General features: G+C 40.5%; 1 protein-coding gene across 3 annotated transcripts; it reads left to right on the top strand.

Annotated features, from left to right (window-relative positions):
• Positions 1-41419: 41419 nt before the first annotated feature.
• Positions 41420-117262, top strand: ZMYM2 (zinc finger MYM-type containing 2). 3 transcript variants are annotated; one of them, XM_082011862.1, is made up of 22 exons: positions 41420-42507; positions 52792-53077; positions 55619-55784; positions 56621-56833; positions 68068-68218; positions 68988-69103; positions 77105-77221; positions 77831-77981; positions 89247-89419; positions 95199-95364; positions 96319-96353; positions 98141-98270; positions 98439-98554; positions 99417-99588; positions 101296-101403; positions 103686-103780; positions 104947-105115; positions 106038-106189; positions 110147-110261; positions 111336-111587; positions 111947-112091; positions 116168-117262. In XM_082011862.1, exons 1-22 carry the CDS (start codon positions 41517-41519, stop codon positions 116358-116360), a joined length of 4212 nt encoding a protein of 1403 aa, XP_081867988.1. In that variant the 5' UTR covers positions 41420-41516; the 3' UTR covers positions 116361-117262. The 3 variants fall into 3 exon arrangements, with proteins under 3 accessions (XP_081867988.1, XP_081867990.1, XP_081867989.1); XM_082011863.1 differs by having other exon boundaries at positions 41648-42507; positions 111971-112091; XM_082011864.1 differs by lacking the exons at positions 68068-68218; positions 68988-69103; positions 77105-77221; ... (13 more) ...; positions 111947-112091; positions 116168-117262 and having other exon boundaries at positions 41420-42149; positions 42414-42507; positions 56621-57138.
• The last annotated feature ends 26917 nt before the right edge of the window (positions 117263-144179 follow it).

Below are 144179 nucleotides of genomic sequence, written 5' to 3'. Positions count from 1 at the left end.
CTAATAAGGAAAATATATGCAGTATTTTAGGCAAAGAGGGTTGATCTCAAGACAGTATTATTAACCTTGCATATAAAATGAGAACTCTCCCAGTGCTTAACTATTACGTTTCTTTCTCTATAACACAAAGCATACTCGATTAGCTTTTCTCCATATTCAAGCAATATTTGCAGTCCTGTGTTTAAAAATCCTCTGCTATGCAGAAAAATTCATAGTGATTTTTTCTAAAAGGTTAGCTAATTCCGTTTTTCTCTGGAGTCTTTTTTTAAATTATGAACACAGTTGAATATTCCTCAATCACTTACTATCAAATAGTACATGATTCCTTCATTTCATAGCAAAGAAGCATAATTGTGTGTATTGGGCTTGCATGGCAAGGTTTTAGTAGTGGTGGGGCTGCAGCGGTGGCTTCTGTGAGAAGCTGCTAGAAGCTTCCCCTGTGTCCGACAGAGCCCGTGCCAGCTGGCTCCAAGATGGACCCACTGCTGGCCAAGTCCAAGCCCATCAGCGACGGTGGCAGCACCTCTGGGGGAACAGAGTTAAGAAGGGAAAAAAAACCTGCAACAGCATTTGCAGCCGGAGAGAGGAGAATGTGTGAGACAAACAACTCTGCAGACACCAAGGCCAGAGCAGGAGGGGCAGGAGGGGCTCCAGGCGCCGGAGCAGAGATTCTCCGGCAGCCCCTGGGGAAGCCCATGGTGAGGCTGGCTGTGCCCCTGCAGCCCATGGAGCTCCATGCTGGAGCAGATCTCCACCTGCAACCTCGGGAGGACCCCATGCCGGAGCAGGGGGATGCCCAAAGGAGACTGTGACCCCATGGGAAGCCCACGCTGGAGCCAGCTCCTGGCAGGACCTGTGGACCTGTGGAGAGAGGACCCCAGGCTGGAGCAGGTTTGCTGGCAGGACTTGTGACCCCAAGGGGGACCCACGCTGGAGCAATCTGTTCCTGAAGGACAGCACTCCATGGAGGGACCCAAGCTGGAGCAACTCGTGAAGAACTGCAGCCTGTGGGAAGGACTCATGTTGGAGAAGTTCATGGAGGACTGTCTCCAATGGGAGGGACCCCAGGCTGGAGCAGGGGCAGCGTGTGAGGAGTCCTCCCCCTGAGGAGGAAGGAGCAGCAGAGACAACGTGTGGTGAACTGACCACAGCCCCCATTCCCCGTCCCCCTGTGCCGCTCAGAGGGAGGAGGTGGAGAAAACTGGGAGTGAAGTTGAGCCTGGGAAGAAGGGAGGGGCGGGGAGAAGGTATTTTAGTTCCCATTATCCTCTTCTGATTTGACTGGTAATAAATTAGACTAATTACCCCAAGTTGAGTCTGTTTTGCCCATGACAGTAATTCGTGAGTGATCTCTCCCTGTCCTTATGTTGAGCCACAAGCTCCTCATTACACTTTCTCTCCCCTGTGCAGCTGAGGAGGGGACTAATAGAGCAACTTTGGTGGGCACCTGGTACCTAGCCAGGCTAAACCAACCACATCATGGTTCCCTGTACAAGACAACCACTACCTCAGCTGGTACATACCTGGGAATATTCAGTACAACAACTTCTAAGTGACAACTAGAAAGTGATAATGCTAAAACAAGAAAATGCTGCAGCATCTCTATTTTTCTTATTTACATGATTCACATTTAGTCTGAAATTTAGAAGCGATCAATGCCCAAGAAACACCTGCTTTAGAGTTTCTAGAACTGAGGGAACTGGGAGAAGTAGGAATTATGTGAAGCTTCTGGACCCTCCTCTGAGTCAGTGAAAGAAAGAAAATTAAAACACTTCCAACTTTTACTCCATACACTGAGAAATGTTTACTACAAAAGTGCACTTTATAATATAGAAATGAAGGTTTTGTTTTTAATTTCATTTGTACTGACCAAATTCCTGTTTACCTCTCTACTTTTACTTCTAGTAAAATAGTTTCATTTTAATTCTGAAAGCATTGTATTGGTTTTATACATTTATTGAGATGATGGTATTCCCAGAAGTGACAGACTTAGAATCACAGAATATTAAAAGGTTGGAAAAGACCTTTAAGATCATCAAGTCCAACCATCAACCCAACACCACCATGCCCCCTAAACCATGTCCCGAAGTGCCATGTCCACAGGTTTTTTGAACATTTCCAGTGATGGTGACTCCACCACCTCCCTGGGCAGCCTGTTCCAATGCTTGACCACTCCATAAAGAAATTTTTCCCAATATCCAATCTAAACCTCCCCAGGCACAACTTGAGGCCATTTCCTCTTATCCTATCGCTAGTTACTTGGGAGAAGAGACCAACACCCACCTCGCCACAACCCCCTTTCAGGTAGTTGTAGAGAGCGATAAGGTCTCCCCTCAGCCTCCTTCTCTCCAGACTGAACAACCCCAGTCCCCTCAAGCCGCTCCTCGTAAGACTTGTGCTCCAGACCCCTTCTATATCTCAGACTTGATATAGAACAGCAACAAATTCTGAATGCACCCATGAATCCACACAAAAATTTCTGAATCAGATTATTTTCTCTAGCAAATACAGAAGTTGACAGCAATGTCATTATTAATTTAAAATATCTGAGTTTGCGTCTAGGTAAATGTAAAGAAAATTTAGCCCCTTGCCAATTGTTGATGGAGGAAAACCTGAATTAAGAAATGAAACCCAACTCAGGAAAAATAACTTGTCAACTATTATTAACTGTTCTTTGTAAATAAAAGACAAGTTTTTCTTGCTATGCTTATCTTAGATTTTAATCATCTTTAATCTTACCAAGATGAGTAATTGCTGCAAACAATAAAAAGCTGTTTAGTGGAAAATACAATACCTCTTTTCAGATTCAGTGGCTTTCCCAACAACTTTAGGTGTTGATTTGTTTCCTCCAGATGAAAAAATTGTAATAAAGTCAGTTATTTCTTGATGCAATCCCACTTATTTCCAAAGAAATAAAAAGATATACATTCTGAGGAATATACAAACAATTTTATCTTTCTTTTACAGCAGAACAAGAAGAAAGTAGTCGTAACTATTCTCTAGCAGTTCTACATTCTGAATTCCTTTCTCTTCAGTTTCTTGATGTGCCATCTACTTATATATAATCACATCTAAATAAACCATAACATGAAATTCATCAGTCTTCCTCTGACAAATTGATTAGACCTGTGTCTAATCAATGTGCAAGTGTCACAGGACATTTTTTTTCCATTTTTCTTCCTAATTCTTGATTCTACTTAAACAATTTGGGCCCTATTAATGACAAAAGGATACCCAGGATGGCTTCACTGATCAGAAAGCCAGGAATGGCTGTTGCATCCCCTCTCCCGACTGGTTCTAGAATAGTGCCTTGGCTTCCTAATCAACATAAAACAAAAGACTTTCTCAGAACTAATTCCCATGCGAGTTATATTATGACTTTTATGAAAAAAAACAAACTTTGATTAAAACATTTGTAGTGATGAAGAATCCATCCCAAAGCTTGATAAGGAGTTCCAGTGCAGCCTGTATCATTCTTTTGTTCTATTATGTCTGACTTCAAAATCTAGGCAATAAAAAAGGAGCTCTAGTACCAACCAGGTATAAGTTCCCCATGGGAGAAATCTTAAATAAAGGTAGGATTTGTACAAAGCTAAAGTCACCTGAGCTTCTCAGTACAATGTTGCGTCTTACTACAGGTTGGCTTTGCTCTCTCCAGACATCCAAAAGTTGGGCATTTAGAATAAGTAAGCACCAAGACTACCCTAAACAGTCAAAGGTGAGAGAAAAGTACGTGCAGAAATACTGTACCATCTATGGAGTAGTGCAGTTTTGTGAGATGAAAACCACTTTCTAAGTCCATTCTTTCACTCTCTTAGTTATTCTCCATAATTTTCTCATTTATTTTATCTATTTTTTCATGTTTTAGACCATGTACTTCGGTGCTAGTCCACAACTTTGCCAAGTACAGTTGTAATATAACTTCCCTACAACCTCTTAATATTTTGTTCTTTATACATTTAAGGATTATAATGGTTCTCTTGCCTACAAAACAGTGCTGAAGGATCATATTTCACTGTGACCCAGCTAGTACTGTCCAGGATAGAGCACCTGGACTTTTAAAGATGGTAAAATTTCTTCCCAACTGATGAGCTTGCATGTACAAATATTAAAATGCCTGTTTCTTCCTTTGTTGTGGTTTAACCGCAAGAAAAGTAACTCTATCCCAGCCAAAACCAGAACTTACTTGCACTCTCTTACTAAATTGTTGGATCATTCTACGTGAGTGACATGCCCTTAAGGATTAACTGTATTAATTAACTGGCTTATAGTCAGAAAACAAGGAAGACCCCCAAATACATTTTATAAATGTCTTGCTGGATCACACTGTGTTATGTGCTGCTCCTGTACACAGTGGAAAGTGACTTCTCATCTCTTACTTTTGGGTCCCCACAGAATTTAAAGCAAGAGTTTCTCTATGTCATCATGAGTTTTGCTGCTATTATCAGTGACTCATCAGGTACAGTGTAAGAAAACTCTGATACTCATTCCTTTCCCATTCCCAGATTGCATGAATTACATGATTACATGAATTCCTGCTCTCTGATTCCCTAGTCATCTGCTGATGGAGAGCTCTTCATAATGGGGATTTCCCACTAATTATCTCTAGACGTTTTAAGTTGTGTGTGTTGAAAGGTGACTTTGTAGAGCAAAGTTTCCAGCCTAGGATCTTTCCTCACTGGTGTCTTCATACTTTTACTTCTGTTCCATACTTTTAGTTCTGTTTTACCAACATAAATAGAAATAGAGTCAAACACTGTATTTCTTCAATCAGTAAAATGTTTATGTTGACACTTTCCCATTAAATTAAAGGTCTATAAATTGCAGAGAGTTAACATTTATGGCATTTGGCTTTGTTGTAAAGGCATTTAAAATAAAATATATTTTAAGTTCAGATGAAGCTTTCTCCTGTAGGTTATCTGTTTGTAAGCTTCCTCCCTCATGTGTTACATCAAAGTTCTACCTCTTCCTTGTCTAGCAACTGCTATCCCACTTCTATCTGAGTAGAGAAACAAGCCATCTAACTCAGTGGGTCGTCTGTTCTCTAGCAGAACAATGACTTTGGGCTGGTTGGGGTTGTTTTGATAATATGGTCAATGTTGGGTATCTTGAAATCCTGAATCTTTAAAACTGGATATATGGGTATCTACATTATCCAAAAGTCATGGGGCAGAGCCCACTGAAATCCATAAATACTGCCTGTTTATTCCAAAAGAAACCTTGAAACCTATGTATTTAACAACTATGATCCATGGTAGTATATGCAACCTGTTGTTTCCCACCTCTCTCCTTCCTGATTTCTATCCACTAACCTACATTTGCAAAAGTTTTAAGCTGGAGGCTGAGAAAATATTTGGGGAAGTATCATTCTATTGCTGTCTTCTGCTGTTCTCTAGACGTCCGCCATTGGCTGTTACAAGAGATGTCATCCTGGGCTAAACACACCTTTGGTTTGACTGCTTTTATGTTTCTATGTTCCTGTAAGCCTGAAAATTCTCTGTTTGCACAAGGTAGGTTGTGATTGATAAAGTCTTAGATTCCGTCCACACTGATATGCTCTAGTCTGAGGTGCAAACTCTGTAATTGTTCCTGAACAGCTTGCTATAATGCTGAGAACTGACAGCAGGGAAGCGGTGCTGGAATATGGAAATGTGAGATTTGCTTGAGGGTATTGAATGATTACTGAGATAAGGAAAGGATGGGAGCTGAAACAAGGTCTCAAAGAGACAGGGGTCTATGATATAAGCCTCAGATGAGCCAGGATGTACATCTTCAGATTGGAAGTTAGGACACGTGTGAGAAAATGGAAGACTGAGACATATGCTGCAGGGCAGGTAGTGATGGAGAAGAAAAGGGAATGCATGGTCCTTTTGAATACAGATTAGAATCCAAGATTCCTGAGTCAGCTGGTAAAAAGACAACATAAAATATTAGTTTATCTCTCCCTAATGATTGAGTTGCACAGAATTCACATATGATAGTTTTCTCCTGCTTTCATTTGCTATTAGCTCATGTCACCAGAATTTATTCTATACTCCTGAGTTTTGAACTCTTTTTACAAGCCCCAGGAATGTAAATTTGCTTCAACAAGATAGAATTTCTGATGATTGTTTTTCTAGATTGCCTTTTAGGAAGTTACCTTCTAAAAGTAATTTGGAGAGTGTTAAGACTACAGAGACTAAAACATTCAAAGAGTAGAGAGCACTCGAACTCATGCTGCTTGTGAAAACTTAATTCAAACGCCTGGAATATAGGTACTATGATACAGTTTTTTATTTATGAAATAGTTTTTTATTTATGAGATCACCTACTATTTTTGCCACGGGCCATTCCTTCCTTTAGTACACAGGATACCTAGTGTTCAGAGTATGAATCACAGAATCACTAGGTTGGAAAGGACCTTCAAGATCATCAAGTCCAACCATTAATCCAGCGCCACCATGTCCCCTAAACCGTGTCCTGAAGCACCACATCCACACGTTTTTTGAACACTTCCAGAGATGGCGACTCCACCACCTCCCTGGGCAGCCTGTTCCAATGCCTGACCACCCTCTCAGTGAAGAAATTTTTCCTAATATCCAGTCTAAACCTTCCTTGGCGCCACTAGTTACTTGGGAGAAGAGACCAACACCCACCTCGCCACAACCCCTTTCAGGTAGTTGTAGAGAGCGATAAGGTCTCCCCTCAGCCTCCTCTTCTCCAGACTAAACAACCCCAGTTCCCTCAGCAGCTCCTCATAAGACTTGTGCTCACCAGCTTTGTTGCCCTTCTCTGGACACGCTCCAGCACCTCAGCATCCTTCTTGTAGTGAGGGGCCCAAAACTGAACACAGGATTCAAGGTGCGGCCTCACCAGTGCCGAGTACAGGGGCACGATCACTTCCCTACTCCTGCTGGCCACACTATCTCTGATACAGGCCAGGACGCTGTTGGCCTTCTTGGCCACCTGGGCACACTGCCGGCTCATGTTCAGCCGGCTGTCAACCAGCACCCGCAGGTCCCTTTCCGCCGAGCTGCTCTCTAGCCACTCCTCCCTAAGCCTGTAGCGTTGCATGGGGTTGTTGTGGCCAAAGTGCAGGACCCTGCGCTTGGCCTTATTAAACCTCATACAGTTGGCCTCTGCCCATCGATCCAGCCTGTCCAGCTGTCCAACCGATCCAGCTCTGTCTGCAGAGCCCTCCTACCTTCCAGCAGATCAACACTCCCACCCAGCTTGGTGTCATCTGCAAACTTACTGAGGGAGCACTCAATTCCCTCATCCAGATCATCAATAAAGATATTGAACAAGACCAGCCCCAGAACCGAGCCCTGGGGAACACCGCTTGTGACCGGCCGCCAGCAGGATTTAACGCCATTCACCACAACTCTCTGGGCTCGTCCATCCAACCAGTTCCTCACCCAGCGAAGAGTAAACCTGTCTAAGCCACGAGCCACCAGTTTCTCCAGAAGAATGCTGTGGGAGACACTGTCAAAGGCTTTACTAAAGTCCAGGTAGACAACGTCCACAGTTTTTCCCTCATCCACTAGGCGGGTCACCTGGTCATAGAAGGAGATCAGGTTGGTCAAGCAGGACCTGCCTTTCATGAACCCATGCTGGCTGGGCCTGATCGCTTGGTTGTCCTGCAGATGCCCTGTGAAGTAATGAAGTAATGAAGTAGCCCATTGTTTGTATGATCCTTTCCTCATCTACTACAAAAGCTACACAGTGCAGTGACTGAGGCAGAAGATTTCAGGAAGAAAATGTTGGTTGTGTGTTTTGGACAGAAGAGTATCTCCTGAACAACTGGATTCTCTCCTTATCTCATTTCAATGAATCCTATGTGAGGCTGAAACTCATTTAATTCAGATTTGGGATAGGCAATGGGAGACACATATTTTTCACTTCCTAGGCACCCAGCCTCATGCTCTGGAGACTTCTCAACTGCAAGCAAAGTTGATGTCAGATATGATTGCCAAATTAAGTGTAAAAAAAATGCTATATCCTTGACAAATGTAGCCATCCAAAACAGGCAGACAAAATAACACGTATTTTTGACGCTAACATAATTGTACCTTAGTTCTCTGTGTATAAAATAGGGATAAATGGACTGAAGTTTTTGAAGATGTCATCTGCCAGTGATAGGTATCAAAAGAATCATAGAATCATAGAACATCCTGAGTTGGAAGGGACGCATGAGGATCATCGAGTCCAACTCTGGATTCCACACAGGGCAACCTAGAAGTTAAACCTTGTATCTAAGAGCATTATCCAAATGCTTCTGGAACACCGACAGGCTTGGGGCCATGAGCACTTCCCTGGGGAGCTTGTTCCAGTGCTTGACCACCCTCTCAGTGAAGAACTTTTTCCTAATATCCAATCCTAATTTACCCTGGTGCAGCTTTAAGCCATTCTCTTACATCCTATCACCAGACACCAGAGAGAAGAGATCAGAACCTCCCTCTCCACTGCCCCTCATGAGGAAGTTGTAGACAGCAATGAGGTCACCCCTCAGTCTCCTTCACTAAGCTGAATAAACCTAGTATCCTCATCCGCTCCTCATAAGTCATGCCCTCTAGTCCCTTCACCATCTTTATTGCCCACCTTTGAGCACATTCTGATATTTCTATATCCTTCTTATGTTGTGGAGCCCAAAACTGCACACAGTACTGAGGATGGGTCCACACCAATGCTGCATATAGTGGGACAATAACTTATTTTGACCAATTAGCTATACCGTGCCTAATGCACCCCAGGATATGGCTGGCCCTTTTGGTTACCAGGGCACATTATTGACTCATATTGAGCTTACCATCAATCAAACTGCCCCGATCCCCTTCTGCAGGGCTGTGCTTGCACTCCAGCATTTTGTCCCATAGTATATGCATACATCCAGGATTACACCATCCCAAGGAAAATTATTTACAGCATGGAATGGTGTTTCTTTAAGAAAGCATGAACTGAATACCCTAACATGGACATAAAACAAAATGTTAAAGGGTATTCGTGAATGTCATTCACCTTATATGCTGAATGAGACAGAGGTGATATGAAAAAGGAGTATTAGTGCAATTTGGGAGTATGACATAATGCATATGCTCAAATGTGCATTGCCAGTCAGGATCACAGGATGGGGATTTTTGAGTCTGATTCAGCATAAGCTGACAAAATGGGAGGAGGAACTGCTTGTGGAACTGAACGTAGGCAGCGAGACTCAAGGATGGGAGATAGCAGCTCCAGGGAGTGGCGAGTATTTCTCAAAAGCCATGTCATGAATTGGCTGTGATTTTCACAGTTGGCTTTTCAGAACTGAACTGAAGTTGCATGGGCTTGTAAGGAATGTTGCACTTCCTAACCTGTACACATTTGACTTTGCAACCTTACTATTGCTTTGATTACATTTTCATGTATAATGAATTTATTTATATTGGAGAGCACAAGATTGCTTGTGAATGAAAAAATGTTCTTGAAAAAAGATTATAGTTTTGGAGTAAGAGCAAGAGGTTGAAGGGAAGGTACCTGAAGAGGCACTAGAAAGTTAAAAGGGTGTCGTGGTTTAGCCCCAGCCGGCAACTAAGCACCACACAGCCGCTCGTTCACTCTCCCTCCCACAGTGGGACGGGGGAGAGAATTAGGAAAAACCTTGTGGGTTGAGATAAACACGGTTTAATAGGACAGAAAGAAAGAAGGGAACAATAATGATAATACCAACAAAGGAATGTACAAGAACAAGTGAGGCCCAATACAGCAATTGCTCACCACCCCGTGATCGACAGCCCGTCCCCGAGCAGCGATTTCCGCCCCCCGGCCAACTCCAGTTTATGTACTGGGCATGACGTCGGATGGTAGGGAATATCTCTTTGGCCAGTCTGGGTCAGCTGTCCCAGTTGTGTCCCCTCCCAGCTCCCCGTGCACCCCCAGCCTCCTTGCTGGCAGGCCAGCACAAGAAGCTGGACTGTCCTTGACGGCTCAGCAACAACCCAAAACATCAGCACATTATCAACAGTTCCTCATCCCAAATCCAAAACACAGTCTCACACTAGCTTCTGTGAAGAAAACCAGCTCTATCCTGGCTGAAACCAGGACAGTATCCACCCCTTATTCCATACCATTTACGTCATGCCCAGGTCCTATACTTTTCAATACATTCCAATTATTCATTATTACTCTTCCTGTCTTTTAATATATACACACAGATATCACTTTCTTAGTCCATGGGCCATCACTTAAAATGTCTATGGAGTTCAGTCAGTCTATGACTCTGGGCTTCATCCATCATAGCAGTCTCTCAGGGCAGGGGAGATGGTATGTGGTGTTGGATTGTCATCTGGCACGGTCCATGTCCATGATCTGCAGGTCGAAGATGTCGATCTCGAGGGATTTGTTGGGCGCAAGCTGCTGAAGCCCGTTCTGGTTTCATCACTGCTGCACGTTGCTTGGTTTCAGTGAAGCTCATTCTTCATCAGTCTGGGTGATTCTTACTATAATACCATTGATATGGTAGATAGCAACCATAGTAGTAATGTCATACTGAACAATTAACATAATACAATTCAAATCATTGACTGTTTTCACCCAAAATCAAGTCTCCTTGAGGTACACATCGGACTTCCCCATCCTTCCGCATTACCCACCAAGTGCACCCAGGTCCCTGGGCAAAGGCAATCCCACGAACGGGTTTGCCTTTTCCTAATGCAGGAGTAACCCAGACTGTCTTCCCCAGCATGTTTCTCACATGCACCACAGGGACTTTATCCCCTTCTACAGTACGTAGAAGTTTTGATTGGGCAGGGCCGGCTCTATTAGTAGATCCCCTAGTGTTGACCAACCAGGTGGCTTTGGCTAAATCTTTATCCCAATGTTTGAATGTCCCGTCACCCATTGCTCTCAGTGTAGTCTTTAACAGTCCGTTGTATCGTTCAATTTTTCCGGAAGCTGGTGCATGATAGGGGATATGATACACCCACTCAATGCCGTGCTCTTTGGCCCAGGCGTCTATGAGGTTGTTTCGGAAATGAGTCCCATTGTCTGACTCAATTCTTTCGGGGGTGCCATGTCGCCATAAGACTTGCTTTTCAAGGCCCAGGATAGTGTTTCGGGCGGTGGCATGGGGCACAGGGTATGTTTCCAGCCATCCGGTGGTTGCTTCCACCATGGTAAGCACATAGCGCTTGCCTTGGCGAGTTTGTGGAAGTGTGATATAGTCAATCTGCCAGGCCTCCCCATATTTATATTTCAACCATCGTCCTTCATACCAGAGGGGCTTTAACCGCTTGGCTTGTTTGATCGCAGCACACGTCTCACATTCATGGATAACCTGTGCAATAGCATCCATGGTCAGGTCCACCCCTCGATCCCGAGCCCATCTATATGTTGCATCTCTTCCCTGATGCCTGAGGTGTCATGGGCCCACCGAGCTATAAATAATTCACCCTTATGTTGCCAGTCCAGATCCACCTGAGCTACTTCAATCTTAGCAGCCTGATCCACCTGATGGTTGTTTTGATGTTCTTCGGTGGCCCGACTCTTGGGTACGTGAGCATCTACGTGACGTACTTTTATGACGAGATTCTCTAGTCGGGCAGCAATATCTTGCCACAATTCAGCAGCCCAGATGGGCTTGCCTCTGCGTTGCCAGTTGCTCTGCTTCCATTGCTGCAGCCACCCCCATAGAGCATTTGCCACCATCCATGAGTCAGTATAAAGATAGAGTACTGGCCATTTTTCTCATTCAGCAATATCTAAAGCCAGCTGGATGGCTTTCACCTCCGCAAACTGACTTGATTCACCTTGTCCTTCAGCCACTTCTGCAACTCGTCGTATAGGGCTCCATACAGCAGCTTTCCACCTTCGATGTTTGCCTACAATACGACAGGACCCATCAGTAAACAGGGCATATTGCCTTTCGTTCTCTGGCAGTTCATTATATGGTGGAGCCTCTTCAGCACGCGCCACCTCCTCTTCTGGTGATATTCCAAAATCTTTGCCTTCTGGCCAGTCCATGATCACTTCCAAGATTCCCGGGCGATTAAGATTTCCTATTCGAGCCCGCTGTGTAATAAGCGCGACCCACTTACTCCACGTAGCATCAGTCGCATGATGCGTAGAGGGGACCCTCCCTTTGAACATCCAGCCCAGCACCAGCAGTCGGGAATGATGGACCTTTGGAGGACCACAGAAGTAAAGAGAATACCATAACAGATTCAGAATTGGGGGTAGGGTTGCACCAGTGAGGGTGCTGAATTTGAGGATCAAGCACTGGTTAATGCAACGAAGAAGGAAGAAAAATTTTGTGTATGTGGAAAAGAGGCTGCAATATGATGACAGATGTTTAAAGAACAAGAATTTTAGTTTTCTGGACACAAGTGAAAGACTCATTTTGCAGTCATTCTAAAGGAAGAAATGGTAAGGTCAGTAAGGAGTCTTATGAGTTTCATCACACCATCTTGTCTTCGTGGAAAGTAGGGTTGGATCTTTCCCATTTACAAGGCTCTGTGCAGCGCATATTTTGAGTCTCAAGGCAAGGGAGGGACTGTACTGTTTAGCATACTCTCCCATCCACCTTATAGTTCAATGAAGCCCTGGTGGAAAGATCCTGTAGTAAATTTCCTGATTGTGTCCTGCCCTAACTAATTTTTCCAAATGGCCTTTTAGCATATAAAACAACAATGCATTAATCCAACCTGAAGGTACTGATGACCATGGCACAGTTCTCATCCAACAGGAACGGACAAGTTGCCTAAAAAAGCAACTTTGTTCATTGCTAGAGCAGGCTCGGACACTTTGAATGAAACTGAAGAAAAATGGCTTTGCTTTGAAAATGAAAAGATTTGCAAAAAAACCCATTTTTCCAGTTTTTGTCTACGAAGTATGTGTCAAAATATTGTCAAAACTATCATGACAGTGATTTGCAGTAAGAGAATCTTATGATTTTTAATAATTTGGTTTTTTTAAATTAAATTTCCTATAAGAAATTTCTTCAAGAATGTTTTAAAAACTGACCAATTTTAAGCCTTATGAAATAGAATTCACTTCACAATTTCATATTTTGCAGGTTTTTTTCTCTTAGCCAGCTCTAAGCAATGCTAATAACCAACTAAAAACTACATTATGGATCTTACTGAGATAAGCAGAAGCCAGATAATCAGTCAAAAACTACTTATTCCTTTTCATATATGTAGCATCACTTTGATTTATGCAGGCTAGCAGTGCAGTTTCACAAGTGGGATACACATTGTTCCCCTGTGCTCCCCACTGCACTCCCTTATTGCACATGCAGCAAGATCAATGTGTTGGTCCAACTAAAAATTGGCCAATTTTTAGCCACATGAATGCTCACGTCAGCATAGAAAGGTGACAGAAATTTATAGCCAGTCATTGAGGACAGGACCGCTACTTTTGGCAGCAGCTTTATCATGCAGCAACTTGCCTGTGGTGAAACCACACACTAAACCTCATGGTGCATAATCTTGTTCAAGCTCCTCAGTATGAGAAATACTAGGAAAATAAAGGAATACCATATGCATTTAATGGAAAGAAATAGAGTTGAAGGTTCCTGTATACTGAAGCCCCTTCTTTCAACACTGCTCTTACAGACCCCACAGAGATCTTCAACCTGTAAGTAGAAAGATCTTGTTTAACAGGAGACTAGAAAAGGTTTGATTTACCAAATCCAGTATCTGATTAATATTTGTGATAAAATAGTTTTTGAGATCCATTGATGAAAACCTAGAAAGAAATTTGATTTAAAAAGAATACAGAATTTTCTTTATATATATGAATACTTACACAGATACTGCTCAAAGATAGGTTATGGTAAGATGAGAAGCTATGTTCATGCAACTACCTCCTGGTGAAATTAAGTCATTCTGTCCTCCTTCAGGCTGCACAGTCTCCTGTGGTGTCTCTGGGGGGGCTTCGGTACCTGTCTGACACATAAGTCACTTCAACTCACTAAGGTGGCAAAAAGCTATTTGCTTTTTTTTTTCCTTAATCAGTTTAGTAGGTTGGAGAACAAATGTTATTAATTTGGGCAGGGCCCCAAATATAGCTGAATGTCATAGCTGACAGCTTTTCTCAGCAAAATGTCACTAAATCAACATGAAATGATGCTATTTTAGACTTGGAGTTACAGTTTGAGGACAGTATAGAAAAGCTAGTTGTAGAAATTATCCTAAAGTTGATTTGGTGTAAATTACATGGAAAGAAAACAAAACCAGGTCTGTATCTAAGCCTCTTGATTTCATAAGGCAAATTTTGGTAAACTACAGGTCCTAGTTAATAAGTCAGCTGAACTGAGGAGGTCAGGAGTTTGAAATGGAAATGATTTGCTGTTTCTTCAAGGGGCGAGTGCTAACACAGTGCATAAAAAGGATAATTGAGAATAAGTAGAGAGCTTTCAGGGAAAGAGGGTCTGACTAGCAAAAAAGCTTTGCTACACATCAAGAAGCACAGAGATAAGATGATATTTTCCAGAGCAGAGTGAGAGAAATGGCAGTAAGTAGTATGAAACAGGACAGTGTCAAAGTTGGAGAATGTCTGCTGGTAGATTTCTTTGGGAGTTATTCTTGGGATTGATCTTACTGTTTGGCAAAGAAGAGAAAATAAGCTTCTTGCACTGGCTGGTTTCACAAAATTAGGCAGCATCATCAACACAGCTGCAGTGGGATGTCATATGGAAAAACAATGAATGACCTTGATGACTGAACTAATGGAAACAAAACAAACTGCTATAATACAGAATGCAAGGTCACGCACTTGGAGGCTAATAAAAATTTTGCTGTTAAGAACTTTCCCAGTACATAAATACTACTAGAATAGATAGCGATTATCTAATGTAGTTGTGCAAAAAGGCAACTGCACACCCAAGACTGCGATACTTCATGGAGATATGGAAATATTAATGTATTCTATGATGTAGTAATTAAATTTAAAATGGAATATTATGGGAATTTGAACCGCCATCCAAGACAGATGAGTTCAGATTGGGACAGGTGGCAATAAAGGCTAGTAGAATGAGACGGGGAATGAAGATCTGTTGAGGAAGAAGAGACTGAAAGATCTTTGTTTAGTCTAGCAAAAGGAAGGCTGAGAGGGAGTATGATTACTGTCTATAAATATATCAGGCGTAAACACCAGGGACAGAGAAGAGCTATTTAAGCCAAAGAACGAATAGTGGCACAAAAGCAAATGGATTCTTGAACAAATTTAGTCTGGAAATTAGAAGAAGGTTTCTAACCACCAGAACAATGAAGTTCTGAGACAGATTTGCAACAGGAGTAGAGGGTAAACATATCAAACTACCATTAAGATGGAGCTTGAAAAGTTTCTGGAAGGGATTATATGACACAGTTTCCTGTAATAGCAAGAAACTGGACTCAGTGACCTATGGACTCTCTTCCAGTCTTAAGGTCCCATATTCTGGTTTGCACTGTCATTTCTTCTCCATAAAGACAAGAGATTTATCCAACTAAATCGCTCAAATGTTTAAAAACTAATAAAAATTATTTTGCAAGTAAAAACTATGCTGATTATTGCAAACTCACTGCAAGTGATTTCAGGATAACACTTTATTGGGTATTACATTCTCAGTCTATACTGCATTGGAATGTCTTCTGCAGGAAGGTTGCCCAGTTTAGAACATAAGTTATTCTTTACTTTTTCAACACTGAAATATGGGATGCAGCATGAAGGTCATTTGAAGACATATTATATCATGCAATGAATAGTAATCTTACAGAATAGTGTATATTGCCTCATTATTTGACCTTTTGAAAGATCACTTTTGGTTAAATAAGCTGCAAATTAAACAGCTGAATGCAATTTATTTATAGATACATATTGATTTGTTTATAAATATTATGAAAAGTATATGTAGTTCAACAATCATAAAGAAAACCACAGGTAATGTTTTGTAGAAGGAATCTTTTTCAATTCTGTTTTTTTTTTTCCTTTCAGTTCTGTTATGTACAGTACAAACATAAACACACATATGGTATATTTTCATGAAGAGCTTTAGTCTATAAAGAATAGCTGCAATGCCTAGTGCAACTCAAAAATTGGAACATTAATAGAGGACATATAATAAAACCAAAAATGATCAAGGTGTTACTGATAATAGGTGTTTTAAGATTCTATTTTTTTATTTGGTTTTTGGTTTTTAATCTTTTTCTTTCCACTATTTCTTGAAGTTGTGTTTGGCAACCAACTAGTAGACCAGAATTCCATTATGCTATGACCATTAAAACACAACATGTTCCATCAGACAATACAGTTTTGTCTACATCTTTGTTCTTTGTGATGGCCAAGGGAGATTGAGGACAAATGGACAAAGAAGTGAGATTAAGAACAGAAAAGAAAGAGAAATATTGGCAGAAATGGTAGGGGAAGAAATTAGAGAAAATAATTAAGATAAAGAGGGTCAATAAAAATGTGCAAGGCAGAGATTACAAGGTTTGTGGGGCAGTGCAGTATAGAAGCCAACAATAACATGAAAGAAATTCTGGGGGTCACATACTTTACACAGGATTACACTCCATTTTCACTTCCACAGGTGGTGGAAACACACAAACATTTCTATAAACGTTTTATCTGCATTCCAAACACAATTTTTTTCCAAGCCAATCTTCAAATCAATTGTAATAAACTATGTTCTAAAGGGTTCCATGAACCTCTACTTTCCAAGTATTACATATATGAAGTAGAGAAAGACATCTCGTTCAAGTATTTCCTCTTCATTCCTCAGAACTCTATTCTAGACACTCAGACAATTTAGACTGATATAAATCTAAGCAGTGTTCAGGCTGAAGAAGTCCTTCAGTCAAAGGAATACGTTTCCTTCTAATTCTGGAACAAATGACACTATTCTTTATCATAGATAAATATTGCTGATAGCAGTAGCTTTAAACTATGTTCATTCTACTCCTACAATATACTATGCATAACTTGAAGGTTGACTTGTTATTGTTCTTAAGATCCTGCTCAAACATAAACTCTTTAAAATACATCAGATTACTCCTTCTCAGTTCAAATACAGTTGACTGCTTTTTGAGACAATTTTACTCCATGATGGATAAAAGAATGTCACTCTTCTCGTAAGTCATTGAGCATACTGTTGGTTCAGCTTTGTTGAATTTATCTACTGCCAGTTAACACATTTGACATTTTTTAGTGAAGTTGCTGGGATCAGGCCTGTCCATGAAGGCAGTGGTGTACAGCCTATAAATACATCTATTGCAGATCTCTGGTGCTCATGAAGAGATTTTACTGCTTAGTGTGTGAGATAATGCTAACTCTTTCAAACCATAAAAAAGTATTACTTGATCTGGATGATTCTTAAAATAATCTGAATTATGCATGGTTTTACAGATGAAGAGGAATTTATCTAGGTGTCTGAACATGTTCCTCCTTTCTCCTCATGTCAGTTGAAAAAATAATGGAAAAATCATGGTGTATTTTATTATCTTTGTCTACATTTGAACATACGAATTCAAAAATAGGGTACATGTCTATAGGGGAACAAGGGTTCTCTGCAGTTATAGACTTTTATATATAAATACATTTCAGTATAATTCCAAAATTGCAAGCAAAGCCATTAAAATTTCTGTTTGAACTATATAATCTAAAACATTAATGAAAATGGTCTATTACTACATTGCTACATAGAAGTCTAGATAACACTGTTAGGCAATATCTATTGCTAGAGCAGTGTTATGAGGAAGATGTTCTTTGGTTACTTTTTTAATGACTAATGAGAGTGATAGGTTTCACTTAATGTGTTCTAAATTAGAAAACCACTGGTTTTCTACCATCCATCTCTGGATGCATCAGCTCTCAAAAACGGGTGCTTAGTCCTCTTGAATTTCTTTCTGAACTACATCAGAACTTAAATGTTTATGCAGAAGCACTATTGTAGAACAAAAGACATCTTCCTGAGATATGCAACTGGAAAGGTTGGAAAATATGTAATGTGGAGGATGACTAAACATGGTTTTGACTTGTACCAACCTAGAAGATATTCAAGGGTAATAATGGAAATGATCAGGAGCCAGCTGACCTGGTGGAACGTGTGTGATTCAATGTTGAAATTTCAACAGCTGTCTGGTTACTATGAACATAATTAGCTGAACAGTGTGATGCTGTAGAGCCAAGTTTATGGATTTAAACAGCAACTTTGAAGAGACCTTCAGAATGGGGGCGATTCACCTCTGCGGCACTTTCTTCCTTGGCAGTGGTTGTGTTAGAGCTGTTTCACCATCAGCTAACCTCTTTCAGGCATGAGGAATGGCAGTGCAAGCTGCCACCAGCACTGAGGTAACTTTCTCTCCCCCCCATACCAAGTAGCCCTTCCGAGCTTCATCTGATGGCTAGGATGGTGTGAACCCCCCCCCATTAATTCTCATCAACAACATCCAGCAACAGTGTTGGAGAAGCTTTTGTCTTGAGTTGTTGACTGATGCTGGTGTCTCCAGGTGGGACCGTTAGGAAGAAATAAGATGTATTGTTGTGATAATGGAAGATAGAAAATTTCTGGTCTCTCCCACACATGAAAATTATTAAGCAAATCAAGGGTGGCAGAGGAAGGAGTCAGCCTTTAAGTGAGTTCTGCACGACCCGAGAGTAAGGCTGCTCCGCGAGGTCCCCAGGCTGAATCCCGCGGGAGGCTCCCAGCTCCGGGCTGGAAATGGCGCCCGCGGCTTGAACCCGGCTCCTGGCGCACACAAGAGGCTCTCTCTAGGGGACACGCTCCGCGTGGTTGACATGAATTGATACCGGCTAGAGGAGGCAGGGCGCGTATTTGCTCCCTCTCTCTCCCTCTTCTGGGCAGAGGAGGATGAGTAAATGGGGCAGAGCAGGACGAGCGCGCCAGACGGGTGCCGGAGTTCCCCAGGTCCTCGAAGGTGCGGGCGTGAGTGCCATGGCCAGCGCGGGGGAAGGACCCGCGCAAGGGAAGTGCGCATCCTCCATTTTGGCGGAGGGCGGGCGGAGAGCTTGGCTCCCGGCGCCTGGCCGCCGTCGCCGCCTGGAGCACTCCTCCCCACCCCCCGGCACTGCCGGGGGCACCCCAGCTCCTCTTCTAGGGGGGAGCGGGGCAGAAGCGCCTCAAATGGACGCCCTGCTGCGCCTCACGTTGGCTCGAATTGGTCCCAAGCTCCCTGCAGCAGCTTCCGACAAAATGGAGGACGCCACCACTGCTACCACCACCACCACCAGCAACTCCTCCAGGAGCCATGTCGGCGGCTGACATGGCGCACTCCCCCGCAGCGGGTGGGGGCAGGAGGGCGTCCTACGCGAGGGCGGCGAGAAGGCGCTGCTCGGCGGGGCAGGCTGCGGGGGCGCGGGCGAGGCGCCCTCCCTGGGATACGTGCGCCCTCTCCCCTGTGGGAGCGCTTCCATTATCCACACTCTGTCCCTCATGGAGATAGCCCCACGTTGAAAGCCCTGCTGAGGGAAAGAGAGGGGTGAGACCTTTCTGAGGGTCATGGAGGAGTCTTGCCAGCCCAATCAGTCGGCGGAGGCGGGGGGGAGGGGGGGGGGAAGAGGCGAGGTAGAGGTGAGCCCGCGCCCCACGGCCGGGGCTGTGGCGCCCACAGGGACCGAGCGCACGGCTAGGGTGAGCAGCGCAACCTCCCCGCCGGCAGAGCGCGGCCGGCGGCAGCACAAACTTCTGCAAGTTGCTGCTGTCAAAGAGCTGCGCGAAGAGTAAGCGCGCGAGCGCAGCCCTCGGACACAGCTAACGAGCCGGTGGGCAACGATCCGGGTTCCTCAAACCTGATGGATCAAAGTGGGAAGAACCCCGGGCATGGCCAGGCGGGAGATTGGCAGTTTATAGGGTCAACCGGCTGCGGGCGGCTCTGATGGATGGGCGATCCACCCACTCGGCTAGCCCAGCGCGAGAGCCCGCCCTCTGGGTGAGCCAATGGCGGGGCAGGGAGGCGGATCTCCCCCGAGCTCGCTTGGCCCGGTTCCTCCTCCCCTTCGCTAGCAGCTGCGCTTCGCCCGGGACTGGACCGAGTTAGAGTTGAGACGCCGGAGGAGTAGCGCAGAGTGTGTGCGTCCCCCGCGGGGGGGTTCGTGCCTGCGAGCGGTGGGGAGCCGGGTAAGGTGGGGGTGCTGCGCCTCAGGGTGGGCAGGCGGGCGGTTGGTGGCGCGGAACTGCCCCCAGGGCGGGGATGGGAGAGCAGCCGCCGTGCCTTCCAGCTACCCGGGCTAAGTACCCCACGGTGTCGTCGCAGCCGCGCCGCCACCTCTCGCGGCGGCGGCGGGGGCGCGGGCAGCTCCGGAGGCAGCCCCGCGGATAACCATCGTGGCCCAGAGGTGGGTGACGGGGGTAAATGGGGGGCGCCCGGGGGCAGCCCTGAGGCGGGGGGCAGGGGCATCTGGGGGAAGGGCTGGGTCTGTTTTAGCGCCTCCTATTTTAACTCCCTCCCTCCCTTCCCCGCCGGGCCCTCGGCTGTTGTTCTGCCCCGGTGCCTCCCCCACCCACCGCCCTCGCCGCCCCCCCGCGGGTACCTCCCTCCCCTGCCCGGCGCTCCGCGGATCCTGCCTCCGTCGCTGCTCCCCTCCCGTATTGTTTGGCTGGGTCTCTCTAATGGCGGACAGGAGGCGGCAGTGCTGCTGGCCGACTGCAGGGGGGCAAACCCGAGACCGGGGGCAACTGCCGCGGGAGCGTGCCGGGGCCCGAGGCGCTCGCCCGGCTCTGAGGCGCCGCCGTTGAGGGCCCTGCGACCCCCTGGGGCGCCGGTTCAGGGCTGCTTAGGCAAGTTAGCAGGTAATATTTGTTCCCTGCCGTGGGTGCTGCCGCTGCCTTTCCCCCCCGCACTCGCGTGGAGAAGCCCCCGGTGTAGCTGCGTCCGGGGGCGGCTCCTTGTCCCCCTTCCTTCAGCGGGGGCGGGCGCGTGGGTGTGCTTGAGGAGTACCCCACCGCCCCCGGGGAGGGCAGTTTTAATTTTTTTATTTATTTAAAAGGTCGGGATTCAAGGGAAGTGATGGGTCATGCAGGCGGTACCTGCCCTGGTCAGGCGAAGGAGACGCTGTTTGGGGGCGCTGCCTCCTCCTCGCTGCCCCGTGTTAACCTCGTGTCTTTCCCTTAGGCTCCAGGCCAGTTTGGTGCAGCCTTGGCAGAGACCAACAAGGAGAGGGAGCTCCATTGTGAGTGCTATTTATGTGTCTGTTTCTGCCTCTGCTAGACCTGCTTAGGGAGGGCTTGACCCACCCCCCAATATTCTCCCGGGGTAGGAGTAGGAGGAGGGGCCTCCAGGCTTGGGTGGGGAAATTCCTGGGTCCAGCAGCTGCTGCCCTGGGGCGAAGCCCCAGTAATGGCTGTGAGGCGGCTCCTCCTCGGGGTGGGCGCTGCTGCTGCAGCCATCGCTCCTGCAATACCAACTCCGGCAAGCAGACGACGGGCTGCTGCCGCTGCTCACGTTACCCGGCTCAGGAGAGAGGGGGAGGGCATATTTCGGGTGCCCTCTAGAGTTTTAGAGCGTGTATGAAAATCCGTGACGATACACCTTTAGCCATCTTTAAATTTTTTTTTTTTTCCCCCTGTCTCTCCAATCGTGTGTCCTGCATATCTTCAAGCTAAGAAGAGGAATGAGAGGTTCAAAATAACCCAGCAATTTGCGGAGCATACTCCAGCGTCTCTCCTTTGTGTGTTTAGGCTGGTTCTTTACCCTCACAGATTTGCTTGGGTGATTTTGTTGGGTGCCGTTGGCCATTTGTGTGTCTTGGTGGTGCTTCTGAGCCATCTGCTTTGCCCCTTCCCCAGAAAGCTGGAGGTCACTGGGAGAACCTGCAGCTTCTTAATAGTTCTGATGAATGAGCATTTTCAGTGTTCTGGGATTTTCAAAGCAGCTTGTGGTCTCCGTTGGGTTAGTGAAGGAGAGGCTGATTACCAATCCCTGTCCATAGGATTGGGGTGTAACTCGACTCTGGTTTGTGCCCCTTTGAATAATCGTGTGGTTTGTTTGTTCTGTTCTTTTTTTATTTTGCTGCGCGATTCTGAAATAGCGAAGTAGTGCAGCGAAAGGGAAGGTGAGGCGGGGGGCGCAGGGGGCGAGGTTTTGGGGGCTTTCGAGTTCGGATGCGGCCGCCGTCCGCGGGCGGTGGCCGCTAGAGGCCGCGATGGAAAGCGCAGCCGGGACGGCGGGTCCCGTGGGTAACGTGCGGCCAGGGAACAGAACAAAAAGGGAGCGCCTGTCTTGTGCTCTGTGTTCTTCACTTGGCGTGGTAGTCTTCCTTACCGCTTGTATCTTGAAATTTTTTTTTTCTTCTTCCCTTGCCATTCTACATAGTCGATTTCCCAGATTTGCATAGCTTGCAACTTTCTTTGTCACTTTTTGGTGGCTTGCATATACGGAGAATAAGTGGTTCTCTGCAAAACCTCACTGCTTAGGAGGAAGGCATCAGATTTGGTTTTATTCTGAGCTTCTAAAATTACCAACCTCATGAAAGAGACTGAGAGTTTGTATGGTCTGTTAATCATTAATAGAGTGGTCTGTTCTAAACCTTGACTTACTACTGTAAATTTTAGATTTTTATTGTGATTTTTTTAACTCTTAGTCTTGCATGTAAGGCTACCATCTAATTTTACTTCTGATTCATTATACGTTCCAGGCTAACACTTGTTCTGCTTTTTCTGGTACTTCTTCATGTTAAAAAAGTTACTTCTAAGAGTGATCAAGGCAAATAATGCCTTAGAAGGAGGGAGGCTGTTATATTGGAAGGGAGTGAAAAAGGATGTTGTGTACTGGAGCTGGTTTGAAGAAATTATTGCAGCTTTGTGTGGCTGCCTATGAAAAGATGAGAATATTGTCAGGAACAGCTGTATAGCTAAGATTCAGTAAACCTCAATGAGCAGTTGCCAGCTGGTTTGTGACTTACACTAATGTCTTGCACAAAAGCACCCTAGTAGATGGCACATCATCCTCCTCCAGCTGTGGTGGTGGTACTACAGCCTTTTCTCTAGCATGTGACTGGAGGTAAAAAGTGTATCCTGTGACGCATGATAGGCCACGCTGTTGTGTGAGGGAATGGATTCGGTGCTTACTGCTGCAAGGTCAGCTCTAGGAACCAAACTCCTCAGACAGAGTTTCTGAAATGAAGGTGATGATAGGACATTATTAGGTAGTTAAAGTAAATAACTTATTTTAATACAAGACTGTCTTAATTACGGTATCTTAAAATTTGCATAATATTATTGTTATTAATCCTCTTTGATCCTAAATATATGATTGCATTCTACTGTTGCTTACCCTGGAATACTATGCTAAGAGGGATTTGCATCAGCAAGAATGTGCAAATGCTGATGGAAAAGTAAAAGCAAGTTTGTCTTTTATGGAGGGATATAGGACCACAACTGGTACAACCTCTCTCGGACTTTTGCTGGCTTTCTTTACTTTTTTTGTCCAGCAGCATAGTGAACAGTCTTGCATTGTTACAGTAGCTTTCATTTTGGTTTCGAGGACTAAATACAGAATTACTGAAGTTCTGTCATCTGTGTCAGAGTTTGCAAGCAACTGATAGACTCTGCAACAAAAGCAGAATGAGGAGTTCTATGAAGAATTTATATCAGGTATTGTTGATATGGAAAATCCACTGCTCATGGAGAAATATTTGTTTTTTCCAGAAGACTTGTACATCACAAATAACAATGAACTCAACCGAGCTTTGGAACGGGATTGCAATTTGAAGTTCAGAAGAGTTCAAAAGACTAGTAAGCTGTCCTTTCTGAGAAGTTTGAGGTAATACTTGCTTCATGAGGCTCTAAAAGCCCTGTATGCTACAGGAGTTTTGTTGTCTGATGAAATTGTTGAGTTTAACTTGACAGTTGAAAGTGCTTTTTTTGCAACTTCTTTTTAACTTTAACTTCGTTTCAGTGATTTAATCTTACTAGGTCAATACTCCAGGAGAATAACTGGGTTTCTGAGAGATGAGATTTCAGAGGAAACTTAGCTTTTCTTCCACAGTTGTATCCTACCCTACATGCTGCTGGCAAATGTGGCTGGCAGTATATGCTAACTTGGTATATGAATGATGCTAGTGTTCTTCATTTTGGACCACAATGTATAAGCTTGTCAGTGTTTTGTACCTCTAAGAGAAATTTTGGTAGGAGGGAGTGATGTGAGACTTCTGGAATACTGTTGCATGGTATGTCCTCTTCAGTTACCACTTTGACTATATTGATCTTATATCATAGTTTTCCAGCTGCACAGTGGCTTCCAACTCCTCCTGTTTGTTGCCCATGCTGTGTGCATTGGTGTAGATATGCTTCAATTGGCCTATCAATCCTGCCGCCTTTTTGGGAGGAGAAGCTGTAATTCCTGTGTGACTGTTCTCGAGTGCTTCTGTGGTTTCTAATGCATCAACAAGCCTTGTGTCTTTGCTGCTGTGTGGATCTCCATCCTGTACCCACAACGAGATGGCTAAAGAGCATTCATTGCTGCTCTGGTTGGCTTGGCTGCATATGAGCTGGCAGTGTGCCCAGGTGGTCAAGAAGGCCAACAGCATTCTGGCCCGTATCAGAAATAGTGTGGCCAGCAGGAGTAGGGAAGCGATTGTGCCCCTGTACTTAGCACTGGTGCTGCTGCACCTTGAATACTGTGTTCAGTTTTGTGTTCAGGCCCCACTACAAGAAGGACATTGAGGTCCTGGACCATGTCCAGAGAAGGGCGACGAAGCCGGTGAGTGGTCTGGAGAGCAAGTCTTACGAGGAGCGGCTGGGGGAACTGGGGTTGTTTGGTCTGGAGAAGAGGAGGCTGAGGGGAGACCTTATCGCTCTCTGTAGCTACCCGAAAGGAGGTTGTAGCGAGGTGGGTGTTGGTCTCTTCTCCCCATTAACAAGTGATAGGATGAGAGGAAATGGCCTCAAGTTGCACCAGGGGAGGTTTAGATTAGATATTAGGAAAAATTTCTTCACCAGAAGGATTGTCAAGCTTTGGAACAGGTTGCCTGGGGAAGTGGTTGAATCATCATCCCTGGAGTTATTTAAAAGACATGTAGATGTGGTGCTTAGGGACATGGTTTAGTGGTGGACTTGGCAGTGTTAGGTTTGCAGTTGGACTCGATGATCTTAAGGGTGTTTTCCAACCTAGAAGATTCTAATGCCAGTTATTTATACTTAAGTTTTTTGGCAATTTAAGGCTTCTGTCTTCTGTGAGCTTCCAGAAATTATCAATTTCAAGACAAAACCCATATGTATTCTGTGAAAGTCTGTGCCACTAGAGTTCAATAGGATTCACAAACACACAAAAAAATGATTATATATCTGTATGAATGAGAACATCAACAGTTGCAATGGGTTAGGTCAGCAGCTGCCCTTACTGACAGGGTAGATACTAACTGACCACTGAGGGATTCTTATGCCTTCACTTGAAGTATCTCGTGGATTGGACATGTCAGTGATGAAAGTTGTTTTCTTACTCCTGTTTGCTATCAGAGCAAAATTTATTGCAATCAATGGTTGTAATACAGATGTAGTCCAACATAAAATTAACAGAGGTGATTCAGTTTTGGCGTCAACTGAGAGTCTCCAGTGACATGATTGGCACCAATGTATTTTTTAAACTGCTCTATGTTGGGAGGCTATTTATGCCTTATAAGTTTGTTGTAATGCTTAAGCACTCCATCTTTCTCTGTGTTTCCCAAGCTTTTTGGAGCGAACTTCACCTTCACCTCTCTGCCCCTTCCCCATCAGCCAATGGAGAATAATCTGATGGGGGTGTCAGGGATTCATCACTGAGGCAGAGGTGCAGAAGCAAGTGTTCAGTGCTCTGAATAGAGTAGCTGCAGTAGTGGCTTGAAATATACTCAGGTATTACCAGTGCTCTCCCTAGCCATGCTGAGTGTCAGTAGCATAAGAGGATTGTGGTGGGGTTTCTTGTTTGCTTTGTTTAAGTTTATCTTAGGTGAGACTACTTAATCATGCATTGCTGTTGTGCAGAAAGGATAGTTTTAGATCTCTAAAATACCAAACACTTAATGTGTTACTGCTTTACCTAAAATAAATGAATTGGGCACTCTGTACTTAACTATACATTAAGGTTCATAAACTTTTTTCCTTAACTCTTACAAGACTATCAGAATCCTTCAGTTTGTATCACTGTAACTTCTAAAAGCTGTAATACCTTGTGTAGCTAGTGCTGTACAAAAGTCTAGGGAGGCATAGTCCCTACTCATTAGTTTTAAGATCTCGTGACACATGCTAGGAAGGATGTCATCTTAATTCCACCTTTTCCCCTGTTTAATAGATTGTGCAAAGTAGTGATGTCTTGGTCCGCTTGGTCACACACATGCTGTTATCTGATAGGACAACAGATGCTTAGATACTTGCACCATGGCTCACCAATCTAACTTTTGGGGGAAGAAAAGCAGATTGTTAGGAGAAGACAGTGGCATTGTAGAAGAGTTTGCATCCATTTCTACATGCAGGTTCTTCAATTCTTTTGTTGTAAAAGGTGGCATTGGAGTAAGATGGTAAAATTGGGCATAACCCATCAAACAATTATGTGCATGGTTTTCTAATTTAGGCCTGTTACGGCTCATAGTCACTCTGAGAAGCATGGACCTACTTATTTTCCTCTTGCAGAGTTTTGTTGGAAGCATATTGATATCTTATGTTCCTTTAGGCTCTTCTGTGCAACATAACTGTATTGAACTTTAAACAAAAGCCCACTCATGATGCAACTAACCTAATTTTTTTTCCTCCTCTCTCTCCCTGAAAGTTTAACCTTGTTGAAATCCCTCCTTCTTTCTGGAGTTCCTTTTCTTTAGATCCTTGTAAGACATCTCCAGTTTGGCATTCACCCCTAGTACTACATCAGATTTCTCTAAAAGTTATTTTGTTAATCTCATTCATAAACTCAGCTGTCATCTCTGTATGGATGACCTTCAAGTCTTTCTCTTCCAGACTTGCTGCCTTCTATGCTACCTAAATCTCAGTGCGTGCTTCTGACTTCTCTTTGTGGATGTCTGACCTTCAGCTCAGGCTACTATCGCAAAGGCAATCCTTCCTCCCCAAAAGGAAAACTCTCTGTGCTGTCTGTGACTTGTAGACAGCGTTGTCATGAAATCTTTCGTTTAAGCCCGTGATCTAGCCCTTGTTTTGGACACAGCACATGCTACTCTTCTAACAGGCTGCGGTTTTCTTGAACATACTAAGCTGTCTCTTAATTTTTAATAACTGATTAATTGTTCGTTATGTAGCTGTGTTAATAAAGCACATGACTAAATATTATACTTCACTTTTGGTCTCTGTATCTTGCGGTAACAGTTTTTTCCTACGGTTGTGGTAAAAATGATCCTGCTCTGTTGATATGGATTCAGAATCCTGAAGGGCGCTTTCCTTGTCTTCTGCTTTGACTGTCTGGTCTCTTTGCATCTTGTATTTTATGGTTGTAGAAGTAACAGGTTACTTAACTTTAATTTATTAAAGTTGGGTTTTAGCTGTGAAGGGTATTATTTATCTTTGTTTTCTGTTTAGTGATATCATGGACAGTTAAAACACTTTTGTTCATTCTCCTGTGATGCTCCTCATGCTTGGAGAAGTTCCCTTTGTGCACCCTGTAAAGCAGGTGCAATGTGGTAATGCAAAAGAAGCTAACTTTGGGAAACAAAGCCTACCCAAAAAAAAACCAAACCACCACCTTCCACGTCACTCTGGGACTCAAACACACTATCCTTAGAACAAGGACTAATTCTAACCATTGTTTATGATGGTGCTATTTCCTTGCATTCTCATTTTTGTCTTCAGCTGTTGTCCCTTATGTTTAGCTTGTTTGCTCTTTGAACACGTTGTCTTATTCTGTATTTGTACAGTGGCTAGCATAATGTGGTCCGTAACTTTGGCTCCAGGAGCCTGTGATAAGAATTGCAATGCATGGGTGTGGTATCAGTGTCTTTTTTCCTTGTCTTTTCTCTCTTTTTCAATTTGTATGTGGGAAGGGGGAAAAAGGCCTAGTGTTCTGTTATACCTGAAATAATTTCATCATTTTGTTTGAGTAAGAATTGATGATTAATATACCAACATATATACATTTAAGAACTCTTAATAAACTGGAAGAATTTACCAGACATCTTCTGAATTAATAGCTAGTATTTCTGTGTGCATGAGGCTTGTTTATTTTGTTTTGCCTGTGGTGGTGGTTGTGTTATTTTTGAAAAATCTTCATTCAGAAGGTGAGGTTTTGTTCTGGTAGATGGTGCCTCATTAAAGAAGCCAATTAGTATCTAGAAAGGCCAGAAGTTCTCTGTAATACTTACAGAGTACAATAAAAAAAACACAATAAAAAAAAATAATTTAGAAGCGGCAGAACACGGTGAGAGCAATAAAGGTTCATTGTTTGTTTCTTACTGGACACAAATGTTAGATGTATCTTGGAATTGTTGCCATTGTCACTGTGTTTGGCCATCATTACGTATACTTTTGTCCAAAGAATGAAACAGAAATAATGAGATGGAATGACTAATATTGTGTATAGTACAGCAATTATGATCTGAACTAAGTCCAGCATTTTTTAATAATTAAAAAGAATTGGAGAGTTTGGAGAAGACCTACAAGAATGACTTAAGAAGGAGTGGAAAACATGCTTTCTATTAACAGACTGTAGGAACTCAGTCTATTCCTCAATTAAAAGAGAATAGATTAGGGTGTGACTCCTGGACTAGGAGAGACTATGCGCCCAATAACATATTAGATAATAGGGTGCTTTTCCCACCCCCACTCCTCAATGTTAAAGGCTTAATTTCTGGGTGCTGATTATTGCCTAAGCAGTACAAATTCAGACAGGGAACAGTGTGTACCCTTTCAGCAGGTAGGATAACTAAGAGTTGGGTTGACTAAGACTTGGAATAATTTACTGAGGCATCACTTTTGTCACTTAGACAAAAGTAAAGAGGATTTGAAAAGCTTCCCACTAGCAAAGCTAAATGTGGGATTTTTTTGTTTGTGTGTTTTTTTAGGCTTGGAATACACTTCTATGTTCTGCGGGTCTTTATTCCAGTTGCACATTTGGACTTGAAAGACAAAATATTGGCTTAGAACAAATGCTATATAGTGTATTTTTAATGAGGTTGAATTCAAATAAGCATATATGCTTGGTTGCATGACTGCTTAAACCAGCCTAACTTGGGGTTGTCATTGTCTTCCCTTTGTACCAACACTGGCCTTTTCTGTTTCTTTTTTTGGGAGTCAGTTTAGATCCCTGAATCATCACAGTGAAACTTTTTTTTTTCCCTCCACAGGAGCTGTGTAGGTGTTGGGGTGTTTTCTCTGGTTTTTTTTGCATTTCAACTTTCGACCATGTTAGCTCCATGGTGAGCTGGATGTTGGGACCTGTGAGCAACTGGTGAGAAAGGGAGAGAGAATTATGCTGGAGAAAGGAGTGGGAATTCAAAACCACGGTAGTCCTGTCCTAGACTGGATGTGGTTTATTGTAGTGGAACTGCAGCCTTAGCAAATACAATATGCATCTTACTGAAAAATAAAGCTACCTTTTACTTGTTAAAATGAATTCCATAAACTGGAGTCTTTATTGCATAATGTAACTCAGAGCCAGCCAGCGAGTGCAGCTGTGAGAACCTGTCATACTTACCTTGCTGACCGTATCCACTCTTGCCTTGGATTCCATTTCCGGTCATCCTTGCCTCAGCATAGAACTTGAACTATTTTGTGGTTGTTTTTTTAAATCTCATTTTGTTTATGATAAAATTTTCTTTCCTTTGTTATACTGTAGCTTCATTGGCTGTTTACTTGGTCGTAGTCTACATGGGTTTCCCTCCTGTATGTAGCATAGTATTCACATACTCTCAGATTTGGTTTTCCTTGTTCTGAATTACCAGATGCATTGAATGCTAATCACTGCAGGCAAATTGTGTTGAAGAAACTTGTTCACGCTGTGCCAAAAATACTATGTTTTTAGCTGGTACTTGGGTATTTGTCAGGGATGAAAAATGTGGTTGGGACTACTAGCTGATGTTAGTTATTGTTAAAGACAAGGAAACTGGTCTATCTACAAACTTCTTGTTTGTTTACAAACTATGGCATGGCAGTTTTTCCTCTTTCTAAGCCCATGCAAAAGTAAAAAGAAAGGATTTTAAAAGCATTCGTAAAAAAAGATTTGTGCAGTCAGGCATCAAGAAACTGGGTGTGCTGTTAGGCATGGTGGTTACCAGTTACTCATGCAGAGTTACTTGTTTCATGAGCTGTACATCTATGAATGTAGACTGCATGCTAGTTTAAAATGAAAATAAAAAAAAAAACAAAACCACCACAAACAAACAAGAGGAAGCACTAACGAAGAATAACATTAAAAGTTCTTCTTGACAACTAATGAAGTGTCATCATTTCCAAAATGTATGGGAATAGTACAGGCTGGGCTCTGATAGGATAGAAAGCAGCTTTGGGTAGTCTTGGTGGACAGCAAGTTGAACATGAATAATGCACCCTTGCAGGGATGAATGCAAACAGCATACTGGCTCAATTAAGCAAGACTGTAGCCAGCAGTTTGAGGGAAGTGATTGTTCCCCTGTTTCATATTTGAGAGACCACATCTACAGTATTTAGTCCAGTTTAGGGTAGACCCTGTTATAATAAAGATACTGATATACTGAAGTGAGCATAGTGGAGGGCCACCAGCTGAGAGGGCTGGAGCACATAACAAAGAAGGAAAAGCTGAGAGGGATGAGTGTGTTCAGCCTTAAAGAGAAAGCTGGAGGGGCATGTTACTGCTGTCTTCAACTAAGTAATGGGAAAGTATAGAGAAGATGAAGCCAGCCTCTTCTCAGACGTGCACATTGATAGGATGGCAGGTAATGGGCATAAGTTGCAACAAGGGAAATTTTGAATAGCTGAGATAGATTTCCCAGCCTCTCCGGACACTATCTTCATAGATATTCAAAGCTGTGTTGGATATGACCCTAACAACCTGACTTAACTTCAAAGATGGATCTCATTTATAATTTTTCACTGCTCTGAGCTGTGGTGGATTTAATAAGGTGGTATCCAGAGGTCCCCTATTAAACTTGCAGTGTTTAAGCTAAGTCTGATATCATTTAGTGACCAGGAAGATGCTTTCCATTGATACACAGCGCTTTAACTTAATTTGAACACTCACCACCACCACCCTCCACCCCCCCCATATTTGTGCTGTTTGGGTAAAGTTATTAACGTAATTGCATGAAATATTGTTTAAAAACTGCTTCTTAAAAGTACTGACTTCAAAAAAAAAAAAGTATCTTCTACAGGGAAGGTTAACTTCTTAACAGATTCAGCATTGCTGTGGTTAATAAATTGGTTTGTTTCTGAACAGGATGCATTAGATCTAGTAGATCTCACCCTCTTGCACCTGAGATTTCTCTTCCTCTTTCCTATCTCTGGTTGTTTTTTCAGATTTGATTGGTTTTTACATGATTGGCTGTATCCCTAATTTCTTGTAACTTAATGATTTGAAAAATTGCATACTACTTCTGTATATTAGGTGCTTACAGATAAGTATAGTCACTATAATAATGATACAATTGTATGAAAAATATAGCTGATGCAACTATATGTCTTATGAAAGATAGAGAAATAGAATATTTGCTTAGTTATAGAGCCTTTTCTCATTAGTATCTACACTAAATTTGTAGTACTTGCTGTAATACATCTGTTAATGGAGTACTTCCAACTCTGCTTCCTAGAACCTGTAATAATTAAGTGCTGTTCTAAAGGGATTATACGTTTTGTGTATTACTACCTCAGTTTAATTTCTTGAATGCTAGCAAAATCTAGGGACTTCATAGATTTGAATTCTCAATCTTCATTAGTCCCTGTGGAGGAAGAGTAAGGCATTTTTCGAAATGCATGCTGTGACCCACTGACATTTATCAGTGGCCTGTATTCCATTATCCAGCCCAGACATCTAAATAATTTTACTGTTCTGAGGTCTGTTTCTGATATAGCTGTTCAGTATGTATTTTTTTTCATACAAAGTCTTACATTTTTAAAAATTAACATATGTCAGATGGCAGTTTGGCGTCTTTGCATGCTGTGTTAAGGAAGGCCACTTTCTACTACTACTTTTTATTTTCCAGTGTTTTACTTGCCCTTTTTGTATTTTCATATCTTTAGCATAGTGTTTCTCTACTGCTGCTGTACTGTTCCCTTTCCACTTAGGTCATCTTTCAAGTCTGTTGCTGTGGTCTAATGTTACCTACTTTCCTGGAAATAGATATGCATTTGGATATAAGTAACAGATAAGCATTTAGATATAACTTCTTCTGCGGGTCCTTTGGTTCTTTGTCTTGTTTCACCTTTCTGTTCTGTTTATAATACAGAATATCCTTAAGCAGCGTGTTGCTGCTTGAGTAGTGGAGAGAGAAAATTTACTATCTACTGCATTACACATAATGCTAGAAGTGGTGCTGGGTTCTTGCTGATCAGCACCTTTTCATAATTAAACAGCCATGAAATAGATGAAATGTGTGTGTATAAGGGGAAGGATACATGTCACTATGGCTGCCCTAAAACTTATACATAGTACTTCACATTATGATTTCGATTTGCCAGGAATTGCTATGCCAAGTACAGCTTATTCCTCTATGAGTAATCTTGAAAATGGTAGGTGCTTGGTGTGGATACACTTGCATCAAGATTGGCCCTGAATAGAATCAAGTTTGAGATGGACCCTGAATTTTGATTCTGTTCATGCATACAGGGGAGCAGTTCTTAGCACCGGTTGAGTAGGAGGGCCCAAAGAAGAGGCTGTGTTAAGTAAAGGTACTGATATGTTCCTGGAAATAGCACTTGGAAACCAGATGTCAGCATTTAGATGTAACACTGGTGGCTGCAGTGGAGTTAAGATGCTCGGGATATACCAAAGGTTGCATGTTTTCAGTAAGCTTTAGTTTGTGTGTAAATAGTTTATCTTTTGAATAAAACCAAAACTTACTGACTGAACTGCTTCAAAATATTTCTTTCACTATGTACCTCTTGCCTTTTACTGTTCTTAGTTGCTGTCTTTGCCAGATTATAAATCTTTGTGTGTGTATGTCTTTCAAATTTCCTGAAATGTGTGTGACAAACAAATTTTGGGTGTTATATAATGACACTTCTTCAATCTGTACAACTGCTTTGAAAATCTGGGGAAAGAATGAAATTTGAAGAAGCTCTAATAAATAAATTCTGGAGTAGTGTCTCTAGGCTGAAGTAATGAGATCTCAGGCTTTTGTAATGATGATGCTCGAGCAATGGATAGATTAGATTTGTGGACCTAAACTTAGTATTGTATTCCGGAAAGCTCGTACTTGTGTTATGAAAAAACAGCAATACAAATACACTGATGGGTTAGTGTTAAATGTTATTCAGACTCTTGGTGAATATTTATAATTATGCAATAGTCTAAGACAGACCCTTGTTCTGCTTTGGTGTTGTGAATACTTGCACTGGAGTTTAGCCCAAAGTGTGAAAGTATTGATGTTGAACTCACTAGCACGATTTGTGTATGAAGGTGGTAGATGGATTAAAATAATTGTGTCATTGTGGCCTTAATGTACTATGTTAGGTTTGCTTAAAGTGTTAGAAGTTTCAGATACCCTACTGATTGTGACCAGTGGAAATAAATGTGCTTTACTTTCAGTCTGCCACTGCTTGCTTCGTTGTCAGTTTGCATGTGCATTTTGGAGTGTTTCACATAGTATTTACTGTCAGGGTAGTGATGTTCTGCCTGTGGCTATTGGCTTGTCAGTACTATCTGCTAAAATGATACATACACTGAAGTTCAGAGCTGTGGCACCAAACTAGTTATGTTCAGGCACAGCTGTTAATGTTGCCTTTTGTTTTGGGGAACTGATCTGGCTGGAAAGGACTCCAGCAGGAAAGTCTCTATCAGCTGGATGAACTTTTGTTTGGTTATGTATGTGGTTGCAGAAGCAGCTGTGCCACATGATAGCATAACAAAATGAGTCTGTGGACCTGATAATTAGGTGGACCTTTAGAAGTGTTAAAACTTCTGTTAAAACCAGATATGTGAAAGTTGAGAGTAAATCTGAGCTACCACATATCTGAGCATAAAATGCTAGATATCCCTCGGAAAGCGTATAAGGAGGAAAAAAACCCAAAAGAAAACAAAAAACCCCCCCACCAGACCAAAAATGTTAAATGTTTATAGTAAGAATGTTCAACAAAACTGGTTTTATTGTGTGGTTGCTTGTGGTAAGAATTTTATATCTGATGACCCAGAAGGGGCCCTACAATTCCCTCTTCCCCTCCCCCCCCCCCCTCCTTCCCTTCCCCCAAAACAAGGAGTTCTACTTGCATAAGTAGGTGTCTGTCCATTCACAGTATATATTATTCACTACACAAATTGAGACTGGGCTGCAGTAGCAGCATTCAGATTTAGCTTAAAGCTGGCTTGAATTGCAAACCTTTAAAAATGTTGGATTACTTCTGCTTTTCTAGCATTTTCAGCCCTTATGAGTGGGTATAGTTGGACTATTAGACTGCCTCTGTTGCAGTGTAAAACAGCCACTTAAAGGTGATTTTTAACTGGAGTGGTTGATGTCACTTTTGGGGTGAATTGTGGCATACATTCAGTCAGCCACTGGGGTTCAGTTGATGGTTCATACCTAAAGAAAGCCATGGTATGTAGGTTGCATCTGGTTGTGTAGGGAATGAACATTCCTGAGTTATAGCAAGAAGTTACATCATATTGGTAAGCTGGAGAGATTCTTGATAGCTGCATACAGTCTTTACGATAGTGAGTTTTTGATTATCAGGCTTACGAAAAGTGATTAAAAAGTGACTTTCTGTAATAAGGAAGGATCAGAACTCATGGAATAGCTAAATTAAGTAATTAAATGATGTTATGTTTGAAGAAATGTCAGGGTCAGGAATTGATCATTAGAACTGTATAGCCTCAGAGAACATTGAGATGTGTTCAGATTAATCTCTTACCTGATTGTTTTGCCTAAATGTTGACACCCATCCCGCAGCGGAAGTCAGCCTGACAGCCATAGGCCAAAATTCAGATTTTGGGTAAGTAGCTTCCATGAAGCGAGTGACATTTCTTCTGCATGTAAGAATATTACTATTCCTCTACTAGTTTAGATTAATTGCTGCAGTAGGTTAGTAGATGATTCAGCAACCTGTTTGCAACAGTTATGTCTAGGAATAGAAACTTGTCAGGTATAGCATGAATTTTCTGCAGGTGTATTGTGGTTTTCAGCAGCTGGCTGGCTAAGGACTTCTGTAGAGATGCCTTTGGACCACTGTGTTTAACAGTCATCAGTGTGTTTATTTTCATGTTTGCCCAATCCCTAGTTGAACTGGTTGCATTTCTGGCCTCTGTAGCCTTCTACAGCAGTGACTCTCACAATAGAGAAGAAAAGAAAATGTTTTTCTGCACAATAGATTATTAAAGTTACTCAGTTGTTTCACTGGGCATCTTTTTGTTTGTGTGTTTTAAGACTCTGGGCATAGCTCTCTATTTATCTTCTGGTTTGTTTTCTTTTTCTTGCAGATTTATCATCTTCCTTGAGCTGTGTTCCTTTTCCAACAAGAAGACTTTTCCTTTAATATAAACTGTTCATGCAACTCATCTGTTTTTCCCTTTCTCTGAAAAGGGGGTGACCTGAACATCTTGTGATTAAAAAATAGTTTTATATTTATAGTTCACTAGCACCTTGCTTATGTAGTGACAAATGTCTTCTGTATTGTTCTTGATTCTCCTTTTATATTGTTCTTCCTCTTTAGTCATTGATTGAGTAGATTTGATGTGAAAGAGTTGCAAGTTGGATCTTAGACTTCCACTTCAGAGGAATTGCTATGTATGCAGTTACCCTTTTCTCTCTGTTCATTACCCTGCATTTATCACTAGTGATTTTTGCCTACTATACCATACTGTCTGAGCATTCAGTACTGTGATATCCTTCTGTAGTTCTGTACAGCCAGTTTCTGTTTTCAGCTGCTGTGAATGATTTTGTATGATTAGGAAACTGTCACTTTGGTAGTCACTGTCTGTTACGGTTGATTTATATATGTTGACCTATATAATTTTATTTTGGACACCCCCCCAACTTCTCTTTATTGTGATATCGGCAAACAGCATATGGTATTTTTCTCTTTAAATAATTAAAAATCCCCCAGAGAACACTTTCTCAAATCTTTGTTATAGATAATTGCCACTGCAGTCTTCAGTGAGGAATGTGTTCAAATGCCTTTTGGAAGTCTTAAGTGCTATATACCAATTTAATTGGGGTTGATGAACAAGTGGTCAGCCGTTCAGAAGCTCTCTCCTGTAGTCCTGTGAGGCATTACCTTTTCTTTGCAAAATCCATGTTAAATCTTTCCCCATGTATTATTTTTTCTTTTGTATACTTACTCCACTGTAGTTTCTATCAGTCTGTTTAGTGGTGGAGATAGGATTGTAGTCTGTTGGGTAATTGTTACTACCTTCTGTGTAATTGGTTACAGATACTGAAATGTCAAATTTCTGACTAGAAATCTTAAGTGAATGCCATGTGGCCCTAGTGATTTGTTCTAAAATCCTCTTCTATTAGCACTTTGATATGACATTTTTCCTCTGACTTGATCCCTAGAAAGAAAGCTTAGATGCGGTCTTCCCTGATCTTTTCCTTACAAACATCAAAGCAAAGAATGTATTCTGTGTTTCAAGCCTCTTGGGTACTCTTTTTTTCTTTAGGGAAATTTTACTGTTTGTAAAATTGGCAAGAATTGGCATTTTAAACAAGGCTTTGCTCTGACATAACTCAGCAGCCTGTCTTGAACCATGCCTAGCAAAAGGTAAAGAATAGGGCAAATGTATATGAAACTTTCCTGTAATACAATTCCAACATCTTTTTAGCTCAGAGACTTCCTGATCATAGTTCTTATGGTTTTCTGGGGTCTTCATAGATTGGTTTTATACTTCATATGGTAAGGTTTTAAATGGCTTTCATGCTCTCAAGATACTTTTTGTTCTTTTAGCTGCTCCATTTAATTTCCTTTTAACTGGATTTCTCACACTTCTGTTGTTGTTCTTTTTGAAGTCAAATGTTGAAGTAACGAAAATTTTTAAAAACTATTTTTTACTCCCCTGGGAGTTTAAATACGTTCTTTTGGAGTGCTATCTGGAATTACATCTTGAACTACGTTGCGTGGCTCAGAATTAGATCAGGAGTTGTTTTTCTTCCTGTTGGTCTTCTAACTGGTTGCAGTTGGCTGTGGTTGAATAGTAGTGGAAGTCTTAAGTTATTATTTTGCAGTCTTTCTTGTTCTCCTTATCTCACATGTGCTGTCACTGTTGAGTGGAAGTGATTGATATTATACCATTAATACGCTATTTCTTCTAGTTTAGATATGGAATTTAAATGTAGCACAGTACCTGCTGAAGTAAATAATTCAGTTAGGACACTGTGCTTTCCTAGCAGAAAGTAGTATTCCTTCACTGGGGCTAATCAGTCACTCTCTTCTTGTTCCTCTATACTGTAGTGTAATACTGTTTCCTGAATTTTGTTTATTCACTTAAGAAGATGTCTCAGTTATGTGTTCTGTCAAAAGCAGTCATTCATGTTTTCCTTTTTTATTTTTAGGCTTTTAGCCTTTATATGGAAGCAGTTGCACATGCTGGTCCTACTTTGGATGTCTGTTTCAAGTGCCCTGTGTTGGTGGAACTGTAGTTTTGGCTGGATTTCAGTGACTCCTTTTGATTTTTTGTGACTTTGCTTCAAGTGTACATTACCATGACTGTGCTCTTCTGTCACCTTCATTCCAGGCGTTGTTAATGGCACTTAGTGAAGGCTTTTAAATTCTAGTTTCTGCTTTCGTTAAAGTGGAGTTGATATTACTTATTTTTAGATAGACACACCCCACTTCGATTTCTGCAATTAATGATAAATTTAAAACTCTATTTTGTCATTCAACAATGGAGTTAAGACTTGGCCTATGGAGCGTTACCTAGCTGGCTGTCTTAAAAGCTGTAGTATTTGCCACCTTTCTAGGGAAGTGCCTGCATTTTGCCTTTTATTTCTTGCAGGAATTGAGCCTTGAATGTAGCTATGGGATTATAATTTATTTCAGCATGAAGACTTTTACAGATGAGTGATGTAGCTTAATTTAGAAGGAGGACACAAAAGGCCTGCTTCAGGAAGGGCTGTTGTATATTGGTAGTGCCTCTTTTTCCAACTAGCTGTAATTTTGGTGCCTGTGTGCTACCACAAAGTCTTGAGCTCATTTTGCAGCAGTATTGAACATGCATTTTCTGCAGTCTAGGTCTCCTGGTCTGTATTTTGTTGGTGTGTTGGTTTATTTTCCAAAGTCTCAACAATTCATCCAGTGATCAGTCTAATCACTCTTAGAGATTTCTAGCAATTGTATTTCTATTGTTAAGCATCTTTCACTGTTACCAGTTGTGAGGTTTTTCCTAGTTTCCCATTCTAAACCTTTTCACTTTGTAGATCATTCCTTTTTTGATAGTTGTTAATTTAGAAATACTGACTGTGACATTGCCTATGTAGTTTTTGTGTTTCTCCTTAGTATTAGCATTTTTAGAAAACAAGCTACCTAATTTTGCAAGTTTTTAAAAAATATTTTCATTTTTTGGGCTAATTTTATTGCTGAATCTTACAGAGGTAGAAGCTGATATTTGTGAGGAAGTATATGCAGATTTTATTTATGAATATACACTAACAGTTAAGCACATAAACTTTCACTTTTATGTCATATCTAATAATATAGGTCATTAAAAGCTTTTTAAGAGCCTTTGTGGAAAAAATATATTTAGGTTAAAAGGTACATGTTTTAGGTCTTACCTTTGCTACATATTATGTGCGTGTACTCTAATACAGCCCAAGTCTGTCTTTCTACTAAAGGTCTGTAAAAACAGGAATAGCAAAGGTTTGAGTCAGGTCTGCGGTATAGTCTTGGCATAATCTCATTTCTTCTTTGTTCCCATCTGTTCAGGTATATTTAAAACTTTGAGAGCTTTATGTGCTTGTGATGCTTTTGTCCTTGTAGGAAAAGAAAATATATGCAAAAAACCTAGGAAGCTAAGAATTGGTGAACTGAATGAATTCTTTTCAGCAAAAGCTGAGATGTAGGCAAATCTAACTTTGAATTATTCAGCCCTAGAGGGAAAAACAAGATAGGTGAAAGAGAATATTGGATTAAATTAATCTTCAGTGTAACTGACTGATTTCCAGGGAGGTACAAGCCAACTGCATTGATAATACTTTTTTTTTTTTTTTCCTTGTAAGAAAACCTTTCATTGCAATTAAATGTTACCTTTATTGCAGTTCAAATGCTATTACATATTGGCATTTGGCTGTAAGGCTAACATATGAAGGAATTAAAAGGTGGTCACATCTCTTCTAGGATTAGTCTCGTTCACAGCTTTGCTGTTTGGTCCATCTTGCCTGTCCTCCCCGCTCCTGCTTGGTTAATGGGCAAGAGGGGTTGAATAATGTAAATGCGTAGAAGAATATGTCAGCTTTATTCCTCTGGGCCTCTTTACCATCTGCGGATTTTAAGGGCTGTCCTTGAACAGTAGATAACTACACAAGTTGGTACTCTCTATTTTAAAACATGCTACCAAGTCTGGGAAACCTAATGACTGTTATAAAACCTGAAGAATAAATATAGGCTTGAACTTTGAACGCTTGCAGTCTCTTGTGAATGTTCACGTGTTAATATAAGCTATGGATGCATGAACCTGTGCTAAGTATCACTGCAGTACATGTATACAATTAAAAATCGTTAGCAGTGTAAGGTTTATATTGCATTGTAAGCCTGATTTATAATGTATGTTCTGTAACTTTCCTTTTGCTGTAACTTAATTTTAGCATAGTATATTCTGCTACAAGCATCAAGGAGGTTGACATGATAAATGCAACTGCTACGGTTTATTTTCTCAATAGCTCAGTTTACTTGAACTATTTGTTTCCTTAATACTCTGTTACAGATATACTTCTTAATTCTAGTGTTTGATTACTGAATTGCAGTTATGTCTGCCTGTCTTTTACCAAACATTGTATTTTTTTAATCTATCCATAAAGCATCAAACGAAGGATTCTGGAAATGTGATGTGACAGAGTTGAAAATCTAGAATAAACAGTACTGGTGCTGCTTTACTCATGGCAGTGATAGTATAGACTGACACTCCCTCTCTAACATAGTACAGTGATAATGCTAAAAGTCAGGTTTGAACTTAAACTGTAAGTTTAGAAGGAAGTCAGTTTAATGAACATAGTTGGTAGAGGATGCTTGAGATGAAGAAACTGTTTTGGATATCTAATGTTTGGTTTAACCCTGTTTCAGAACACACTACTTTTGTGGAGGGCAGAAAGTTGATACAAGAAGAGCAGGTTCCCCACCGGAAAGAAAATAAAAGCTCTTGGAGCAACTTATTAAGGTAAACAGATTGCAGTGGATTTCTGGATGGGTAAGTATTGATCAGCAGGATATTTCTACTTTCTCTATTTATCTTCCTTTATAAAGGATTTATAAAAAAAGCACAGAATGCTACTTCTAGCCTTTCACAAAAGCTCAGTGATGTCACACATTAGTGTGTACTCCAAGATATACCCAAATGATCATGTAATTGCGTCTTTATTTTTCTGGTTGTGTATATCAAGATCAATTTAACTTACTGATTTTTAGTACAGATTTTTTTTAGAGAGATCTTAAGTTCTTTAGCACTGATTATATACCAGTTTGGAATTACAGGTACAGAAATTGTATACCCATGTTGCCCCTTTAAATTTTTTCTAATTCATGGTAGTATTGACAATTATAAACAACAGATTCCCCAAACTGAGCAATTATTAAAAGCAAATAGAAACCACCAAGCAAAGTAGCTAGCTGTTGGGAAGGAGCCTTAAGAAACATTGCTTGCTGTTACAAAGAAAAGAGAGAGTTGTTGAAAGCACCAGTGGAACATGCGGTAGTAAGCCAAGACTTCAAATGAGCTGCCTCTGGTAGTGCACCTTCCACTGCTCAATAATGTATCTATTCTCATCATGTGCAGCAGTCCCATATCTCCTTTGCTTACTTCTGTGTTCCAGTTATATTGGGGCCACCTAAGGAGCTTTGGCAGTGTGGTGTTGGGGGAAAATCAGTCAAATTTCAAAGTTGTTAATACGAAAAATGATGCTGCTTTTTTCTTTTTTTTTCCTGCTAGGCACTTGGATATGCGCTTCAGTCTTTTATTGTATAAATTTATTGATACTGAAACTGCAACATTTCTAGCAGGAATGAAATTTAATAGGAATTCAGATTTTCTTTCTGCATGTCTTAACTTTAGATCTTGCTTTGCAGTCTAGCAAAAGCAGTGTTACAGGATAATTGTGTGCATATGTGGGTGGCAAAGGGACTAAGAAATCAGGATCATGTAATAAATACCATCAAAAGTTCTATTTCCTGTGTATGCATGTATGTATTGCTAAACATAATGATGTGTAGCGGTTGTGTGGGAAATGTTGGTACTGGCAGTATTTTTTTGGTAGTATAGGATTAGAAAGTAAATTAATGTGAAGACATTCAAAGAAGAGCATCGAGAAACTGTTTTCTTTATATGATATCAGGAAGAAAACAGAAGCTGGAACCTTTAATTCTGTACTTATTTTTAAGAACTGTTATTGGAAAGTTATATCTTACTCTGAAGTTGGGCGTTTTTTTTCTTGCTTTATGTTTTTCTTTAAACAGCAGATCTGGAATGGACTCGAGTCCTCTGGGAGGATTAGAACTGTCTGAACATAGTCCTGGTCTACTAGGGAATACCACCATGGCAACAGGCCTTGCAAATGTAGGAAATACATTTGGAGGTCCACCAAGCTCTTTAGTTTCTAGACCTAATAAATTCCAAAATTCAGCTATAGAAGATGACGATGATGTAGTTTTTATTGAACCTATACAACCTCCACAAAATTCTACATCCCTGATAGCAGATCAAAGGAACACTACATTTACATCATCAAAAAATGAAGAACTTCAGGGAAATGACTGCAAAATGCTTCCTCCTCCAAAAGACTTCAATTCTCAAAAGGGGAGTATAAGTGAAACTATTATTATTGATGATGAAGAAGACATTGAAACAAATCAAGAACAAGAGAAGAATGCTTCCGGTTTTAATGAACGAAGGCTTCCAGAGTGTAAAAATAGAACCAACGATACGGAATTCTCAGCTTCCAGTTTTTCAAGAAGTAAGGTAAATTCAGGAATAGGTAATAGTGGTATAACCACAGAACCAGACTCTGAAATTCAGATTGCTAATGTAACTACATTAGAAACAGGTGCTATGAGCTCTGTGAGTGATGGTCATTTAGAAAATGCTGAAGGGCGTGACATGAACTTAATGATTACACATGTAACATCACTGCAGAATGCCAACTTGGGAGATGTATCTAACGGACTGCAGTCAAGTAATTTTGGTGTTAATATGCAAACATACACCCCATCTTTGACTTCACAGACCAAGACTGGTGTAGGACCTTTCAATCCTGGTAGAATGAATGTGGCTGGAGATGTATTTCAAAATGGAGAATCTGTGACTCATCATAATCCTGGTAAGTTGCAGTTTGGAACATTTCTTTAAAAGCTGAGAATAAATAATTGAATGTTTGACTAAAATATTTTTGGCAGTGGCACTGCTTAGTTTTTTTAGTTTAATTCATGTGGAAGATACCGGTTCCCTTTATCCCTGCCACAATCTTATCTGTGACTCTGGAATAAAATATGCTCAATGACATCATGTTTTAGGTAGGTAAACTATCCCAGTTCAGTGGTTAGTGATACCTTCAGATGTTCTGAGACACAAATATTTGTATCTCAGGCAAAACTTTCTGTATGACTCTGGTGTACACCTTTAATTGACATAAGGTTAGTGTATCTGTATAGCTTTTGTACCTTTTTGTGCAGTTGTATGACTAGTATAATGCATTAAAGTTATTTAAGTATTATTTTACTCATCTGTTGTTTTGCTATCTGAGTATAATTTGACAAGGAAAAAAACCTGAATTTTAAAATCTGATCTTAAGTTGTAAGTAACGAGCTGTCGTAATTCACTGCATACTGAGCAATTCTCAGTATTTACAATGCTTAACAATCGGGTGCAAGTTAGTTGTCAAGTTGCATATTCTTGCAGTAAGTTATACACACTTTATAATTGTTATTTGGTTGTCTGTGAATACGTATTTTTTTCATATAGTATTAATTAGTTTGCCTGGCTTTGTTCTGTAACTCTGTGTAAATAGCAGTATATTGTCTCCTGATTTAGCAAGTAAACAAGTATTGCTAAAAGTCAAATGGAGCAGCATGAATGGTCTTCTGGAATTGCTATTCTACAGAATTTAAGCTTTCACATAATCAATTTAAAACCTTCCAAGTTCCAGCATATATTGATGCTCTGCTGCCCTGTTAAGGTAGAAGTGGGAGAAAAAGGCAAATTTTTTAAATCTGTTTTTCAACAAATATTTAAATAGCACAGTTCTTCAATTTGGTCATACATTACCAAATGTACTTTTGCAAAAGTATTAATACCCTTCATACTGTATTACGGAAATAGCAGTATGAAGCTAAGCTTTAAGTCAGATATTAGTTTGTGGGGTTTTTTGTGTTAATCTTGAAACTGATTTCAAAATTTGACTTCTGAAGTTGAAAGGTGGGAAGTTCTTATAGTGTGGATGTCTCACTGAATAATTTCAAAATTCAGTTCCTAATCTTTTAAAACCATCATTCTCACTATTGCTCACTGATCCCTTGGAGATGGGGTATGGTTATTGTGTTATCACAGATGGTCAGGTAGTCTTAGATTAGGCAAAATAAGCATTTGTTACCTTAAAGTAGTGCTTTTGTGTTTCTTGGGGAAAGCTCATCTTAAGAAAATCAGCATGTGCTTTGCCTTAAACTACTGAACTCTTATTTTTTTTGTGTAATTTAACAGAGACACCAGAATTTTGTTGGTATGAAGTCCGATGGGCTGGGACCATAGCAGTATTGAAATAGATGGAGTTCAGAGAGACTGGTGTAGTGGCTGGGAGTCCTTTTAGGGACCTGATGAAGATGACTCACTCAGAAGGGAGGGAAAAATAAGTTTACAAGTGGATATGAGAGATGTATTTCAAGGTGTACGTATCTAGGATATTTTATGGCTGTGGTCTTTGTATGTGAAAAATCAAGAACAGTACATTCAAAAGGAAGCCAGAAGGGCTGCAACAGGTGAAATGGAAGGAGATAAATACCAAACCAGAGATGACTTAGAAAAATGACAAAGAACATGAGGAGAAGAAACAAGAGGAGGAAAGACCGCTATAGGGGAAGAATCTTTTATACAAGAAAAAGCCTGAAATACAGTAGGTGTGGATCATTTACAGGTTTTTGTACTTAAAAAGATGTAAAGGAAAAGTTTTCATGATACAAGTTTCAATTTTGTTCTTTTTCCCTGGAAGCTGCCTCTTCTTCTAGAAGATCTTTGTCAGTAGAAGTTAACCCTGCCTGTTAAGAAACTTTGATAATATGACAGGAAGCATTTGATAATAAATATGTTTAATATATTATACACCATTCCAGTCTAAGATTGCTAAGGATAGATCAATCTTTTCTGGATTGGTGGTGTTCCATCTGTTCCAATTTCCACATTTCTAAAATATTTCCTATGGAGGTGGAGACTCCTGCTTAGTTAATTCAAGCCTACTGATGATAAAAATGCATTGATTTATATAATTTGAAGATCATGGATTGAAAACACTGCTTATAGTTCAGAAATAAGAGGTAAGAAGTTGGACAGCAAACTTTGTTTCCAGATACCACAACTTTCTTGAGGGATTTGCTAGTTAGCGTTTGTTGAATGTCAAAACTTTACATCAATTTACAGAGCAGTTTTGCAAATCTCAGAACTAGTCTATTGTTTAAGATGGAAGATAGAATGTCTTTAGATCAGACCTGTGTTTGCTTCCTACATGGAGGATTTGAAGCCTTGAAGATGCAAACATATATTGTTTCCTGATACTGCCTTCCCCAGCCCCCCCCTTCTTTAGTGACAAAGGAATTGGGACATGTGATATGTACATGTTATTAGAAAAATAGTAAATCAGAATTGTTGATAGTGAGGCTCTGGCAGATATATTGTATGTATTTGTGTCAGAAATAGTGTGGTCAGCTGTGGTGGGTTGACCCTGGCTGGACACCAGGTGCCCACCAAAGCTGTTCTATCACTCCCCTCCTCAGCTGGACAGGGGAGAGAAAATATAATGAAAGGCTCGTGGGTCGAGATAAGGACAGGGAGAGATCACTCACCAATTACTGTCACGGGCAAAACAGACTCAAGATGGGGAAATTAGTCTTAATTTATTACCCAGCAAATCGGAGTAGGATAATGAGAACTAAAACTAAATCTTAAAACACCTTGCCCCCACCCCTCCCTTCTTCCTGGGTTCAGCGTCACTCCTGATTTCTCTACCTTCTCCCCTCTGGGCGGCACAGGGGGACAGGGAATGGGGACTGCAGTCAGATCATCACACGTTGTCTCTGCCACCCCTTCCTCCTCAGAGGGAGGACTCCTCACACTCTTCCCCTGCTCGAGCGTGAGGCCCCTCTCATGGGAGGCAGTCCTCCACAAACTTCTCCAACATGAGTCCTTCCTGTGGGCTGCAGTTCTTCACAGGTCCCTTCCACGGGGTCACAAGTCCTGCCAGCAAACCTACTCCCACGTGATTCCTTTCTCCATGGGGCCAGAGGTCCTGTCAGCAGCCTGCTCCAGCACAGGCTTCCCTCAGGGTGACAGCCTCCTTTGGGCATCCATGTGCTTGAGTGTGGGGTCCTTCACAGGCTACAGGTGGATACCTGCACCAGCAGGACCCAGGAAATTATTGTCCCTTTTTACTTGGCACTGGTGAGGCCATGTTCAGTTTTGGGCTCCTCACTACAAGGACACTGAGGTCCTGGACCATGTCCAAAGAAGGGCAACGAAGCTGGTGAGGGGTCTGGAGAACAAGTGTTAGGAGGGGCGACTGAGGGAACTGGGGTTCTTTAGCCTGGAGAAAAGGAGGTTCAGGGGAGACCTTATCGTGCTCTGCAGCTGCTTGGAAGGAGATTGTCGCGAGGTGGGTGTCGGTCTCTTCTCCCCATTAACAAGTGATGGGACGAGAGGAAATGGCCTCAGGTTGTGCCATGCGAGGTTTAGATCGGGTATTAGGAAAGAATTCCTCACCAGAAGGGTTGTCAAGCACTGTAACAGGCTGCCACAGGAACTGGTTGAGTCAGCATCCCTGGAGTTACTTGAAAGACATGTAGGTGTGGTGCTTAGGGACATGGTTTAGTGGTGGACTTGGCAGTGTTAGGTTAACGGTTGGACATGGTGATCTTAAAGGTTTTTTCCAACATAAATCATTCCATGATCTCTAGGTAATTTGGAAGATTTCTTCTAGATCAGTGTTAAGTGATCCCCTCAGCTAAGTGCCTCCACTGTATGGGAAGCAGTAGATACATAACAGAGAAACTTATGTCTAGCGTGTTAATTCAGAACCTAATGTCCTCAATAAGCATTGGAGTGCATTTGATAGAATGATTTGGGTTGGAAAGGACCTTTACAGATCACCATGGACAGGGACGTCTTTCACTAGGTGAGGTTGCTCAAAGCCTAGTCCAGACTGAACCTGGAATAACTCTGTTGATGTGGCACCCACAACTTTTCTGGGCAGCCTGTTCCAGTGTCTTCTCGCCTTCATCGCAAGACATTTATTCCTCATGTCCAATCTAAATCTACCTTCTTTCAATTTAAAACTGGTGCTTCTTGCCCTGTCACTACAGGTCTTTATAAAAAGTATCTCTCCGTCTTTCTTATAAACCCCTTTTATCTATCTCTTTGGAGCCTTCTCTTCTCCAGGTTGAACAACCCCAACTTTCTTTGCCTTTCTTCACAGGAGAGGTGTTCCAGACTTCTGTCATTCTTTCGTGTCCCTCCTCTGGACCTGCTTGAGCAGGCCCATGTCTGTCCTGTACTGGCAACCCCAGAGCTGGACACAGTACTCCAGGTGGGATCTCACCAGAGCAGAGTAGAGGGAGAGAATAGCATCACTTGACGTGCTGACTACACTTCTTGTAATGCAGCCTGGGATATGATTGGCTTTCTGGGCTGCAAGTGCACATTGCTAGCTCATGTCCAGCTTTTCATTGACCAGTATTCCCAAGTCCTTCTTGTCAGGGCTGCTCTCCATCCATTCATTCCCCAGTTTCTATTGATACTGGGGATTGCTCTGACCCAGGAGCAATTGTGTTTGGCCTTGTTGATCTTCATGAGGTTCATGTGGACCCATTCCTCGAGCTTGTCAAGGTCCCCTGGATGGCATCCCTTCGCTCTAACTTACCAACTGCACCACTCAGCTTGGTGTCATCTGCAAAGCTGCTGAGGGTGCCCTGGATCCCACTTGCTGTGTCACTGATGAAGATGTTAAAAAGTATCAGTCCCAGTACAGACCCTTGAGGGATGTAGCTCGTTATCAGTTTCCACATGGACATTGAGCTGTTAACTCTAATTCTTTGGATGCATCCAATATCCAGCCAATTCCTTATCTATCAAATCCGTAAGTTGCCATTTTAGCAGCAAGAATGTTGTGGGGGACCATATTAGAGCTCTTTGAGAAGTCCAGGTAGTTAAACAGAACACTTTGTAGCTGAATTTCAACTGCTTTTGGACTGGAACTTAGGTTTTGTTTCTCTGAATGGAATCTAGATGTTGTGCATCAAAACGGCTCCAAAACCTAGTAAATTGAGGATGCAGTTCAGAATTGCCCCGGTCTGAACCAAGGCATTAATGCAGATATAGCTGAATGTTTCAAGAGCTGCATACCTCTAAAACTTTATTACTGCCTTCCTCCCCACCTCTGCCCCAGCTTTTTCAGCTTTTTTTAAAAGACATCATTTCATTGAGCCATTTTTTGCAAGATGGCTCCAGAAAGAAATGTATTGGTGCAAGTAAGGGTAAGGAGTAATTCTATACCAGTTTAGAGCAGGAATGAGTGAGAAAGAATGGGAACACCCTGAAGAGCCATTATACTAAGAAGAAATTAAAGATTAAACTGTACAGTCTCATAAACGTGGCCATTAAAGAATTGCATATAGGAACCTGAAGGATGAGGATAGAAGGGCAATGAGGCATGGAGATTCATCAGGAGTCAACTAAGGAAGTGTGATATACCTTCTTAGTTCAAGGACATGAAAAACAGATTTTACAGATCCTTTGTAGAGAATATAAAGTGCAGGAGGTAACATGTTAGTGAGATGTGAAGTTAAGTTAGAGAGTTAAAAAGTGAGATGTGAAGAAAAGGCACAACATAAAAATTAATGTCTATGAAGCTGTGTTGTGGAAGAAGTGAAACCAAAAAAAAGAAAGGCAAGAAGATCTTTGGATGTTCTTATGGTATATTTGTGGAAGGAGAAATGCAACAAAATGTCAATTAAGGGAGGCTGCCTAAAGCCTTAAGATACTAAGGAAATATTGAAATGCCATGACTTCCTAGTACCTCAATAAGGTTAAAAGTTTCAAACCCAAATGAGCCTAGCAAACTCAAGTTTTTGTGAGTGGTAGTTGAGCGCTGCTGGAATCACAAACACATGTAGCTTCACTGTATGTGATACATATTGCTAATAAGAGATACAATGTGCTCCCTCTTGAAACCTATGAGGAAAGAGGAGAATCTCAAAATATTTTGAGGTGTTAAGGTGCTGCCAGGATATAAATATATCAGGTAGTAGACATAATAGTATAGAAAAGTTTGAAGAGGGGACTCAAGAGAATTTTAACTTTAAGCACTGTGGTAACATATCTTAGTTTGTTCAGTATGGATACTCATGCCTTCAAAGGTAAACTGTAATGATTTAGAGAGGAATGTGTTTTGTTCTGCTTTCTTTCCTTCTTCGCTTCACCTCTTTGTTCCAGCTTTTCTATTTACCCTCAAGCATTGCAGTGGGTAAATTTCCAACTTGTCTTGCATGTCTGAGAAATAGAACATCTGTAACACCTATAAAATCACACCAGAAAATCATCTTCTGCTTGCTAAGGAATTTACATTGTTTGTTCCTAAAATTAACTTTAAAACTATGCAGCAGAATATGTTGTTAATAAAACCCTCATGGGGAAAGGGAGGACTTCAGAAAAAAGTATGAAGAAAGGGTGCCTTCTGTTTAATGAATGATTATGGACTGAGATAATGTCCCTTAAGAATAAGGTATGGGCAGTTGCTGAAGACTATGGGTTAAGTTTTTTGTTATCTGAAGTTACAGACTTTAAAATCATCTTTCTTAAATTTGGTTGTTAATACTAGTTGTAATAACACTGCAGGAATACACGGAGTTACTGCAGTAAGACACTCAAGGCTTAGTCAAGAAGGAAATCTTAAAAGCGCAGGAGCAGGTGATCCCCATGTGCCCTAAGATGAGCTAGAGGGGAAGATGACAGGCCTAGCTGAACAGGGAGATTTTGCTGGGACTCAGGGAAAAGAGGAGAGTTTATCACCTTTGGAAGAAGGGGCAGGCAACTCATGAAGTGTACAAGGATCTCATTAGGTCAAGCAGAGACAAAATTAGAAAGGCAAAAGCCCAGCTAGAGCTCAGTCTGGCCATGGTGGTAAAGGATGACAAAAATGCTTTTCCGAATATATTGACAACAAAAAGAGAGGCAAGGAGAATCTCCATCCCTTACTGGATATGGGGGGAACGTTGTCACCAAGGATGAGGATAAGGCTGAGGTACTTAATGCCTTCTTTGCCTCAGTCTTTAACAGCGAGACCAGGTATCCGCAGGGTATTCAGCCCCCTGAGCTGGAAGACAGGGATGGAGAGCACAATAAACTCCTCATAATCCAGCAGGAAACAGTTAAGGACCTGTTAAGGCACCTGGATACCCACAAGTCTATGGCACCTCATGGGATCCACCCGAGAGTACTGAGAGAGCTGGCGGAGGAGCTTGCCAAGCCACTCTCCATCATTTATCAGCAGTCCTGGTTAACAGGGGAGGTCCCAGATGACTGGAGGCTTGCCAATGTGATGCCCATCTACAAGAAAGGCCGGAAGGAGGATCCTGGTAACTACAGGCCTGTCAGCCTGACCTCCGTGCCGGGGAAGATAATGGAGTGGCTCATCTTGAGGGTGCTCACAGGGCATGTGCAGGACAAACAAGGGATCAGGCCCAGACAGCACGTGTTCATGAAAGGCAGATCCTGCTTGACCAACCTCATCTCCTTCTATGACTGGGTGACCCTCCTAGTGGATGAGGGAAAGGCTGTGGATGTTGTCTCCCTGGACTTTACTAAAGCCTTTGACTGCATCTCCCACAGCATTCTCCTGGAGAAACTGGCGGCTTGTGGCTTGGGCAGGTTTACTCTTTGCTGGGTGAGGAACTGGCTGGATGGCCGAGCTCAGAGAGTCGTGGTGAATGGCGTTAAATCCAGCTGGTGGCTGGTCACAAGCGGTGTTCCCCGGGTCTCGGTTCTGGGGCTGGTCTTATTCAATATCTTTATTGATGATCTGGATGAGGGGATCGAGTGCTCCCTCAGTAAGTTTGCAGACGACACCAAGTTGGGTGGGAGTGTTGATCTGCTGGAGGGTAGGAGGGTTCTGCAGAGGGATCTGGACAGGCTGGATCAATGGGCTGAGGTCAACTGTATGAGGTTTAATAAGGCCAAGTGCAGGGTCCTGCACTTCGGCCTCAACAACCCCATGCAATGCTACAGGCTTGGGGAGGAGTGGCTGGAGAGCTGCCTGGCGGAAAAGGCCCTGGGGGTGCTGGTTGACAGCTGGCTGAATATGAGCTGGCAGCGTGCCCAGGTGGCCAAGAAGGCCAACAGCGTCCTGGCCTGTATCAGAAATAGTGTGGCCGGCAGGAGTAGGGAAGTGATTGTGCCCCTGTACTTGGCACTGGTGAGGCCGCACCTTGAATACTGTGTTCAGTTTTGGGCCCCTCCCTACAAGAAGGACATTGAAGTGCTTGAGCGTGTCCAAAGAAGGGCAACGAAGCTGGTGAGGGGTCTGGAGCACAAGTCTTCTGAGGAGTGGCTGAGGGAACTGGGGTTCTTCATTCTGGAGAAGAGGCAGCTGAGGGGAGTCCTGATCCCTCTCTACAACTATCTGAAAGGGGGTTGTGGTGATGTGAATGTTGGTCTCTTCTCCAAGTAACTAGTGATAGGACAAGCAGAAACGGCCTCAAGTTGCACCAGGGGAGGTTTAGATTAGATATTAGGAAAAATTTCTTTACGGAGTTGTCAAACATTGGAACAGGCTGCCCAGGGAGGTGGTGGAGTCGCCATCTCTGGAACTGTTAAAAAAACATGTGGACGTGGCTCTTTGGGACATGGTTTAGTGGGCATGGGTGGTGTTGGGTTAACAGTCGGACTTGATCTTGAAGGTCTTTTCCAACCGTAATGATGCTGTGTGATTCTGTGATTTTTATTTAGTTACAGTAAATGCTATGCTTACTCTTTTTTTAAAAGTAGTAGCACAACTACTACTGAATATGGTAATATTTATGCAGGTGTTTACTATTCAGTAAGTAACATTGAAGTACTCTTCTAGATGCTGGGAATAAAAAGCTTGAAAGGTAAGGTCCAAGTGCTGTGACAGTATTTGTGATAGCTGACACATACTATTGAAAATGTGTGTTAGTTTAATTTTTTTTCCTAATGGAAAGAAGTTTCTGTTTAGGTTTCAATTCATGCATAAGTCATGTATCTTTCTTGTCATTCTTCAGAAGCTCAACGTTTCTAAATTCTTGTGACAATTATTGAAAATGAAAGCTTAAATTCCAGAGAAAAGCCTAGAAATTACATTTTATTGGGGGATTTTTTCTCCCCAGAACTGTATATTCTGCTCCAAACCAAGGTACTGAGCATGTAATTTAACAGAAAATGTGATCTTTATAGATGAATAGAGAAAAAGTTTTACTTAAGTTCTTGTATGCAAGTTACTCGGTAGCATGTTATGCTACGAAAGATTGGGCAAAGATGACTTCGTTCCATAGTAGTCTATTGTACAATTGTACAAATGGAAGACTAGTGGAGTCTGGAACACGGGGACATGGGTTTGTGTGCTGCCAGAACTTAATGAAATACTGTTTTCTAGGTTCATTGATTTCTACCGAGGAAGACTTGGAACTCTCATGACTTTGCCAGTTTTCACATTAAGTGGTATTCATTGCACTGGAAAGGTTATTGAGAAAAACAGGAACTCTTAGAGGAATCAATGATGGATGCAGAGCCCAGATGTGGAGCCACTGTGCTTCACTCTAACTGTAGCATAGTTCTCTGGATGCAAGCTAGACCAGGAGATTAGTACGGGGAAGCTCAGCTCTAGGGTTTCACTGAGACTGGACACGCGATGCTTCTTAAAGCTTTAGAACAGAATAACTAATGAAAATCTAAGGTTTCACGTTCTTCTAAAGTTGCAGAGTTTATATCTCAAACCTTAGTTTAGAAATTCCTTGTTCTCTGTTGGTCTCTTCCCCCCACCCCCCTTCTTTTTTTTAGTTGCAATTGGTAATTGGAGTTTTGTTTGAAGATAAAATTGCCAGTTTGCCAACCCTGTGCAAGTGAATTGAGGTCTGCAAAACTTGTCACTAGGTGTAGGATGGGGCCATCCTGAAATTCGTTCATGTTCTGAAGCTTTGTAACAGTAGAGAGTGGTACCATCAAACAGCATTTTACTTCAAACCCGATTTTCTAAAATACCATCTTTCTTCTGTTAATTGGCAGTTCCAACAGCAAAATGATTTTATGATCATGTATCTGTGAATATTACTCTGTATATATGTACATGATGGTTCACTTTTGTTTGCTCGTGTGTTTGTTTTTTTTTGTCTTGAAGATTCTTGGATATCCCAGTCAGCTTCCTTCCCTAGGAATCAGAAGCAACCAGGTGTGGATTCTCTGTCACCTGTCGCATCACTTCCTAAACAGATTTTCCAGCCTTCTGCCCAGCAGCAGCCTTCTAAACAGGTTAAAGTCACATGTGCAAATTGCAAAAAGCCTTTACAAAAGGGACAAACTGCCTATCAACGGAAAGGATCAGCTCACCTTTTCTGTTCTACTACCTGCCTGTCATCATTCTCACACAAACCCACTCCAAAGAAACTTTGTGTTATGTGCAGAAAGTAAGGGATTTTTTTACGTTGTTTCATATTAGCAGCTAAATCCACTAATACTTGAGATTCTTATGTGTGTATAAGAATTGCTCTGTTAATGATATAAAATCTGACTATACAAGTACTTTGTATAATGTCACTTTAATGTTGTTTGGAAATGTTGAATTCACTGTGCCTGCTATAACAAAATAAAGTCTAGCAGCTTTTGCATTCAGAGTATGGCAGATGAAGGCCAATACACCAAAAATTACTGATTTAAAAAAAAAAAAGACAGGGTGTCCAAGTTATTAAATATAAAGAATATATTTTGTCACAGGATATATAAAGTTCATTATGAAAAAAAAGTGGACCTTCCATTGTATAGAAAGCATTCATTTTCATAGATGAAGATACAAAACCAGGGGGCTTTAAAAGGAGGAGAAACTGATGATTGCAGGAAGCTGGAGGAATTTTGGGAGTTCTTCCACCATTTCCAGTGGTGACTTTCCCCATAGGAAATGGGGAAACTGTGGCAACTTTTGAAGTTGAAGATAGCTTACGCGGGCAGTATGTACGGAGTGACAAGTATACTTAGAAGTGGCTTATTCTAAACTACTGGTTAGGTTTGACTTGTAATTTTTCGTTATTTCCCAAACTTAAAACTGCCCGAGAGAAGTATTCCATAATTATACCATTGGAGTGTTAGGTGTACAAAATAGCTGTACTCTCTCTTTCTTTTCAGTGTACTGATTACTGAGATACTTGCACTTTTTCATATTTTTTCAGTAAAGTCTCAATCCAGTACAACCTGCAGTGACACTGGTTAAATGATGAGTTCTTGCTGAACTAAAGAAAGATTGCAGTAAAGACTGCCTTTGTTAATCTGTGTTTTGGAGAGGATGGTCTTTGCTCAATCGCACGTTTAAACTAGTGAAAAAGTTTTACTTCAGTATGCAATGTGGTGGATTAATGAAATTAATTACTGAAAACCTAGCAGACTTACATCTATTTTAAAAAAGTTAAAATATAAAAGCTCAAATTCTCTCAACCCTTGCCTCTGTAGAGCTAGTTAAAAGTACTCTGTACTCTTTCTGTTGGCTTGTAGAAGTTTATACACTTTTAAAAAAGTAATCTGGTGACTGCCATATTCAACTAGCTGCATTATATATGAAGGTGAAGATTAGTCTAATCTTTTTATTTCTGAGGGAAATTTTTAAAACTCATGGCTAAGTCTGTGCTCTCAAGTATCTCCAAAGTTACAAATCTGTGTATTTTAAGAGGTTACATAAAAACTGCCCTAAATGAGAAGTTTTATTTTCTAATAATGTGGAAAATACATTATTTCTAGCTTTTGTGGTTATTTAAAATAGTTTGTCTAGCATATTTGATTTCTAGATAACCTCTGTGAAGTCACCTTTGACAGTTTTTGAGGTGATGTTGGTCTTTGCTTTTCCAGTAGTATGCAGTGACTTAGTCACATTTAAATAGAGGGCAGTATATGCATGAAAGTGTTCCTCTGTAGCATGGCTTTGTTGTGAAGCTAGATCTTACCCAGCCTTTTTTTGCCAACAGTATTGCCTGTATGTCAATAATAGGGTTTTTTTGCTTAGAGGGCAAAGGGGGAGGCTTTTCTTTCTTCTCCTTAACTGCTTCTAATTTATGGCATGTAATAGTTTGGGATTAAGAGTGAAACTCCCTTAGAAATGACCTTAGAAGTTTGAGAGATCTGATTACGAAGGTGCACTGACAAGCACAGCATTAGCAACTTTGCTAAGTTTGCAGTGCATGCAGCATACAGTTGAAGATCAAGGAAGTCTAGAATTAACTTCAGTGGAAAACAGTGTAAATCAGTTTGGTTAGAAGAAGGTTTGTTCTAGTTAAAATTAATTTTATTGGTGGTTGCTTGTCTGGCTTAATGCATTAAGTAGGTGCAGTTTCATGGGCAACTGCATGAACTGTTCAGGTGCTTTGGAACTTTAAATTACTGATGGAATTAACTTTTAAAAAAAATTAAGTGATAAAACTCTAGGCAAGTTTGTGGTAGAGTTTTAAGCTGTTTGGTTGTATTTGTAAGCTTGAGAAAACAACCTTCTCTCTTCATTTATCCCGAGAGTAATACTGGAAATGGTGGAGTTTTATTCTTGCCTTTTACTGTGAATCTGAATTTTTCATGTGAAACTTAAGTATAGCTTAAAACTATAGCTTTTGTGTAAGGCTGCAAAAGGGCTGGTTTAAATTTGCTGTGTTAATTTTTTTGTGTAAGATGGAGTTTGACACAACTGGTACCTAGTGGTGCATTATTGTCACTTCTAGAATAATGTCATGGGAAAGAAATAACCCCAGTCAAAACAAAAACGGTTTTTACACAGGACATTGTACTTGCAGTAGGTATAGTAGTTGTAAAAATATTATTAAACTTAGTGTTTGACATGTGACTAACAACTGTATACCCACAAAACTGGTTTGAAAGGTAAGCATTAAAAGGAGGAATGGATCTTTTAAGATGTAAAGTGTTCTTGTATATATGTATTTATACACAAGCACACTAGAGGGTTTTTTTTTGTCTTTCAGAGATATAACAACAATGAAAGGTACCATTGTTGCTCAAGTTGATTCAAGTGAGTCTTTCCAGGAGTTTTGCAGTACATCATGCTTATCCTTCTATGAAGATAAACAGAATCCCTCGAAAGGAGTTTTGAATAAATCAAGATGCACTATCTGTGGTAAACTAACTGAGGTCTGGTTGGCTGTTTTTTCTCTTCTCTTTCTCAATAATGACAATATTCATAACTTACATTCTGAAATGAGAGAACTGAAAATAAGGAAATTTAGTATCTGATTCAGTATTTTCATATCCAGTAAGATATTAAGTGTGCAGGCTTAATATTCATGAGGAGCAACTGAAGGAAGAAGGAATACAAAGAGGTTAATACTTGATTTTTGGTTCAGAAACTTGAAGTGTCTTTTGCTGATACGTTGTAGCTACTGTCAATGATTCTATTAGGTGTAGAATCTTGTAATTACAACCCAGTTCCCCCCCCAAGAATTGCTGTTGAAAAAAGTCAAAATTTACTACATGTTTTGAAAGATTATGCAAATATTTTTGGAGATAGGAAGAATATATGTAACTTTAAATTCTCATGAATGTATTAATTTACTCTTTATGCCATTACTGAGCCCACCATAGTTCAGGCTGCTGCTGTACACAGGCATATGTGTCTGGCCAGTCTTTATATGCCATGTTGTTAGCCTGCAAATTGAGTATTTTATAAAATCACATAAATTGACCTTCTGCTCTAATATGCAATTACATCCTCCCCTGTGATCTTTGCTTCTAGGTTACAAGAGCAAATGGGTCCAAGAGTGTTTTCTAAAACCTTGGAGACACAGAAACACCAATTTCTCTTTCTTTATTTCATGGCCATTTCAAGCATATCTCTTCTTAAATAATGAGCTAGTATAATCTGGTTTTAGGTGTTGTTCTTGAGTGTAAGAATTTTGGCTTGTCTAGTATTTTCAGGCAACTTTGTGCTTGTGTAGTGATAAAATACTTTTTTTATTTTTATTTTTTAGATTCGTCATGAAGTTAGCTTTAAAAATATGACTCATAAGCTGTGCAGTGACCATTGCTTCAATAGATACAGGATGGCAAATGGTTTAATAATGAATTGCTGTGAGCATTGCGGGGAGTATTTGCCCAGTAAGGGAGCTGGAAACAATATTCTTACTATTGATGGTCAGCAGAAAAGATTCTGCTGTCAGAACTGCGTTGGTGAATACAAGCAGGTAATTACGTCTTTACCTATAAATTAAAGTTAATTAAACACTAATACTCCTTAATTTATCCTGTTATTCATAACATGGTTTTACTTCTCATTAGAAGTCTTAAGTAACAAAGACTTTTGAAAATGAAATCAATGCCCCCAAAGGCAAACTAGTTAGAATGGACCTTATACTAATACTGGGGTTTTTTTTGATGTTGCTGTAATAGCAATACCTATTTGTTATTAATTAAAATATCATTGAAATTAAACTTTCTGTTAATAATTTCTATTTTTTTCTACTAGGTGTATCATGAGTATATTAATAGCAAGCCTGACTCACAGGCTTAGTGGTCCTTAAGTCATGTTCTTTTTCAGATATAAAAGCTCACTTGTATGCAATCGAAATGTTAAAAAATGTGCAGAGCGTACAGGCTGGATATTGCTGTGAGAATGGTCTAATTGATTACACATTGTCTGTGCACCTGTATTATGTCTAATCTCTGTCACTGTACAGCATAGGATTTCAAAATTTATTGTAACTTTCATCCTTGCATGTGTTAAATCTTGTGCTTTCATTTTCCTTACTCGGTTTGCTTTTTATTTATTCTTAAGACCATTAAGATAGTAATAATTGTTGTACTTAATAATTCCATATCAAGAAATCTGATGCTGATGTCTTTTACATGTTACAGAGCCGGCTTAGCTCTGAACTGTTGCTAATGCTGGCTGGAAGGTTTAAATGTTAATTACAGTATTTATGGTATAATAGGATAGCTCTGAAATACTAAATATTTTGGGGGAGGATATGTAATTTGGGGTTTCCTTGGTTTTTCTTTGGTTTTGTTCTTTTTGCATGGTACATTCTGCTCTAAGTTCATAGGGATAGTGTTACAAAATATGAAAGCAGTATTGTACTATCAAGAAATTTCTTTATCTGATTTTTGAAGTTCACACTTGAATATGTGAGTGGCCCCAGTGCTGCACATTGCTTTGGGTTCTTTCTTCATCTCTTTCCATTTTTAAGAAACCAATGATCCAAGAGAAAAGGGAGTGCAGTGCTGAATGTTTTTAAGTTCTTTAATGTTGCATCATGTGTGTTTGTATTTTCTCTTTGGACATTCAGTTTTGATGCTTTTGGGGATGGCTGTTCTTGTGTATATGCAATGTGCAAACAGCAAATCTGGAAACATGGATATGTAAACAGCGTAACTGAAAACGTAACATAAGCGTTATTCTTTTGTCACAGCTATACCAAAAGGGACAGGATAGGTTTCCAAGATACTAAAAACATAGGCATGCCCAGAAGCCATGGAAAGACTTGAAGAAACGTTGAATACTGTCTCTCGAAGAAACAAAAAGGCATGAGCTTAACTTTGAACTTGAGACATTCCCACACAACCAGTATAACATGCACTGCACATGGAATTATGAAATGAACGTGGAATTTTGAGAGGTCAAATGATAAATGTATACTTAACTCATTATAGACTGTACTCTGTTCAGATATTGTTGTATTTTGTGTTTAGATATGTATTTGAGAATGAGAAGGCTATGGGTAGCAAGTTGTGTATGTTCTGGTTTGATTTGGGGAGGAGGAGCAGTTTGCAGTACCAGGAATCTTCACAAGTAGTGTCAGGTATTGTGCATTATTGTGAGGATCCTTAAGAGAACCTTTAAAATTGAGACATTTTGTTTTGGTGCGTTCAGGTCTGACAGCAGACTTTATTTAAACAAGTTCTTAATTCTTTTGTGGAAATATTTGCTACTGGGGAACTGTAATAGGCTGTGAGAAGCTTTATTCGAGTGCTCATGTGCATCTGGTTTGGAGTGGTGATTAAGTGTAATTCTTAACTGGTAGGTTTCAAATGTTCCTGGAATGTGGGGGTTTTGGGGTATTTTTTATATTAAGAGAAACTCAAACTATAAAATTAAGAGGTTTTTAGTGCATGTTGTAGGTGTTAAAGTTGCTCAGGACACAATTATTTGAGAATATTTAGTTGTCTAGCAGGATTTACTTAGGTTTGAACTTCATTTGCATTAAGTTTTTTTTGAACTGAATGTTTTAAAGGAATTACGTGTTTTAAAAAGGAATTTAGACTTTGGAAAATGTCACTGGCAACTCATTGGGCCACAGCTGGTAAATTGTAGGTTGCTTTGTTCAGTTGTAACAATGTTTTATTAGAAATTTTTTATTAGACCTTTCTTTTAAAGGAGGACTGGTGAAGGAGAGAATATGGAAGAGTCGCTATTACACACTGAAATAAACCCAATGGTATCAGTAATATAGGAAAAGTTGATGTATCATTTGATTACAGCATTATGTTGTACAACTGATTATTGTGTGTCACATAACAGTTTTAGCAAATGTTTTCTTACCAACAGTTGTAAAATACATAGGTCTTACTGGTATGAGCTTTGTATTAAGTAGTTTGTTGTAAATGTCATATACATTGTAGTAGTAATAAATGAAAACTGATTCTTATTACTTGTACCTCTCTATATACTTAATCCCTATTTTTTTGAATAAATATTACACTGATTTGAACAATTAGTTTTCAGTAACTTATCATGGACATTTTTTCTTCCTGGAATGCAAAGAATAAAATAGTGGGTAATAAAAATTACTATGGCTCTCGGAATGGCCATGTTCAGAGTGCAAATAATCCATCGGCTACAAAGGGTTTCTTTCATCTGCTCTAGACTGTTAGTGGGAGTAAGAAACGGTGTTATTCCTCGGATGAGGAGTAGTTTTTTACTGAAGTGCCTAAGTCACCTTTCAAGGTGGTGGTGGATGCACTTAGCTTTCTACGTACCAGTTTCAGAACCTGCTTTAAAACTGAGATGCAAATAATCTTGAATATTGCATCCTGTATTTTGCTTTTCTGAGAGGTGATGGCTGTTCCTTCTTATGTAGAACTGAAGTAATTACAGAGCTTAGGTTTCTTTCATATTAAAAATCTATGAAAAATGAATAGATTAAAAAATTTGTATAAGAATTTTAGAAAAATTAAATAGACATAGCCTCACTAATGCTCACTGTGGTTCTATGCAAGAGCATGTTAATTACCTGATGCCACAACACCCATTCATGAAGTCACACTCTTTTGAAAAAGAGAAAATAACGATAAAATCCTGCCTGCAAAAGTGAAAGCACTGTAACAATTTAGATAAAATGTCAAAACAAAACCCTTAATGGAAGCGGGTATTTATTTTTTTTAAACCTGAAGACGACAACAACTACTAGATTGTAAATTCTTTACTTGTTGCACTGAGCTTCAAACTCTTTGCATGTGGAGGAGCAAGAGGGACTTAAAGAACGACTCTGAACAAAACAAATTAAAAAAAAAACACTAGAAGAGAATGAGATCATCTCTGACAAGGAGGTGGCTAGATTGTCTATGTAATTCTGCAAATGCTGAACTATTTATTTCTTTGAGTAGGCATTTCATATAATTAAAATGAAAACTTAATAGTTTTAAAAATTTCTGTAGTGATTAATTTAAAAATTAGTATCTCTGTAACAAATTGAAACAGACCCCAAATATGCCTGCCATGAAGACACATTAACTAAAAGCACATACAGATGTTTCAGTGTTTCTGATGCTATTGTGTATTTTCTGCCACTACAAAATTAGCAGACTTCAAGGCAGTTGCAAGGTTGTTTTGTGTTCTGGTGTGCTGGATTTGCGTAGACTTGACAACCTTGATCTAAGGAACAACTGAATTCTCTTCACCATACCTTTTAATTTTCATCCATACCTTTTAATTTTCCGTTCTTCAACTAAAACTGAGTCTGTGTCTACTTTCAAAAATACAGTCTTTTAACTGCTTTGCTTATAAGCCTGATGAGTCCACAGTTGCTCTTGATTCTGCCATGAAAGCATTTAATGCTTTACTAGTTTAAAATGTTCCTTTACTTCTTTTGCTTTGTTTCCTTAACTAAAATTCTTCTTGTTAGAATATGACCTGGGGTTCACTTGCTTTGGGTGCTTCTTAAAAGTGGTGGTCTTCTGTGCTGTCAAAAAAGGGGGGAAGGAGCTCTAGCTAGTTCTTCATAGGCTACTTAATAGCTCTGGAATGAAGTGAGTACTGGGTGAATGAAAGCCAAATGAGTATTTTCCTAGTTGGAGAGGATGCTTGCAGTGCCTTTTCATCTAGTGAAAATTTTCCTTCAGTACTGAATAAAAGTGCATTTGATTGACTTCCTTGATTAGATGAAGACTGTGTACAGAACTTGCTTCAGCACTGGCCAGGCTATGCCATCCCTTTAAACTGTTCACTTAGAAGCAATAGAGGAAACCCAACCTAGGCAGTTGTTCTTCCTTGTTTCAAATTCTGCTCCTTGATAAACAACTGCTTTTGTGAAGCTCTCTTAAAACTGATTTCATCTGCTTTATCTGTGTGCAGGGGTTTTAGGAGCCTTCACTGTATACATTAATATGCATGTCAGTTCTGCAATGTGTGATTCATTGCTTATGTAGAGTTTGTATTTAGTCTTACAAAGTATATTGTTTACCTACTGGTAAAAATCTCACTGAATGCTATGCTAGAATGTCTTGTCATGTAGTACTTCAGTGGAAGCATCTAGGGTTTTCAGCTTTGTCTTGTCCCATGCAGTGTCTGTTCTTCTGTGCTGCTTTGCTATTAAGACAGACCCGTCCTTTTTATTTTATTTTATTTTGATAGTACAATTAAATGCAAAATCTGCTGCTTCCTGACGTTGTTAATGCTTTGTAAACTCTTGTTTCCAAGTGTCTGTTTCAAGAGTAAGTACTGTTGACAAAGCCAGTAATTGAGAGAGTTGAATTACACTGAAATACTAGAAATACTGACTTTTCAATTTTTTTTTAAGTTTCTTGTCACTTTTAAAGAGTTGTACTGTGGTTTCATAGTGGAGTCTTTTCCTCATATGGTAAACCACCTCTCTCACTTCAGGTAGTACTTAGTTTGGTATTAAATAATCTGTGATAATACTGACATCTGATACTATGTACACTTCTACAAATGGAGATAGCTAGCTGCTTTTTACCCCATCCACTATGGTTAAATGACAGAAATCTTTATCAACCAAGAAATAATCAATTACCCTTTCTTCCCGCTTAGTGGTGTGGGTTTGGGTTTTTTTTTTTTTTCAGGCCTTGTGGTATTTATGTCTCCAGGTTCTTGCATCTCTGTAAATCAAGTCTTTCTAGAAACTGTCCTGTTCTTCTACCTTTTTTCCTACGTTTTATTTACTTCTGTTTCTGGAACCATTTATTTTGCCAGTTCTGCTTCAAATGTCTGTCTTCAGCTGTAGAATTTGCTGCTTTTCAATAAAAACTATATAATCAGCTTCCTTAGGCACCTGAATATCCTTCATAGTAAGTGTTCAGGATGTTATTTTGTCAATACTTAGAAGGTAAAGTGAGATAGGTACATAGAGATGTTAAAACAGCTTTGTAGTTCTGAAGAAAATTACATACGGCAGTCAAAATCATTCTGTGTGGGAGCACAAGAAATTCTTAGAAAGAGGAAGCAAGGAGGTGATATGACTAGGTATCAGATTTAGGATGGGTATAACCACATCCGTGCACTGCTGTACCTGGAATAATCGGATAGGATTGAGGGGAAGAGGGAGAAAAGGCAAAACAGAAGCAGTTTGAAACGTTCAGTTAATGTAAAAGTAACTTGTTTTTTGAGATGGGGGAAGAAGGGATTTTTAGCTCTGCTTTTCTTGAAGGCATGAAGGCAAGGGTGTTGACACTGGGAACAAAAGTGGCAAACAGAGGGAGCACTGGCATTTGGAGATGCCAAAGAAAAGTTACTGTACAAGTTACTGATTCAGCTGTTTGCAGAGTTCAACTGATGGAACGTAAACACAAATCACTTGTTGTTCAAGGGCCACAAAAGCAATTACTTCAGCTTTTGCTGTTAAGTCTTGGGCAAAAGCTTTTGAGGTGTTAGTAATCTTAATCTCTTTCATTGGAACAGGGAAGAGTTTACAGTTATTCTTTGGGAAGAAGTGATTTGGGTGTGGCATTTCAGAAGACTGAATAAATACTACAGTTTCTTTGCTGTTACAGATTCTGCTGACATATGGTTTGTTTTTAGACCTGTGTGTTACTTCTGGATCCATCTGGGCCATCCTTTCAAATAAATCTGAATTTGTTTAGCTGCTATTTTCTTGATTGCCATACTAATGGATCTCTGTTGTAGTGACTATCTCTGCTTTTCTACTTAAAATTTCTATCTTCTTTCTCCTTTACCTCTCTATTTGAAGAGTGATTGACTTTGTTTCTCAGAATACTCGTTTCTACAAGCTTTCCCAGTATTTCTCTTGTTTCTGATCCGAAACTGTTACTACATAAAGCTACCAGAAAGAAGGTTGCCTGGATTGAGAAGTATGTACTGATCTGCTTTACCATGGACTATATGAGTTTAACTGCAAAGCATTTCCTTCAACTGGAAACAAATCTTTGGGCTCCTACATAGTGTTGCAGCAGTCAGCTGGTATTCTGGTGTTCTTGGTCAACTGGCCCTTGCATGGGAGAAGTTGTAGCAAGAATGCTGTCTTACACTGCAGGCGTGTTCTTCATCCTGCTCTCTGACATTCTGAAGGCATGTGAAGTAGACCATATGTCTTTTTTCAGTCAAGAATAGAAGTCTGTAGCATAGATGCCTAGATGTAAGGCCCCAATAGCTTTATTGAAACACTCTTGCAGCCAGAAAGTTCAAGAACAGATATTTTCATTAGTTTCAGTTGCAAACAGAAGTGAGGCTTACTTCTAAAATACCCTGAAATTACATTGGTCTGATGTTTATTTTGCGTCTTGATCTTTCTTCTTAGCATGTACGCAAGAAGAGCTCTAGACTTCAGCTTTCATGATTCTTTCAGTGAGATGTAAAGGAAGATGAAGATTCCTTCTAAAATAAGTGTTGATAATGGCAAGAATAAAAATTTCTTAGAAACCCTCCAAGTGGATTTTCTCTTATTTCCAGGAATTTGGATTTCTGGAATATATGCCATTCATCTTTTTAATCTTGCACCTTTTGTAGTTGCCAGTTTGAGTTCAACACTGTCCTAGTGGACAGAATGAAGATTTTAAATGGGTATGGAACTTCTTAGAATTTCTTCTAAGAAATGCATGCTGGAAGGATGAGGGGCCACAGGCACAACTTGAAAACTTGATTTAGATAGAAAGAAAAGTGTTGTGTTTCCTTTCCTGTGGGGGCAGTGAAATCCTCCAGAGAGATTTTGGAATGCTTATCCTTGGAGATGCTCAGATTTGACTGGACAAGACCCTGAACAACCAGCTCTAGACCTGCTTTTGAGCAGGAGGTTGCACTTGACCTCTGGAGGTCCCCTCCAGTCTACATGATTCTGTGATTTTATACTGCTGAAACAAAGTATGAAGCAGTGATATTTAAATAAAGCATCAGGAAGGTTTGGGGTTAGGGTTTTTTTTTTACTTGGTCAGTAATGAAAAATTTTGTGTTCTTTGTTCTGTTTTTCTCTCTACCAGTGAAGCTTTTTCTTTTGACCATGAAATACCAACAATCGTGGCACAGCTTTACATTTTTCTTAATTGCTTTTCTGAACATCCACTTTTCCTCAAGGATGGTTAAAATACTCAAAAAGAAAAATGTTCTGTAGTAAGAAGGTGAGAACAGCTGTGATGGTTCAGATTGGGGATAGAGACTCCTGCAATGTATGTAAGTGTGTGTGCAAGGAAGAATAAGAATAGGACAGGTACTCAGGATATTTTTCCCTGAGGATTCTCTTAGCTTCTGACTCTGTAGAGGTCAGGGGATCTCTTGACCTTTGTGCAGTGTTCCCGTATGCTATTTTTAATGAATCTCATTAATAAGTGCTTGTACAGTCTCCTTGTGAACAAAATATAAGCAGTTCTTCCATCCATGACACTCTTGGGTAAGAAGTTCTGCTGACCTGCTGTTAGACGAAGAACTGTCTCCTGTTGTTTGTTTTGAAACCTATTCTGTTGATATTCATGTGATTTCCCATAACTTTTAATATTAGAAAAGATAATGAACAGCTGATCTGCAGTGCCCTGCGTTATACCATTTTTGGTTCTGTCATTATCCTCTTAAGTTACCTTGTTCCCAGGCCAAAAATCCTTGCCTCATAAGAATGCTCTCCAACTGTATGTATTACTGTAGTTCTCCTTCGTTTAGTGAATCTTCTGTTTGTGTATTCCAGCTAGACGGGTACTCCTAGGGAAAGGATTCTCAAATGTTTCTTTTTCTACAGTATGAAATTAATACTGCATATTCTTAGAGACGAAAGATAGCATGTTGTGATGAATGTGAGAATAGAAATGTAAGTTACCCGAGAACCTTGGGAAGTGGAAATTTGACCCTTAAGAACAAGAGAAAATTCTTGCTTTGCATTATGGCTATCTGAAAACATGGGATAGTACAGTACGAGGTTCTTGGTTGATGTCAATGGAGAAAGCCTTTGAGTTAGATTATTGAAAAAAATAATGTTTGAGACACTTTTATAATGCTGATTGATGAATACTTTCAGGTGTGCTTTGGTTTTTGAATGGTTTTAACATTCGGACTGAAAAGTTTGGGAAGTGCTGGCAAGTGTAGTAAAAATGCAGGAAAAAAGTTCAACTTGAAGGAGACGATGATTATGAGGTTTTGGGAGCAATAAATTTGAAGAGGTTTTGGGCCTTTTAATTTTTCATCTTTACCAGTGTCCTATCACCTTCACTTGGGTAACAACATGTTTAGACTTCTAATAATGCAGAAATGCTCAAACACTGTTCTTGGTGGCTGTGACAAGAATAAAGTGAGAGCTTTGCTGTTATGCTTGTGTTTCTACCCACAGAATCTTCTGCATCCTTGATGTGTTTTTTGGAAATTCATGTTCTTTGTAGCCTTGATAATTTAGATCTAGGTTTTCTAGATCATTACTAGATACTAATAAAGATTCTTATTGTTGCTTTTAAGTCTGACAGCTCTAGGGGGAAATCTGTAAGCAACTCCAGTATTATAAGGATGTTTGAAATTCAGAAATGATGGATGTGCTGCTGCACTGTACTTTATGAGCATGATCCTTTCTTAATATCAGTTAAATAATGAGATATTTGAGATGCTGACTAGCAAAAGCTATTTCTACTTTCAAGAGGTTTTTGTTGAAACATGTAGTCTGTTGACACAGCGAATCTTTTCCTATTATGCTCTGATCAGCTTACTATAAATGCTTTTATTATAACCTGTATTTTCATCTTGCTGTCTCTTGAAGTCATCATGGCCTCAGTTTTTTGATTTTTCTTTTGGACCTATAACTTGTGAAATCTTCACTTACCTGTGCGTTCTTTTCTGATTATATTCCTGAACACTTTTTTTTATTAAGCTCTTTGGCAGTATATTTGCATCAGTGCTTCCAGATGTACATTTTGGTTTATTCTAGAGGTACCAAGGCTATTTTTGCATGCAGATTTTCTGATGGTTATTGTCCATTAAGCTTGTTCTGAGAAGTCAAGTCCTTTGTAAATTGTGATCTCCTGTATTCTCACTGGTAATACAACTCCTAAGTATTCCTGATGCTCTACTTTTGTGTATTAAACTGTTAGAGGAGATGAATGTATATTGGCAGAATAGCTCCAACTCGTAGAATAGTATAATTGCTGCATTTTGGTCTTGGTACTTAGTGTGAATTTTGTCCACATTGTGGCTGATTAGGAGGATTATTAGGTGCTGGGTAACATTTTTAAAGGCAAACAGAAAAAAATGAAGTAAGATGAGAAGAAAGGATCCTGGAGTTGTATACAATACCCTCCTCTAGGTAGGAGCTTGATATCTTGACGCATACTCCTTTTTGGGGGAAATCCACAGCAAAGTTTTCATCAAAGGAGCATCTGGAAATTGTGAAGTTGTGGTTATTTCAAAATTTTGCTGGTCTCTGCAAGGTGGTAGAACCAATTTGTGGCAGAGGCATGTGCATTTGTACATTTTCATGTACATGTTTTTAATACAAGGAAGATGATACATGTTATAAAACTGTAAGTTTCTTCTCTGGCTGTCTGCAAGAGTGGATTTAGCTAGTTCTCAAATGTAGGTAGGTAAATATAGGAAGAGCAAAGAGATCCACTGAAGCTTCCATTACTCTGAACAAGGTGAAGCACCTACGAAACATGCTTTGCCTTTCCTTCTCCCTTCAGCCCTTGAGAAGAGGGAAAGAGAGAGAGGTAGTGCCTCAGGGCCTAAATGTCAATAGGGTATTTTCCAGTACTCAATAAGGGGAGTCTGATAGGAGAGTCATCGCTGCTCAATGAATGAGGAATTCTCTGTGATCACTGTCAAAACCATGGTACTATTTCTTTGGGTAGGGAAGGTGTCTAGACATTTTCTTTTCCGAAACTTGCTTTATGCTGCTTGAGATATTTGCCTTACACTGAAGTATGTACTACATGTAGTGGATCGTAACTATTGATTTTTGTCTGCTGTGTCATTGGTATTTCTGCTTCGTGTGACTTTTCTGTGCTTTTTATAGAACATGCATTCTCTTCTGTGGAAAGCTGTTGATTGACCAACTGCTGTGTTGAAAGATGTCAAAATTGAGTCTGTTACCAGGTTCATGGAGTCAGGGTTCCTCATTGGATCCAATGAGGGGCATAGGAGCTCTGCAGTGTGTTCCTCATGCCTGGAGGACTGGAACTAGGAGAATTGAGAAGTTAGACATTCTCACAACCTAATGTAGCTGTTACCATGAAACTGCTATGCCGAACTCATACAACATTAAGGATGTTATCATTTGGAGAGTATGGTTTTTTTCTAAGTTTAGCACCATTATTTATCCTTCATCTTTGCTGTGCCAGACTCCTGTTTCGTTTCTTACAAGCATTGTCCCATCAACAAGGAGAGAGGAACAGTTGTTTCAAACTCTCCAGCTCAACACAGCTTGCTGTATACTCTTACCACAGTTCACAGTTTGCAGATGGTGGGATTTGGAATGTTTGGGTTTTTTATTTGGTTGGTTGGGTTTTTTTGAGGGGTGTGTGTTTGGTTTTTGTCTTTCCCAGAAGTTTAGTTTTAGCCAGCTTCCCCCCTGCAGTAGGAGACCCAACCCATAGTGCTGAATACTCTTGAGAGGATGATCATGAGAGTTAGTTAATATAGGAAGGTCCTAATGGGGGAGCAAATGGCAGAAGTAAATGTTTTCCTCTGTGTCTGTTATACCATAATTTAAAACCAAAAGCCAAACATAGTATTAACTAATGCATTGTTTTGCTTTGTTTTATGTTTTAGAAATATGGCAAATTAACATCTTGTACTGGCTGCAGAGCTCAGTGCAGGTTTTTTGACATGACTCAGTGCATAGGACCTAATGGATATATGGAGCCATACTGCTCAACTGCATGCATGAACACACACAAATCAAAATATGCAAAATCACAAAGTAAGTGAAAAGGATGATGAATTTTCATCACTGATAAGAGCAGACTTCTTTTTTTGAAGTTTGAACATGGGGGTGGGTTGTTTTGGTTTAGAATTAATCTATGCAGATGTGACTTTATAGGTTTTAAAACTTAAAAAAAAAAAAAAAATCATATTTAACACTAGTAAATGGACCCATGAGGGGTCATTTTCCCCACTGGCCTTTTTGACTTGATGTCAGAAACAGTTCCCAACTGTCTTAAGGCTTCCTGGGGAAAAGTGTTGAGACCTAATGTGCTCTGATGTGTCACAGAATGATAGTGCAATTTTAATGCCTGTGATCTCTTGCCTGTGATCCAACCCAACCCATTTTATCTACTCAAGCAACAGTTGGAGATGTATAGAAGTAGTTATAATGTATATGAATATTCTCTAGGTAAAATTTTTAATCTGGGTGAAGGGACCTGGTAAATAACTCAAAATGTGCATTCTTCAATATGCAAAGCAGGCATAGATCTCGACTCAGCGAACCCAGACTTGAAAATGGTCCAGTGAATTTTATAGAAGAAGGTGCAATTTCATATTTAATGCTGATCTTTAATGGAAGAATTCAGCAAAACGCCTGCAATTTCTTTTGTTTTATGTGACTTTTAGAAGCTGACTGGGAAACAGACTAATCTTAGCTTTTTACATTGAAATGGTGGGAAGAGCTAACCTGTAGTCCAGTGTATTTTTTTTTTTGCGCTACTATTTTGTGTTTATTTTGTTTGTAAACTACGTTTTTCTTTTAGGTGTGGGAATTATTTGCCACTTTTGTAAGCGAAACTCTTTACCTCAATATCAAGCCACAATGCCTGATGGAAAACTGTACAACTTTTGCAGTTCCAGTTGTGTAGCTAAATTTCAGGTTAGCTGTTGTGTTAAATCTTTTCCTCCCTAAATATTTGTGTACCTGTGTTTGTGTCAAGTATTTGCATATTAAGCTAACTTGCTTATATGTACATGTTCATGAGTTATAATTAACATAGCAGATGCTTCTGGCTCATAACAATTTCTTTGATCAAAGTACTGTCTTTCATACTGATAACACAAGCTGCTATCTTAAACTTATAAAATGTAATAATAACAACTCATTTCTCCTTGGCACCGTAAGAAAATGCAAAGCATTAGCACTGCTCATCTCGTTTTTACCACCCCAGTTTCTTTATGGAGATGAACCTTGCTGTTTTGCGTTGAAGATCAATGTTTCATCTCTTTTATAGTAAATACAGTGACAAAATTGTCATGTTGAACATTTTGCTAACAGAGATGTGTCATGGGGAATAGTGACTGTCTCTGAAATGAAAGGTTAGAGCCTGAGCCATTAGAACGTTTATGGACAAAAGTAGACATTGAAATTAGGTCCAGGAACCAGAGTGTTGCAAGCCACATTATAGGCAAACTGGAAGAGGCTGCTATGGTTCTTGAAAATGTCCTATTTTTAATATGACTTAAGGTTAAATCATGTGCAAAATGTGTTGTAGTGATTAATTTCTAGGTGATCAAAGAACATATTTAAAGAAAATGTTTCAATTTTTATATGTAAAAACAGTTTTCCCAGATGTGCACTGTATAATTGGTAATTGTCTCCTCATGTGTTGTGGAACAGTTACACCCATACAGTGTTTTCCCATTTGTCATTAAGCTTTGCTGTTTTCTGTCAACTGGAAAGCAAATCAACCTCTTAATTGCTTCCTTAACATACCTTGGATAGGACCTCCATCATGTAGCCCTGTTCTGTGCTTCCATGCTAACCAATTCAGTAGATGTCTGTCAAGTGGAACTGATTAACAAAATAGATACAGATTGTTAGTATGTAATGTCAAATCTGTAATACTTCTTGCAAACTCATTTGGCATCTATTTTATTCTACGTGGTCTTGCAAATTGATTGCAGCACCAAGAACTCTCAGACAAAACCTTTCTGCTATTTGAGTGAGGAAAATAAAGCTAGTGAATGACAAATACAGCTTGGGCCTTCTCAGATTTGCGGATAAGTCAAAGTTAAGCAACATCATTGAATAAAACTGCCAGATCAGTTGATGCTGGTTGTGAGTTTCTGATCTTAGTGAGACCTTGCTGATGCTTCTGTTGCAGTTTCAGTGCCCCATGTAAATCTGTCTCTTTCATGTTGTAGTGGAGTTTAATTGGAGCAGCCATACAGCCTGAGTTCTCAGTAAAGACCAAGAATGAGTAGGTGGTCACTTGCTTACAGTTAGTTTGCTTAAATATCTCTGTCCGATTGTAACTTTTGGTAGTTTTCATATGCTCACTGTCCACAGAATAAATGTATTCACTATGAGATAAAAGTTGATTGTATGAGAACAGCTTCTTTGTTCCATTCATTTAGTATTTAGATGGGAAGGATGGTACACCACAAAGTGAGCATTGGACTGTAAGTTTTCCCTTGAGGCTCTTTTATACCTAAGTGACACATAAGTACTCAGCCACTTCTTTGCCTCAGTCTTCACTGGCAGCCTGTCTTCCCACACCTCTCGAGCAACTAGACTGTCAGACAGGGACTGGAGGAGCAAAGTCCCTCCCACTGTAAGAGAAGATCAGGTTTGAGACCACCTGAGGAACCTGAACACGTCATTGGGACCGTCATTGGGACCTGACAAGATGCATCCCAGAGTCTGGAGGGAATTGGCTGATGCACTTGCCAAGCCACTCTCCATGATATTTGAGAAGTCCTGGCAGTCAGATGAAGGCCGTGGAGACTGGAAAAAGGGAAACATTGTACCCATTTTTTAAAAGGGTAGCAAGGAGGACCCTGGGAACTACTGATGTGTCAGTCTCACCTCGGTGCCTGGGATGATCATGGAGCAGATCCTCCCAGAAGCTGTGCTAAGGCACATGGGGCAGGGAGGTGACTGGAGACAGCCAGCATGGCTTCACCAAGGGCAAGTCCTGCCTGACCAACCTAGTGGCCTTTTAGGATGGAGTGACCACATCACTGGACAAGGGAAGAGCTACAGATGTCATCTGTCTGGGCTTCTGTAAGACCTTTGATAAGGTTCCCCACAACATCCTTCTCTCTAAATTGGAGAGATAGACATTTGATGGGTGGACTGTTGAGTGGATGAGGAACTGGTTGGATGGTCACATCCAGAGGGTAGTCGTCAACAGCTCAATGTCCAGGTGGAGATCGGTGACAAGTGGTATCCCTCAGGGGTCTGTAGTGGGACCAGTACTCTTTAATATCTTCATCAGTGACATAGACAGTGGGATCCAGGGCACCCTCAGCAAGTTTGCAGATGACACCAAGCTGAGTGGTGTGGTTGACACGCCCGAGGGAGGGGATGCCATCCAGAGGGACCTGGACAAGGTCGAGGAATGGGCCCATGTGAGCCTCCTGAGGTTCAACAAGGCCAAGGGCAGGGTCCTGCACCTGGGTCGGGGCAACCCCTGGTATCCATACAGACTGGGGCATGAAGAATTTGCGAGCAGCCCTGCCGAGAAGGACTTGGACGTACTGGTGGATGAAAAGCTGGACGTGAGCCTGGAATGTGTGCTCGCAGCCCAGAAGATGAACAGTCTCCTGGGCTGCATCCAAAGCAGCGTGGCCAGCAGGTCAAGGGAGGCGATTCTGCCCCTCTACTCCACTCTGGTGAGACCCCATCTGGAGTCCTGCATCCACCTCTGGAGCCCTCAGCACAGGAAAGACATGGAGCTGTTGGAGCATGTCCAGAGGAGGGCCACAAAAATGATCAGAGGGATGGAACACCTCTTCTATGAAGACAGGCTGAGAGCGTTGGGATTGTTCAGCCTGGAGAAGAGAAGGCTCCGCAGAGACCTTATTGCAGCCTTCCAGTACTTGAAGGGGGCTTAGAAGAAAGATGGGGCCAGACTTCCGCAGGGCCCGTAGCAATAGGCCAAGGAGCAATGGTTTTAAATGAAAAGAGCGTAGATTTAGACTAGACATAAGGAAGAAATTTTTCCCGATGAGGGTGGTGAACCACTGGCACAGGTTGCCCAGAGAGGTGGTAGATGCGCCATCCTTGGAAACATTCAAGGTCAGGTTGGACGGGGCTCTGAGCAACCTGCTCTAGTTGAAGATGTCCCTGCTCACTGCAGGGGGGTTGGACTAGATGACCTTTAAAGGTCCTCTCCAACCGAAACTATTCTGTGATAATGGATTGAGCCTAAATTGAGAAAATCGTTAAATCCATTTGGTCAATTGCAATACTTTCTGCAATGATATTTTGAAAAAATGGCTGATTTACTATGGTGCACCGTAGTTTTCCCTGTTTACTAATGCAGATAACTCCTGTTTTAATTTTCTGGCATTATATCTGCCTGTTTTTTCTGTACGTTTTTCTTTGTTAATAGTTATTCTTCTCAGAACAGAATAACTGCCTTTTCAGTTCTGTGTCTCCCTTCTGCAAAAACTTTAGTCCTTTTGGTTTACAAATGGGTTGGAATATTTTAAAAAAAAATTCCCATTTTTGTTTACAGTACTTAAGATTGCTATCAACCCTATGAATAATATCTTGTTTCTATCTGTTTTTTTAATGTATCAAAGTATTTGAAAGATTCCTTTTGAGCTGCTGCTTGTGCCGCTTCTGTCCATATCTATATTCTCCGTTGTGTGGACAGCTTGGAAGAGCATTCATCCTTGTAAGAAAGAGGGAGCACAGCATGCTTGATGTGATTTTTTTTTTTTTTCTTTTTTTTTCTTTTTTGGTAGGTAGTTGTAAAATAGTGTGACTGTATCATGTCGTCTTTCATGCTCTGTCTTAGAAGATGTTACTGCAGAGTTAAGGACAGAACTGTTCCAAAGTTGTATTGTCTTAAGCCCATTTTGCTGTCGATATCTTTACTGGGTCATTTAAAGATCTTGCTCTGAATTTGTCTCTTAAGGAAAAATAAAGTGTTAATTTATTTGTTGTGAACATGGAGGCTGTAGTACGAGTGTCTTCCCGAAGCTAGCAACTGTGTGTCTGAAGTACAAGCTATCTTGCAAAACATGAGTCTATGCAAAATTTTCAGAAAATGTGTGCTAAAGCTTTGATTGTTTTCAATTTATGGATGTATCTGGAGAGCTGTAGGACCAGTATGTTTAAGAATTAAGTACAATGTCTTTTAGCAGGTTACTCGCTCTGATTATTCACTAATCTTGTGTTCTCTTTGACCATCATTACAGTGTAAGTGTTTTTTGTTACATACGTTACATCTCTTTCTCGTGCACACACACGTACATATATTTTAAAGAAGACGTATGATGCAGTGGGAAGCATGGAGGAAGCTTGCATGCTTGTCACAGAAATACTTTTCCAAATTTGATCTAATAAAAATAATTGAGACTTCCATGCAGAGCCCTGGAAGGTCTGTGTGTGCATGAGCATAAGGGGAGTGTTTGGTTCTTTCTCTCTTTAATTTAGTGCCCTTGATCTTGCTTGTGAAACTGTCCTATGTATTTGCTTCTGTTTTCCATGTTAAGAACAAGTTGATTCTTTCAAAGTTATTTTTGTTTCTCAACTACGAAAAAACTGACCACAGTCTGGCTGCCTGCTAGCCCTTCTACATATACGTTTATATACAGAAATGTTTCCACAATTTGATTTTGTGTTGCTGTGAGCAAGGATAACCTGTCTACCGCTTATGCTGCAGGGGCAGGTCAGAAGCTGTGCTACTACGCTGGTGCTCTCAGAAGAATCCTTTGCTGTGTTGCCTACTGTTCATTAGTAATTTGGCAGCTTAGAGCAGTTTGAGGTGGTTGCATTGAAAACTGAAAAGGGCTTTACAATGATTTTTCGCTTTGCTTGGAACTTCGCGTGCTCTTGTTGTTCAGGGCAGGCTCAAGAAAAGTCAGATTAAACATAACCTTTTTTTATTTAAAAAGCATATATATATATATATATATATGATTTTAAAGATATCTCTGATAAAGCACACCACTGATAAAACCTTGCTGTTTGGGGTGAGCTGTGAAAGATTTTAATGAATTTATTATCTTTTTGCTGCATTATTCTTTGTGTGTGTAAAAATGCTCCCAAATAATTCCTAAAGATATTCTCTATTCTAAGCATCTTGTAAGTTTTAGAGGCAAAGCAAGATGATGATAATACTTACGTGCATGTCATCTTGACTCATTAAAACACTATGCAGAAGCAGTCCTTAATTGTCATCAGGATAATGGAAACTTTAAGGAGCCATACAAAGTCATGTTGTGATTAACTCTTGGTTTTAAAACCATCTTCTGCTTGGTTTAGAGCTTTCAGTAATACGAATTCAGTTCTTTACGGATTTCTGTGGCAACATACTTAGTTGACTTTAGGAGTTTATGATAAAAAACATTGGTTTTGTTTTAGAAGCAGTAATGGTTAATTATTGAGGGTTTTCTTGTCTACAGTTAGTTGTAGATATTCTTTAAAACAAGTTTCAGTTTTAAAGAGTCTCAAACTCCTATCTTCTCACACCTCTAGTTTTCATTACTGTTCAATTACCAGGCCCCTAGACTATGTAGGGCCTGAACTTCTACCACAGCAAACAGTTGGGAAAAGAAATAAAAGAAGCTAACAGTGCCACGCATCAGAAAACAACAAAAACCCCATGTTTTACTTTTAACTTGTGGCCCTCACAGCAGAGTGTCTTGATCCCATATTTAAAAGTAATTACAGGCATAAAATACAGTTTTTCATTTTTTTTCAGTTGATGATCACTTAATATATTTCTTCATTCCTCCCTCTGTCTTCAGTGTTTCTGTACAGGTTGTCACATCTGCTTCTTTAACATTTCCTTCATTGCTGAACTGGAGGTGGTGGGTATACTTGCTGCTTGATTTCTTTTTGTTTTCAGCCAGAACTTCTAGGACTTCCATTGTCTTTACATAACCCATATGGCAGCACGTGTTGAGCATGGTGTTTGCTTTGTGAGGAAACGTGCAGATGCAGAAATGCATAGACTGGACCTTGAACTTAAAATGCCTTTGTGGCTCCCGTGTAGTACAAGTCTTCAGCTACCTATTTAGAGCAGCCAAAGTCTAGCAAACCTCTCTCATCCACAGGGACATTTGCTGGATATAGTGGGAGTGATAAGACAATACTGTATGTGAGCATCAGATTCTGTTAAAGTTGTGACCGGACAATGGACCATTGGAATAAAGGTTGTTGGGATCACCCTGCATGGCTCGACCTTAAGGAGAAGGAGCTGTGGCGTTGATCTGCATGGCTCGACCTTAAGGAGAAGGAGCTGTGGCACTGAGAAGCTGGTAAACAGCTGGATATCTGCACGGCTCGGCCTTGAGGAGAAGGAGCTGTGGTAAACAACTAAGAAGAAGCGAGGAAAACAGGAACACCTGCAAGCAGCGAATCCTGACTGTGTGAGAGGCGCGTGGACAGCGCGTGATATTTTGTATATAGCCAATTCCAATAATGTGTGTAACAAGTTGTAACCAATCATGAGTGTGTGCGCAGTGACTAAGCGAAAATTATGATATATATTGGAGTCAGACAAGACAATAAACGGCTTCGGAATATAACTCTCATAGAGTTGTGAAGTCCATCCTTCTCCCGCAACTGGTGACCCCGACGTGATACGATCTCTGGGATCTCATCGTTGAACACTGGTCGAGCCATGCAGGGTGATCCCAACAAAAGGTGGCATCTTTTCTGCAGTATGTGGCATTTTATTGTCAGGTCCTGTCCATAACTGTGAAATGTTCATGACTACTTCATGTCTGCAAACTCCTGATAGAGAACTAGTGTATCTGCATAAAATGATACTCATCACAATTATTTTTTGATGTGGTGGGTGTTTTTTTTTGTGTAGGTGAACCCTTAGTAACATGACAGTCCAAAGCAAAGTATCCTGTAACGGAAATGTTTTACATTTTCACTGTTATGAGGTAGAGAAGTAGTAGCAAATCTGTCTGAAGAGAACTTGTAATTTTTAAATACATTTATCTTTTTGCAAACTGTGGGAAAATTTCTTGAGAAGAAGGACATAAGGAATTTGTCCTCTGGAGTCTTCAAGTGACTGTGATCACTACTGATTCAGATTTTGTCTTGAACATTGCATGTGTAATACACCACTAGTTGTTGCTTGATCTAGGGAACATGCAAAAGACTATGTTCTGTAGGCATATAAGACCTACTGGAATACTACAGATGCTGTAAAATTGAGTTCTCTTATCTACTGATTGCCTCAGAAATGCATTAAGTGAATTATGCAGTTACAGAATTAAATTCTCATACCTACGCATGCAATCTATAGTATTTTTCTCAATCTGAAAACCCTTAATTGTTTAGGGGCTAGCTGGTTTAAGTGATTGCATCTCCTTGCCATGGTGATGGAGGACAGCTAGGACTATTAGCTAGTTTTCTCTTAATCTGAGTAGATGCAGGGTTTCTTACTGAAGGCCTTTTACTTTAGTGTTTGTACTTTCAAGTGGTAAGCTTCAGTAAGGTATTGATAATCTGCCTTGGTGAGGTTTGGGTTTGAAAGTCTTTGTAGATATTTGTCTGAACTTCTGTGACCAAAATAAGGCAAGCTGTAAAATGTATGTATCTGAAAATACATGTTTTGTGATTAACAGGTGTTTGGTTGACTGTTTTTTTTGTTTGGGGTTTGTTGTTTTTGGGTTTTTTTTTTTGTTTTTTGGGTTTTTTTTTTTCATTTATACATTACCCTTAAATAACAGGCATTAGAAAGATAAGGCAAAAGAAATATAACCTAAAGCAATTACGGTGGAAGCAAGGGTAAAGATTCGAGATAGAAAACCTAAGATGACAAGAGAAAAGACCAACCAGCTGTGCTTTTGCCAGAAATGCTCCTATTTATAAACTCCAAATTCTCAGACTTAATAGAAAATAGACTTAATTGAAAAACACATTTTAAAAGTAACTTTCTTTTTTCATGTTTTTCAGACACTCAGTGTCCAATCTTCAACAAATGGTCAGTTTGTCTCTCCCAGTGATATTCAGCTGAAATGCAATTATTGCAAAAGTTCTTTTTGTTCAAAGCCAGAAGTACTGGAATGGGAGGTAAGGAGGTTTTTGGTGTTTTTAGAATTATGAAGTGTTTAAAAGTCTAAACCTGTAACTCCAATACAGTTTTTCTAGATAGCTATTTTATAAGATATTGACGCTTAAAAAAATATGTTAATAAAATATACCTCGTTCTGTAGAATATCATTGAACTTTATTACGGATGAAAGCAGAAGTCTTTGTTTATAAGTAACAAATAAAAAAGTATCTGTGGAATTTAAAGAAAAATGTAATTTCTCGCATCTGCTGTAAGTTTGAAATAAGCTTTCATCTTCAGTTATTGTATTACTGTAGATAGGATAGACCATTGTTACACTTCTCTGTGAACTGAGAGGAGTATGTGAAGAGGATATGCTAAGATTAATTGGCGTATTTTCTGTTTAGCATTTTCATATGAAATTATGGGTATTTATAGCACTTGCTGTCAGCTTGAGCGGAAGTTGTTGATATTTAGCATTAGAAGTCATACCTTAATTGTGTATTTGCACTTCTGTTGCATGTTAAAGTTGTGTTTTAATGTCAAACTATTATTTAAAGTTGCACTGTCCAGATCTTGAGACTTTATCCATTAGCTCTATTAGTGATGCTTTGCAACTTTGCATTTAGAACAAAGTGTATCAGTTCTGCAGCAGAGCATGTTCTGATGATTATAAGAAACTGCACTGCATAGTTACATACTGTGAATACTGTCAAGAGGAGAAAACGCTACATGAGACGGTGAATTTCTCTGGCATCAAAAGACCATTTTGTAGTGAAGGTATGTATGTATGGTTTCTTCCTAAGGTATTGGTCATTGTAGTTTTACTGTAGTTGACTTACTGTCTTAATATTTAATGTTAAAATTTAAGGTAACAACTCATTCTGTTGTACTTGAGGCTGAAACAGAAGTTTCTTCATTGTTCTTAATGAAGTGCATATACCTGTTATTACTAGTGCATGTACCTGTTAATTTATCTGAGCTGCTTTTATGGTCTTTTGTTGAGTTTTTTACCACTTAGTCCAGGTTAAGGAAGAGGGGGCAACATTCTTAAGTGTGTGTGTATAAATACATACACATATGCACAAAAAAATAAATAAATTCTTCTTTTAAATTTATGCAGCAGAGCATATACCAAGCTTTCTCTTTGATTAGTATTTTCAAAATTTAATACAACAGTGGAAATTCTTTCTACATTGGCTTAGAGTGGTTATTCAAGCAGTAAGTCGAATGATGCCTGTTGATGTGTGTTGATTACTGTCATTATAATTTTACTGACTGATGGTTTGGATTTTCATAAAGAAAAAAACTAAAAAGGAGGTATATGGGCATAGGATTCTTTTAAGTTGCATTAAAGTTTTGTTTCAATAGAAACAGCAAAATACAGTCTTAATAGGAACCTATCCTTTCCACTTCTGGGATGCTGGTATTTAATCCTGATCTTGGAAGGTGAACTACAAGTTTGGATGACCTATCTCTGGAGGATATAGTGAATATTTTTTTAAAAGTCATCAAATGATAGTGAAAGTGTTATAATAATAAACCTCGCTGAACATTCTCTGCTTTCAAGCAGATTAAACAGCAAGTGTGACAGGTTACTTGTAGCAGGATCCTGTTAACCTGGAGAGGGGTGGACTGTGGGGCTGGAGGTAGCCTTCCCTCCGTGCTGTTCCCTTACAGCTCTGGACTCTACAGTCTTTTGTTTCTGATGAATGGAGTGTGGTGGCTTAGGTTTGCCATCATTACTTTCTTCTTGTGTTCTGGACTGCAAAGTGATAGCTGGAGAGGAAAAATGGACAAAGCAAGACCCAGTTTTACAGTGTATTATTGCAGTGCTCAATAACATCTAACTAGAAATTGTTTCTGTGAATAAATAATTCCACAGAATATATGCAGAGGCAAGAGCAAACTGGTTTTGGCCTGGAGATTACAGTATATGCTGGTATTACTGTCAATACTTATGAGTCCCTCATTTTAAAGCCTGGTGGCTGTCGCAACAGTGACATTACAGTAAGATTCATAATGCAAGCTATGCCATTTTACTGATTCCGTAGATACATTTCTGTATGAGGAGGCTTGAAATAAGTGAGGACTTGTATTTCCTATTGGAAAATTTGTGGAAGGAAAGAAATAGAAAGACTCTGTCCTGCATGAATACAGTTACTAAATGGGGGGGAATCCATTGCCAGACGTCTCAGTGTGAGTCCTGAGTTTGCATGTGTTGGACTGCCAGCTTGAGAGCAAAGATGATCTTTGTGAGGATGATTACACCAAATGTTACCATTAAAACAAAGTTTATCAGCTTCCTGTGATGGTCTGAACCACTGAGTAATAGAAAGAAGGTAGTCAAAAACACCGTTAAGTAGAAAGTAACTTCAGTAAATATGGCACACATCTGCTAGCTGTAGCTTAAGTGTACATTGTGCTGCACATGAAAAAAAGCTATCTGTGTTACCTGATGAAAATAAACTGCTGACCTGGACAGAAGCTCTGTAGAAACAACCCAGGCTCTGTATTTTAAAGGAAAACCAATCAGTGTCACTGATGGCTGCAGAAATAGTGTAATCCAAGAGTTAACAATGTTTAGATCTGCTGTGGGGAGGAGAGGGCCAGGTCTTTAGATGGACTGAGTGGGTGTCAACAAAGACAAGTTCCATCATCAGATGTGATAGATTTCTCTTCCCCCTTTTCCAGGCACACAAACACCACTAGTTTTAACTTGATGTTGTGGCCTTTTTCCAGAAATATGTCCAACTGTTTGTGAAGTAGAAAGTAGAAAAACTAGTAAATAAACTTTTTGGATATGGAGGCCATGCTGGTTTTGATTGCAAAGTGTTCAAGAAACTTCAGCAACATAGATTATTTTGTTGGGCATGCAATTATTCTTCACCAGAAGACAAGGCATTATGATTTGAGAAGAAATAACCTAAGGTGCTCAGTCACAAAAATTATTGGCATTTTTGGAAGAAATTGAACTCTCAAGGGAAAATACAGGAAAAATTCAGGTGTGTATCTATAAAAGAAGGGTCCTAGATAAATCAACAGAAGTTAAACAGGTGTTGAAATTTCTGCAAGAGTGCTTACTTGTTTGTCTTCAAGCGAACTGATGAGAAAGCATATTTAAGATCAACCACAAATACCCCTTCACTGCTTATGCCTGCCTAGCCAGAGTACTGAAGATGTCGTCATTCCTCTACACATATTCTTCATACCTGAGTTTTTTTTTTTTTACACATGCATATACATATATATTTACACACAAACCCTGGCACCCACATTAAAGTCTTTGGGATCAGTATTTCCATGTAGTTTCATTCCAACTCTTGTTTCTTTATATGTTTCTCCTGAGATATTTGAAAATATGTGCAGTGACCAGCTGAAACTTCTATTGCATTAAGGTATAATTAGAACTGACCTATCATTTGTGCTAAAGATGGTTATTAATTCTTTCGTGGAGTACAGTATGCCTTTTCTGTTTCTGTCCAAAACTGAGGTCCTATGTGGAGGATGAACAACCTGAATGGACTGGTTGAAAGAGTTTTTTCTGTTTCCCTGGTGCTGAGGCTTTGGAAATTAAACGGTGCTGGTGTTTTGCCACTAGAATGCCTCATTCCAAAATACCAGTATCTAATTTAAATAAGATGTATATTGTATATGCTAAAACAAAAAAGATCAAAGGTGCTTGTGGATTTTTATGAATGTGTAGTTGCAGGAGTGACAGCTGAGGACAGGCTATGCAAGTTAGTACCTTGATTTCCTCAATATTGAAGAGTTTTGGTTTTTTTAATATATATCCCTTCTGAGGGTCTGGGAGAACAAATCAGTGTTTGGCAATCCAGCAATGGAACTATTTTATGATGAGCGTCACCATAGCTTTTTTTACTTGCAGAATTATTTTGCATTTAATTCATCTTTTCAATAGAACTGTTATGAGTTAAATAACACAGGCTTTGTAATAATTTTATAATGTGAATTTTAGTACCACTGATTCATATCCACTAGTCTGCTTCTTGGAAGAAGGTCAGTAAGCTGTGGAGTAACTCGGTTATCTGATACTTGGGAGTTCCTTTCAAATGAATAATACAGATAAAGGACAGCTATGATGCTAGCAACTGTGCTGTCATCTTGATCGTACGCTAATAAGTTTCTGGGAATTATGGATTCTGCAAATTCAACTCAATGTAAACCATTCTGATGTTACATCTAAGTAGAGATAACCCCTACTGAAATACCGTAGAGCTGACAAGTGGAAAAAAAAATTTAGGAAATCAAGTGATTTCAGGACTGAGTATACCTAGGAAAGTTAAAGCATTGTAGATTTGAGTGGCATTTTTCCAACGACTGCTGCACAGTGTTCAGTAAAGTATACTATTAAATGTTTAGTTGCTTAATTTTTAGATTTATATGAAAACCTTACAGATATTGGGAATAGCCTGAACACAAGTGGGTTAAACTTTGTAGAGGTGCTTATATATGAATGTTTTACAATGAATTAAGGTATTAACTGACATTTATAGCAATTCTTGTTGTTACTAGAAACATTAGCAAACCCATTTCAAAACAGATGTTTGACATGAGGTGTTGCTAAGACTTAGTTATAGTTGCTAGGCTTCTCTGGTAGGTGAACGGCACTGGGGAAAAGTTGGTATGCTGGCCCTGCTACGCTGAGCTGCTGTGTTCCCCTAGGTGAAGGGGGTTGCCATCAAGCCTGCTTGAACCTCTTCATTCCTGATATTTGGTTTTCGCTATTGTTAAACATGAGAGCTACAGAAACTGTTCAGACACAGCGTTTTTATGGTTTGCATTATAACTATCTCTTTTTAGAGACACGGATACACCTTTTAAAAATAAAATGTAATTTGGGCTAGTGTGCAGAAATTTTTGAAGACAGTAGTTAAGCACACATTTTTATGAAAAATGTTATGGCATAATTACAACTTCCTAACTGCATGCTTTGCAATAGAACTTCATAAAGCTATCAAGGATTGGTAAGTAATATAGCGTGTAGTTACAGGAAAAAATTATATTTAGTATATGTAAAATTTCATATCACACTTAATTGTTTTGCATTATAAAAATCTTCTGTTACAAGCTTTTGGGTTTGTGCTTCACAGAGCTGTTATCTCCCTCTCTGCAGCTCTCACGGTGGCCTACCGTGTTAAAATAACTTGTGCTTCCTATGGTGCCTTTTCAAATTTAGTCTACCATGTTAGACAGTTTGATTTTGCTTCTGACCACTTCCTTTGGCAGTGACCCTCTAGGATAAATTCTAACCTGAAATACCAGCTTCCTTGTGGCTTTCTTTTGAAGGTTTATTTGGTGATGAGTTGGAACATCTGGCAAAAGGGGACAAATGGAAAGCAAAATGTCTTAAGTAACGTAAAATGTATAATCCATAAAAGTGCCCTTTCACAATTGCAAGAGTCATGTTGTTATTGAGGGAAGATACTCTTTCTCGCACATTAGATTAGTAGAAGAGTGGAAGTCAACTTCAGAGGACTTTTTGAGGTGCCTGAGTTAATTCTGAGAGAATACGATCTGCTTTGATTGCTGTGGATAAAAGTTACAATGCAATGTTTCTGTCATCAGTTTGAGCCACGGCAGTTTTCGTTAGAGAACTCTCAGTTGGCATGGTGCAGTTGTTCAGGCCATGTCGTCTTGTTTAATAGTTGGGTGTTAAACCTTTGAGCTGCAGATGACTATTCCAAACAAACTTTATTACTGTAAAAGCTCAAAGATAACTTTTCTGCTGACAAAAATGACTTAAGGTAAAAAATGACAGCATATTCAAATCAGAAAAGTCCTTTATGGAATACTTAAGAGGCTCCCTTGCTGCAGAAGCACCAAGTGAAGCGTCTTGGCTATGCTGAAGGAAAGCACAAATCCATGCCTTCCAGACAAACGCACATGGAAGAGCTGAAGAGTTGGTTCTCGTGGCATTCTACAAGTGAAAGAGTCCTATTGTGTAGATGTAGTTTACAGTTACTGCTTGTTGGATGCATATCTTCTGGAATGACTTGAAAATGTTAATCTGTTAACCTGGATTTTGATACTTCTGGCAGTATTCTTGTAGTTGAAAAAGTCAAAAGATAGAATTATGCTGAGGAAGAGATTGTGTTTATCTTCGCTCTGTCTATAGTTGTAGAATATTGATGCTGTTAATGTCATTTAAATTTTAGTTTGAGTACTGAATCTTGAGATTTTCCACTCATGGAGAGCTAATTTCTAACATGGTAAAGAATATCAAGTGAAACCCTGTGCTTTGTTTGACTACAGGTGACCTGCCTAGTAGCTGAGGGAAAGGCTGTGGATGTTGTCTACCTGGACTTTAGTAAAGCCTTTGACAGCGTCTCCCACAGCATTCTTCTGGAGAAACTGGTGGCTTGTGGCTTGGACAGGTTTACTCTTCGCTGGTTGAGGAACTGGCTGGATGGCCGAGCCCAGAGAGTCGTGGTGAATGGCGTTAAATCCGGCTGATGGCCGGTCACAAGCGGTGTTCCCCAGGACTCGGTTCTGGGGCTGGTCTTATTCAATATCTTTATTGATGATCTGGATGAGGGGATCGAGTGCTCCCTCAGTAAGTTTGCAGATGACACCAAGTTGGGTGGGAGTGTTGATCTGCTGGAGGGTAGGAGGGCTCTGCAGAGGGATCTGGACAGGCTGGATCGATGGGCTGAGGTCAACTGTATGAGGTTTAATAAGGCCAAGTGCCGAGTCCTGCACTTGGGTCACAACAACCCCATGCAACGCTACAGACTTGGGGAGGAGTGGCTGGAGAGCTGCCCGGCGGGAAAGGCCCTGGGGGTGCTGGTTGACAGCTGGCTGAATATGAGCCGGCAGTGTGCCCAGGTGGCCAAGAAGGCCAACAGCATCCTGGCCTGTATCAGAAATAGTGTGGCCAGCAGGAGTAGGGAAGTGATTGTGCCCCTGTACTTGGCACTGGTGAGGCCGCACCTTGAATACTGTGTTCAGTTTTGGGCCCCTCCCTACAAGAAGGATGCTGAGGTGCTTGAGCGTGTTCAAAAAGAAGGACAATGAAGCTGGTGAGGGGTCTGGAGCACAAGTCTTATGAGGAGCGGCTGAGGAAACTGGGGTTTTTTAGTCTGGAGAAGAGGAGACTGAGGGGAGACCTTACCGCTCTCTACAGCTACCTGAAAGGGGGTTGTGGTGACGAGGGTGTTGGTCTCTTCTCCCAAGTAGCCAGTGATAGGATGAGAGGAAATGGCCTCAAGTTGCGCCAGGGGAGGTTTACATTGGATATTAGGAAAAATTTCTTCACTGAGAGGGTGATCAGGCATTGGAACAGGCTGCCCAGGGAGGTGGTGGAGTCGCCATCTCTGGAAGTGTTCAAAAAATGTGTGGATCTGGTGCTTCAGGACATGGTTTAGGGATCATGGTGGCGCTGGATTAATGGTTGGACTTGATGATCTTGAAGGTCTTTTCCAACCTTTGTGATTCTGTGATACAGTTGTCCTTGTTAATTTGCGTTCTTCAGTGTTAATGCCACTATTGTGTCTTTGAAGAGGTTTGAGATAGTTCTTTAAGAGAAGACAGTATTGGCTGTTGCAGATAAGGGGTGATGACAACTTAAGGTGCTGAGATTATAAGCCGCTGCCTTCTTGTGCTCATAAAGATGCTGCTTATTAATCTGAAAGAAAAATCAACTTGAAAAGATTTAAGGACGAGCAGAAACTTGTCCTTAACTGGATGGGAGTAGAAGTGAGAAGAAAGGAAGGAGCTAGTATCTAATATCAGGTTAAACTGAGGATGTATAAAAGTTGTGTTGAATAATAAAAGGTTCTTAAGCAGAAGACAAGGAACAAAGTGGGATAGAAAACTTGTCTGTTACTCAGAGAGTATGGGGTCTATTTCAATGATAATCCAAGCAAGACCCAAAATTGCATGCATTGCATCTGTCTTCCTAAGGGTAGTTATGTTTTTTTTGAAGCCAGAGACAGTGGATATAGGAATGTGGGTATGGAAGAGGTGGCTATTGTATTCAATATACAGAGGGAAAAAACAGAACGTAGCAGAAAGATGTGGATGGAACATAGCTCCAGAAATCTTCAAGACATAGCTTGTGATGCTACAGGCTTCTTGATACTTACAGGCTTGTGATATGACAGGCTTGTTGTTATTCTTCTCTAGATGAAGTTGTTGAAGGGTAACAGTTGAGGTTATTACAGGATGAGAGAACAGCAAGTCTTGTATGTAGCTTGGAGGAGGAGGAAGGTAGTCTAGTAAAGTGCAGCTTTTCAGGGGTAAAAAACTAATTGCTTTTAGGATGAACAATTACATTCTATAAAATACATTATTCTTTGTGGTAAAACGAGATTGTTGTCGAGGAATTGAAGTGTTTCTAGTTCAGCATTCCTGTCTCACAGCTGCTTGATACATCAGTGTACCCAACTTCCCCATAATTCAGGTAGATGCTGCTGGTGGAATAGGATCAGGTTCTTAGTAGGCTGCTTGCACTGAGTCTGCAGACAGTCATGTGAAACATGTTTCCTACCATGGGCAGCTCTGCAGGGCTGGACCTGACAGTTCTTCTGTCTGCCAAGAGAAAGGAAGCTTTCTTGACCTGGAACATGCCTGAAGTAAAGACTTGGAGGAACTGCTTGTGTGTTGTCCTGTCAGTAAGCCTTTGTTGCATGTGTTGAGATCTTTATCCTCTCTATACTTTATGTGGGGAACCAAAGTTCAGGGCTGTTGGAAGCGGTAGGTTTTGTGTTGGGTTTTGCTTGGAAGCCAGAATTCTACTAGCATAATTAAGGGTATGTTATGTTGCTTTAGCAGATACTCAGCTACTTCTTTTTTGCCTGGTTCAGATTTTGAGTTGGAGATACTTCATCTGAAAATACTCCTTAATGGACTCTGAGACAATTGACTTGTGGGGTCATCTTCTGTTAGAACTTTGCTGAAGAACATAGTTGATTACCTGTGTAGCTTGAACCAAATGACTTGCATTTACATTTTTCTTTGAAATTAAGAGTTCTTTCCTCTTAGAGTCACTTTAAAGCACTAGAGATTTCCATCTGGTCACACTAACTCGCGTGTCTGGTGTTATAGCGGAAACCCTGAGGAACTTAGGATTTTATTCATATCTTTTTGTTCAAAATGTTGGGGCTTTCAGGTGTTTGTCTTATGCTTATACTCATGAACCCAAGTCCCTAGGGGAATTAGGCTGGCAAAACCCTCAGGATTTTAGTGTTGATATTGGAAAGATCAGACAACCAGTGTTTTTTGTATTACTTATGTACAATGCTTTGCCAGTCAAAGCCCACTTCTTGGTCACATCTACAACGCCAGTTTGGATGCTACTGCTCTGTTGATTCAGGTTTTACATTGTGCACTGTGAAGACCAAATTGTTTGAGCTCAATCTGTTTTGCTAAATGCAAATGCGTTTTTCCATACTTCAAAGAAAGTGTTACTATTCCAGTCAAAACCATAGCATTATAAGAAAAAGTTATATCCCAGGTATGCACGGAGTACCAAGGACCTAATTAAAATACATCCTATAAAAAGAAAGACATTTTTGTTTTCCCTTTGCCTGAAGTGACAAGATCTTGAAGCAACCAAATGTTCCCTGGTCAGGTGGATTAAGTTACCTGTTACAAAGACCTAAAAGTATCAGACAAATCTGAAGAATTTTGGTCATGATGTTGCAGAAAGAAAAGCCTGTACTTCCATTTTGGAAGTCTTTAGGGTTGTAACAATCTTCTGCCAACATCTAAAGTTTTATAAAGATGTATTTTTCTATCTTCTGTAGAGGCCTTCTTGAACAAGAAGCCCTGCAGTCAGTGATCCATAGAAAACCCTCCATGTTTTTCAGGCATTTAGTCTTAAGGGACTGGAATTTTGGACTTTTTATTTCCCCTTACTTAATGTTCACTTCTCATTATTTTCCATGAGTCACAGAGATGTAGGAGATGTTTGACTGTAGAATGGAAAATTTCTTACCTGATAACTTCTTTTAATGTAACAGCAGTATCTTCTTCAATTTTACTCGCTGTAGTTTAGCAGCCAAGAAGAATGTCAACTTTGTCCATTCCTTTTTGTAGACTATTTAGGCAGATGCACATGGCTTACCTGATTGGTAGTAGAGTACTTCTGCTAACCTATAGTCTTGAAAGGTTGATGCAGCACTCTCCTCTTCAGCTGTGACTTAGGATACATTTGTGATGCTGAGCTATCTCCAGAATTGTGAAGAAGTGGAAAGAATCTGATGACCCATATAATAATGAGAGAGACAGTTAACAGGAAAAAGTACTGGCAAGAAACTTTCAGTGCTTTAGTGGGTACTTTTACCTAATAGCTTGCACACACTGGTATCTTCAGGATTATTATTTCCTTCAGAGCAGTGTATTTAATATCCCAGTTAGCTGCACTGTAACGGTGATTGCTTGATTTGGCACCTTCCATCTGCAAGGCCTGTTTTGTGTGTTAGTAGTTTTCTTTATTCTGTTGTTACAGATTCAGATGTATAACTAAAAAACCCCAGTTTAAAACACAGTTATTACCTACAGTGTCTTATTTGCATGATATTCTATAATTGTCTTGTTTTAACATCGCTAGCAAATTCAATTTGTTAGCAAAACTTGTAGCATGGCAAGTTAAAATTCCTCAATAACCTTTTGTTTTTGGAAGATGCTTTCTGCTGCAGCTTCCACTTGCTTTCTTGTGCTTTTAGTGATTTTAAAATAGTATCTCGGTTTCACACATATGAAATTCTACCCTAATAGACAATAGCACAAGTCACTATAGTGACTATAGTCACAAGTCCACAATAATTGGAATTATTGAATATGTTATAATTATAGTATTTTTATGTTCTGTATGCCAGAGGAAGTGTACCGCATATGTTACGTAGTGAGTTTCATAACTTACCAGAAGTGCATAAGTCTGCATGTGTTAGACTGTATGCCCTAGCAGAGTGGGCACTTGGAAAACTTGATTTCTGGTCATGGTGGTACTGTGACATTTGAGAGATCATAAAAACAGGTGCAGTACTTTAGATTAAAGGTCTGTGCAGATGTTCTGCTCCCTCAAGTGTTTAATATAGACAGTTACTTCATCTTCTCATACTGTTCCCTTCTGTAAAATTAGGACAATTACAGAGATATATGGTATATGATTTAGGCATCATCTCAGTAGACGCTATAGTTGAGGTAGTTTAAATACATTATATTCTCAAAATAGCCTATGTAATAGGTACAGTATTCATCTCAATGCATTTAATGTGTTAGAATGTCTTTTCTAATTTGCTTGAAGGAGGATCAGATTATTCAAGAACATAGATCTCATTATGGCAACCTTGAAATTACGACTGCATAGCAAACACAAAAAAAAAAAAACCCAAAACAACCCACCCGATGTGAAAAGAAAAAATAAAAGATTCCTTGTGTACAATGCTACACAAATTTCATATGTAAACTTCTACTGTTGCATAATTATTCTCAGTACTGATCATTGCATACTTTATAGCTACATTTTTTGAGAAACTCTTCAGTTCTTAGGTCATCTTGTACCTATCAGTGTTCTTAAAAATTAATGAGTTGTCTTAAGTGGTTTGTTGTATTAACATGAATGAAAGTAGTAATAGAAATAAGTTGATCCTTGAAGATAGGTATTGTTTTAGTGGATAGTGTTGTCTAGCTTAAAATTTCTGCTCGTCATTTTCTGGATGTATAGCATTTTGAGGTTGTGTAACTGAGCAATGTAATTCTAAGTCAACGCTTTTGCATGGTTCTATATGAAAAGAAAATTACACAATTTTTCTCACTGTTTATTCAGGGATTTGATAAGCACAGAGTGAAGCGTAGTGTTTGAAAAAGATGTAGACATCACAATGAAACCATAGGTTGTGCAGGAAAGGTATTCAGGTAAACATGTCTTGAAATACAGTCTATTGTGCAACCTGAATTTGTCTGAAGCCCCAATTGTTAGCTGTTGTTGTATTCATTTAATTTTCAATATTTAAGTCTTAACTGTGATATCTCTCTGTAAAAATTACTTTGTTCCTAATGTTTAAAATCTGTTTCCAGGCTGCAAGCTGCTATATAAACAAGACTTTGCAAGACGGTTAGGACTGAGATGTGTTACTTGTAATTACTGCTCACAGCTGTGCAAAAAGGGAGCAACTAAGGAACTTGATGGTGTAGTGAGAGATTTCTGCAGTGAAGAGTGCTGTAAAAAATTTCAGGACTGGTACTACAAGGCAAGTAACTCAGAATTTTTGACGAGAGCTCCACAGTTAAAAAAACCAAAAATGCACATGTGAGGATATCTCAAGGACTGTGCAGCAAATATGGCTTACTTCAGCAAAGCATTTGCTACACAATAAGCAAATGTATTAATTTCATCATTTGAGTTTTCTTAGATCTTAGAGCAGCATTTCTACCATCTGATTTTATTAATTCATTTGGCAAGGAAGTCTTGAGTTACAGAAAACCAAGAAACTACTATGTATATTTGTTACTTTACAATTCCAATTTTTTCTCAATTGATACCATATTTTTCTTGTCAAAACTTCTTAAATGTGTATTCAGAATGTTGAAAACAGTGTTAATAGCAGCTGGATGATACCTTGAGTTGACTGACGATAAACTAGGTTAGCAGAGTTTTTCTTGTTCCTGTTTTTGCCTCCTTTTTTGCCTTTTCCCTTCTCCCACAGTTTGAACTGCAGAGGCTTTGATTGTTCAGTATTTCCCAGTGGAAAGGATGCCAAAGGGAAAAGCAAGACCAAATGGATTTCTAATAAAAGTTTTAATCAAACAGATGGCATCTATTTCTAAATCTCTGGAAGCTTAACTACCTTGTGAAGCACAACCAGCAAAGAGTTCACGTTAAGAGGGTTTTTTTGGTTTCATTTTTTGAAAGAAATAAAGGTGAAATTGGACTGGGTTTAACCTGCGATTAGTACCACGGATAAAATATTTGATCTCTGGTGTGAACATCCTGGAAAGCTACACTGATAATGTCAAACAAGAACTACACTTGTGGATGCAATTGCAAAAAAGACAGTACAAAATTCATCACCTTACCAAAACTCTGTACACAGCCTGGACGGCAATAAAAAGCTTGAAATGTTAGAGGGCTAGATACAAGTCCTGTAATTCAAGATGATCTACCTACCATAAAAGAACTGAATCTGAAGACATATCTGATATTTTGGAATGGCTGCTTCCAGAATTGTTACAGCCAAACATTGTAAAGTTTTTATTTTGAATAATGTATGTAGGGTCCTGTTAGACATTCCTGAAAGGAAACTACTGAAGACCAGAATGTGTTTCTTCTGTCTCATGTGAAAATAGGGTGATGATGCTTGGCTGCAAACTTCTTAAACTTACTAAAATGTTAACTTACTAAAATGTTAACTTCATACAATATATGCCTTAAAACTTGGGGTATGGGGTGAAATTTATCCCTGCGTAAAAAGTGCCTTCTGATAGAGAACTTAATAAAGCTTTGGTGTGCTATAGAAATCTCTTGATGATTCAGCAAAGAATGTAGTCTGAGGGTGTGCATACCAAACTAGTTTCATGTACATAAACTTCTGTGGAAGCTTGTACTCTGGTTCAGGTTTGAGAACCACTTGAAAACTCTGACTTCCGGTTATCCTTCTGATCCGTGGGATAAGGGCAATAACTTAATTGGCCCATTAAGTATGCTTAAGAAATGCTGATGGCACTGTGGTACAGGAAAGTTAGACGTGATGCCATGAAAAGGCAATTTAATCTAAACAGACTTGCTGGTAACTAGTGACTTTAGGTACTTTTGATGATACTTAAGTGTTAGATATTTTTAATTTTTGAATTTTACGCTTGCTAGTGGAACTAGTGTTACATGATGTTGAATTGTTGATTGTCATTTTTTTTCAAATACTTCTTAAAGCCTTTGCCTAATTCAGTTCTGGTTATAAAAGTTTGGCATTTATTACATGGGGAAACATGTAATAGGTTTTGGGAAATTGTGTGTTTTGCTAAAATTGTCTTTTTTTTCTTTACATTCTTACTGGTAACTTCTCCCTCTTTATAAAAGTCACTCCAGATATCTTGAATTTGGTAGTGCATTATTAGCTGATATTCTTGCCTAGCCATAAATAGATAATGATCAAAATATAGGAAGACAGAATAGATACGGACCCCTTCCTGAATTTGTACTTCATTCGCTGTTTTGTCTGTTAGCTTCCTAAAAGAATAGTTACATATGTATGAGCTTTGTCTCATTTATGCAATGTCCAGTGTTATTTTGGAGTTTCAAGGAATGTATACATGAAGAGAAATAACTAGTAATAACCTAGTAATGTTTTAACACCGGCATTGTGTTCATTAAACAAGTGTTTGTCTCCATCTTCTTTGTCTACTTTTTTTTATGGACACATCTTTCTCGTGTAGTATTATCTGGAAAACATCTTAACTTTTAAAAATAATTAAGTATTATGGGAGAGCTTCCCTGAATGACAAAATTCTTTTCTCAAAAAGCCAGAAGAAGGTAGCAGTGGTAGAAGCACAACAGACTGTTATCTGGAAGTATTAGAAGCACATCAGACTTACCTAGAAGTGTTCTTCAAAACTAATATGGGGGATTGAAATGTAAAAGAATAGTTCAGTCATAATCATCTGTTGGGTGCCAGCTACAGTTACCAGTTGGTGCCAAGTTCTGAGGAGATTTCTACTGTCTGGTATCCATGCACGTCTAAGATGAGGTAAATTTTTGGGTGTCTTGAGGTTAGCTCCTTAAGCTGTTAGAGCTCCTCCTGTAAACTTCAGTTTTATGCCATGCTTCGGATGTTAATCTGAAAAATGCCTGGGAAATTTCAATATAAATATTTTAGTAGCCTGATGTTTGATGAGAGTTTCAATCTTTTGATGTTACTTATAGTAGAGCATTGAAAGTACCTTGGAAAAGAGTACACAGTTCTGAGAACAGCACAGAAATCTCTTTTGGAAAAGAGTACACAGTTCTGAGAACAGCACAGAAATCTGTTTCTTCAAGTATACATTGTGAAACATTGCTGAAAATACTACAGCTGGAGTGCGCTTACAGGTCATTCAGGGCTACAGTGGAGTATTGGTTGGACTGAGCGTGTACAGTGATGACTGTGTATTCAGTAGAGGTCAGGTGTCTTCAGCAAAGACTAAATAGGAGGTGAGGAAATACAGTTTGAGGCGTACAAAGACTTGTGGCTGGTGAGCTCAGATAGCAATGATTGTCAACAGTGGTAAAATTTGACACTGTAGAGCCAGCATTAATCTAAATGGTAAAGGCAGCAGGACAACCAGTCCAAATTATTGTAGAACATTTAGGAACAGGTCATTTGAGGATTAAAAATATAAATAAAAGCCCCACATGTGAAAACTTTGTTTTTAAACCACGTTTGGGGCAAACAGTGATTTATACTAATCACCATGCCCATTTCAACATGTTGAAGTTGGACTTGGGAAAAGAATTCAACCAAAAAGCAGTCATGAGTGGCAAAGGACTTATGTGCAGTTGGAGCACAGAGAGTATAGATGGACTTTTTGGAAACACAGAGAGAGAGCAGTCTTGAAGTAGATTGAATTAATGCATAGTGCCAGTATCCCAAATGAAAACAAATGGAAAGAGGAAGGAAGGAAAAAGCAGAAAATCATGAATTCACACTTTTGCTTTCAGTTAATTTCATGGTTGGGGAAGTGGGGAGCGCAAGCAGGTAGTAGGAAACTTCAGTGCATGGAAGGGTGTGTAGTACTGACTGTAAGCATGATTATGGAAATGGTAGAATTACGGTGTAGCAAATGTAGGGATGAGAAGTGAAGCATCCTTACAAAGGAATCTTGGCCTTTCTGAGAAATAGTAATTTCCATGTGGAAGCAAAACAAATTTTTTTCACCTAAATACTTTTAGAAGCAGCCCAGGAGAGACAATAATACATTTATTCAAAGGTCTAAATAAAAGAGCAGAACCAAGAGAGGGAGAAAACAGTTGCAGGAAGGGTGTAGTTGCTGCATTTGACAGGAGTTATCACCTTTTTCTTCCTTTGAAGGAGAGAGAAAATTGAGCAGAAAGTGGTGCTGTGATAGTCAAGCAATGTGCAGCAGGTCAGAATAGGTGGGCTTTTCTGTACATGGGTCAGCTGTCATTCTTAACAATCAGTGTTAGGTGGGCTTGAGATTTAAACCTAGAGTGAATGGCTTTTTTTTTCCTCTCTCTATGGGTATTTCAGCCTTTTGGTGGCTTTGGAAGATGCATTTGCATTAAAGGTGTGAATTCACAGTTTTTCCTGAACTGATAAATCTAGGCTATTTTGGCAACACTCCACACTTCGTCTTCTTCCCCACTTCCTTCCAAGAATACTACTTACTTGCTCTTTTGTCCCGCTGAGAACATCTCTGCTGCGAAAGGAACTGTGGATCAGCATCAGCAGAAAATCAAAGTAATAAAATGTAAAAAAAAAAAAAATTAAAAATTAGGGAGGATGGGGGGGTTATGCAGTGCTTATAGGGCACTTGACCTTGTATATCCTGCAGGTGCATGAGCACTACTGCTGACACCTGCCCAGAGCAGGGCGAAAAGAGGTACCTGCCCTTCCAGTGGCGCCTGGCACTTGGTGTGAGGTGATCCTGAAGCCACAGCTTTAATTGCTCCCGGGCACACTAAAACGTTTTTATTTAAAGGGAATATGTATATAATTTTTAAAGCTGGTTATACTGTTAGAATCAAATCTCTATATATATCATAAATATTTGAAAATTGCAACTGAGAGCTGAATTTCCTATGTTGCCAGAGGATGGTGCCGGACTGTTAAAGTACAGAGAAGGAACTCAACATTTAATTACTTTTAAAATTTGAACTAGTTGGTCTGTTGATACTTTTTGGAATTGTGAGAACTACAGCTGGACTGGTTTTTCGGTTTTGTTTTGTTTTTTAGCTATCAGAGCCTTGTGCATAACTGCAATGTTGTGTATGGTTTTATGTATTAATGTTTTATGTTGCATATTATCATATCTTCCCTCTTCCTCTCCTAGCTATATTATTTGGTTGACTTATTTTGGATTCCTGAGCATCGATAAAGCTTTTGCCTTTTTAAGGACTGCTTTAGGTTGGAAGTGGCAAGCAATATCAAGGGGAGCAGTAGTGCAAACAATTCTTTGCTTACTTGAAGATCTGAAACTGGGGCTACCACAGTTCAGATAATAATTTATAGTATGCCTGATTAAATTCAGAGGAATCTATTTTGGAGAAAAATAATGTCTGTCTTAGTGATACCCCATGAAACTGCCATGTAGGCTGGTAAAAGATATATTGCTTAAATCTTTAGCTAGGGATACAGAAGAACAAAGTTTGAGTTTCAAGTTACGTGCTAACTAGATTTTTGTGGAAACCTCTTCAGTTTGAGAGCTATTGTTATTTATAAATAGTAGAGAAACTTTGATGAACTAAATAATTGGAATCTAAAACTGTTGTCAAACCACTAAAATAATTAAAATATAAAAGTTATTTATACTAAAGAGCTCTGATTTGATACCTAGAAGAGCTCTGATTTGATACCTAGAGAAGTGATTCTGTTTGTGACTTAAAAATAAAAAAACCCCAAACTTCGGTGGGGAGGGAACCAGCTCTACTTGTTCGCAGTTCAAGAGAGTCATTGAGGAGTCTCAGTCACTTTCTGCTCTTGTTTTGCAGAATGCTTCAGTGGAATTAATTAAAATTGATGCATTAAATTAATTTTTTTTTCTGACTGTGTAGGAACGAGCAATTTTTAAAGAGTTATTAAAGACTTAGTGATTAAAGCAGATGCATTCTGGGTGTTAACCTCCAGCAAACAATTGAAAATAAAGTGACAGATGTGCCAGTATACACAGATTAGAAGGTAGTGTAACTATCATAGAGCCTATGTGAGTGAGACTTAGAACTGTGTAGTCAGTACTCTTAAAAATGTAACCTTTTAATATGTAGAAATAATTTTTTTCCGAGGCTTGCTTAAAAATGTCAAAATCTTCCTTTGCATTAAGGCTGCACGATGTGACTGTTGTAAGTCTCAAGGAACTCTCAAAGAGAAAGTGCAGTGGCGTGGCGAAATGAAACACTTTTGTGATCAGCACTGTTTGCTCCGTTTCTACTGTCAACAAAACGAACCAAATCTGGCAACCCAAAAAGGACCTGAGAACTTACACTATGGTATGTGCTGCTTTATCGCTGCTAAACGGCAAACAAGATGCTTCCTTTAAATGAAAAATTTACAGCTGCATGAATTATTTCTTGTAATAAACCGTGCTAGAGGGGGTTTTTGTTTTATCATCAGCGACATCATGGAGCTGCTTGTTATTTTTTGTCCTAGTTCTTTATTTTATTGCTTTTTCGAGAGCTGAAACATTGTCAGGTAATCAAACAATTTCGTAATCACTTTTTAAAAACCAAATCTTCTTTTTAGATTGTATCTTCATGGGGACAGAAAACGTTTTCCTCTTTCCTTGTGCTCCAGTTTGTCATTGCTAGCTCTGTGGAAACACTTCTTTTCAAAATGTGTTTTGGTCACAGAAAGCAGATAAATGCACTAAGAATGAAAAAAGAAATAAATTAAAGGAGTAAATGAAATGGAAACTAAATGAGAATGGGTCTAGATAAGAAATATCTATATTTTTATATATAATGTAGTATCTAGGCAAGAGGAATACATTGTGCTTTTTTTTTTTCTGTTGTCTGTTGGCAATAAGTACCATTTAAATTTGCTGATGGGGACTGAATGCATGTTTACGTGGTGTAAATGGCAAGTCAGGCGAAGTTCAAATAAATCAGCTTTCTAATTAATGTAATTATAGCAATACAACTTCTTTGTACGGCCATTTTCATATGTGAACATTTTGGTATTTGCTTTTCTGAAAGAGGCTATATTCACATCTGGATGGAGCATTGATTTACTGTTGGCCTTTGTGTAAGGTTCAATGCTGGAGTAGTGAGGTGCTTATGAATGAGAAGTCTTGTGTGCAGTTCTCACCTGCAGTACAGTACTAATCAGTGCTGTTAATTTAATGTTATCCTGATGATAGATGTTGTCTGACTTGCTTACTGAAATTTTGCTTTGATTCTGAAAAATGGAAGAAAATTTCTAAAAATGTTTTCTTACATTTTTAGATCAGGGCTGTCAAACCCCCCGAACAAAAATAACAGTAAGTACATATATTTAACATATATATAACAAAATTAGATGTATTTAAAATGTGCGATCCTGGTGGCTTAAAGGGATGGCTATTAAAAAAACAAACAAAAAAATAGTATCTTTGAATAACACGAAGTTAAATTTGTGGAGTTTTTTAGTCTTTTTCACGAGTAGTTGAAATTAAATTTTAAATGTTCATATTTTGTCTTCTCAGTGTCTTCCGGGAAACCAGGTCATCAACTATGTATTTTACATCTATAGTGCACGAAAGTGCTGCTTAAAAGTGAATCCACAAACTATGTGTATCTTACATGTTTCGACTGATTAGGTGTATTTATTTACTGTAGATAAGGAAGAGAATTTCACTGGTCATTTAGAATATTGAGGTTGTATCTCAGCTTTGAAAGGCTGAAAATGAAGCTTCAGATCTTAAATTATTATTCCCAAGAGTAGAATAATTGGTACTCAAGATTTTATTGACTTTGCTGCGGGTGACAGAGTAGGGAAGCATAACGTTTAGTCTGGGACGGTGGCGATCATGAGTGGAGCAGCAGCCTCCATTCTGAGTTTCAGTTTTTGTCAGCTTGTCAAAAGTATTATTAATAATAATTTTTTTCATGTAGCTTAGTGTACTTTGAAACTTAGTTTTATTTTCATTTCTTTTTCACATGGACATGTGACATGGATCTCAGAAGTGCCTATTTTTCCATGAAAAAATGGACTCACCTTTTTAATGCCAATAGGCTTCTGTAAGGAAAATCTTAGATTTAAGTGAAAGTATTTTGATGGCATTATAAAATATATGAATAAAAAACACAGAAAATAAGATTGCTTAGGTAACTAGAGATACCAGACAAGCTAAACGGTCATGTTAAAAGCATCTAGTATTTTATATTTAATAGCTTCCAAAGGTGTTAATTCAGTCCATAATTTTTTAAAGATCATATAAAAGCTGTTTGTGATATATTTTTTTTTAAAATATTTTAGAAAATGTAGCTTGTTAAGTAGAGTTTACTGCTGTTCTTAGGACTTGACTTCTTTCCCATATTTAAGGCTAGGCTTACTACATCTGACGAAATAAAAGTGACAGTCTGTTTCTTAAATCAGGTTCTAAAACAGGTGCTAGGTGACAAAAACCATGTCTGGAACAAGAGGGTTTGTTACCTGTTGACTGTAAGGGTGCAGTTTGAGCATTAGGTGATGTTTGAAAGTATTTGTGTCACTATTTTAGAGCCAGCAGGGGGAGCTCGAAGTTCATACTTTGGCTATTAAAAAACTGTTTAGAGGTAATATTTTAGCTAGAAATACATTTTTTAAAAATGTTATCTTTGGATTATAGTATAGTTAAAGAAGGTTAGATCTTGAGCCAAAAGTTTGTTATGCTACTTGTAGTGAATTCTTTTTACAGCTAAAATTATTTTTTAAGTTATAAAATAGCTTAAATTGCACTTTCATGTAAAAAAGAATGTAAAATGACTTATCTTAAGAGTATCTTAAACTAAAAAAAAAAAAAAAAAAGAAAAGGAAAATGAGCCTGAAGTTGTTAATCAAAGTGCTAGCCCTGACTGAGCAAAATACAACCATGTTACATTCCTGGCAGTGGCAGCTGATTCCTAGGAATGTAGAATATCTTGCAATTAAAAAATAATAGTTGGTGCTGTTGTGTTGTGTTCTTGTGAGCTTCCTCTTCAGCATCTCATATAAGAAAAGTATCAACTGATACATTAAACCAAGAACTTGATGGAAAGTTGAAATCAGTTTGGTGTAACAACACGTTTTTTATTTGCTTGTCTGTAGGGCTCAGCACCACCACCTTCTCCAACCCCTAACAGAGAAATGAAGAACAAGGCAGTTCTTTGCAAGCCTTTGACAATGACGAAAGCCACATACTGTAAACCTCATATGCAGACAAAATCTTGTCAGACAGGTAACTCTTGAACTGTACTGGAACTACTTATTTCTTCATTGCATATTTTTTAACTGTTACTGTCTTGGAACATACTGCAAATACTCTGATTTTTTTTCCCTAAACTGCAGGTGTAAAATATGTTTAAGTACCTGGCAGTGTTTGCCTTTTTCTTTTTTCTTTTAATAGAAGATGATTGGAAAAAAGAGTATGTCCCAGTGCCTATTCCTGTACCTGTCTATGTTCCGGTGCCTATGAACATGTATAGTCAAAATGTTCCTGTTCCTACAACGGTTCCTGTTCCTGTAAGTGAGACTTCAGCGTCATTTCTGAATTGGCATCCATTCACATGCATGTGTGGGACCACTTTGTGTTGAGTGTTCTCATTCTGGTCCATCTAAAGGACTGCGGGATGCTGCAGCACTATTTAATGAAAAAGCATTAGAAGTCTGGCAGTGGTACTTAGGTCCTAAAGAATCATCAGGAAATTATCTGCCTGCCTTTGGTGTGAAAATCTTGTGCTGCTGGACTTTTTAGGAACAATTCTGAGTTATACTTTTGAGTTTGCTGAATAAGTAATAGGTAATGGGAAACTGAAAGATTGTGCTGGGGAGATATGGCAGAGTGGGATAAACAGAAGAAAAGAAAAAAAAAAAACAAAAAGGAGCCTTGTGCCAGCAAAAGAAAGTAACTCTTAAGTTAAGTTTGTTACCACTTATGTACCAAATCTCATCCAAATGGTGGAAAAAAAACCACTGAATTCATAAAATTCCATGTTTCACAAGCAAGCCACTAAAACAGGATGCTGATTTGTCCAAACTGTTAGTCTGAATTTATAGTCAGACAGGTATGAAGCTCTGAAGACCCTTCTGTTCTTACTTTGACCCACTATATTTTGTCATACTTGTTTTTTTTTCTGCATCATACTTGATTTTTTTTTCTGCATCCTTTCCTGCTTTCCCTTTTGTTCTCAATCATGTATATTGAATTTTTTAACCTGTCAGCATTTTTTGTTAGCCCACACTGAAGTGATATGTTTCTAATCTGTATTAACTGTGTCTTTTAGACAAGGGGTGTAGAGTTTGTTTCTGTGTTGACTGCTGTTGATGCTTTGTTGCAGCATATTTTTTTTCTTTCCTATTTATCTCTTTCTCACTGTCTGCATAGGTGCCAGTTCCAGTTTTCTTGCCCACTACTCTGGATAGCAGTGAGAAAATCCTTGCAGCAATAGAAGAGCTGAAGGGAAAAGTACCCTCAAATCCTCTGGAAACTGAGCTACTGAACTTGTCAGAGATGGTACCTGAACATGATGGAAAAGCTGAAGCTTCTGATGTGGCCAGTGAGTTTTCTTGCCAAGGTTTTGACTCTTTAGAGTGCTAGGATGTATGTGTGGGTGTGTGTGAATCAAGAAAAGGGTTGGGGTTTTTTTATATTTTAGGGAAAGATTTTTTGAGTACAATAGTGCTATTGTTGAGTTCTTACATTAAGTTGAAATCTTAATTATTTAAATACTTTTAAAGATCATTTTAGCACATTTGAAATACCAATTGAAAGTGGTTCTGAAGTCTGTTGTGTGACCTCAGTGTCCTGTACCAGACCTTTGTCTTTAAAAGCACAGGCATTCTCTTTGCTTGTGCCAGCTCCCTGGCTGATGGCAAGCATTCATCCAGGATTGCACACACATGTTTTCTTCTCAGCATAACTCAAACCAAGACAAAACCAATTCATTCGTCCTCCCAGAAAAACTCAAGTCAGAAGTTTAGGGACAGTGGTCTCCGTAGCTGTGTCTTACAGGTGGGAACAGAACTTTCTCTGAACAAGGTGGGATATGACAGGGATCTGATGTCATTGTAACACGTTACTAGGCGCATTTTACATTGGGTGTGGGAAAGTGGGGACTCTTAAAACTAAGAGAAGCATATATTTCACAAGTGGAACTGTGGTCAACAAAACCAGGTGACCTAAGATGCTTTTGCTCTTGATTGATCCTGACCTGCAAACATCCAGTCTTCGAAGATAGTACTGCATCAGCTGATAGATCATTGCAGCTGTGTTGCTAAAATGGCCTGTCATCCCACCAGCTCGCCGAAAAGGAGAGAACTGTCTCGGACAACTTTACAGCCAAAGATCAAATATACCGCATATCCTGTAATGATATTTTCTCAGTGCACATACCTCTTTGTCCCTCTTTCCCAGCTCTGCCTGCCAAAATCCTCAAGTGTCTTCTGTATCTTTGCAGGAGAATCTGCTTTCTCTTCCAAAAAATGTATTTTAAGGTTTTCCCTTGAGTCAGGTGAAATTTTGGGGTTTTTTCAGGCTCTTTTCAACAGATGTCTCGAAGGGTGTTGATAAATGACATGAACTTATGCTTTGGGCCTGATATGTAGGAGGCCAATGGTACTGCAGTCCCAGGAGGCTTATTGTTTTCCAAACTGTTGCTATTCCCCCACTAAAGCTGGACATGTCTGGTAGTACTGCAAGGTTGTCATTTTCAGTTCCTTGCTCCATTTTGCTAAGTACAGCTATTGGAATGAGTAGGTACATGGGATCAAAGCTTGCTCGTTTGCAGAGAACTGAATTTGGAGAAATCTGTCTTTGCTAGAAGTTGGAAAAAGGTCAAATTTTTGTTTCTCTCGGCCTGCCTGCCTTGTTTGTTTTTGTAGAATCACTTTCACAGATGTGAAAGTCTGTTCTGTTGCGGGAAGAATCATGTAGAAAAATAGTTAGGTTTGTCAGGCTTCTTTTGAGTTCTGTGATTAGTTGATGTGATCCAGATTCCCCAGTATTTGATTTTCTATACACATGCTTTGCTGAGTCATCTTAATGAAGGACAGATGGGCTAGTAAGTATCTTTTCTGATTGAAGGAAATCAGATTGGAGAAGTAAATCTGAGATCCCAAGAATAACAAAACCTAGGATGGCAATGAGCAGAACAAGCAGCTTTAGAACCATTCAGCTTCTAATGTTCTAAATCTGCCCTGTTTTGACTAATCCAATTGTTGGTTAAAATAACGAGAGTTTTTCCTTTTTTTTTTTTTTTTTACAGGTTTGGTAGTTGAGTCAAATCTACTAAACTCAGAAACAGAGGCACAAACAAGCTTACCTGATGTTCCATATGAACCAGACCTTGATATTGAAATAGACTTTCCAAGAGGTATTTTTTCTGTCATTTGAATAAATATTGTGAAATAGACATTGTGGGCAACCACTGTACTTTGTTTCATCATCCTTTCAGAGGAGCTTTTAGTCGATTGCAAGATCCACTTGACTGACTGTTAGTTAAAACTTTGCCATGTCTTTGCAAGGTTGGGGACCTCTGAATTAGTTCCTCCACCTTTCTAAATACAGTATTTGAAACAGAATGTAAAGAAAAGGGAGAGTTAACTTTTCACAAAAGAACATGGCTCATCACTTGGTTTTAGACATGGATTTAGGAAAACTGAGCCTATTTTGAAGGCTCAAAGACTCAGTATGTGTCATGGCAAACAATAATGAATGCATTCTTCAATCACCGGGTGTTTCCATGGGAAATGGTGGTTTAGAGCAAAAATGACAAAAGGGCAAATTTCCCACTCAATTTTCTTAGAAAATTGCAAGCTGATATGGTGCACATCACTTATATTACCTTTTAGTGTCTTGTTACTGTCCATACCTGTATTTGAAAAAGGTAGAGTTATTTGACTTACCAGGAAAATCACTACATTGAGACCTTTTTATGTATTAAAATTTTTACTACTCTATAGAATGCAGGCAATGGTGTTTGTTTCCTTATACTATAGAATTATAGAATAGTTTGGGTTGGAAGGGGCCTTTAAAGGTCATCTAGTCCAAACCCCCCTGCAATGAGCAGGGTCAGGGACATCTTCAATTAGATCAGGTGTCCTAATCAATCCAAGATCCACGAAAGCTCCTGTCTGTAGCTAGTATCCGCCTTGACATAGCTTCTCTTGGACATATAACTCATACCTCCCCTGACTAGCTTCTATGTCTGATATTGAAAGTCTCCTTTTGCTTTGTGCCACAGATGTCAGCAGTAGATGGCCCAGACTGGGTTTCTCAGTTTGCTGTAATTGTCTCATAGTAATTTGTCTAATTTAAAGATCAAGTCTAGGGGTTAGTCTGATCTTAGTCTTAGGAAGTTTATTAGCCAGATGCATGTTAGATTTTTAACCCTTTTTATAAGTGAGGCTTGGTACATGAGAAAGAAAAAAAAAAAAATTGAAGAAAAAATTAATCATAGTGGAATAGTAAATAATAGCAATTTGTAACAGCTCTTGGTTACACTGAAGTGCTTCTGAGAGGAGATTCTTTGTCGTAGCAGGAGAAGGACTGGTGTTTAGTCTGGGGCAGAGTTCTTTGATCTTTGCATGTGAATGCTATTTCATCTGGACCAGTTTGAATGGTGTCTTGAGTAGTAAGGTGGTGAAATCAGGCTATCAGAAGGGCATTCAGTTTTGAATGAAAACATTGTTTGATTGCTAAATGAGGGAAGAACCATCTTCAGTAAAGTAAATAAAGGTGGAACTTGCAACATTAAATCCAATCATATGTTGTCTTATTCCACTGTGTTGCCTGAAATAGTCCTTCATCCTATTCCTGAAATGTTAAATAAATAGTATTTTGACATATTACCATCTATCTGTTTGCCAAAATTACTGTAACATCCATCATGAGCTAGACCTCCACCACTTGTATAAATACGGACTAAACCCAGTTTCTCTGAAAGAGTTTACATTCTGATTCTTAATGTTTTTAACCAAGTATAATGTGCTATATAAAATACAAAACATTAATAGAAATGATGGAAATAGATGAACAAAAGTGCATGTAGTAAGTTAATTTGTATTTTTTCCACTCATAGCTGATAATTCTCATCATAACTTAAACTTCTTAATACCAAAAACTGCCTAGGCATAAAAAATTGTATAAGAGTTTGTAGTAAGAAATGCTGCCATAGTGACTTGAGATGGTGCTTGAAAATGTTGAGCACTGTATCCTTTGCAATTTATTTAGAAATCAGTATTTTGACAGCTTTGCCTTACTTTCAAAATAACAGTAGGTTTATTTCATAGGATCATAGAATGGTTTAGGTTGGAGGGGACCTTTAAAGGTCATCTAGTCCAACCCCCCTGCAGTGAGCAGGGACATCTTCAACTCAGGTTACTCAGAGCCCCGGCCAACCTGACCTGGAATGTTTCCAGGGATGGGGTGTCCACCACCTCTCTTGGCAACCTGTGCCAGTGGTTCACCACCCTCACTGGGAAAAATTTCTTCTTTATGTCTAGTCTGGCTAAAATCTGGTCTTTGGCAATGTTTATATGTGTGCTTTTGTGGACCCCTTATCTTAATGCATACTGGTATAGTTAATTGGGTTTTTTTCAATCCAATATTATTCAAAAGATGTTTAGAAATAAGTTTCTGTTAATATATTTTCAGCAACTGAGGAGCTTGATACAGAAAATGAATTTTTATTACCTCCTGTTTTTGGGGAAGAATACGAGGAACAGCCAAGGCCTCGGTCTAAAAAGAAGGTAATTTTGTCATGCTATTAAAAAAATTTTTTTAAGTGCAAATTTAAGTGGGCAAAAATACTCCAGGTTTTGGGTTGGGTTTGGTTTTTTTTTTCAGTTCTCATATTGCTCTAAAATGTGTTACTGCCTGTTCATACCTAATATCCTATCTTTATGATGTAAATTGATATATTTCAAATAATAAATTTATTTGTCTTGTGTCTGTTGCAGTTAATAGGAGTGTAGTTTCTAAATTCTGATCCCATTTTTGCTTCACATTGGTAGAACTATTGATGCAATGTGCTAGAGTGTATTTATTTACTGTACTCTTAGCAATGCTTTTCTACCTTCTACTTTGAGCAAAGCTGCCTTGCTTTAATTTGATAGTAAAATGGAAGAATGCTGGCGTTACCATGGCTTATAATGGGAGCTATAGCATCTACTGTATAAAATAGCTTTTAAAAAATAACTTTTATTTGCTTGTAGTTTTTCCAGATTTTATTTTCAGTCAAAAAATCTTAGTTTAGACATTGCAAATAAAGTAGCTATGTTCTTTTATTTGGAAGGAAACTAACAGGAAATAGAGTTTCTGATGCCTGACACAAAGCTGAAATGATTTTGTTGCAATAACTGCTGTAGGTATTGCAGCTTTTAAAAAAAAACAGTCAAATTCTAATAAAACTTTCTAAGAATAAATGTTTCTTCTAGTTTTAAATTTGGAGTGAAAACTGTTGGTATTATCTGCTGGACGTGGTTTAATTTGGGACCAATGCTAGCTTTCCCATTGATGAGTTCAGTCAAGCCTAAAAGTTGACCACCTGACATAATTTGCAGCATCTTTAACTTAACACAGTCATTAGCATCAGTAACACAATGAAATCCTAGAAATACACTGAATTATTTGGTGCATCACGTGTTTATTGCTTAATATGATATAACTAATACAGCAACTCCATTACCAAAAATTTTTCTGTCTGTGCTAGGAACCAGTTTGAAAGGCAAATTAGAAACCTCTGTCAGCTTAAGTAAATACTGTCCTTAGAAGTTATGTTCAACACAGAAACTACCTACTGAATAAAGCATGTGTTTCTTTACGCTGAACATTCAGTTTGTAATTTGGCCTGCAGCTTCCGCGTCGTTGCTGTGAGCGGCTGTCGGCGGTGTTAACCACTGTGTTTCAATGGCAGGGGGTGAAGAGGAAAGCGGTGTTGGAATACCAGTCGCACGATGACAGCTCTGAAAACTCAGAGTGTAGTTTTCCATTCAAATACGCATATGGTGTAAATGCATGGAAGCACTGGGTAAAGTCTCGGTATTTAGATGAAGAGCTTCCAGAATTAGAGGAACTGAAATCAAGTAAGTATTTCCAAAAATCTGGCATCCAGACTCTTATATGGTAGGGAGAATTGCTGTACTCATCTGATTTTTTCAGCTGGAATTTTTAACAGAAGTTTTCACATGTCCCTAATGTTCCGACAATGACTGGGATTCTTTTACCAAAGAGTTGCCCAACTTGTTTTTTTCCTAATTTCCCCTACTTGGTTCAAAATGCTGGGTCTCTGGGTCTCTCACTTCTTGTGCAAGTCAGGACAGCACCTTCCTGGCTCGTCTGACTTTCTGTGACCATTTTGGGTTTTTGTTTGCATCCTGTTTTTCTTCATATTCTAACTTGCCTTGGAGTTCACACCTTTTCCGGACTTCTAAATTGCGAGGGATTGGCATCCTACCCTTTGTCCTGGAAAGAGATCTTCACGGGAGGCTGGCATTACCTGGCTGTGGATCTCTGACATGAAGTGGCCTTCGCTCCCGTGGAGCCTTGCTGCTCTTTCTGCAACGCTCCTCTGTGTGTACGTTTGTACTGTGAGGGAAAAGGGGAACTGCTGCTAATCCCGCTGTTCTTCAGCTCCTGTGTGCGTCTTGGCACCCTTGCATTATGCCGTCAGATCTTTGGAAACTGGTGTTTCCCCTGAAGGTCTCTCTCCACAGCACTGTCTTCACGTCAGCATCTTGGGCCACTTCTGGGTCATCCTCAGCTGTGCGTGACAGTACATTCGTCAGTGGTGATACTGCATTTGGTTAACTAGACGTTACTCTGGTAGCCTTGTTTATTTTAATACAGACCTAACATTTGAACTACTTGGTACATCTAGACTTGTTCATTGGTTAGTGGAGAGGACATCATGCCAGTTTCCTGCTTTCCAGTCCAAAAATACCCTATCCCACTCTCACCATGTAATAATTCTCTTGTATAATGTAGCATTTTTTCTCTATTCTACAGCAAAGTCTGTGAAATTAAAGGAAGATCTATTATCACATACTTCAGCTGAATTAAACTATGGGTTGACACATTTTGTCAATGAAATTCGAAGGCCAAATGGAGAGAACTATGCACCTGACAGCATCTATTATCTGTGTCTTGGGATTCAGGAGGTTAGTAGAGGCTGTAGAGATGTGAAGTGGAGCTGCTGATTTGACTGGTAACTCATTTCAGTGGAAGAATGGAGATAATGTGGATTTATTGACTAGGAGCTATTTTTAATATAACGGCTATGACTGGAACAGAGGGAGGCTGCTCTGTAAATCACATTGTTGAAAGCTGTCTGTATAGAAAAAGAGTTTGCAGACACGTCCTTAAAACACGAACGCAAACTGATATATTGTAATAATTTTAAGCTTCTTGCCGTGTTAAAGCAAGGAATTTGCAGCCTAAAATGACATTGTTTTTTCCAAATGCAGTGCTTCATTTTGTTTGCTCAAGATGGCTTAATGTAAAAACAGAATGAAACAAGGTATGATCTGTAAATGTCTATAATTCAGTTACTTAGCCTGTAATGGAAACAAGCTATTTAAAGTGTCTTTTTGCAAGAGTCTAATTTACTGAATATTGCAGACTGTGGGCAGTCAGGCTTTTTTGTAGAGTGCAGGAAACTCTTGTCGTGTTGACTGTCTTACACACCCGCCCTGCCCTCACTTGTAATTACATTGTATTTTGAAGATAAAGGGAGTCAGTTTAGGTGTATTGCATGTGAAGGCAGTAACATATTACCAGATAATGAGAAAAGCTATTCTACAGCTTATCTTTTAAGCAGACGATGTCATAATTTTTGGTACATAAGGCAAATCATAGATGAAATAAGCAATGTTCAGAGCCGAGAACACAGAAAATTTCCTTCAAGTTAAAAGGCAATAAAAAATGCATATGATGTGGAAAGCAAGCTGTTCACAAGCTTCACAATCCAGCTTAAAATGTTTCGTACTTAAGGCAGAGGACTTGAATCAAATAACAGGTTCTTAATCAAAAGCATTTTAAAATAAAGAGTACCTCTGCTAATTTTTTTGTCTTGTGAGTATGCAAAACTAAGGAGTTAGTTGATATCTTTAGCGCATGGTTGAAATTTGAGAAGCGAGCATTCATTGTTTGGCATTTTAGTAAATATGTTTCAAATACAGCTAGCTTTCTGCTTCTGCACTGGCATACTGTCTCTCTGTATCTTTGTGATGAATTGAAAATACTCATTAAGCTGATAAACAATACACAGAGTGAGGTGTGTGTTTATGACATGGAACTCAACTAATATTTTCCTTTTTTCACCTTTTTCTTTGTGCCTTTGACATTGTCTATTTTGTCTACTGTGAAAGCTAGTTATGTGTAAAGCTTTTTTTTTTTAGCTGATCAGAACCAAAGTTTGTGTGGCACAACACAATATCATGAGCCTTCATAAACATACACAACGCTGGAACGTTAGAGGAACATGGAAATGTGGTCATTTTACTGTAATTATTACTTATAGTGTCCAGTATTTAATTTAATCACATTTAATGTGATGTTAACAGCCCTGTTTCATGGGCTCAGTTGTGCCACTGCTATTCAGACTGGTAGGAGGATGTCGCCTGTTCTGAGGAGTGTGCGTTTCACAAAGGCAGACCGCAAGTGAGGGACAGAAACATGTCAGCGTGTGAGCTGTCAAGGGTTGCCGCCAACATCTGTGTGCTAATTGTATGTACATGGGTGCGTGTTACCCTTCTGAAGAAACAGGTTTCAACAGGTTAGGGGTACACTAAATGCAGCGTCGTCGTTGCAAGGTGCAGCAAAACTCCATTGCCTTCTAGTATTTTCTTAGTCCTTCTTTCCATCTGACAACCCCAGCGTGGGTACTCCTGAGGGAGAATAAATTGTCTGCTGCTGCTGAAAGGTATTGGCTCTGTGTAACTCAGAATGGGCTCGGAGGAGATTAAGTGATGCCATATAAGGATAAAGTTGTGCCAAAGATCATCAATATTTTGTTAAGTCTAAATAAGTTTCTCTTCAAAGGAAGAGGATGTGGAAGCCGTAGGTTAGAAAAAGAGCACTTTCCCCCTCTGCCAGGATGACTGCACTCACTGTGGCTAAGTACGGGCTCAGGTTGGAACTTTTCCACGTGGGTATAATATGGTTTGAGCACAGGGGGAAGTGCTCAGGACTTCAAGTCTTAAGTTGGGGTGTTTTTTTTTGACTTTGTAAAATAACTTTTCCTTAAAGGAAGCACTTGGAAGACCTGTTCCAGCAAACTGGTCCCTGAGTCAAATGGTACATTTTCTCAGTTCAGGTTCATTTGCAGTGGAAATTGTTCTGCTTCCAGCCAGAAATGGTTCAATAATGGTTTTGATAACTGTGAAGCACTGATCCTGAAAAATATCATACTCAAAGGTTGCTGCTCGGTCAGGTGGGCATTTAGTGGAGAGGGTTTACCTAGAAGGAGGTGTTAGCCTGCCTTGCTCCCCTACTACATCGTGGCCTTCATTCGTTGTCCCAGTACAGGTTGGGGTTTCTTGGCGGGGGGGGTTATGTTTTTATGTAATAATTGAGTTGTTTGGACAAACTTCAGGCTGATGCAGCTTGGCAGATGTTTGTCTGAAGGTGCTGTGGGCAGTGGTTCAGCTTGTTCTCCACTGTGGGACTCGGACATGTTGAGTTCCTTCCTGTTGGCTGCAGTTTCAGTAGAGCTCATCTCAGGTGGAAACTGCTTAATTTATGCTAATCCTGCCCCTACTACAGTTTGTAGAGTAGCAGAGCACAGTGTTACAGTGTGGAAATGAAGGTTTGTGGGTGCGTGTTGGGTATGGTGTAGCAGAGGAGACTGCAACACATCATCATTCTTCTGTACACTCTGCAGTGCTGATGGTCCAGGGTGCTTCACAGATTTCTATTGGGGATGTCGGGGTTTAACCAAACACTTATTCTGTACCAGGAAACAGAAATGTTTGTAGTTAACTTCTCACAGGCTTGTGTGGGAATTGGTTTTGAACCGGTTTTCAGTGTGTTTAATGCAAACCAGAGAAAATGAAAATTCATGGAGGAAAAATGTGCCAGGGAACAGAGGGACAAACCTAGAATTGCTTTATAAAATCAAAACTGATATATGTACAAACAAGCACGTTTTGGGGTATATTATGCTTTGAAAAATTAGTTAAACATATCATATAAAATAGTTATCTAAATGGAGATGTTGTGTTGGAGACTTCTAGGAAGTGTATTAATTTGTTTTTCCTTATTATAAAACTAAGTGCAAAGACAGGGAAGTCAAGATGTGCTGAATCACCAAGTATAAATGACCACTGTGTTTAATGTTATTTCAAGTATGTGTACAGAAATAGATGTCATTTCCAGAAGTGAGTACATTTTTTGTGTCTGTCACTTTTATTGTATTCACTAACAACAGGCTTGCTCACGCAAAGATAACACTGAAGTGGAAATTTTAAGAAGCCAATCCTCCATTTCTTAGAAATGTCTCCAGAGAGGATAATGTCAAATACTAGTATAGCCCTCGGCCATTAATTCTTGGTAAAGGTTCAAAAGAATTTCTGTCGGTGAGGTCAAGAGGGTTAAGATAATTAGATTGCAGAATAGGCAGGCGCCTTGCACCATCCTATCATTTTTCTTGTGCTGCTGCATATTGTTACCACAAATATATGGGGTTATTTTGCTCCCACTTCTGTGTTGAAGATGCTTTTGTCAGTGTCCAGAGTTCACATTTAAAATGGCAGATTCTTGCTGAATTTTTTTTTTTTTGTTGAAGACCTAGGTGGAGGAAAAGATAAATTAGTTTGTGGGTTTGGGGTTTTTTTTTTTAAATTGCTCCTCCTTCACTGATACAGTGTCGCCCAGAGGAAATTTTGGAGAAAAATGTTAGAGTTGTAATTAATCTGTGATTCATATCCAGTTAGAAATTTACAACATAGGTTATATTGGAGGTAACATTTAACTGCTAAATATTGGAAAAGTGTCATTGCTTTATTTTTAGATATCTTTTTTATAGAACTGCAAGCATTGTACTGAAAAAGAACCCTATAGCACAGGATTTGTTCTAATCTGGAATTGTAAATATTGTTTGTCTCTGTTTTCTGTAGTATTTATATGGAAGTAATCGAAAAGACAACATATTTATTGATCCAATCTACCAGACATTTGAACAGGAATTAAATAAAATCCTTAGAAGTTGGCAACCAAGCATACTTCCAGATGGTAATTTTCTTTTTGGTCATGTATGTTTTTCATCTCTTCATAGTTCTGTATTCTTAAGCACGTAGATATATACAAACATTTTATGCATGGCAATAGTAATCGATATCATCTAAGAGTTCAGTTAAGCCTGTACTTGTTCTTCTTGTCTTGTTTCTCAGTAATCCATGCTGCAAGAGTTACTCTTATCTGTTAATCACCACCTGCTAATCTTAAATTGATTATCCATTTTTAGGAGAGAAAGTTAGAATAAGCAGCTGCTCTTCAGCTTGTACTTTTTACCTGAGCTGAATATATTTTTTTCCCATTTTTTTCCCAGATGGGAGGCAGGCAGGCAGGCACTGGGCTATGTGTGGGTAGGGCTAACAAGCTATGTATTTTAGTCTTTCTCAGCTGGATTGGGAGGATTCTCTGCTATGGGCCTTCTGCTCAGGAGGATCATCAATTCATGGAGAAAACAGGAGTTTTTCCCAGCAGATCAGTGTTGGTTCTGAACTGCAGAATCCACTGTTCTTCCATCTTTCTCACAATCCTCTCTTGAGTGAGGGCTTGTCCTTACCAGCCCCTTTTCTCTCTCTTCTGGATACTAGTTTTTCTCTGTATAGCTCTGGAGAGCCTCAGTATAGGGCCCTCCCTATACCCTGATATGGGCCAGGAATGCCTTCTGAATGAGATACCTGTTAGCAATAGGGAGGAGACAGGTATAGCTATTTGGAGGCCTTGCCTGAGCAGAACAAAATGAACTCAAAAATATGCTTTTTATCAAAGGGTTAAGATTAGTCCCTTGAACATTTGTTTTTATGTAATAACATGAGGGAGCCACATGTAAGCAATGCTGTTGTAATTAAACAAATGTGTTCTGTATGAAATTGCCTATACTGATATTTCCTATTGACTGTCTCTCCCTGAATCAGCGAGTGTCTGTGTCTTTTAAGAGGTGGGTTCGGGGGTGTGGACATATAATTAAATGCTTATTAGAGGCTTCCATCATGAACATTTTATTAAATTTGATTCTTTTGCATCTGGACAGTGTATGGGCTAATCCATTGTATTTTCTCTAATACTCTCTTTTTGAAGGATCAATATTCTCTCGAGTTGAAGAAGATTACCTTTGGAGGATTAAACAGCTAGGATCACATTCACCGGTTGCTCTTCTGAATACTCTGTTCTACTTTAACACTAAATATTTTGGCCTGAAAACAGTGGAGCAGCACTTAAGACTTTCTTTTGGCACTGTTTTTAGACAGTGGAAAAAAAACCCTCTAACAATGGAAAGCAAAGCTTGTCTTCGATATCAGGTGTCTTCCCTGTGCAGAGCCGATAGTGAAGGTACTATGGCAGTTCCAAAATAAGTATTGCAGGAGCATCCAAATTGTGCTCCTCTGAGGGACATCTGGGCACCTTGCCAGGAGCCAGAGGTCTGCCTTTGCATAAAGTTTAGCAGCTCTCGGCTCCCGGATCTTTAAACAGAGTGTGTGGTCCCTGGAGACTACAGGGTCTCTGAGTTAAAATGATCCCTTTGAGCCCCCTGGTCTCCATGCTAAATGCTGTGACTTCGTTGTGGCTGTGGGCTGCATTTCCGCTTTGCAGATATGCATAGCTGTGACGACCGCATTGCGGTACCTGGTGGGCTGCCCACTCTGGGAAGTTTACTGAAAAATGTAAAATAACTTCAAGTTATAGCTTAGATGATGTTGATTTTCTCCTTAAAGATAAAATGACTACTGGAAAAAGGAAACATGAAGATGATGAACCAGTATTTGAACAAATTGAAAACACATCTGATCCAGCTAGATGCCCTGTGAAAATGTTTGAGTGCTATCTGTCTAAAAGGTAAGTATGGTATGGGTTAATAGAGAAGTGGTCTAGAGTAGACCAAGTACAAAAGGGAAATGTTTTGATGCAACATGAAATACACTCAAGAAAGGGAATGGACTGAGGTCTTCTGAAAAATCTTTAAATGAAAGCATTGAAATCTCCAGTTCTGTGTCTGGACCAGGCGTGCAGAAAGCGTGGGAGCAGCAGAGTACTTCAGTGTTAACTGTGAAGGACTCCATCTGTGAATGACAGTGCGATTTCATTTTCTTACCTGGAAACACCAAGTATCTGCAGAAAATTACCAGCAAGGAATCTGGCAGGTTTTGCTACTGAGGATTTCATTTGTGAGGTTCCTGTCTCTTCAGTAAGAATTGGATTGAGACAATGGATTTGCTTCATGTTAAGTAATTAGGAATCTGAAATGTAGAAAAAATACTACTGAGAGTATCCCAGCATTTAGAAATACCTTGTTTCCTTCCAATCTGCACAGAAATGAATACATTAAAAAGAAAAGTTCAGGCAACTTCAAAAAAATTTTAATTTAGCAGCTAAGTGTTTTGAAAGGATTTGAAAACAGGATTTCATGATAAATACTTTTCTTTAATTTAACAGCCATTTGAGCAACTGGTTTTAATGTAGATTTTACGTAACTCTTAAGTGAAATATAGGCAAGTGATACCAAGGAAATAAAATCACATTGTATATATAACCCAGTAAATCAAATTAAGTCATGAGACCCAACGTGTGTTAGGGAACAGTATCTTACTCTTAAAGGTGAAGAAAGACCTTACGCACAACGTAGGCAGAAGTGCAAGTACGTGATGTTAGAGAGATACTTGTGGTTTGTTAATGCAAGCACCTGTTTTTCATAAACTCAGTTAATTCTGAATGTTCCGGGGGGGCTTTTTACCTTCACACTACCTACTGTCATGGTTTGGAGAGGATATCTCGTTGAGAAGCTGAAGCTGGATTTTTTAACTGAATTACACAGCCAGTAGGGAAGAGAGAACAAACGTTTTCTTTTTCTTTAGAAACATCTCAACTTTGGTGAAAGAATGCATTTAAACCCATTTGGATCATCGTGTATGGTGTGGTTTCAAGTCCTGCTGTCTTACAGATACTGGTCGCCGTTGCTAACTAGAGCAGCAGACTGCTTAGAGTCATAGAATAGTTTAGGTTGAAGGGGACCTTCAAAGGTCATGTAGTCCAACCTCCCTGCAATGAGCAGGGACATCTCCAACTAGAGCAGGTTGCTCAGCACCCCGGCCAACCTGACCTTGAATGTTTCCAAGGATGGGGCACCTACCACCTCTCTGGGCAACCTGTGCCAGTGGTTCATCACCCTCAGTGTGAAAAATTTCTTCCTTATGTCTAGTCTAAGTCTACCCTCTTTTCATTTAGAACTGTTACTCCTTGTCCTGCCACTACAGGCCCTGCGAAAAAAGTCTGTTCCCGTCTTTCTTCTAAGCCCCCTTCAAGTACTGGAAGGCCGCAATGAGGACTCCCCAGAGACTTCTCTTCTCCAGGCTGAACAACCCTGACTCTCTCAGCCTGTCCTCAGAGGAGAGGTGTTCCATCCCTCTGATCATTTTGGTGGCCCTCCTCTGGACCCGCTCCAACAGGTCCATGTCTTTCCTGTGCTGAGGGTTCCAGAGCTGGACACAGGACTGCAGGGGGGGGGTCTCACCAGAGCAGAGTAGAGGGGCAGAATCACCTCCCTTGACCTGCTGGCCATGCTGCTTTGGATGCAGCCCAGGAGACAGTTGGCCTTCTGGGCTGCGAGTGCATACTGCAGGCTCCTGTCCATCTTTTCATCCACCAGTACCCCCAAGTCCTCCTCGGCAGGGCTGCACTTGATCCCTTCATCCCACACCTTGTATTGATGCTGGGGATTGCCCAACCCAGCTGCAGGACCCTCCCCTTGACCTTGTTGAACCTCATGAGGTTCACATGGGCCCACTTCTCCAGCTTGTTGAGGTCCCTCTGGATGGCATCCTGTCCCTCAGGCATATCAGCCGTACCACTCAGCTTGGTGTCATCTGCAAACTTGCTGAGGGTGCATTCAATCCCACTATGTCATTGATGAAGACATTAAAGAGTACTGGTCCCAGTACAGACCCCTGAGGGACACCACTCGTAACAAGTCTCCATCTGGACGTTGAGCTGTTGACCACTACCCTCTGGATGCGACCTTCCAACCAATTCCTCATCCACCCAACAGTCTACCCATCAAATCCATCTCTCTCCAATTTAGAGAGAAGGATGTTCTTGAGGGACTGTGTCAAAGGACTTACAGAAGGCCAGATAGACAACATCTGTAGCTCTTCCCTTGTCCACTGATGTGGTCAATCCATCCTAGAAGGCCACTAGGTTGGTCAGGCAGGACTTGCCCTTGGTGAAGCCGTGCTGGCTGTCTCCAATCACCTCCCTGCTCTCCATGGGCATTAGCATAACTTCTAGGAGCATCAGCTCCATGATCTTCCCTGGCACGGAGGTGAGGCTGACAAGTTGGTAGTTCCCAGGGTCCTTCTTTTGACCCGTTTTAAAGATGGGTGCAATGTTTCCCTTTTTCTGGTCACCAGGGCCTTCACCTGACTGCCAGGACTTGCCAAATATCATGGAGAGTGGCTTGGCAACTACATCAGCCAGTTCCCTCCAGACTCTGGGATGCATCTCATCAGGTCCCATAGACTTTGATCGTCCAGTCCCTGTCTTGCAGTCCATCCACTTGAGAGGTGTGAGATGACAGACTGCCAGTGCAGACTGAGGCAAAGATGTTGCTGAGTACCTAAGCCTTTTCTTCGTCTGTTGTTACCAGTTTCTCCGTCTGTTTCTTCTGTTTCCACTTCTAATAACATATACCTCATGTCTTTGATGAAGTAATTCTAATTAAATATTTAACACTTTAAAAGCTATTGTAAATTTTAAGGTAATGTTGTGATTTAAGGTAATATTGTAAAACTATTGTAAAATTTGAGGTAATGCCAACTGTTTGAAATATACTTCGCAATCAGCGAGCAGTTACATCTGAATTTTTAGGATCCTCTCACTCACGACTGTGAACACTGTCATTGTTTGTTCCTATAAAAATACTGGCTTTTCAAAAAAGTATGAAGGACGTTAAAATATTTAAATTATTAGAATATTTTAAACATATTTTGCTTCCTATCTGACTCTTAATCTGATATATGTAAGAGCAGAACAAGCCAACATTCACCCCAGCAGGTGAAGAGCAGCACCTGAAATCTTACGAGCCGGTTTGGGAAGATGAGCTGGTAAAAATCCTTATTTTTGCCAAAGAAACATGAAATAGAGTTGACTCCTGACGTCAGCAGTATTTATGAGGGAGGGAGCATGAGTGAGCACTTGCACATGCAGAATTGAAAATTGTTTTCTGAAACTTGCCTAAATGGACAAAATGCTAGAATTTCCTTAAAGGCGTCTTCTCTAGTGGCTTAGAAGATGTGTCTGAGCTGGATCAAACTCCAAAGTACAGTGGGTGAGGAACTAAGGGATTTTAAGACTTACAATGACCAACCCTTTAAGTAAAATAGGAGGAGGAGGGATTTTAGCTTGTTGTGCTAAATTTCTGTGCATCTCTCAGAACTACCATCCTTGATTTGCAAGGGAAACCCGGGCTCTACATTCAGAGATGGCTGCATCAGGCAGTGCAAGCAATTACTGATGTAATGATTACAGATCATGAGCAATTACTGATTACTCTTTGCAAATGTGTCGATTTCAGGGGTTCCTAAATAGATAGAAAGTCCTTTCTGGTTTAGCAAGTCCTGGATCTGCAAATTTTTGAAGGCTGGAAGACAGCCTGCGGTCTCTTGTATGCTTGCTAAGTCCTAGGCATCTGCTTTTGGCTGCTCTGAGGGCACAGGACTGGCTGGGCTTGGATCAGACCTGGCATGGCTCCTTCTATGAACTAGACCGCATTCCTCCACGTTAATCTTTTTTTTTTTTTTTTTTTTGGTAACTTGCCTAGGTACAGTTAGAGTTTCGTTTGTGCAGGATGTTGGAACTGCTAACATGCTGTTTTGTCCTGTCAGGCTGTTTTTCTAACCCCCATGTTTTCCCCCTTGTAGCCCACAGAATCTGAATCAGCGGACGGACATGTTCTATCTGCAGCCAGAGTGCTCTGTCTCCGCAGAGAGTCCCATCTGGTACACTGCCACTTCACTGGACCGCAACACTTTGGAAAATATGCTTGTACGGGTTCTTTTAGTAAAAGATATTTATGATAAAGACAATTATGAACTGGATGAAGACATAGATTAAAACAAACTTCCAAAAACCGTCAAGAAAACAAACAGCATTAGATATAGTCATGCTGCTAGACCTTTACTATGGAAAACATTTCAAGTTTACCCTTTGTTTTATGAGTTTTGTAGCAGTGTGTACCCTCACCTGGGTATTACCATGTAAATAGTCTGTGAGTGAAAGTTTCCATTATTCTGCGTAGTGGTTTTAGGATACGTTACAAACACATTTCAGATTCTTTTTTTATTATTTATTTCATTAGGTATGTTTGTAACTTTTTACATTGCAAAATATGAATGAGAATGTGCCATGTGTAATTTTTTTTTTTTTCCCTTGTAGTAAGAGACATCCATATTGCACAACTCTGCTGTTGGAAGCTCCCTTGAAAGGAGGCTCTTTTAATGGGTTCTTAAACCAGATGGTTGTGTGTGGGTAGCACTACTAAAGTTTAGAACTTGCTGTGTCTTTCAGAATTTTTACATAAATTGTAAACTAATAGGTTTTTTACTTTTTAGTTAACTGAAGCCTTATAAGGTTATGTAGAGAGATTCCATCTTATGTACCAAAAATAGACAAAAGAGAATGCTGTCAATATTGGTGTACTGTAATGTGAATCTATTCTGGTGAAAACATCTTTTTTTTTTTTTTGTTGCCCTGATTAAACCTTAGTGTCCTTTCCTTATTTGTGACTCTCTCTCAATTGCCCCTACAAATAAAAAATATATATATAAAAAAATAAATCAATATAAGCTTAAAGCATGTGGTCATCGAGACATGTATTTTGTAAAAACCAAAACCAAAAAACCCTCCAAAAAACAAAAGGAAAAAAAGAGAAATGTCTGATGACAATGCTGTGTAATTCTTTTCCATCTTTACTTTTCTGACCATAAATGCTGGTACCTCATATTACTGTAAATCTGTCCTTTGTAGCCTTAGCAAAAGGGATTTTAATGCTGTATTACATAAAGTAATGTGGTATGCTAAATTTTTAACTTTTGTTTGTCCTTGCGTTGCTGTATTTAAATACAGTCAATACTTGACTATGGGTGGGAAGATTCTTTTAACTAATGCCTCCATTCAAAAGCCATATGAGACGTCAAGTTGCAGAAAGTTGAAAGATAATTTTTTTGAAGAAAAGTCCTTTCATTTGTTCTATATCCTTTCATTGTGTTTACTTTGCATAAGGAGTCTGATTTCCGATATACATTTAGCTGCTTAAGTTTTGTTACTTGCTCTTGTTTAACTGATGCGAGCAATATGGTGGTTCATGCAATGGTTTTGCTATTGTACTGAAAAAAATGTAGTAGAATATTCTACTATAAAGTAGTCATAAGTTTGGCTCTCCTAAATGACATTATGCATCTGTTGAGAGGAATCATCTACTAAAGGGGAAACTTTCTATGTATATATATTACCACCTTAGGATTTATTTCTTGCAAGGGCTGCATGGCTTTTTCATTTTCCTTAGCTTAAAAGAATGCACATAGGGACGCCTCTTTCTATATAGAGAAATAAAGCTTCAGTTGCTTTGTTTTGTTAAGCAAGTTTATTTAAATTTCTGCTATTCTTGTGTGTCCATGCGTATGTATTAACTTCAGATGTACAGCTATTTCAAAAGTAGATGGAGATGTACATGTTTAATTTTTCATTTTTTACTGGTGGCTCTACCCTTCCTGTGAAATCAAGAAATGCTACACAGCAACGGTCAATAGATCCCTAACAGCTTCAATGCTCTTTTCCCTTTGTGAGTGAGTACTTAAGAACTTAGTTCATTAATGCTTGTTTTTTTCAGGCAACAGCCATAGAATATGCCCATGATACATAAAAGTGATAAAATCAGAAATTGTAATCATGGTTTTGTTTTGGCCTCTCCAGTTGAACGCCTGACTTGACCGTAAGTTAAATTTTACGTATGGGAATCATCGTTACTAATTACCTGCTTAAAATGCATCATGTGCTTAACTTGAAATACGTAATTTAAACATATGTTTCAATTTTTTTATAAATAGCAATATGGATAACTTGTAGCCCCTTCTCTATAGTTCAGACTTAAAAGTACTTCAACAGGAGGGGCTTCAATCACACCGTTTAGGACAGTGTTTAACTACAAACACTTGTAAAACTACAGAGTTTTGACATGAAGCGTCAAGTATCCTAAATCAGGACTAACATTTAAGTATGTGTGTGCTGAGTGTTTTGTCTTAAACAGAGTTTAAATTCTTGTTCTCAAAATCAGATTACAGCTATTTCTTAAATAATAAGGTTGGGTTTTAATATGGCATGCTGTGCAACAGACATGCGTATTCAGTGTCATTAGAAAATAATGCTCCCTGAAGTTTACATTATTTCTGTATTTCCTATTTTCTACCCAAGATGCACCTTCCATATCAGTAAAAATATTCAAGTTAGGTTTTGAAATAGAAATTTTTCCACATAGATCCATGTTGGAAACACAAAGATGGTTGTCAAGAAAATAACTTTTATTCCAGAAGATGGAGCTATTCCATCATCAGCAATAATGTTTTTCAAGTGTTCAGATCAAATGTTGTAAGCTGCCAAGATATTGTAGTCAAGAATCCATCACGGCTCAATGTATGGGGTTTATTCCTAAATTTGAATGGTGATGCAAAATGCAACAAAAGGCCTTAGTTCTGAAAAAGAGAGACATGCAATTTTCTAATAATTGGGAGCTAAGGGCAAATACGTTTTCTTTTTCTTTGTAAGAACCGTCAGCAGCTGGACTAGAGTCAGGTTGCTGTGCAGGAAGATATATGATGCCCTGTTCCACACGGAGCTTCCAAGTCAATGATACGTATCCCTGCCCTCAAGTACTGCTCTAAGAGGGTGTGAAGTGCCAACCTGGCTGTTCCAGCCATCCTGGTGAGCTCTGGCACAGCTCACCCAAGAAACGCAGCGTGGGGACCATACTGCTCTGCTCAGATGGCGCTGGCATCGCAGCCCAGTCCAGACAGGATTTTCCAAACTTCTGAAATCCTGCCGGCACGTGCTCTGCATCTCCTCGGTTTGAGATCTAGTTTTGAACGATTCACAGGTGAAGTAGTAGCCTCAAGATCCTAAGAAAATCAGATGTCAGCAGCAGGCAAATTACATAGAAAATATAGTTCAGTGTGAGAAACAGTGAAAAATTAGTGCAATTTTCAGAAAAGAAATTTGCTTTGTTAGTCATCTTTTATAACTGTATGCAGTCGTTGAGGAAAATGTAGCTTTTTGTAGTTACTGAAATAAGCATAAATTATGACAGTTCATTTTTATTGAACAAAACATTGTGGAGTAATTTCAATGTGTACAATATTATCTTTAAAATGCTGACAGTGTGACTCGATAGTGCGGCAAAATTTGTTTTCTTAGTGTCTTGAACTTTGGCCTGCGAGAGGCTGTGTGAATAGGTGGGAAAACAGGAGAGGTGGCACATAAACGATGGAGTCCCAAAAGGAGTTGGTGTGTGGGATGGAAAAGGCATGAGTGGTGGTAGGCACTCGCCCTGTTTCCATTTTTGCTGATATTTTTTATTACATAGAAGGTGGTTTTTCTGTTACACTATCCCCTTTTAGTCTATTACTGTTAAGAAGGGCAGTTAAATACTTTAATTCCCATTTTTGTAAACATTCACTTTTCAGCTCGTTACACTCCTGTGCATTATGTGATACGCATTATGTGTAAGATGGAGTATGATGCAGAGTAAGTGGAGTGGGAGCTTTTCGATTCCTCCTGCACTGAGCGGCGGGACTCAATGAAACTGAAATTCAAAGGATTTTGTGGCCAAGAACTTAGGAAGATTTAGAAGGATGTTAGACCCTCGTGTGTGTCCAGAGAAGGGCAACGAAGCTGGTGAGGGGTCTGGAGCACAAGTCTTATGACGAGCGGCTGAGGGAACTGGGGTTGTTCAGTCTGGAGAAGAGGAGGCTGAGGGGAGACCTTACCGCTCTCTACAACTACCTGAAAGGGGGTTGTGGCGACGTGGGTGTTGGTCTCTTCTCCCAAGTAACTAACGATAGGATGAGAGGAAATGGCCTCAAGTTGCGCCAGGGGACGCTTAGATTAGATTTTAGGAAAAATTTCCTTACTGAGAGGGTGGTCAGGCATTGGAACAGGCTGCCCAGGGAGGTGGTGGAGTCGCCATCTCTGGAAGTGTTCAAAAAACAAGTGGATGTGGTGCTTCAGGACATGGTTTAGGGAACATGGTGGCACTGGATTAATGGTTGGACTTGATGATCTTGAAGGTCCTTTCCAACCTTAGTGAATCTGTCATTCTGTGTGACTCTCCAGGTTATACTGGCAAATGCTAACGATGCTTTGGAAGCACTGACGGTTGAGTTGCCCTTTGTTAAGGTTTTTGTGAGGGCTCTGCATGTGGCCGCAGCGCTGGACGCACTGTCCCCAAGGGCTTGGTTAAGCATGGTAATTTCTGATTTCTCAAGTCAGAAACCTTTCCTCTAGCAGCTTTTTAATTTGAAATGTTGAAACCTGAAAGCCTCGGCACAGGAGCCACGGCATGGATGCTTGAAGCCAGCATGTAACGGGACACGTGCTTCAAAACTTAGGCTGGTGTTAGCGTCCGTAACACTAACTAGCCACCTCTTCGGCCACCCGCGAGCACAGCAGGCATCTCGCAGATGTACAAAGATGACGTGGGGACTCGCGCCTGCTCGTCGTGCTGCTCCGGTCGGAGCTGGCAGCGCCTGGCGAGAGGCCCTGCCTTGGCAGGGCCCCAGCAGGCTGCGGGCGCTGGCGGCAGCGCTCCCCTCGCCTGCCTGCGGGCAGGGCAGGGCCCCCGCCACGCATTGGGGTGTCCCTCAGGCTCGTTCCTTGGCTGTCAGGGAGCTCCCGGGCACTTCAGACTTTCTTGCTCTTGGTCTGTGATGGAAAATGTGTGACTGCAAGGTGAGCCAAGTTCATGATTGGGTGCAAAATAAGTTTTGGGCAGGGAAGGAGCTGAAATGATTATTTCACCTCTTCCTTATCCCTTAACAAGGCATAATTGCACCTTCATGTTACCTTTACAAAAGCCTCGCGTCTCCCCATCCCAGTTCTCCCAGGCAAAATACGAGAAAGGATTTAAGTGAGACACTAGTGTGGTAAAGAGTTTCAGGGAGAGAGAGATCTGTGATGGTATGGGTGGGCAAGGGGAGTGAACAAACGCACAAGGAGAAGGGACAGAAAAGACTGATTGTATCAATTTTGAACAACTAACAGGGTTTAGGTTTAATTCCTGCTCTCTGACGATCCCTTCTGAGCTTCTGTCACCCGTTCCAACTTCCCGCACAGCCTGGCTCCAAGGATCTCAGCAGCGACTGCTGTATGCTGTCAGCGGACGTGGAAATGAGGTGTATATTTAGAAGTGCTTAGTTTGGCTAATTGTATTTTCAGGGTATTAGTATGTTGCTGTTTCCAAATACATATGTCTGGGAAATATTTTTATTTCCTCACCCAAGAGCCAGTTGTTGTCATGGAGTAAAGCCACTGGTAAGTCACGGCACATTCACGTGCATAATTAGAGCAGGGAAGGCTGCAGTTAAATCACTGTATTGTGTCCCAGGTACTGGTGCCAGCGACGCATCGCAGCACTTCAACTAATTGTTTAATATTTTTCTACCTCCAGTGTCCTTTTGTTTTGTTTTTTCTAAAATGAAAGAAAATCTTGGAGGATTTTTCCAAGGACTTGGCTATCTTCAAAGCACACTGTTGGTTGGTTGCCCTGTGGCTGGCAGGAGGACAAGAGCTGGCTACAGATGAGGAGCAACGGCGTGACCCTCTTGTTTCTCATTGCTGGGAAAAGCAGCCCAGACTCTGTTGTTCCCCTCATAAAGCGTGGTTTTACCCAGGAAAACCAGTGCTGGTGGCAGTCCTGGAAACACTTCTGAGCAGAACAATTTGTGCAGATGTTCACAAAAAGCAAATAAAGAAAATGAGACAATCAAGCTTAGCTTTGATTTCTCATTCAAGTAATTTTTCAAACTCCAAGGATGTGAGTACAAACAGGACTCAAGCATGATCTGAGTTTTGTTTTCTCCATGATGTGACGTTTCTCAGAAGTGGTGAGGGCCATTTCTGGCTGCCCCCCCTGGCCTTGGGGCAAAGCTGCTCTCTTCCTTCCTGACGTGAGTGGTGAAAGCTTCACAGAATTGTTCCCCAAGCTTAAATCTTTATGGTACTGGTTTCTGGTGGGTTGACCTTGGCTGAATGCCAGGTGCCACCAAGCTGCTCTATCACTCCCCTCCTCAGCAGGACAGGGAGGGAGAAATTAAGATGGGACAAAAACAAACAAAAAACCCCCAAAAAACCCATGTGGTTCAAGATAAAGGCGGTTTAATAAAGCAAAAAGCAAAGGCTGTGCACAGGAGCAAAGGAAAACAAAAGATTGACTCTCTACGTCCCATCGGCAGGCCATGTCCAGCCACTTCCCGGGAAGCAGGGCTTCAGTATGCTTAGCAGTTGCTCTGGAAGGCAAATGTCCTAAAAACAAATTCCCCTCACTCCTCCTTCTTTCTCTTAGCTTTATATGCTGAGCATGACATTGTACGGTATGGAATATCCCTTCGGCCAGTTGGGGTCAGCTGTCCTGGCTGTGTCCCCTCCCAAGATCTTGTCCACCCTGAGCCTACTGGTGAGGGGGGTATTGGAGAGAGCCTTGATGCGGTGCCAGCACTGCTCAGCAGTAGCGGAAACACCGGTGTGTAACCAACACCGGTCTAGCTCCCAGTACAAAGCACAATGCTACGAGGGCTGCTGTGGGGGAAATTAACTCCATCTCAGCCAGACCCAGTACATGGGTTTACCTGCCTTGACCCAAAATGGTGAGTTTGGCAGAAGGGCAGATACTGAAAACGCGTGTTTCTCTGGCGCCTGGTGCTTACAGCCGCGCAGGAGGCGAGAGCTTTGGAAAGCAAGGCCGGGGCCGAGCAGGGGAGCCGGCAGTTTGGACTTGAGAGAACGGGAAGGAACAAAACCTAGCTAGCATTAAACCAGCTCCTTCTTCGAGCTGTGGCTGTTTCCTGAGTTGAGTTTGTACACTTTAGAAAAGAAATAAAGGAAATAAAAAAATGCTTTGGTGGCTGGTTCTTCCCAAATACAAGCAGGCTGTTTCGGTTTCTCTGAGAAGAACTCCTCAAAGATGGGTCTTCTTCCCAGTACAAGGACAGTTAGGTTTATTAACATCATCTTCCTTTATTTATGTATTTATTGATTTATTTATTTTAAAAATTGTTCCTGGTTCACAGTCACAGGGGAGGGAAGTATTCAAAGCATTAGTGGGTTATGTCATGTACAATGTGCCTAGATCCTTGTAAGTCCTGTATTTGGTTTTACACTAAAATTATGGTTCATAAAACATGAAACCTCTGTATTGTTTCTGGGAAATGAACAGGAACATCCTTGTCATCTGTGTAATTTGAACAGCTGACATTTCATTTGTGCCAAACCACTAAAAGTGCTTTACCGGTTTAAAATGTGAAATATTATTTTATTTCTTTGTATGTTTGCTGAGTAAGCAGTATGCTTCCTGCAGTCGTGCAGATGATTTCTGCTTTCAGCATGCGTTTTGCAAGGCAATTGAAGTGTAGTATTTGCAAATCTGGTCTTTAATTAATATATTTTTAAATACCCTACTTGGAAGTGAAGCAGCAGCTTTTCAGCTCAGGATAAAGCTGTGTCACTAAGGCAAAGGAAGGGGCCCACCATCATTGCAAAATCATCAGCCTTGGTACCTCTGGGGAAAAAAAATCCCAAAAGTCTCCTCATTACATTTAAAAACATTTTCTATTTATCTTTTCTCTAGCCCTAGACATGATGTCCACAATAGTACGTAACAACTCTATGGTGGTAATCAAAATAATAAATACCTAAAGATTTACAGTCTGATAACCAATAACTTAAGAAACAAACTTTTTTTTTTTTCCCCCTCTGATGAGTTCTGGCTGTATCAGTGACCTTACTAGGAGTAAAGGTGAAAGTTTTAAAAAATGATAAAGAAAAAAAGACAAGTTTTGAAAGATAACAGGAGGAAGAACAGTCTTTGATGGGCTTAATGTCAGCTGAGAGAACTGAAAAGGAAATAATTTGAATTCTCTACCAGTGTGTCCACTGAATTCACGTTGGTTGGAGGATAGGACCCCAGGCATCTTTTGCAATGTACAGGCTTGTTCGTGTACATGTTCTTGTATTTTGGACAGCTCTTGTAACTAATGTACTTGAAGTGATATACTTCTAAGGAGTATCTATAGATTGTACTATGTATTTATATATGAATGACTGTTCATCCAGAGAGATGACCACATTACACTGAAGCAGTCATGTCTGCTGACCTTCAGGTCAAAAGTATTTCTTACAGTAAAATCCCACCTCATCCCCAGATGTTATGTCCACTGTGTACTTTCACATGTTTAAAAAAAAAAGTGTGCTCACCCCCAAGGAAAGATATTCTTGTCTGTGTCATTGGTGTCTCATTACGAAATAATGTGATTTCTCCTCCAGCTTCAACTGGAGAATCCCACAAAAGAAGAGAGGAGGAGGTTCAGAGCAGCTCACATCAACTAAATCCCCAGAACCACAGGCAATAGCTCGGGTGAGTTAAGTTCAGTACATTGTCAGAGTAAGAGAGAATCCTTAAAATTCCGTGGTAGCTCTGCAGTAGGTTTAACAAGGGACCAGCCTTTGTACTGCAATTATTGAACTTGCTAAGGAGCAGAGGCTAGCAGAGATGTGAAAAGGATTTTCTGGGAGAAAGGCTGAACGATTTTGACTGTAAGCTCAGGAGGGAGGAAGTGAATAACAAGGGATGTTACTATGAGCTGTCAAGTAAAAGAATTCAAAATTAACAAGAAAAGAGCAGTGGCCCCTTCACAGTGTGTTTTGTTACTCCACAGAAACGCATTGGGATGTGATTTCAGGGGGGAGCAGTGCTAAGTCTTCTAGGTAAGGGTTGGATGTGTGTTTGCATCAGGAAAGCAATCGCAGAAACGATGTTTAGATTTTTTTTCTTTAAATGCAAGCAAATGAAACGTCTCCCCTGTATTTTTAAGCAGGTATCTTCATTCCTTCTGCTCCTCCAGCAGCACCCTGGGGGAGATTCCTGCAGTGCAAGGAGAAACAGGCAAGCAAAAGGGCTTCAGAGAAATAAGACCATCTACAACTTGTGCTTTGCCTTCCCAAAGGCACAGCCATTCCCAACGTGGGGAAGGAGGTTCCTGAGTCAAAGGGGAGATGTGTCATGCTGCTGTCTTCTTCTGAGATGATCATTAGGAAAAAGATTTCTTGGTGCCAGTGGCATCCATGCTGCCACCATGGGCTAGAGGTGCACCAACGGGGGCTGCGTTTGGTCTGGTGAAGGAGGCTGGGAGCTGAGGCACTGTGCTGCTGGCAGCGATGGAGGTGCCTGTCCCAGGAAACGCCTCTCCAGCCCACTCTTCTAGCTCCTCCTCTCTGTTAGTTCCTTCTCCCTAACGGAGTAATCCCCATGTCCTGCTGGAAGAGGTCCCGCTGCGCAAGGGGCGAAGCAGTGGCAGCTCCACCCTGGTGCCGCAGGGTGACCGCTGTGCCCTGCCTGCAGGGCTCCTGTGGTGGAAGCAACCACCAGGAGACTTACCTCGTCACAGATCTTGCAGGGCTTGTGGTGGGAATCATGTGAGCCCGCAGGGCTGGGAGGCTGACTAGTGTGAGACCTTCTTCCAAAATCCCTGGGGGTGCATTTGGGCACTAGTCCAGATTCATGTCAAGATGCCCTAGATGTTAATGGATCATTCATGTTGGGAGCTGAAGACAGCGAGCTATAGTGTAGATGTGTTGCCCTCCTCTATGTATGATTGCAGAAGGTGATCTGCCTTAACTTTACAGTTCTGGGCCATATTGACCCTGGCAGGGTTTTGATGTTTTATGACAGCAGAGCCTAGAGGTATATCCATCCAGAACCTGCTGTCATTTCTCACTCACATCGTGGTGCACATTAGAGTTGTATCTTAACGTTAAAAGAGCAAAATAATAAAAGCAAAATATTTTTATTAATGTCTTCTGCAGCGGGTAGCCACATGCACTAGCCATGCCTGAGAACTCCTGTTCTGGCCTTTACATCTCCAACAAAAGCCTGCCAGCTTCCCCAGCCACAGTGCTCCTGGCAGACCCTAGGACTGCATGTGAGGGACAGGGAATTTAACATAAGCTGGTTTGTTTGAATGCAGCTCTGGAAGCTCTGCTACATCTTATTCTTTTATGACTCTCAACTTAGGGGGAAATAGCATTCAACTTCCCAAACTGTATCTTACAGAAAATGCAGGTAACCAAGGAAAGTGTTAGGAGCTGCTAAGGGCTTGGGCTGCTTTTTCTTTGAAAAGATTTTGAAGATCAGCATTTATAGCCCATCATTTCTAGTTCATGATAATCATTTTTCTGAACTGTTGTTAGAGGAATCAATAGATCCAAGCTTCTTGTTCCAGGAAGGTAACTAACACAGTAGCGAAGGCCTTCAAAACAGCTTTACTGGCTCTGCCAATTGGGAGCATGACTATAACGAGTCATAGTTTGGACTCTATAAAAGGTTTCTTTCTCTGTGGTTAAGAAAGGCAATACAACATTGCTAGGGTCAAAAGGGAGGGCCGATCCTAGGATGCCCAGGAAGGTACTAGACTAATTGGGTCAAATTCAAGAAAAATCAATGTTGTTATCAGCACAATATTTCATCTTTGAAAAATCTTTCTTTGATACAGGAAGGGAGATCAAGCACAGGAAACTCATCTTTTCATAAGTAGTTTTCAGCCCATAAGCAACTGGGTTTGGTCATACAGGGACCCTGAGCAAAAGCTGATTTCCTATGGATGTACCACGTGATAAATATCACTGTGAGGGCATGTCTTACCCAGTGGCAGACACGCATGCATGTGCATTTGTTATCAGAGTCTTGTTAAGATTGATTTCAAGGAAACTTCTGTGGTTAGAGCAAGGAATATGTGACAGGAGGCCACATCAGAAACAGTTATGGCTTTTGGCATTTTTCTGGCCAGCACATGGCAGGTCTTTCAGATGGAGAACTTGGGCTGTTTTGTCTGCCTCAAGGGTCAAAGCTTGTTGAATATAGTTGTGGTTGCTATTTTGCCCCCTGCATGCTTCTGGAGATGTTCTGCTGCCTGCCAGGCCACCCAAACTCCCCACTTCCTCCCCTTCGGTAGAAACACCTGAGGTGCTGCTGTCTTGCAGCAATTTGTCTTAAAGTATACCTCTATCAGGGATAAAAGGCAGAAGTTTTCTTCAGCTGATATGTGGCATTTGTTAAAAAATAATCATGTTTTTGGAAGGCACCCCTTTAGGCTCATCCCAAATTGAGCTGTCTCATATATGAATGGGAAAAAGCCTGGCTAAGGAATGCTGATCTTGAAAGAGAAGCTCTTTTCCCTGCAGATAATTTGCAATATCATAGAAAAAAGAAGAAATTCTGCATCAGCTACTTGATGTTTGGTGCATGAAGCTCAGAGGGAAGAACAAGTGCATCCTTTATCAAGTGGGGAATCTCTTTTTAGGGTTGTTTCCATGGTAGTTTAATCCTGTACTTGTGCATCACTCCATGGAACTGTGCTGGCCAGAAACAGCCTCTGTGAGAAGGCTTCTACATGACATTTCAGTGGTGTGAACCTAAGAGCCATAAAACCAAAGAAATACCTAAACTTTTCTAAATTGTTACACAACTGATTTAAGGCTGAATACAACACATAAGTAGTGGCCACGGTAGGGAAGAAAGCACAGATTTCCCCTCCTTTATGTTAGTGCTTTGACCCCAAGTTGTGCTCATTTTACACTTTCTCTCTCTGGCCTAGAGACTCTTTGCCTGTTCTATGCCAAAACTTTACAGCTTTGGCAGATTTTGAGTGGAGCCAAATCTGCTGGAGAAGGTCCATCCTTGCAGCAGACCCATGTGGCCTGAAAGCCAATTGACTGGCTGGTGACTACTGCCCGGACTGAGGTGTACGTGGATGTGCCCTTTAGCACTAGACCAGTTGCTGACTGGTGCATCGGGGATTTTTGCCACCAACTTTACTGCATGGCATAACCCTGGGTGGCCAAAGTGGAAAGGAGGTAAGACAGAAACCCTCAGCACCTTTTCCAGGCCCAAGGTCCTGAGAAAGAACTCCTGAGAGCCAGGGCCTGAGCATGTTTTCTTAACTCCAAGACTTCGCCCTGAGCTCATGGAGAAAAAGGATCTTGGAAGTGGCTGCAAGCCAAAACTATTTTGCCAAATAGTCTTCCTTTTCTTTACTGCCTGGCAGTTTGCAGGGCTCCTCTGGTTTCTTTGCACGTGTTCTTCCAGGCATATGAAATTCCTCTAAACCTGCACAGACCAACCCGCCAAACCCACCCACCAAACCACAAGCCTTTCTGCGCCAAGTCAGTCATGTTACTCGCAGCGTGTTGCTATGAGCACAGGCTACCACCAAACAGCTTCTCCTGGGGGCCAAACCCCTCATCACCCACCCACCCACCTTCCAGCTTCACCACTGTGGGCTTGTAAGGGCTAATCCTCACCTCTACTAGTCCTCCAACGGAGGGCTATGAGGATGATAAAGGGACTGGAACATCTCTTGTATGAGAAAGGCTGAGAGAACTGGGGCTGTTTAGTCTGCAGAAGAGAAGGCTGAGAGGGGACCTTATCAATGTCTATAGATATCTGAAGGGTGGCTGTCAGGAGGATGGAGCCAGTCTCTTTTCAGCAGTGCCCAGTGATGGGACGAGGGACAATGGGCATAAACTGCAGCACAGGAAGTTCCACCTCAACATGAGGAAAAACTTCTTTAGTGTGAGGGTGACAGAGTACTGGAACAGGCTGCCCAGAGAGGCTGTAGAGTCTCCTTCTCTGGAGACCTTCAAAACCTGACTGGACACATTCCTGTGCAACCTGCCCTAGGTGATCCTGCCTTGGCAGGGGGGTTGGACCAGATGATCTTCAGAGGTCCCTTCCAACCCCTACCATTCTGTGATTCCGTGAATAGGGCAAGAGACAGCCCTCCTTTGGCCCCGATAGTAAGGCCCATGAACACTGACAATATCAAACAGGTCCCTCCCTTCTGCTGGTTACCAAATACATGATACAAGCACTGGAAACCTGGCAAAAGAAAGTGTTTCACACAGGAGAACCAGGGAGCTTTTACTTGAACTGCAGTGCAAATTCCTTAAATTGTCTATGCCTCTTTGGCAAGCTAGGAATTACCTCCAAGCCAGAGGAAAGAGAGGTCTGTTCCTGCCACGGTACTGCTCATTTGCTGGTTACAAGAGAACCTTGTGGGAACTGTACACATCAACCCAGCGAAAGGCACAATGGGCAACTGCTGTACAAGCAGTTTCCCCTATTGGGATCATGTTCACTAGCAACCTCTGAGCACATAATACCACACCTGAGAAAAATAACTTTTTTCCTTTTAGCAGAAAACATTCTTTTAGTACTAAGCCTTTTGCAGAGTAATTATATTTTTTTCCCAGTATCAAACAGTATTTCTGTAATACAAAAACACTATGTGTATTTTAACCTTTGTAAGAAGCTCATCTCATAGCAGCCATACCACCTGCTGCTGGGATGTCCTGACCCAGTGGTGGCTGCAGGAAAGCAAAGCAGTGACACTGGTTTCTGTGAGCTTTGGGTGTAGCTCAGTGGACATATTATGGTGATTATGTTTCTCAGTTACAGTAAGACTTAAATCAGATTTTTTTCTGTAAATGGGAACATTAACTCCGTTTACTGTACATTGCTGTAGTCTTTGCCAGGTTTGACTTCCATGTGTCTTGGGTCAGAAGTTCAACAGTCATCACGGAAGAAACAGCATGTGTTGGCAGGCAAGTACCTTATATATAATGCTAGTCCATAATTTCTACTTGTTTTTAACATAACTTTCATCTCTTCAATCTTCTAAGTCTTGTAGAAGGTATTCTGGCTAAACAGGACTCTCACTGCAGTGCCAGGCAAAACAGCTGGTGATACATGAGGGAAGGCAGCCGCGGTGCAGCCACTACGCGTTTCTCAACCAGGCAAAAAGCACGATCAAGAACAGATTGGGAAAATTTCAGAATTAGCCAAGTCCATGGTAATTGGTGACAAATTTATTTTAAAGTAAGAATTTAGGCAATCGAAATCAGTTCCTTAGATGATATGTGATGCTGTCAGCACCTAAATTAATATCGTATTAATTGCATTAAAAGATAAATGATACGTCAGAGCTCTCTACCAAAACACTAAAATGCTCTTACAACAGAAGGCAATTGTTTGAAAACATTTTCTTTCTTTTTTTCACCCAATTTGATGTTGCTGACAAGACGAGAGCCTTTTCCTGCCATTGTGTGAGGTGTCTGAGACGGTCACGTGGGCGCGCACGCAGCCGGTGCCTGACAAAGCCCCCAGCACGTAATTGACACCACATACAATGAAAGCTCGATGTAACCACATTTTTGTTAACTCTGTGAAAACTCAGGAACACCAACAATGCAGGTCTCGGAGAGTTTCATGTTAAAGTGAAATGAGACACATTAATTACGTGGTACTGTTCACAAGCAAGAGATTTCAAAAAAATCGGGTTTGTTTAAGAATATGGGGGGAAAACAGTAATCTGATTTCAACTCTCCTCTTTTCCCGAACTTCTCTGTCAGTGCTGCTGGTGTACAGGCATACAGGTCTGCTACAACAAAGCAGGACAAGACAGAGCCAATTTAACCAGACAAATTCAAACAAAAATACACAATTAAAAAGCGGCTGGGGGAGGCCCGCCGCCACCCCCAGCTACGGGGCGTGTGGGTACCTGGCCTGGGGGAGGACTGACCTGGGCAGCCATGATCTGACAGCTGACTGCCTCAGCATAGAAGGAGAGATGTTGGGGGACAGCACCGAGTCCCAGTGGCCTGGGAGAGGTGGCTGGGTCTGAGAGGGGAAAGGCTGCGGCCTGATGGGAAATACTGTATCAGGAATGGGCGGCCAGCAGGAGTAGGGAAGTGATTGTGCCCCTGTACTCGGCACTGGTGAGGCCGCACCTTGAATACTGTGTTCAGTTTTGGGCCCCTCCCTACAAGAAGGATGTTGAGGTGCTGGAGCGTGTCCAGAGAAGGGCAACGAAGCTGGTGAGGGTCTGGAGCACAAGTCTTATGAGGAGCGGCTGAGGGAACTGGGGTTGTTCAGTCTGGAGAAGAGGAGGCTGAGAGGAGACCTTATCGCTCTCTACAACTACCTGAAAGGGGGTTGTGGCGACGAGGGTGTTGGTCTCTTCTCCCAAGTAACTAGTGATAGGATGAGAGGAAATGGCCTCAAGTTGCACCAGGGGACGCTTAGATTAGATTTTAGGAAAAATTTCCTTACTGAGAGGGTGGTGAAGCATTGGAACAGGCTGCCCAGGGAAGTGGTGGAGTCACCATCTCTGGAAGTGTTCAAAAAACGTGTGGACATGGAACTTCGGGACATGGTTTAGTGGGCATGGTGGTGTCGGGTTGATGGTTGGACTTGATGATCTTAAAGGTCTTTTCCAACCTTAATGATTCTGTGATTTTGTGATTCTGAGTGCTCTGCCACCTCGTGTGAAAGTTACTGCCATTTTCCTGAGATGTCCTCCATGAGCAGCCGCACGGGAGCCAAGGTCTCTTCACGTGTAGTGACACGGGAGCACCATGCTGAGGACCATGTGCCATGTATACTGGAGCACCATGATAAGGACAATGGACCAATTACACAAGAGCAGCACACTGAGGACCATGCACCACACATCATGTGTACAGGAACACCACGCTGAGGACCATGCACCATGTATATGGGAGCAGCATGCACACAGGAGCATATATGGGAGCACCATGCTGTGGACGGGTTTGGATGGTGATCGCAGTTTTTGTTTCTGGCAGTTTTGGGGAATGTTCAGAGGCCAGTTGGATGACCCGTACACAGCATCACCACGTCCTCCCTCGCCCACAAGGCGATTGTACTCTTGCAAAGAGAAATCGCTGGCCTAAACTGCCATGCCCATGGTTCTGGAGCCCACAGCAGGTAAAGTCTGCAGGCCAGAAGAAGCCTTAGCCACTTTTACTTCTGTGTTTTGTGGAGAGCATGTCTTGGCTGGGAATGTTTTTCATCAAGAAAGAGGAGTTTTATCACAATAAAAGGAAGGTGCTGGGATCACTCTTGGAGGTGTGTGGTATTTGTGGCCTTCAGTTGTCTCTGCTCAAGCCCCATAGACACCCAGCACAACTGAGGAATAGGGTCTTTCAGGCAAAAGGGTATGGGAAGAGGTTGTGATGGAGTCTCTAACTCCAAACTGAAGATGAGAGCCCTGAGCAACCCACAGCAGTGGCAGCAAGGAATGGTGTGGTCTGGGGCCACCCCAAACCACTGACCAGGCAAAAAGGATATGGGTGAGACTGGGGAGGGAGTGGGGTCTCCAGCTGGAGGCAGGACTGGGGGTGTCTACCCAGCACTTGGGGCGCTGGCAATAATAGCATCGAAAGCTGAAGAAACAAATCTAGAGAAAATCATTCAAAAGGAATGAAAGGAATAAATTACTCTAAAAGCTGGAGGTGTGCTGCCTGCTGGCAGCCACCCCATGGCTCCAGCCGCACCTGCTCCAGGCTTCCTGTGGGCTCAGATGGGGGATACTTGGATAACGGATACCTTTTGTGACTTGAAGATACACAGAAAAACCATTGTGGCTTTTCAGACCAGAACACAGCGCTGTGATGGCTCTTGGAGTGAGAGAGGTTGAGCATCGCTCAGTGTTTTAAATCACCAGCACATCAGTAGCCGCCTCGAATAACAAAGCGATGATAAAGGGCTGTGAGGAGAGTTGGGGTCTCCATCACAGCTCCCCCCTCAGCTCCCTCCAAATCCAGTAAGAGAAGAGGCAGGTTTGGGGCACAGCGCTCTGTTGTGCAAATCTCAGTGCAGATACCTGAAGCAAATCAGGTGAATCACACTGCAGAAATGTGATTCATTTCTAATGAATGTGATTTCATTTCTAACGAATCTAAATGTGATTCATTCCTCTAAGGGAATGCAGATTTACTCCCATCTAAACTTAGACGAGTTGGATCCCATCCCAAACATGTTTAAATGACCCAAATAAGTCTCAGGTTCTCTATTTCTTCTATCTCATCTACTACTTTTTCTAGATGTAATAGAAGTAAACATGTAATATCCTGACCTGTCAAAATGAAGAAGCTATCATGGAGGGGTGTTAGAGGAATATTTCCGTGTTAATAGCCATATCACATCTGGTTGTTTTCATAGCCCATGTGAACGTGGGTGTCCTGAGCTGACCGCACCATGGCTTTTCTGTACGGTTGTGGGCAAACAAAAACAAAAACTGGAAAACCAAAGTAACAAAATTTCCCTTCCTTGCCTGGGTGTTACAGAGTATGAGGAGGTTGGATGCTACAATAGCTACCACCGATTAAATACTTAGGTACTGCTTGAAATGATCATTTAACTATTTAATTATTACTTTTGCTGCATAAATGTTGATTCAATGGCAAAATAACACCAGTGGGCAACGAGTTCTGGAAGAAATGGAAGATCTCTGTGGTAGCCAGCAAAAGGGTCTGGTGTTGATGGGCAGGAGATGAGAAAGAGCCTCCAACAGCTGTGGGAATGGTCTCACCGATTCCCACACCGGACCCTACGCACATGTTAGAGCTCCACATCGTAAGCGCAAGCAAAAGAGATGGCGTTGACTAATGCCCGTGGGGCTGCACCCAGGTAAAAAGAGAGCCAAGACACAACAGGACTCTGAAAGCTATGGAAAGGTAGGATATCATCAGCCACGCTGGAAGAATAAAAGAGGTCCTCTGTAAGGCAGCCCTGAAACCTGGACTTTAGAAGATGTAATGAAAAATACATTAACCAACATTAAAAAAGTCTCAACCAGGATAACCAGCCTCTGCAAAATGAGCAGGGAAGATTTTGTTTAATTCTGAAAACCTGAGCAAAGGTCCCCAGAGGAGTTGTAAAATACGTTGGACTGTGGGATGTCTCATGTGGTTTTTCTGCATGCAGGAGTTTGTACACATCATTTTTTGAGGGCTATGAGAGATCTGGGGGAAGACTGAGTCTAGCCTGATTTTGCCAAGCAAAAAGGAGGCCACTGGAACAGACTGTCTGTCCAAGAAGAAAATGTGACCAACTGAAAGAGGAGTGATAAGCACTGTGGAGGAGGGTTTTAAAATGAAGAAATTGAGGTCGTGTTATTCAAATCGATTGGGATTTTTTTCCTCAGGAAGGAGAACTGCTGTTGGGTGGACACTGGCCCTCATTGTGCACCTGGGTTTCAGCAAAGCTGGAGAAGATTCAGTTCAGAAGATGCGTTAAACAGGCTCAGCCAGAGGTGTAGCATGGAAATGTGCAGGTGGCCACACTTGGGGCGCAGGAGCAGGGTTACAAGGACAGAAGGACATTTACTGCCTCACCACAACGACACCATGCACCCACCTGATAGCTTTCAGTCGGACCTGCTGCTCTCTAAGGCTATCCTAAAACTGCTAAATAAAAGAAAATCCAGACCAAATCCCCGGTCCTGACACACCAGGAAGACAGTGCCGGTGGTGGTCCAAGCCAGCGCCATCTCGAGCAGGTTTGCTGTGGAAAAGAGGGTGGCAGAGCCTGTAACAAGGCAGTGTGGACATCAGATGCCTGGTGCTTGCACTTGTGGTCTGCCCCTTAATTTTGTCAGCCTGTGACCCCATCAGACAGGCTACAAGGGGAAAAAAAAGCAAAAATGATGGCAATGTAAAAAGGGCAATGCAGGCTTATAGTTTGTCTTTTTTTAGGGAATAAAAGAGGGCAATAGTAAAGAAAACTGATGGGTGCGAACATTATATGAATGTGAATGAATAATGTCATGAATAATAACAACTAAGCGTAAGTAGCAGAGAAACACAAATACCCAGGGTAAACCTCAAGCTGGGCTTTATTTCAGCTTGGGCTTCCTCTCCACATTTCCACCTGGAAGCTCCTGGGGGAAAACACAAGAGAAACAGGCTGTGGCTGGATGCAAAGCCCTCCTTCCCTCACCCAAAACTGGCTGCCCAATTTCCCTCTGCCTTCCTCCCGTCCCCCAAAACCCCGACACTGGCGGCAGCCTCCCTGCCCCTCCGCCAGCCCCTGAGGGTCGATGGCACAAACTTGCCAGAGGCTCAGCTCTAGCAAAACTTGCTTTGCTCAGCTTCAGACAGCACCTCACTACCTTTTATTTGCACATTGTTTTGATATGCAGTGCTTTCACAAGAAGGAGAGGAAAAAAGAAAAAGCTAAAATAAGATCTGTTTTGGCTGTTTGTGTCACTCAATACAGACATGAAAACTATTTTAATGATGTTATCAGCAAACCATGTGTAACAAAATTGAACCATGGAGGTGAGCTTTTGCTCTGTTCTAGCTTGATTTCTCTCCTAAGCAATACATCAACACTGCATTACCTAGTACAAGCCTAAACAGAAATGTCTAATCAGTAGCCTTTGAATTTTTGACATTGATCCTCATCATACATTACCAGCATGCCAAGAAAGAAAATAAACATCATTAAACAGTGATAGTGCATGAAGTATGATGCTGATACCGTATTAAATCAGGTTGTCTTGAGTGGTGTCCTATATTTCTGTGAAAGAAGGTTCTTGCTCACTGGTTTAGTTGTTCAATTTATTTTAAACACATCAGGACATTTTTTTTGGAAGATGGAGATTTCTATTGAGCGCTGTTGGCCAGACTCCAGATTTCTTCTATTCATCTAGAGCTATAACAGCACTGAACACATAGCTGTGAGTGTGAAAGCAATGTTCACCCCTGCATTTTTGTTTCTGCTCGGTCCTCCTGTCCTTTTAGACAGCATAATAGAAATGCTGCAGTAAGCAGGGTCAAGTAGGATATGCCAGTGAGAAATGTTAAAATGAGACTATAGGCTGCGATTATGGGCTCTAATGTGTGATGAATCCTTTTTAATCACATGATATGAACTAATGTCACCATTTATTATAAAACAACAAAGTGTTCAGCTACAGGAGGAATAGAATGGATGACAACTGCATTTTTAAATGTTTTGTTTAAGCAAGTACAGTGTGATCTTTTTAGATAACTCAGAAAAACTGAAGTTAAAATAAGTGCAAGTATTTCTAGCTGGTTTTGGTTAGAACAAGTGTCTTTTCAGGGCACAAGGATTCACCCCCTGAAAAGAGGATGTGCAGTCAGTATCCATATACATCTCTGAGCTCAAGTGAAAACTAAATTACTTATGCTAAAAAAAATTTACAAAACTTTAAATAGTTAATACAAGATGTGTTATTAAAAATGAAAATCTAAAAAGTTCCACTCTAATTCTGTTCTAAAATTATTTCTATTGCTATTTAATTATAATTTTCTTAAGCTATAGACTTTGTTTTGTGTGAAAATGTAGGAGGAAAAGTCTGAAATACTACTGTCAATTTTGACACTTCTTCAGCTCTCCATCCAATCTTCTAGTTACATATATCACAAAATACTTCTAATGTTCAAGACAGTGAAAAAATATTGTACCTGAAGGGAAAGTATGTGGTGAGACATTCCAGTGCCATATCATCACTCAGAAATTGTGGTTACAATACTGTCACCAATGTGGAGGCCAGTCTGCCCAGCCACCCCTGTTGTTCCACATTCTAGAGCTGACTTGTTGAATATATTCTGCTTTATATGACTAATTTAGTTCATTTCTTATCTAGTTGAATTCACAGGACTAGGAAAGGGCAGTAACTCCTGGCAGGGGGTAGTGAGAATATCAGTGGGAAGCACTCACCTAAGTTACCAGCAGCCAGGTAAATTTGTTAATAAAACTGGGGACACAATCTCTCTGGGTGGCCTTTTAAACTGCTTGGAAGTCCTGGTTGGAAGCACAAAGCAATTGTCATGATTTCCACTGCCTTCCGCCTCCCCAAACCAGAGTGTCATGCCTCCCCTCCGCACTGCACAACAGCCCTGTTTCCTCAGTTTTCTGGAGTAGGAAGCTGCACTACTCATCTCGTCACCCTGCTCCCTAATCATCAAATTGTAACAGAACATTACTGTAAAGCTATATGTCACTGATGTCCTGGAGACCGGCTGTAAACCACTGCCCATGGCCCTGTGTATCATTGGAACTTCAGCAACAGGACATTATTGGTTTCACAGGTTTGAAATGCATTGATTTAGGCAAAAAGTGGCAAAAAATCTTCATGACGGATTGTAAAATAGTTTTGTAAGAAAAGTTTTAGAAAGTATATGAACTGGGAAATGTAAATTTGGAAGAGGTATACCATGGCAGAGTATCTTACGGGGAACAGCACTGCAGTGACAGAGTGTAAGAGTTTCTTCCATTTCAAAACTGCAGGCTCACGAATAAGAGCACGTCACCATTCCTGCACAGGCCCTTTCTTAGCATGTGACCACATTTTTTGTTTTTGAAGGAAAGCTCTGCCTACAATTTTCTGGCTTTTTTTGTTACAGGATCTTTGCTGATAGATGACATAAACATTGCCAGAGTTTGCTCTGCCTTCTAGTCTTTCACAGAGTCACAGAAGGGCTGAGGTTGGAAGGGACCTCCAGAGGTCACCCAGTTCAACCCCCTCCTCAAGCAAGGCCACCTAGAGCCAGTTGCCCAAAACCATGCCCAGATAACCTTGGAACTTGATCATCTTTGTCGCCCTTCATTGGACTCTCTGCAGTAGTTCCATGTCTCTCTTGTACTGAGGTCAGCACTGATACAGCACTCCAGGTGTGGCCTCACCAGTGCTGGGTAGAGGGGAAGGATCACCTCCCTTGACCTGCTGGCAGTGCTCTGCCTAATGCAGACTAAGATAACATTAATCGTCTTTGCCACAAGGACATGCTGCTGACTCATGTTCAACTCGGTGTCCACCAGGACTCCCCAAGTCCTTTTCTGCCAAGATGCTTTCCAGCTGGCTGGACCCCAGCATGTATTGGTGCCTGGGGTTGTTCCTCCCCAGGTGCAGGACTTTGCACTTCTTGTTGAACTTCATGAGGTTCTTTTTGGCCCATTTCTCCAGCCTGTCAAGGTCCCTCTGTATGGCAGCACAACCCTCTGTTGTATTAGCCACTCCTCCCAGTTTGTCATCATCTGCAAATTTGCTGAGGGTACGCTTTGCCCCAGCATCTAGATTATCAATGAAGATATTAAGCAGGATAGGCCCCGCTGTTGACCTCTGGGTTACACCACTAGTTACTGGCCTCCAAACAGATTTTGTCCCACTGATCACCACCCTCTGGGTCCAGCCATTCAAGCCAGTTTTAAATCCACCTCACTGTCTGCTCATCCAGCCCATACTTATGGGAGACAGTGTCAAAAACCTTACTGAAGTCTAGGTAGGCAATATCCACTGCTCTGTGCCCCCTTCTAGTAAGCCACTCATTTAATCATAGAAGTTTATCAAGTTAGTCAAGCATGACTTCCCCTTGAAGCTAAAATCTTTTTCTCGCAGCAGACAAGGTGGGCTGACATCCTCAGAAAAAGATCTTTTTCTTACTTACATGCTGCTGCTGACTCCTGCTATTCCAGACCTGTTGAACAGCTATAAATAAACCAAATTTAACCAGTGTATAACAGGGCATTCTGCAGCACTGACTTCCTTGTCAAGTGAAGCATAAGAGTGACAAAGTAATTATGAGTAATATAGCTGCACCTCACTGTCCAGTCATGGTCAAGCTTTACAAATGCACAAGAGAATTATAAAGTTGAAGTTTTTCTAATCTGAGAAATCAGGGCAAAACGGGAGAGTGAGAAAGAAAGAAAGAAAAAAAAAAGCATTAGTTCTGCACATTTCCAAACAACAAGTGGTGAAAGAGAGTGAATGATTCAGCCCAGGTTGGATGGGAAGTCTGCAGCAAAGCTGGAGCCTAAACCTGTGTCTTAGTCTTTCCCTAGTTCCTCAACCATAAAATTATGCTTATGCTCTTTATATATGGAAAATCTCACCTAAGTTCTTGATCCAGGATGTCTCTTATGGTGATTACAATCAAATTATCTTTTAAGTGTATATTTGCCAAGTTTGCATCTCATTAACATTCACAAGTGTGCCCAAATTCACAGAGGAAATCATTTCCTCAGGCTAGCATATGAAATCTCTGAAAGCCAAGGCAAACACTGTCTTCTCTGGAGACAGAGAAGTCCTGACGTCCATGGTGAAACAGGAGTTACTGGAGAAGATGGACACAGACCTGGCTGCATGTCAGCAAATAATTTTCTGTAGCCCTGAGAGTCAGGCAACTGCAGCCAGGAAATATGATTCACATGTCAGCTATGTATCACTTGCCTTTTTCATACAGGTTTTTTCTTGATGTGAGCCCCTTTCTACCATTATTTCAGTCTCTGAATACCTGGCAAGAATGTGATGCCATGTTCTGCACTTGAAGGACAAGACAAAGCACTGCAAAAAGCATAGGTGAAATGAAGAAGGCAGCCGCTGATTGCTGTGTCCACAGTGCTTTCTTCTTGCTTGGTTTCTGTCTCCCTTGTAGTGACGACAGCAACAGCAGTTCAAAATGTGGCCTTTGGATCAGAAATATTTTCACACAGCTCTGCAAGAAGGAAAGGGAAATTAAGGTCAATAAGAAAGGAGTATCTGTGTTATCAGAACCCATGTCCATAGTTTCCCATATCCTAGAGCTGCATGATTTACTGCAAAACTAAAGACAATACTGCTAGAATATTGTAATACAGTGCCCCATCTAAATGATCAACATGGAAATATTTTATGTTTTAAAAGTACAAGGTTGAAAAGGACTAAAGGAGCTAAAGTGAAGATCAGTCAAGGAACAGCATGCTGGAAAGACTTTAGGCTGCATCTGCAGGACAGCATTAGAAGGACCAATCGTCAGCAACAGAAAAAAAATCCCTAAGCCACTCAAAGTTCATTCAGAGTACAACGGTTTGTTCTTCATTGGGTAATCAGTGTAGGACATTATCTTCCTTCAAAGCTCCCAAGAGAATTGATGTTCAAGGCAAGGTGTTGCCCTCTGAAGCTGGAGGAGGAGAAATGTCAGATGATACCTGGCTATTTATCCATGTTACTTCCTCAAGAGCAAACATTATGGTTTTCAGGTGAGCAGAATTTTACAAACCCAGATACTCTCTGAGAAACCAGAAAGACCTGGTTTGATTAGTCAGTGATGACATCTTCTTGCATTGGAACACACTCTTCTCAGGAAAAACATTTCATTTCTCTGTTGGTAACTTCATAAATATGTCCATACAGTGACCATGCCCTCCGCATCCAGCCGGTTCTCTCTTGGCAGCTCTATTCTGCTGACACTAGGTGTGGACATTATGTGATATCAGTGTCTTTTCAACCTCTGACCTTCATAAAACAGCAATTAACAAAAGCAGTATGCACAGCTTAAATGGCAGGAAGGATGCCTGTAAGGCCCATGACTAAAGCAAAGCACTAAACCCATGGTTGCTGTATGACAATAAGCAAACAAGCATGTCAGAAAAGTGTATTATTTATTAGACAAACTTGCCCTTAGAAAAGGGTTGCTCAGAAAAGTTTTTTATTTCTCCTAATGGACACTGAGGTCCCATACTCTTGTGATGGGTGAGTTTTCTTGCCCGTGGCTCACCACGCCCAGGGCCTCCCTGACACTTCTGCTCTGGCTTAGGAAAGCACTTGCCGAAGGAAAAGATGGGAGAAGTAAAGAGTTTGTAGTGCATTGTGGAATCAGAGGACTGAGGGGGTCAATTGCTGTCGGGAAATACTATTGTCTCCCCATTGACTAGTGGTTGAGCCTGTTTAAATGGGATGGTCCAGATCTGCAGCACTTGGGCGACTTGGATGAGCTGTGCTCTGCCCTTCTGTCGTGGTTTAGCCCCAGCCGGCAGCTAAGCCCCAGCAGCCACTCGCTCACTCCCCCACAGTGGGACGGGGGAGAGAATCAGAAGAGTAAAGTGAGGAAACTCATGGTTTGAGATTAAAGCAGTTTAATAGGTAAAGCAAAAGCCGCGCACACAAGCAAAGCAAAGCAAGGAATCCATTCACCACTCCCCATGGGCAGGCAGGGGTTCAGCCATCTCCAGGGAAGCAGGGCCCCATCACGTGTAATGGTTTCTTGGGAATACAGATGCCATAACTCCAAACGTCCCTCCACCCCTTCCTTCTTCTTCGCCCCAGCTTTATATACTGAGCATGACGTCATATGGTAGGGAATATCCCTTTGGCCAGCCTGAGTCAGCTGTCCCAGCTGTGTCCCCCCCCAGCTCCCCGTGCACCCCCAGCCTTCTTGCTAGCAGGCCAGCACGAGAAGCTGGACTGTCCTTGACTACTTAGCAACAACTCAAAACATCAGCATGTTATCAACATTTTCTCATCCCAGATCCAAAACACAACTTCACACTAGCTTCTGTGAAGAAAATTAACTCTATCCTGGCTGAAACCAGGATACCTTCACACCAGGAAATGGGGCGTGGGAGTAAGAGATGTGACCTCAGGACTAGCCTTTTTATACGTTTGTGCTCTGAGATAGGTCTGTCTGTGGTAGCTGGGCCTTTAGAAAGCACATTGCCATTCACCGGTCCAGGCATCCTCTGTGTTTGGTGAGCTGCTCTGGGCCTGGACTGTCCTTGGACTTCTAAGTGAGCCCTTCAGAAGCCGTAGCAGGGGTTATCAGCTCTGTAGGGAGGGAGGAGTAGAGCACACAAAACTTCCAGGAAAGTGGCTGTTGTTCCTTGCCATTTTCTGAGAAAAGCAGGAACCTAGGCAGCCCATGTGGGAATAGAGGCATACAGAAACTTAAATATCAGGTAGACTGATGACTGTGTTTCTGAAGTGTGAAAATATGAACAACACAGACTTCTGGTTTGTGCACATAGAAAAGCCAGGTAAGATCAAAACTACATGGAACTGACTGTTTTTCCCACTAGAAGAAAGCTTGTTCAGGTCTCCAGCAGGTAGGCCCTTTTGAAATTCAGAATAATTCTTTATTTTATTGGCAATAAGAATAAATATAAAGCATCAGAATAGAAATAATATAAGTAGAAATCAGAGTGTGGAAATACATCTTTTGGCTGTATTTTAAAAGCAGTTTCATACTTTTAGGATATAATTTTTCAGTTTGATCCCAAGCTTGTAGAAATGTGAGGAAGCCTTCAAGACTTCTGGATCAAACCCATAAACTGGAGAGTGACTCTAACATGTTTCTACCCAGGCTGGTGCAGCATGGAGACACAGAAACCCTACAACAGCTGTGTATGGCCTTATGTGCACCTTCAAGCAAAAAGAAATTTAGGGGTTTGTTTGGGGATTGTCATCATAGAGTATATATAAAAAAAAGCAACATAGAAATTAAAAAATACCAACAGTTTAGAAAAGGGGGACCATGTTTATTTTCTCAGGAAATGTAAGGGATTGTGGTTGTCTTTTGTTTGCCATTTATTGTGTAGACAGCAATAACTTGTTCCATCTTAGAGTATCTTCCTGGAAGCAATTACCCTCTGTAATGTCTACGCACAAAAAAAATGGTGGTGTTGATGTTTAAGTAAATCAGTTCAAAGTGCCAGGGCGGCCTGGGCTAATTGCAGACACTGTCTGCTTTGCCTCTACTAGATGTAGGCATTTATTTTACAACTGCATGAGGGCAATGGCAGTGAATGCAATAATGTTAAATGAGATTCAGGTATGTAAATGAAAAAATGCTACAGCATCCTATTTTTTATCTCACTGGGGTCATTTTTTCCTTTTATCTCAAAATAAAGCCAAAAGCAACAGCTTCTTTTCTGGCCAGTAGCCACAACATAACCTCCAAACCTCATGTGCTGACATCAAACTCGTCATTGGTTCTGTCTTTGCATCTCTCAGTATCTTCACATCTCTCAGTCTTTGCATCATCAGTCCTTGCATTTGTCAGTATCTCTTCATATTCTAGCATCTTACCTTTAACATTGACCTGTAGCTGCAGCACATCAATGTCATATCTGTGCAGCATCTACAGCAAATTTATTCTGGAAGAAATCATCTCCAATCCCTTCTGTGTGGCACAGCATCAAGGGAAATGTGATATTTTTCTATCTGAATCCAACACCAAATTAATTTTCTAACAAGATGCTGAAAGCATTTCAGCTCTCTCTTTGTGTTAACCATTTTCCCTCAAGTTTTCCATAAAAACTGAAAGTTACTGCCTATGGGGAACAGCAGTTTCATGATGCTGAAGTCCCCTTCAACAGATCAGAAGCACCCTCTTCCCTCCACACTAGCCCAGCGTACTTCCAGCTGGGATCTCAGGTGCTGGCATAACGGAGGAGAAAGAGTGAAGGACTGAGTGCTGGTGCATTTTTGGTGCTTGACCTCATCACTAGCGCTGTCAGCAAGTTGTCTCTTGTGACCGTGGCTTTCAGTGTGTCAACATCTGCTCAGGAGTGGGGAGACAAACAGCTGGGCACCATTTCCATTACTGTGGGCTGCATGGAGCCACATACACAGCCCAGAGACTCCTGCCAGTCCTGCCAGTCCCTGTGCCATCCTGTCCATCTAGTTCATGTCCAAGTCTACTCCAACACACTTGCTCTCTGCTTCCTGAGATCTTCCAAAAACCAGACTGTCATCTATAATTGCCTTCTGAAACCAACCATAGGTAGATATTTTCCACTGAAGGATTCTGGGGCAGAGTTAGTAGGATATAAAAGAAATAATCTAGGAATGCAGAATCAATAAAATGGTGTTATAAAAATTGTTGTCTTGATCCCACAATACACTTTCAGCAGTAGCCTCCTGAGACACGACTGTAAGTTCCTTCTGCCTCTGTTAGTGGACCCAGTTTCATTTGTTTTAACCGCAGACATGGACCTTCCTCAAAAATAAAATCTCACTCCTTAGAGGGTCC

This window comes from Phaethon aethereus (genome assembly GCF_964289735.1).
Source record: "Phaethon aethereus genome assembly, chromosome: 1".
Taxonomy (NCBI): domain Eukaryota; kingdom Metazoa; phylum Chordata; class Aves; order Phaethontiformes; family Phaethontidae; genus Phaethon; species Phaethon aethereus.
The sequence above is the reverse complement of the archived record's forward strand: the minus strand, read 5'-3'. Positions and strand labels throughout refer to the sequence as shown.

Excerpts from the sequence above, each read along its gene's own strand:
- ZMYM2 (XM_082011862.1), top strand. The coding sequence starts at position 41,517 with ATGATATCAGGAAGAAAACAGAAGCTGGAACCTTTAATTCTGTACTTA. Across the intron at positions 89,420-95,198 it reads TTCAGGACTGGTACTACAAG|GCTGCACGATGTGACTGTTG; the intron begins GCAAGTAACTCA and ends CTTTGCATTAAG. Across the intron at positions 99,589-101,295 it reads TGAAGCTTCTGATGTGGCCA|GTTTGGTAGTTGAGTCAAAT; the intron begins GTGAGTTTTCTT and ends TTTTTTTTACAG.